The sequence below is a fragment of the Lycium barbarum genome, chromosome 5 (assembly GCF_019175385.1).
Source record: "Lycium barbarum isolate Lr01 chromosome 5, ASM1917538v2, whole genome shotgun sequence".
Taxonomy (NCBI): Eukaryota; Viridiplantae; Streptophyta; class Magnoliopsida; order Solanales; family Solanaceae; genus Lycium; species Lycium barbarum.
The window spans coordinates 8211658-8355836 of record NC_083341.1 but is presented as its reverse complement, the minus strand read 5'-3'; the positions used below and the strand labels follow the sequence as shown (position 1 = coordinate 8355836).

The 144179-nt window shown below is 35.3% G+C and overlaps 4 protein-coding genes, 1 long non-coding RNA gene and 2 pseudogenes across 12 annotated transcripts; 1 reads left to right on the top strand and 6 right to left on the bottom strand.

Moving 5' to 3' along the window:
• The first annotated feature begins 23394 nt into the window (after window positions 1–23394).
• On the top strand, window positions 23395–29733 carry LOC132640341 (uncharacterized). 4 transcript variants are annotated; one of them, XR_009582204.1, is made up of 3 exons: window positions 23395–23509; window positions 24947–25040; window positions 29378–29733. It is a non-coding gene; the product is annotated as an uncharacterized LOC132640341 (long non-coding RNA). The 4 variants fall into 4 exon arrangements; XR_009582205.1 differs by lacking the exon at window positions 23395–23509 and adding an exon at window positions 23735–23790; XR_009582203.1 differs by lacking the exon at window positions 23395–23509 and adding an exon at window positions 23823–24018.
• Window positions 29734–44184: 14451 nt separating this feature from the next.
• On the bottom strand, window positions 44185–48395 carry LOC132640340 (scarecrow-like protein 9; annotated as a pseudogene).
• A 15370-nt stretch (window positions 48396–63765) lies between these two features.
• LOC132640338 (scarecrow-like protein 14) lies at window positions 63766–102904 on the bottom strand. Of its 2 annotated transcripts, none has more exons than XM_060356896.1 (2): window positions 102768–102904; window positions 63766–66054 (listed from the first exon to the last, which is right to left on the bottom strand). In XM_060356896.1, exon 2 carries the CDS (start codon window positions 65539–65541, stop codon window positions 64861–64863), a length of 681 nt encoding a protein of 226 aa, XP_060212879.1. In that variant the 5' UTR covers window positions 65542–66054; window positions 102768–102904; the 3' UTR covers window positions 63766–64860. The 2 variants fall into 2 exon arrangements, with proteins under 2 accessions (XP_060212879.1, XP_060212878.1); XM_060356895.1 differs by lacking the exon at window positions 102768–102904 and adding an exon at window positions 66818–67024.
• LOC132640336 (scarecrow-like protein 30) lies at window positions 76196–80556 on the bottom strand. 2 transcript variants are annotated; one of them, XM_060356891.1, is made up of 3 exons: window positions 80458–80556; window positions 77150–79803; window positions 76196–76390 (listed from the first exon to the last, which is right to left on the bottom strand). In XM_060356891.1, exon 2 carries the CDS (start codon window positions 79796–79798, stop codon window positions 77213–77215), a length of 2586 nt encoding a protein of 861 aa, XP_060212874.1. In that variant the 5' UTR covers window positions 79799–79803; window positions 80458–80556; the 3' UTR covers window positions 76196–76390; window positions 77150–77212. The 2 variants fall into 2 exon arrangements, with proteins under 2 accessions (XP_060212874.1, XP_060212875.1); XM_060356892.1 differs by having other exon boundaries at window positions 80410–80509.
• On the bottom strand, window positions 92569–93850 carry LOC132640339 (scarecrow-like protein 14; annotated as a pseudogene).
• A 6141-nt stretch (window positions 102905–109045) lies between the features above and the next one.
• LOC132640337 (scarecrow-like protein 14) lies at window positions 109046–113584 on the bottom strand. Its single transcript, XM_060356894.1, has 3 exons — window positions 113430–113584; window positions 110195–112548; window positions 109046–109445 (listed from the first exon to the last, which is right to left on the bottom strand). The coding sequence occupies exon 2, from the start codon at window positions 112541–112543 to the stop codon at window positions 110258–110260; it is 2286 nt and encodes a 761-aa protein (XP_060212877.1). The 5' UTR covers window positions 112544–112548; window positions 113430–113584; the 3' UTR covers window positions 109046–109445; window positions 110195–110257.
• Window positions 113585–128995: 15411 nt separating this feature from the next.
• LOC132640335 (scarecrow-like protein 9) lies at window positions 128996–133342 on the bottom strand. 3 transcript variants are annotated; one of them, XM_060356890.1, is made up of 2 exons: window positions 133189–133342; window positions 128996–131836 (listed from the first exon to the last, which is right to left on the bottom strand). In XM_060356890.1, exon 2 carries the CDS (start codon window positions 131829–131831, stop codon window positions 129234–129236), a length of 2598 nt encoding a protein of 865 aa, XP_060212873.1. In that variant the 5' UTR covers window positions 131832–131836; window positions 133189–133342; the 3' UTR covers window positions 128996–129233. The 3 variants fall into 3 exon arrangements, with proteins under 3 accessions (XP_060212873.1, XP_060212871.1, XP_060212872.1); XM_060356888.1 differs by having other exon boundaries at window positions 133122–133339; XM_060356889.1 differs by lacking the exon at window positions 133189–133342 and adding an exon at window positions 132949–133101.
• Window positions 133343–144179: the final 10837 nt, after the last annotated feature.

Here is a 144179-nt window from a genome sequence, read left to right as displayed (position 1 = left end):
TATTTATATAAAGTAACGTTGTCGTTAGTAACTACCTTTTCTAGTTCACAAATCTACAGCCCATTCCTTATAGAACATTCCCTTAGTTCACATATTTTCGTTTTAAGGCTTTCTATTATCTAAAGATTTAACGAAAATCGGGCAGCACTTCCCCTATATATTCGCCTATCCCGAATTTCCAATTGCTCTTCTGTTGACACAGAAATACCAACAACAACATATGGACACAACCATATCTTCAATTCTTTTAATTCAACAAGAACAACAACATATCAAAACAGCCCCAACTACAACATAAAAGATGCCCGAAATTCTAACGAACACCTACAATACACCAAGCAGCCCACATACACTTCTCATACATTATTTCATGCAATCTTTTCAGCAAATTTCAGTGAAATACAACAGCAGTCACATGAAAATTACATCATCTATTCATATGCAAGTAAGCTACATTATTACCACAATAATCCTCACAACAACCCACAACAAATTTAACTCCAACTCTAGCCATTTAAATTCCTTCATTCTCATCACATAATACATGATATCAACAACCAAAATATTAATTCAAATCAGTCCACCAATTTCAAATAAAACAGCCCCTACGGCTTCAACAACATTCCAACACCAACACGCATAATTTCATAGACCCAATTCATGTTCACCAAGTTACAATCATGCTTCAACATCAACACACATAATTTCATGGCTCCAACCATGCTTCAACATCAACATATATAATTTCACACATACAATTTACATTTACATATTCCCCACACGTCCAACTTCATCATCAAACACATAGAAAATGATCAACTCTTACCTTAACAAATTGGCTTCTTCACTTGGCTAGAATTTGTGAAATGAACTAATACTTGTTCTTGTTGCTCCAAATGAATTCTCCACGTTGATATGCACCTTCTCAAGGGCTGAAATACTTGGAAAATCTAATTTTTTTGATCAACAAACTGAGCTCCAATTTTTGCTAGCCATGGCCGAATGCCATGACTTATGCTCTCTCTCTCTCTCTCTCTCTCTAGCTTGTTGTTGAAGATGAAAATGAGGGTTTGGGCACAGATTTTTCATCATATATGCAGCCCCTAGGGTTGACAAGTGTCCCACTCAAGGCTTGAGCCAATTAAATTTGGCCACATGTCTTGGTGGGGCCCACTTTGTGCACTAATGACTTGTTTAATAAATAATTAAGTCTTAATCCCCACTTAATAATCTAATCATGGTAAATTAATCCCAACTTTCCATTAATATTTTCACAACTTTCCATTAATATTTTCACACTAAGTAAAATTTATAAACAATTTATGTTCTCATAAAAACCGGGAATTAAAGATTTCCATTTCGTGCCCGAAAATGATCCCGTCTTTAACTTGAGTCGATTTGCTTGCGGATAATTTGTTGTATAAATGTACGGGATATAACAGGGGCTTACCAGCAGAACCCATCAACCCAAAATCCGTTGATTCGAGGGAGGGCCTCAACCGACAGAACATCGTGAACCAGGAGAATGCCGCCCCACTGGCCACTGATCCCTTAAATACTCACAATTCAACTACTTTGTCCCGGGCACAAGGCCGGAAAGTGCCGGATACCCTGGATGATATTAACTTACGTTTAATTTTTGAAATGTTGCAGGAACAGAGGGCAGCTATTGTCGAACAAGGAGTCGCAATTGCCCAGTTGCAAAGCAAAAATGATGAAACGGCCCCAAAGAGGACGAAAGGTGTTGCCGAACCCAGAAGGGACGAAACAAGGATGGTCGAGAGTAATAGGTTTGGAGCTGGTTCATCCATCGATGTTCTGAGAATGCTCGAAACATTGGCGAAGCTGGTAGACTCGATTGAGAAGAGGGTGGAAACATATAACTCTCGGGTGGACCAGATCCCGGGGGCTCCGACTATTCTGAAAGGATTGGATTCAAAGAAGTACATTCAGAGGCCTTTTCCTCCGAGTGCGGCTCCGAAATTGATCTCGAAGAGGTTCAAAATGTCGGTTATCCAGAAATATGACGGCACAACGGACCCTCGGGAACACGTGACTTCATACACAGGTGCCATAAAAGGCAATGATGTTGAAGGGGACGAAATTGACTTGGTACGACCATCTGCCCGAGCATTCAATCACTTCTTTCGAAATGCTCGCGGATGCGTTCATAAAAGCTCATGCCGGTGCTAAAAAGGTGCAGGCCCGTAAGGCGGATATTTTCCGTATAGCCTAAAGGGATGATGGGTTATTGAGTGAATTTGTCAACCGGTTCCAAAGGGAACGGATGGATCTCCCTTTGGTTCCGGAGGAATGGACTGCACAAGCTTTTACCAAAGGGCTTAATACTCGGAGCTCGACGGCCTCGTTCAAACTAAAGGGAAACTTGCTGGAATATGAGGCTGTGACCTGGGCGGATGTCCATAACCGATACGAATCAAAGATTCGAGTAGACGATGACCAACTAGAACTTCCCTCGGGGCCCGTAAATATGAACAAAAGCTCTGTGAGATCGAGGAAAAATTACGATTCGGAGTCAAGACTATCGAGGGAAAGATATCGGCCATACTCTCATTCGGAAAAGCCAAGCTTCAGGTCGGAAAAATCTAGGGTTGGCCCGAGCCAATCCTCCGGTCGGGGTGATAAACGGACCGAGCGCCCGTCAAACAGTCGAGGTATTTCATTTAGGAGTAATGCCGGGAGCTAGGACAATAACAAAGACTTGCCAAGGATATCAGAGTACAACTTCAACATCAACACTTTAGACCTCGTCTCGGCTATTGGCCGTATCGCAGAAGTAAGACGGCCGAGACCACTGAGGTCAGACCAGGGCCAACGGGACTCGAGCGTGATGTGTGAATATCATGGAACCCATGGGCACAGAACTGAGGACTGTCGCTAACTAAGAGAGGAGGTGGCTCGGTTACTGAAAAATGGCCACCTTCGAGAATTGCTAAGTGACCGAGCTAAAAGCCACTACAAGAAAAGGGAATCTCATAAACGGGCCGAACCAGTGGAACCTCAGCATATAATCAACATGATAATCGGGAGTACTGATGCTTCTAGAGGGCCGGTGATGAAACGGACAAAGGTTTCCATTATTCGTGAGAAGCGCAGCCGGGATTATGTATCCGAGTGTTCCATCTCTTTCAACAACGAGGATGCAGAAGGCATCATTCAACCGCACAATGATGCATTGGTAATCTCTATTCTTATTTTTAAATCGCAAGTTAAACGTATTTTGATTGACCCAGGTAGCTCATCCAACATCATCCGATGGAGAGTGGTTGAACAATTAAGGCTACTCGACCAAATCGTACTAGTAGCCTGGGTGCTCAGTGGATTAAATATGGCAAGTGAAACCACGAAGGGGGAGATTTCTTTGCCGGTCAACATTGACGGCACCATTCAGCAAACGGTGTTCTATGTCATCGAAGGGGATATGAAGTATAATGCATTGCTGGGTAGACCGTGGATACATAGCATGAGGGCCGTGCCATCGACATTACATCAGCTGCTGAAATTCCAGACCCCGGAGGGGATAAAAATCATCTGGGGAGAACAGCCCGCTGCAAGAGAGATGTTCGCGGTAGAGGAACCATCACCCCTTCCCAAAAAATTGGATAAAAAAAAAGGTGAATCAGTCGACGGAAAGGACCCTAAATAGCAACTAAAGTACACGGGTTCGACAACGGAGCAGAATGGGTCGGACCCGGGGCATGAAGAGGATGATTTCAGTGTACCCAGATCGTTCGTCTTGCCGGATGAGTCGGATGCAATCAAGTCAACAGTAGAGGAGTTGGAGCAAATCATCTTGTTCGAATATCTACCGGATAGAAAGGTATACCTGGGCACGGGGTTAACCTCGGAGCTTAGGAACAAGTTAATTAAATTTCTTCAAGCTAATGCCGATTGTTTCGCATGGTCCCATATAGATATGACAGGTGTACCACCGGGAGTGACGACTCACAAGCTCAGCCTTGACGGGAGGTTCCCCCCGGTGAAGCAGAAGAGAAGGCCCATGGCAGAGGCAAAACACGCCTTCGTGAAGGAGGAGGTAACAAAGCTTTTGAAAATAGGCTCTATCCGGGAGGTAAACTACCTGGACTGGCTAGCTAACGTAGTAGTGGTGCCGAAAAAAGGTAATAAATTCCGAATGTGCGTTGATTATAAGGATCTAAACAAACATTGCCTGAAGGATTCATTTCTGATGCCTCACATTGATAGAATGATCGATGCGACGGCCGGACATGTGATGTTAAGTTTTCTCGATGCTTACTCCGGGTATAACCAAATCCGGATTCACCCGGAGGATCAAGATAAAACATCCTTTATTACTCGGTATGGGACTTACTGTTACAATGTCATGCCTTTCGGATTAAAAAATACCGGTGCAACTTACCAACGCCTAGTTAATGGAATGTTCGAAGAACAAATAAGGAAAACACTAGAAGTTTATATAGACGACATGGTGGTCAAGTCCCTGGAAACAGAGGACCATTTAAAGCATTGGCAGGAAACCTTCGATGTACTCCGCAAGTACAACATGAAGCTTAACCCGGAAAAATGTGCCTTCGGTGTCCGATCTGGCAAATATTTGGGCTTCATGGTGTCAAACCGGGGGATTGAAATCAACCCGGATAAGATTAAAGCCATCGATGATACTGAGGTGGTGAATAACGTCAAAGGAGTGTAGAGGCTCACCGGAAGGATAACGGCGCTGAGTCGTTTCATATCGAGGTCTTCGAATAAGAGTCACCGTTTTTTCTCCTTACTAAGGAAGAAGAATGACTTCGTTTGGACACCGGAGTGTCAAAGAGCTTTGCAATAATTGAAAAGGTACTTGTCCAGCCCGCCTCTACTGCACACACCGAAAGCGGACAAACAGCTTTTTCTCTACCTTGCCGTATCCAAGGTAGCAGTAAGTGGTGTTTTGGTCCGAGAAGAATCAAGTACGCAATTCCCTTTATATTATGTGAGTATAACTTTAGAGGATGCAGAGACCCGTTAATCCGTTATCCCCACCTAGAAAAGTTGGCATTAGCATTGGTAAGTGCTTCTAGAAAGCTCAAGTCTTACTTTCAATGCCATGTGTAGTGACTACTTACCCTCTAAAGAACATCATGCATAAACCGGAATTATCGGGTAGACTAACTAAATGGGTTGTAGAGATTAGCGGATATGATATCGAATATAAGCCTCGGACGGCCATCAAGTCCCAGATCTTAGCCAATTTTGTGGCAGACTTTTCCCCGGCTATGATACTCGAGGTTGAGAAAGAACTTCTGCTGACCTCGGGAAAAACTTCGGGTATTTGGTCGTTACACACGGACGGGGCCTCGAAACTCAAAGGTTCCGGGCTAGGAATCGTCCTTAGAACTCCCGCCGGGGATGTCGTTCGACAATCCATCAGAACTGTTAAATTGACTAACAATAAAGCCGAGTATGAGGCTGTGATTGCAGGTTTGGAATTAGCTCGGAGTATGGGGGCCGAAATAATTGAAGCAAAATGCGACTCTCTCTTGGTCGTTAACCAGGTGAATAGCGTCTTCGAGGTTAAGGACGAACGGATGCAAAGGTATCTGGAAAAAATCCAAGTGATACTACACCGGTTTAAAGAATGGACCATGCAACATGTACCCAGGGAGCAGAACAGCGAAGCCGATGCATTGGCCAATTTGGGATCTTCAATCGAAGGGGAAGAAATCAACCCCGGGACTATGGTGCACTTGATGAATTCGGCGATAGAAAACAGACATGCTGAAATAAACACAATGGGTTTAACTTGGGATTGGCGCAACAAATACATCGACTACTTGCAAGATGGAAAGCTCCAGAGTGACCCAAAATAATCACGGTCACTAAGGACAAAAGCAGTGCGGTTATGCTTGGTAAACGGTCAATTGTATTGACGGTCTTTCTTCAGACCCCTGGCCAAGTGTTTGGGTCCCGGAGAAACCGAGTATATGATGAAAGAAGTACACGAGGGGACTTGCGGCAATTACTCCGGTGCTGAAGCCTTAGTCGAAAAAATTATCAGAGCCGGTTACTACTTGAATCGGATGGAGGAAGATTCGAAGACTTTTGTCCGGAAATGTGACGGGTGTCAAAGACATGCCCCGATGATTCATCAGCCCGGGGAGTTGCTGCACTCGGTGATATCACCTTGGCCCTTCATGAAGTGGGGAATGGACATTGTTGGTCCATTGCCATGGGCACCAGGTAAGGCCTGTTTTATTTTGTTTATGACTGACTATTTCTCCAAATGGGTTGAAGCGCAGGCCTTCGAAAAGATTAGAGAAAGAATTTATTGACTTCATATGGGACCACATCATCTGTCGTTTTGGCATCCCGGCCGAGATAACTTGTGATAACGATCCTCAGTTCGTTGGCAGCAAAGTCAATGATTTCCTCGAAGGGTTGAAGATCAAGAAAATTGTGTCAATCCCGTATCACCCAAGTGCAAACGGACAGGAAGAATCCACAAATAAAACAATAATTCAAAATCTAAGGAAAAGACTTGAAACATCGAAGCATCGCTGGAGGGAGGTGCTTCCAGAGGTATTATAGGCTTACAGAACCACAGCAAAATCAAGCACGGGAGAAACACCTTTATCGTTGGTCTACGGGGATGAAGCCCTCATCCCTGCAGAAGTTGGCGAACCGAGTCTCTGGTTCAGATACGCCACCAGTGAATCAAACGAGGAGGCCATAGCCGTAAAACTCGACCTCACGGATGAACTTCGCAAAAATACGTTGGTCCGAATTGCAGCCCAGAAACAGAGAATGGAAAGGTACTACAACTGGAGGGCCAATTTTCCACATTTCCAAGTTGGGGACTTGGTGCTTCGAAAAGTTACTTTGAACACCAAGAATCCCAACGATGTTAAGTTGGGTCAGAACTGGGAAGGGTCGTACAAGATAATCAGAATAAGGGTAAAGGGTCATATCAGCTGGAATCCATGGACGGACAACGGTTGCTCAATATCGGGAACGTGGCGCATTTGAAGAGATATTACTGCTAAGGTGTAGACACTTGCCCTTGTGTTATATTTTGCTCATCTTTCTTTTTCGCAGGAATTCAAGTACCGAATGAATCTAGGTGTTAGGTCTGAAAACACGTGTTGCACTCTTTTCCTTAGTACGGTTTTGTCCCAAAATGGGTTTTCCGACAAGGTTTTTAATGAGGCAACAAGTACAACGTGTTACTTGGTAAACACAAAGTTAAGTGTCCAGAAACTCGGGGGTATACCCTACGAGTGGGAGTGGATAGTGCTTACCCGATCATGCAACTCGGATAAACACTAGGGGACTACTATACCCACATCGAGGCTTACCCCGGTAAACAGAAAACGAAGCAGCTCAACAAAGCAGAACGTCGTTGGGTCCTCGAAATTTTGTTTCTCACCTTCGTCCAAAACCGGACCTTCTGTATTAGGTTTCGATGTAAGGACTAACGATTAGAATGAATCGTGTCCACTTAGTATTTGCTACGGCAAAAACAGAAGGAAATGGATGAAATCCTCATATCATGTACATATAAATACTTGCAATGAAAATATTATTGAAAATTCAGATTACTGCATTTCGGATATGACTATTGTTAAACACCCTACCCCGGTGTTTACCGCCGAATTTTGGCATCGCTTTATCCAGATACCCTACACCGGGTACTGCAGTCGAAATTCGACAAAGGCATAAGGTCACATTCAACCAAGCCAAAATCTTTAACACCTTTGAATGGGGACTGCTATATCAGAATTTGCTAAGGCTGGGATTCAGGTGTCCGAACCTAATCCATAATGAATGAACGGGCGAAAAAATATCGACCCTAAAATGCCTAACGTGATTCGGAGACGTATGAATTCACAGAGCATAATTAAGTCTCATGGGCAAATAACTTGACCAAATCCCCGGACAAATTATGCCGGACAAAGTGAAAAGCCGATAACGAGGCATAAAACCGAAAAAATATCTCCGAGTAAAAGTCATAATAAACACAGATCGAAGAATAAAGAAAGTTAACAAGAAAAATGCACATTCCATAAATGTAAGGTTTTTTACACTTATTCCGACGAAGTTGAAAAACAAAAATCAAGCCAAAACGGCAAAGACAAAATAAAGGCTAAGTGCAGGCCCTGATCTATCCAGTGCAGCTGGATCCAGAATGCTCGGATACTGTTCGCTAGAAATCTTCGAAATTAGTATCGAGGGCTCTCTTGGCTTCTTCCTCGGTCATTTTGGCTTCGAGTATCAGGGCCGGGAGATTTGCAAAACCATGTTCGGCTTGCTCAAGGGTGGCCCTCAGGGACTTCCACCATTCATACTCCACCGCAATCGTGGTATGAGCCTCGGCAGCCTCCACACTCCTAAGGGCTTCTGCCAAATCGGCCTCAGCCTGGGCCAGCTTGGCCACTAATTCATCTCTCTCTTCATCGAGGATTCTTTGGATTTGAGTGGCCGACCCGAGATCGGCTTTGAGAAGGTCATCAGCCTTGGCTGTCTCCTCAAGTTCGGTTTTCAGCTCATCGCATATTCGGGCCCTATCCTCGGCTTTTTGCTCGAATACCCTCATCCTCTCCTTATACTTAGCACTCTCGGATTCAAGCAGCCGATGCCTCTCGGCCATGTTCACGGCATCAGTCTTGACCGAGTCAAGCTCCCCCCGGAGTTGAGAGATAGTGGCTTCAAGTTCACCAAGCCTCGAAGAAAAACGAGCATTATCTTGGCTAAGGCCGACCTTGTCCGCTTTCAGAAGCCGGTTCTTCTCGACTATCCCGGCCAACTCATCCTTTAACCGAAGGTTTTCGGCCTTCGCTGCTTCGAGCTCAGGTTGAAGGCTAGAAAGGGCAGCAGCTCGGTTCAATTGATCCTCCTTCACTTGCAAAAGGTGCTGGAACTTCTCCGTTTCCCGACCCTGGGCATCCAGCTGGCCCCTAAGGTCGTTAACCTCTTGCTGAGCACGGATGAAGGCTTCATTGACTAGCACCACGCTCTGTGAAAGAAACGAGACATTAAACTTGGATAAAACGAGAAGGAAAATTCACATCGAATTATGGAAAGATAGGTTGATTAGCTTATCCGATTACCCGCGTGCATGCCCTCGTTAATAAGACTCTGCCAGGGGACCCCGGTCATCTTCCGCTTATCCGAGTCCGAGACGAGGGGCCTTAGGTAGCTTGCAACCCCCACAGGACGTGATAAAAAACTGCAGTCCTCGGGGACGGAAATCACGGCCGATCTTGTCCTTCTAGGTTCCACACTCGGGCCCGGAAAGATGCACACCAGGCTATCTCTTGCACCAGTTTTGGTGGACTAGCTAGTTGCCCCCGTGACTAGAGAGATAGGGAGATGCCCAAAACCGGCAGCTTCCCCGGTAGCAGGAGGAGTATCCGAACATATCATCAAAGTTATCCGACCTTGAAGCTGGAGTTGGAGAAGCTAGAGTTGGAGAAGTCGGAGCAGCCTCGGTAGAGGCAGGGACCTCGGAGGTTGCAGCAGTTTCGTCACCGGGCAGTGGACCAGCATCCATTGGAGCCTTGGTCTCGGGGACCGGCTCAGCCCTCTGATCGGCTTCGGTAGCTGGTGCATGCCCGGACCTTCTGGTCCTTTGCAGGGGGGTCTCCTCGGATGAAACATCACCTAAAATATCAACATATTCAATCAACCTTAGAAGAGTCGGGTAAAGAACTTCTTCCCCACCTGTGTGCAATGCCGGAGCTGACGAACCCTTCCCTGGATGAAGGAAGTGGTGGAATGGTGGTATCCTTCTCCGGAATAGAAGCAACCGAAGGGGTCACACCGATCCTCCGAACTAGGAAATCGGGCTCAGTTTGGTCTCTTAGAGTCCGAACGACGCTTCTTGCCCTCTTTTTCAGTTTCTGCCCTTTGTCCGAGGGATTTCTCCTCCTTTTGTTGGCAACAGCAATAATACGGGATGTACCCGCTGAATCAAATTCGGGTGCCGGCGCAGCGGGTTCGACTGCTGGCTCCGGTCTTGGGTCCACTGAGCCCTTGGGTAAACCTGAATACCGAAGATGTTATAAAAGGGAAAAGAAAAAAATGAGGATATAATGTGTTCCAAATCAAGCAGAATTCCCCATGTCAGTTCTCCATGGGTGTACTGATCGAGGAGAGCTCCAACCCATTCATTCATGTTCCGGACAGCCGGAGGTATCCATGCCACGGCTGATATAAAGAAGGGGAGAAACCATTTTAATATGATGAGGAAAGTGTTTAACAAAGCGTTCAAGGGTAATTATTGAAGAAGGAACTTACGATTATCATTCCACCTCTCCGGAAAGGGCATATAGTCAGCTGAAATAATGTCCGCGGTCCTCACCCGGATGTAGCGCTCTAGCCAACCTCGGTTCTGTCTACATCCATCTTCGAAAAGATCGGATTTCGGCTTCGCTTGGCGAGCTTGATCACACCCCCTAGGAACAACCTCGGAGAATATACACGGATGAAGTGAGCCATCGTAAACTCCCTTTTTACGTCATTGTCCAACAACCGGAGGCAGGCCACAGTCCTCCAGACTATCGGGCTAATTTGGGCCAGGGTCACATTATATGTCCGGCACATATCCAATATAACCGGGTCAATTGGGGGGTCGAACTTGAGTGTAAAGGGATAGGTATAAACGTACAGGAAGCCCTCCCTGTAATCGGCGATCGATTCGTCGGGTCCGGGGGAAAACACTTGCACCGGACGGTTATCCCATCCGCAATCAGCCCGGACTTGATCAAGTTTGTCCTCGGTAATGGACGATGGATACCGCCTTACATCAAACCCACTATCAGCGACCGGAGAAGGCTTCTCAACTTCAAACTCCTTGTTATAGTTGGGTTTGGACGGTATAATGTCCAAAGCAGTGGGCTCAACGACGATTTTTCCCTTGGGTTGTGAAGTTGGCTCGGTTCCTTGAGAAGAAACTGAGGGAACATCCTAGAAGGTGGTTTCGGTGTTGGCATACATTTGAATTAGATAATGAAAAAGGAGAGATTCGGTGAACTCGATGAGGGAGAAGGAACAAGTTACAAAAAATAAGAGTAAAGAAGCAATTGAGAGAAAATTTCAAAATGGCAAAGTGAGAGAAGAAGAAAAGTAGCACTTTCAGTTAAAAGAACGGCAGTAGAGAAGTTGACAAAGTTGGTCTTTTTATGATCGAAACAAATAGGAAGGGGGATGATCACAATCAAAGAAGAAAATTGGAGAGAAGGACGATCAGTGAGTGAAAGAAGTGAAGAAGGGGAAGTGAAAATGGTAAAAAGAGGGGGTTAAAGGCCTTATATAGGCATGGGGACCGAGACGGTTACAGATCCCAGCCAACTGGGGGGTGCCACGTGTCCTACAATTAATGAGACGTGAGTTGAAGAGACGTGCGTTACGGCGGTTGCCAAAGTCGACCACTCGGGGTGAGACACGTGGCTGACGGCTGAGGGACGTGACATAACTGTTCCCGCCAAAAATTTAAAGATAAGAACGGGCTTATGACACCACCGATTTGTTGATTCATCCACTTCCCGTTAGTCCAGTAAAACTACAGTCCGGGAAGTGTGAGGACTATCTGTATACGGTAAAAATCGAATATAAGCAAGACCGGTGAGACCGGGGACCGGAGATAAGAAGAGATAGACATGATCACCGAGTCTTCCCTTAGAACTGGTGATATTGCACCAGCTGCGGTTGACCTGAGAAAAGTGAAGCGAATTTGTTTGGTCCGGTATCAGCGGACCAAACTCCGCATTACAGCCAATCCGGTTTCAGCATGACCGAGTTGATCATGGTCGTTGGTCCGGTTTCAGCATTACCGAGTTGATCGTGGCCGTTAGTCCGGTTAATCAGTTATAAAATCGCCACGCGTCAACATCGTTCTGTCACATTGTACCGACGACCGTACGGGTGTTAGACCGTACGACCCAACCTCATCCTTTTAGGGTTTACTTTATTCTGAAAAAGGCTTTATGTTGTAGGCAAGGCCGCAAGGCCCATAAGGCAAAATATATAACAAGCAAATCTATAATTATTTCCTATAAACCCAAAATAGATTAAAGTTCATCCACATATCCTATACCTCACTTACAAATTCAATTGGTTACCTAAATTCGGGGTAAACAACCATAATTATGAAGTGAAGTAGGCCTCTGGTTTGAGAAATGGATTAACGGTCTAGGGGATGGGAAAATGGAGGGGATGATCTTGGGGTGGGTGGGTGGGGTGGGGATGTATTTCTTTTTTCATATTGTACTTCAGTTTATGTTTTAGTTATACTAATAGAAAAAATAAATTACAAGTGTCATTTTATAATTGGTCTATCAAACACATTAGAAGCAAGTGTGTGAGATATACAAAGGTGTTTAAAAGATATACTTTTGTCAAGTTTAAGTGTCTATCTGGTCACTAGCTAAGTTTGAATGTCTATCTCCTCCAACATATAGATGTGGTTGCGGCATTGAAATATTTTGAGTAAAGTTTAGAGTTTTTCTTATTTCTAAATAGCATTAATTGCAAACGAAGAACTACGTGAAGGAGAAAAGAAAAAAAAAAGGAAAAAGAATCCAGTAATCTACAAGACCAAAATAAATAGGGAAAAGACAAATTCATAGTTTTGAATGCGAATTTTGTTTAAGGTAGATTCAAATATTTAGTTTAGTTTGTATTTCATAAGGTTTCATCTGGTTATTTGTATCTTTGGGTTAGAATTCAATATGCTTTTAAATTTTTGTGGTGGTTGTTCTCATAAAGATATATAAGAAAAGAAAACACGAAAATAGAAATAAGGAATACTAGCAATATCGATCTCTTAGTTATTAGTAATTTTAATTTAGATCTCCGTGATAATTCACTAAGCATACCTGATTTTTAATTAATGAAATTGTATCTTTTTTTGTCCTTTTACATATGAAATAATTATATTTAGATTATGTTTAAAAGTTATTACCCTCAAACATAGATTAACAATATAAAATGTAATACAATACATAGGTAATTAATAAGCTTAATAGTTAATTATTCGTTAAATTTGTGAAGATTTAGAAGAAAAAGAATCAAATGCGGGTGTTTCGACATGTGTTGGTTGACATTTGAAAGAAGTAGTATAGAGCAGTGTTTTAAAAGGCGTTTTCGGGACGAGCCTCGGGTCGGGGCGTATCAAAAATGCCTCGGGGCGATGGTTTGAGGCGAAAGTCTCAAAAGGCGTACGCCTAGCAATTCGGGGCGTACGTCTAGGCGTTTGGGGAGAGTTTTTTTTTGTTGAGGCGTAAGCCCAGAAAATTTCTTCAAATTAAAACAAAATTTGTTAAATAAGTCCTCAATATAATGCCTAAATTCTCAAAAGTCAACTAGTAACTACTCAAGTATTTTAAAAAGGAACTGAAACATTAAATTTAAAAGTCACGACCTTTTTTTTTTTTGCTAGAATGACTAATATATGTTTTTTTCCAATTATTTATCTTGCCTTCTACTATCTCAAAAAAGTAACGAGCAGTCACTTGTGCTTGTAAGTAGCGTATAATAGATTGTTCTGATTAGTTTTTTTTTTTGTGGGCATGGAGCATATATTTATAGTTTTCTTCAAATTTTTACGCTATTTTACCTATTTAAAAGTATTTATTTTAATTATATCCTTTTATGAAATACTAAAAATTAAAGTCCCATGAGGCTTAAGCCCCGTGCCTCGGGGCTTATGCCTCGATGAGGCTTAAGCCCCGTGCCTCGGGACTTATGCCTCGATGAGGCAGACGTAAAACGCCTCGCCTTATGCCCTCGACTTTTAAAACACTGGTATAGAGTATTTTAGCACTTAAACAGTGTTTGGACATGAAACACACTTAAAATTTTGACAATCATGAAAACGTGAAAAACAAATAAAAACTTATTTTTCAAATCTCATCAACTTTTATATTTCAATTTAAAGTTATTGGACCAATTTGTTAAACAAAAACAATATCCGACTAGTATTTCAAGTTATTAAGCCATAATACGTGGCCAAATAGCAACATATCATCAGGATCAAAATTAAATTTTATCAACATTTCAAGGATTAAAAGTGAAAATTTCCATAAAAGTAAAATCGAGAAGAAAGGGAAGCATTGACTTGCTTGGGGTGTTTTCGTATAAAAGAAGGCAGTAGGCAAAGGACAATTGAGTTTCCAAATTAAGAAAGCTAAATCGACAAGAATATATAGGGCACTGCCAATTAATATAATTACCTGTTGTGTCACTTTTCCCAGCGAGATTTCTGGGGTACCTTTCTGATGCAAATTTTAATGGTGTTTCAGGCTGTACTCATGTAATAAGCCAATCAGACATTTAAATAGCACTCCTTCCGTCTCATAATATGTGTCATCTTAATTAAAATAATTTATCTCATAATAAGTGTCATCTTAGGAAATCAAGCATAAATTAGCTTAGCTTTTTTCAATTCTACCATTAGACAAAAAATGACAAGTTAAAGTAACATCTAATGATGATTCGAAAAGCTACATAGTAACTTGGTATTGTTGGATTTTCAATGTCAAAAGGTTTATCACTTGTGCATGCTCTAAAAAAGAGAAAATAGTAATTTATTTTTATTATATTAGGTAATTTGATAAGCTTTATATTGTATTATTGATTTCTTAATATGCGTGTTTTTGGCTAAGGTAACACTTATTATGCGACGAAGAGAGTAATAAAAGAAAAAAAAAACATAAAAAAAGACATCTAAATGGAGGTTGGCCTAATTTATTTATTTTTACTCTTGTTCAGTTCTGTTTTAGGGTGTCAACTAATTTAATTCGCGTAGTGTAAGACCAGTTAAAAGGGAAAGTACTTTCTACTAGAAATTTTTTCTTTCTCAAGGATTAAAACCAAAAGTCTAAAACATCTGATTAATGGCGAAAGTTTGCTAATCTAAAGGTTTTACTTCATAAATCTTCTTGTTAGTTTTTCAATAAAAGACAACATTATTTTCAACCATTTTATGGACAATTGCACATTTAAAATTTAAATTTGATGAATTCAATTTTTAAAATCTACCTATAAACTAATTGACTTTTGGAATTACTTATTATTTCAGAATTTAATATGATGTGTTTAATTAAACCCGTAGCAAACATGCTACATCCGACTCTACTGCTGGTGGGTGAAGCTAATTAATAGGATTCAAGTTTACAAGTTTATTGAGTACATACTATGTGTAATTTGGCCAAAAGAATCTGATTACACATGCTTGAAGTGTGAAAAAACATCTTTGTGTCACCTATAGATAAGAGTTTTCAGGGTGAATATCTGAATGGTCCAGTATTCATCAAGTATTTTCAAAGACATTGATATTGTTTAGGGATCCGGTTCCTCTCCATTTTCTCCAAGTTCCTATCTAGATGAGTAACACTTGTCTTATTTTATTATTAATGGTTTTGATTTAATTAACTAAATCAAAGTCTTAACCATGATTATTAAAATAAATATTTATATATATTTACTCCTAAAACTTAGTTATTTAGAATGTTTTATTTACAAAAAAGAACATCAACAACCCTAACATAGTTAATCTGTCCAAATTTGTTACTAGTATTTTGAATCACATGTAGCCGAATACAAGGGATTTGTTCACCTACTTAATTTTCTTACTTAAACGCTTAATAGAACTATTTAGACCTAAGAAAATCATGGGGTAATAAGCTCTAATCATTTGAAACTAAAAAGAAATTTTTCACGGTCGATCAAAAGTTTTATGTCGATATTTTTTTTAAAAATTATCTTCTGAACTCTTAAACGAAATTAATCAAGACATATTACTTATATTAAGGAGAAAAATGTCTTCTCCTTTTCATGTTGCTCTATTTTAAATGTTTTTATAAAATTTAATAACATGACATTTTTATTTTCAGTAGCAATTTCCTTACACTCAGTATAAGGCTTGCCTTAGGCGAATCCCACATCGATTGGGAGGAGAACAAAGAGTGCTTTATAAGTGCTTGGATACCTCTCCCTTGCATACGCGTTTTAAAGCCGTGAGGGGCGAAGGTTCCAAACCGGACAATTTCTACAAGCGGTGGCCTGGGCTGTTACAGTTGGTATCAGAGCCGGTGCCGGGCTGGTGGTGGGGCAAACCTCAGCAAGGACGCTGAGTCCCAAGGGGGGTGAGTGTAAGGCATGTCTTAGGCAAATCTCACATCGGTTTAGGCGAATCCCGCATCGGTTGAGGAGGACAACGAAGAGTGCTTTATAAGTGCTTGGATACCTCTCCCTTGCAGACGCGTTTTAAAACCGTGAGGGGCGAAGGCTCCGAACCGGACAATTTCTACAAGCGGTGGCCTGGGCTGTTACAAAAAGGATCAAATATACCTCTCTACTTTAGTTTATTAGCTAACTTTACCCTCTGTTAGCCAAAGTAATCAAATATATCCATCTGTTAGCCAAAGTACACAGATATACCCCTCAATGGATGGAAAATTCCAAATTAGACCAAATTACCCATTTATCAAAATTTACACATGCCCCATCACTTAGACCAACCCGACCCACAAAATTATTTCCCCCACCCAAAATTAGTCAGCATGCTGTTTGTGCTCATCACACAGAAACATGAATTTGTGTTATGCTTTCCGTTCATTTGGTTAAACTTTAAACTATGGAGATTATGTTGCTGCACAGGGAGGCTTTGAATGGATTGGTGGGTTTGGTAACCACAAAGATGCCTTATGCAAATTTACTTGCCTTTTATGCCTTGTCAAACTGTATTTTTAATGGGAAATCAGAAGATAGAAAGTTGATGCTCTTCGAAGTTCAAGAAATTGGTGAGGCCATATAGCCATTCCTTACAAACTCGTTAATCTCTAATTTATTCTTATTAGGAGTTAAGTTACACAACAAAATGATCGGTGAAGGTTTGTGTGATTTGAGCCAAAAGACTACTGATGAGTTAGTTTGGGATGCTACTGACAGCCATATGAACAAAACCTTAAATTGCATAACTTTGAGTTTGTCAGTTAGTTGACATAGAACCAAGTCGCGCGTTATTTCTAGAAAAGAAGGTACCAACTAGTTCTACTTTAAGAATCACGATCAACTCATATGCATAAACATTGAAAGAGTTTCAAATTACATTAACAAACCACATTACAAACCAAATTAGATGGGGGAAATAATTTGTGTGGGTCGAGTCAGTCTAAGTGATGGGCATGTGTAAGTTTTGATAAATGAGTAATTTAGTTTGATTTGGAATCTTCCCTCCATTGAGGGGTATATCTGTGTACTTTGACTAACGGGGGTATATTTCATTACTTTGACTAATGAAGGGCAAAGTTAGTCAATATACTAGAGGAGTATATTTGATCATTTTTCCTTAAATCTAAACCACTAATAATAAAATAAGATAAGTGTCGATAAGAACTTAGAGAAAATGGAGACAAGAAAAATGGAGAGATCGACTCATTGCTTTAAGTTTTGGATTTTATGCTCAAATATTATGAGAATTTTATATTTATAAAAAGAAATGGTTTGACATGACCTAAAGCTACATAAAATTTGAAAATCAAAACTTGCCGCATTGACCATAATTGGTCATGACTAGGTGTGGACGAGGAAATCCAAGTTTCAACCTCGAGGACATACAAATGGAGGACATATATACAAGAATTCCAAGCAATGAAATGAAAAAAAAATATTGATTTGACAATTGACACACCATTATAATCGTCCTTTCAAGACATGAAAGATATGCTGTGAAATCAAAAATAGGTTTCTCATGATAATCCTTAAGTTTTAGCTAGTCTTAGTGGTCGTTTGGTGCATGGTCAAAATTATCCCGAAATTTTAATTTCGGGACTAATTTATCTCATATCTTAGGATTATTTTATACCATCTCCTAGATGGTATAAAATAATCCCAGAATAAGTGGGATATGCTGAGATATTCCAACTTATACCATGGGATGCATTTTATACTTTGTTTGGTACAAAGTATAAATTTATCCCATTTATTCCTGGATAAATTTATACCTTCTACCAAATATGGTACAAAAAATTAGTGCTGGGATATCCCAGCTTATACCATGCACCAAACGACCCCCACCCCCCCTCCCCCCCAAAAAAAGAGAATAATCACACATACGATGTTAAGAAAGATACATTAGTTTATCCGAAGCTCAAATGCTCAATGGTCTTGCCGTTGCACCTAATTAATTAAGAACTCTTTCATCTACTGAGTGGGAGCAAAGGTTATCACTAAAGAGAATTAATATATAATTCATATTTCTAAGAGATTTTTTTTCCAACTTTGTATCGGTAAAAATCGGTGTAAAATATTGCGGCCCTTTGACGCGTGGTAGGAGTAAAATAGGAACGTTAACTTCAAGATGTAGCGTTGGTTTGAGTTCGGTGATTCGGATGAAACGAAATCCGAGGGGTCCGTAATCCAGTGAGCCGGAGAGATGTCAGCACAAACGCGAGAAATTTGTTACAGGTTGGATTTCACGCCGCCCATTATGCCGACCGTTATAAGACCAACTGTTAAGGCACTGTTAATAGTAATAATTAGGATCAAGTTATCAAATTTGGAGGAGCATTAGGACTCTAACTCTTGTACCTTAAAAGGAGGTAAACCCTCTCATTAGAAGAATGAGAAGGGATGTGATTCTAATCTCATACCTCTGTAAAATTTCTTAAAGTTCAAAGTTCTTTAAGCGATTTGGCTCGGGCACACAGCTTAAAAAATATGGAGCAAAGTGCAGAGGTCGTAATAATAATCATTGTGATAGACAGATAGATATTGATGAGTTAGCGGGGAAAGCGGAGTGGTAATAAAAACAGTGGGTGTTGGGAATAATTGAAGAGTCCGTACAGAAATGTGATGAGGAGTTTGGGCTTTGGCATTGCTGCATTGCATGGAATTGTGTGTGTATGTGTGCCCCAAATAAAAGGCCCCTCTCTCCACTACGCCGTGTTCGCCGCTTATTGTCATTCTCCCAGCCCCCCCACCAAATCAATGTCACATCTTTTCTCCTTTTCTCACTCTAATCTTCAGAATTTTAAGTTAGTGAGTTTAGTTTTTAAAAAAGTTTTAATTTTTTTTTATTATGTTGTTCGGGTTGAAGGAAAGTCTTGACGTAAATGATAAAGTTGTTGTCATGCGAACGAGTTGTGAAAATAGTCACTTATAGAAATGCAAGGTAAGGCTACACATAGAGCTGTCAATATGGGTTTGGCCCGTGAGATCGGCCCAACCCTTAAATAAAGGGTTGGGCTAAGATTTCTTTGGCCCATATAGAAGTGAGACTCAAAAAGCCGGCCTCAAGGGTTGGGCTGAGGCTAGCCCTTGAGGTCAGAAAAGAATAATAAATTAATTAATTTTAAAAAATATATAAGTAAATTAAACAAAAAGATAAAAAGTAATGAGAAAAAAGAATGTAATGCTTTTTAGTCTTAGAATTTATATTATGTTTAATTTCTTTTGAATGTGATCTGAATTAGTGATTAAAAATAATAATTTATATTTGTTCTTTTGAATTTTTTCTTCTATGATATTAATTTGCGCAAGAATGTGTGATAGAAGATTCTATTTTGCAAAAGTTTCATGTTCAAATTGCACCAAAATTCACTTAGAAAATGTTATTTCGAAAGACGAAAAAACTTAAAGGGTTGGCCCGTCGTAGCCCGCTGCCCACTTAGGGCTGGGTTGGGTTGCCCCGTTTTATGTTGTTGAGGATTGTTTGGTTCAAGTACAAGTTATGCTGAAATTAGTAATGTTAGATTTGTTATGTAGGGATTAGTTATATTTATATTATTTTTTATCGATTGTTTGGTTTGTTGTATTAAAAATAACATGCATTGCATGAATGCTAAATACTAATGAATATGGTGTATAAGCAAAAGAAGAGTGCTTGTATTATTAATGTCATGATTTACTATGTATAAGAATAGTACTGAATAAGGTGTATAACTAGTAATAATATTAGTTGTACTGGATTTAAATTTACAATCAAACATTGTATTAAAATTTTATTTATATTTACCAAGATTATTTAACTTAACACCCAAACGACCACTTGAAGTTGTAGATTAATTAGTGTGTGTTTGACTGTTTGGTATAATGTTTTTAGGTTTTGTAGAAAAATAATTGATTTTCTTACTTATTTTTTTGTATTTAATTAGTAAATAGAAAAGATTATTTCGTGAGTATTTATATATAATTTAGGCAAATATTATTAGTGTGAAGGTGGGGGTTGGCGGGTCGGGATGGAGGAGTAGGGTGGTAAGGGTGGGGAAAAGATAATTATTACTCCCTCTGTCTCAAAACAATTGTCTTAATTTGTCTTGACACATGTTTAAAAAATAAAGGAAGATTTTTAAAATGCGCAGTCCAAAACAAGGTTATTGTGACTGTAAATTATCTCATAAAGTTAAATTGTTTCTAAATATAGAAATATGTCATTCTTTTTTAGACAAACTAATAAAAAAAGTGAGACAATAAGATAATGTTTTTGGGACGGAGGGAGTATGAAATATTACTTATGAATTATGATACTCTTGCTTTTTCCAATTCCACAAGAGAAGCTGTTTTCTGATACTTAAAAACTTATATTTAGCAAAAATATTTTTCAAAACGTCGGGACCAAGCAAACATGAGAAATTTAAAAAGTATTTTCATCTAATAACAAACACACCCTCAAAATCTAAGTACTCCGTGTTATGAGTATTTTATTACGGCTCCTTTCTTTCCTCCCGAGCTATCACTATATCAAAAGAGACTTTTAGTGATAATATATTTTTCTTTTAACGGTAATAGTTATTGCCACAAAAACATTTACCAGCAATTAGATCCAAAGTCGCTAAAGTCTTTAACAACATTTATTGTTATGGCTAAAATTTAATATTATTGGTAATAATTAATTTTAAAATATAATTAGCGGCAATTAAGTTATTATCGCTAAAAGTATATTTTGTTGTGGTATGAACATTTTCTCTGGTCCAGTGGACACATGTAATATGTAAGACTTCCGAGTGTATTTGATTAGACTTGTGTTGACCTCGTCATTAGCTGACTATACCTAGGATTTCACATTTTCTTATCAATATTACTTATATACAGTTTTCCTGTATGTTTCAATTCAGGTGAAGATATTGAGCCCGTTTGGATTGGCTTATAAGTTGGCTTATAAGCTGTTTTCAGTTTTTTTGAGTGTTTGGCTGGCCAGCTTAAAGTCATTTTATGCTTAAAATAAGCTCAAAAAAATAATTGGACCCATTTGATTTAGTTTATCTAAAGCAGCTTATAAGCTGAAAACAGCTTATAAGCCAAAAAAAATAAGTTGGACTATCCCAACTTATTTTTTTCAGCTTATAAGCTGCAAACAGCCTTAAGCTATAAGCCAATCCAAACGGGCTCATAGTTGATACTTGATACAAGTAGAATAGCAACGAGTAGAAAGTACCAATATAGGTGATAGAAGATCAGCAGGTTGTAACAAAGCTTGTGCATGTTTACCTTGGTAATGGAAGTCAATATTTACCAAAATAAAATAAAATTATGTGTTTTATTTTTTTTACATTTTGCCTATTAATTTCGAAAATAATGTCATATTTCTCTATGTGTAGCAAGTTTTTAATTCCGGACATCGTTTTATCTTTTCTTGACACTTTTCTGTGAAAATGACATGACATATTTTAATATCATCATTCAAATTTAAAATTTAATATATTAACATATTTTTAGTTTAAAATTATAAATTTAAAAATCATTCTCTATGTTCTTGATTTTCTAAAGTAGTCAAATTAAAATACATAAAATAAAACTAAGGGAGTAGATGAATAGAATTTTCAAGAACCATATAGGTCAAAGTTTCACATCGAACATTAATTTGACTCTTACATGTCTGGTGGGTCAAAGTTTAATTAATATCACCATGTAGTCCTCACTTAGCCAAAGGGCTAGGAAAAATTGATCATGATACTTATCTTTTCTATGGTTATCATTACTTAATAGTACGTCTCAACAACCCTATCGAAGAGATTTTACTAGCGTTACAATCGTTATCTCTATATACAAGGCCATCCACAATTTTGCTTAAACGTTATACATAACTTATTTAATTTTTATATGAATCTAGTTATTATTTTATTTTAATTTGAGATCGTGGTAAAAACTCATGAACTTTTAAATTCTGAATTAGCCAGTGGCCATGCCTCTTTTTGATGACTAAGCCTTTTGTCAATCAGAGGGGAAATCATGATTTGAAGCTTATATAGAGTTTGGAATAAAACTATTAAGTTCCGCCTTTAAAGTTTTTGAGTTCTATATTAATAATTTATACATATTTAATAATTTTTTTTAATATAAATATAAAATTTGAACTAAAATTACTAGATTCGGACCCAACCTATATAACCAAAGGACTAGCTAGGTTCCTGTTCCCAAGCATACAGTACAAGGCTTTTCTTGAAAAGACAACTTATATGTGAGAGATATAAGAAGTTATAATTAAGTTTGTTCAAAATCATGTAGAGTAGGACTTGCACAAACAAAATATATCATATATATTGTCTCCTTTATCAAAATGCTTATTTGAAATTGTACCCAATAGTTTGCAATTATAATTAAAAATAATTTTACTTACAATTTTCGACATATTTAATGAATCCTTATATATACTTGAGTAGATAGTACACAACAAATATACATGTTCTCCAAACGTTTCACATTTCCCTCCCATCGTCCCATCTACAGCAAAATCCCATGGTGATCAAGCGTAGGATTATAATAATGCTCTCTCTGTTAAGTCAATTTGACTCATTTTCGAATAGATAAATTATATTGGATTAGACCAACTCAATATTTTACATTTAAAACTTAGATATTAAAAAACAGACGATTACTACTATAAGTTGCAAATTTTCTTATGTAATTTGATGACAAAATATATTTTAAAATGCTAGTCAAAATTCACATAATTTAACTTTTAAAAAATGAAACATGACAATTAATATGAGACGGAAGGAGCATTTAGTATCATTATGATGGTGTCGTATATAAGATTGAACTAAGGTAAAGATAAAAAACCATATACTTCCACATAAATATTTGAAAAGAATATAAAATTATATCCTTAGAGCCTGTTTGGATGGGCTTAAAAAAAACAGTTTATAAGCCAAAAAAAAAAAGTTGGGGTAGCCTAACTTATTTTTTTGGGGCTTATAAGCTGTTTTCAGTTTATAAGTTGTTTTAGATAAGCTAAGCCAAACGGGCCAAATTAATTTTTTATTTTAAGCACAAAATGACTTTAAGCTGGCTAGTCAAATATTAAAAAAGCTGAAAATAACTTATAAGCAACTTATAAGTCAATCCAAACGGGCTCTTAATAACGAGGGCCATAAGGGAAAAGTTGGAAGTGAGCCAAAATGGCAAATGAGGAATCAACTCAAGTAAACCTTAAAACCCATAGAAAAGTTCACGTGTACGCTTCCTTTAATACACATCGCAGTCAGTCAATTTGATAAATTCTCTGGCAGTACGCCATTACAATATGGTAAGTCTTTATTTTTTTCGATAAATAAGCTGCAATTAATAGTATATATTCTCAGTAAGTGTTTTAAATTTCTAAGTAATTTCTGGTACTTAGGATTGTGATGTGTAACTGTTGCAGCACACCAACCAATCCTAATATCTCGTATTGAATACACATCCCTTCTATACCATGAGATATTTTAGTATTTATAGATCCACTCTTTAACTACATATTCCTCATCACTACTCCCATATTTTTCTCCATCTCTTTCTTTCAGTTTTCTAGGGTTAGGGCTAGAAAAAGTATTCTCCTTTCCTTTTTTTTTTTCGCTTCAAATTATTTGAAAAGATCTGATAATATCCCAGTCAGTTTTTGCTAGTGGAGCATCATCAAGATTCACATAGCCTTTTTAGGGTTTATATTTTTAGCCCTATGGGTTATTGATGTGGGAATCTTGATGATGCTGCAGCAGCAAATAATGGCTACTTGTTTAACATTTTCATACTCATGAATCTAGATCTTGAAAAGAGGTGTGTAAGTATTAAATATCTTGTCTTATGATTTTAACCATATATATTGTTTTTATTGAAACAAGATGAGGCAAGAGGGTGAAATAAATTCCTTAAACTGTTTTTTTTTTTTTTTTTTTTTAAACTAGTTGATTTATAAGTTCACCCGTTCCTCTTTCTAAGATATTTTCTATGACAAATGGTTCACAGGATCAAACGGATACATGATTTAAATTTAATGGATTCAAAGATTGTAATAGTCGTAGGGGCTTAGAACTTAATATCTACACTTTTTATTTTGGATTTTATACACATATTTATATAGTAGTAGAGGCAAGATTTTTAGCAAGGGAATTTATTATACTATACGTACAAAAAAAAATCTTGATACAAGGTGAGATTTTCTGACGAAGGATGTTCAAGACCTCGCTCCTAACACTATAGATCCACCAGCTATAAGTTTTCAAACTTATTATAGCTGAAGAATGTTTGAATTTTTTTTATTTTTGCAATATATTTTCTTCATAAATCTTTAGTCCATATCTTTTTTGTTTTATTTTCCTCTTATTCAAAGTTTTAGAGTCAGAAAAGAAAATACTGTACTACCTAGTCTTTTGGGACATTTTCCCCATGTTGCGGGGGAGATGTGTGGGGGTTACTTCAGTGTTGATTTCAACGAGGTTATAATATATTTATTCCTTTTTCTCTTCTTCCTGTAATTAATTGTTCTGAACTTGGTCGTACTTTTAGATGCAGTAAGTATGTCTGTACTTCAATGGTATTTATTCACTATACAAAGATGAAATTATTTTTTGTGTCATAAAAACTACTCGATCTACTTGGATTCTGCAATATTGCCACTAGCTCTTTTGCTAATGACTGTTTTCTGTCTTTTTCTAGATCGATCTTTTTATATCTGCTTGAAGATCTCTTGTCATTGTTGTTGCAGTTGAAATATACATAGTTGATGATTCTCTTTGGGACCTTTGGCAAATGATGCCTTCAGATTTTATCATATGGTGCTGGTCCATGTACAGTTCCAGGTCAGTAACATAAGTACTCCGTTTGTTTCACTTTATATACTGTCTAACTAGACACGGTTTTTAATAAAGAAACGATTAATTATGATCAAGGGCGGAATTAGCATAGAAAGTTTGTGTTGGACAGGATCTTGTAAGTTTGATCCAAACCGTATTTTTTTGTTGGGGAACTATGATAAATATTAGATTAATTATAAACTTTAAATCTTGAATTGCATCTTCTTATGATTTTAGATATGCAAATGTAACATTTTTATGGATATAAACATGTCTCTGTCGTAAAATGAAAGGTTTGAACTTATAGAAAGAACATTCTTTCTTAAATACATAGATTAAAAAGAAGATAACAACATGTAAAATGGACTGGATCGGAGACCGCATTATATTTTGTCTTTTCAGAAAAATCATGGAGCTCGCTTTATTTCATTTCCCTTTCGTTTTTTTTTTCCAGATCTAATGTGCTTAGAATTTTCTTTTGGCTATTAAGTTGTGATATTGTTTGTCTTTTTGACAAAGAAGTGCAAGATCTTTTTATAACTTTGACCAGTTAATCTTTTTTTTTCTTTTCCCTTTTGGATACCAATCTGGTTAATATTCCTTTGATGAAATTTTTCCATATATTTTGTAACGACCCCGCTAGAGGGCCATGACGGGTACCCGGAGCTACCCTACCGAGCACCATCTAACTCACTTGTCATCACATTCAATCTGAACATACACCGTTCTCATCATAAAACCCATTACGAGACAACCTTCATTTACTTCCCAAACACATATATAGATATACATATACATATACATGTACATAGGCCCACAAGGCTACAAAATGATGCACAGAATATGCACTAATAAGATCATAAGACATCTACTACCCACACACATGTATCTACGAGCCTCTACTAGAATACTGGAATCATAAGAACGGGACAGGACCCCGCCATGCCCCAAATATGTACACAAAAATATACCAACAAACGGCAACTCCGGAAAAGTGGAGTGCTCCTATACAACTGCTGATAGAGCTCTTAGGTATCCAGTCCGTCTCTCTGTCCACCTGCGGGCATGAACGCAGCGTCCATAAAAGGAAGGACGTCAGTACGAATAATGTACTGAGTATGTAAGGCATGAACCATAATGTAGTAAAGCAATAAGGAAACATGAGGGAAAGAGATAACCTGTATATCAAACTGCCCCTTAAGGCGAATACCATGCATGCTTAACCTTTTAAGAAAACATTTTTCATACATACATAACATAATATCATCACTAGCCCGCGTCCGGGGTAATCATCTCACGCCGCCCACTAGTGGTGACTGCCCGGCCAACTAGGCACGGTGTAACTATCATCATCCATAAGCCGCCCACCGAAGTGGTGTCCGCCCGACCAACTAGGCACGGTGTAATCATACATAAAATTAGCATGCATGAGAGTCCAATTAAACGCTATAATTCTATCGGAGTGACGTAAGGTCGGTAACCTCCGATTATGTTATGGAACAATCATGATCGCCATGTCTCACCTTGGAGGAAATAGTATTATGAGGTGAGACTATCAACAATGAGTAATATCAAGAAAATCATGCAATGGGATCATAAGTCTCATTATAGCATCATTTCATAAGCTTTAGAATCTCGATGAATAAAATTATCATAATCATCGTCATTATCATAGAACATATCTCCTCTCTTTCTCATAGGAAGCTCTTAGAAATCTTTAGCCTTCAACTTTGGGATACGAGAAAGTCATGGAAATATAAAGGAATCATAGTATAGGAGTCATGCCTTTGAAAGAAAGGGACTAGCCTCACATACCTTTACGTCTCTTTAACTTTATCGCTAAACGTTTCCCCTTCCAAGCTCATGATTCTACATTCAAGAGATTTTGTACTAAAATTAGATAATTGGAAGCATACTTGTGTCTAAATTAAAATGGTTAAGAGCTAACGAAAATTGGGCTGCATTTCCTTTGTTCCAACAACTTCCTCCATATGGTAAACAACTCCCAAATATCGATAGCAACACCCATAATATCATAATCAATAAACTTCTTTAAGTTAAACATTATTCAACTCTTAATATTCCCTTTCAAAGTCATCCTTAACTATAATTACAAAGCAACACCGTATCCATTTTCATATAATACTTCCTCAACATCATTAGTATCATTCACAACATGATTATACTCATGGCATAACAAGAATTATGATTCAAGTCAATTTACTATTCAAGAATATCATTATTTCCACATTTGAGCCTCATATTCTACTTTCTTCCCCAATCCAAGTCATTCTACCACTCAATATTCTTAATAACTTGAAATGAATACAAAACTCACCTATGGTGATGTAGGAATGGACTTTGAAAGAAAAATACTTTACTTGAGAAAAAAACCCAACTTCAATTCCAAGAGGATTCTTGGCTTCCACCAACACTAGTGAGCATCCACACACTTGATTCTCTTGATTCTTGGTATTTAATCTTTGATTTCTCTTGGATTTGTGTTGATATGGTGAGTTAATGGAAGCTTTGAGAGGATTTAGGGTTTTAATTTTGGTGAAAAATGAGGCAAAAGTCGTGGAAAGGGGTATATAAAAGTTGGAAAAAAAATTTCAACGCCCCAAAATCTGAAAATCTCGGCAATAGTACGTGTTACTGTTCATCACGTACTTTGAAGTACGTGATGAACAGTATCACGTACTTTGGGGGGCAACAATTCGAAGTTCTGGAAATTCTGGGCAAAATACACCCAGAAAGTACGGGACGTACTTTATTGTACGGCCCGTATTTCCCTCCGTATTTCACATAAATGCGATCCGTCAGTTACATTGGAAAGAAGACTCGCCGAACTTCAATTTACATAGGTTATGGGTTCCGTAACTCCTCATATTCTAGGAGATATGCCCCTGACAAGTTGGGCCAAAATTTTCGTCAAAATTTTGTCAAGTTGTTTTCAAATTTCCAACGAACCTATTTTCTTCGATTCGCTTGATCCCGAAACCTTTAAGTACTTGTCTAACACTTATTAAAAGTCTTCCTTGACCTTATAGGGGTATCATGGCTTCTCCGAACTCATGTTAGTTTGCTTACAACAACGCGAAAATCCACGAGGTGTAACATATTTATTGAATGATATAACATTTTTGTGAACCTCAGATCCGGCTAACTATATATGGCCTGGTGTGTTTTAAGAACCTTCTTTGGCAATTAGAGGGAATTGAAGATCAACAATAGAATTACCTCTTTATAGCCAGATTGAAAGGCTACTGAGATGGAATTTTGTAGCTAATGAGTACAAGAACTGTAAAAACTTCGAGATTTTGTTTAGATTCTATACTTCTCCAGAACCTAGGTATATAAATGCCAAGAACTAAAATATCCGAGGGTTGACTCTTTGTAAATGTCACAATTAATTACCCAATAACATAAGAAAGTCGTGGAGTACATCAGGAATCATAATTTGTGGTAATAATTGCAAATGAATAACTAAGAGATGCGAACAAGCTAATGTAACCTGTCTCATTGCTTTTAAGACGGACCTAAAGTGCATGATAAAATGATTGGAAGAGAAAGGAATTGCTATATTTTTAGGGTTTTCCTGTAAAATTTCTGTTCTTGATGTTATTCTAGCCTATAAATCGTGATATTGCGCAAGGATCAGATGTGTAATGGTGAATTTAAAAATTTATCTTTCACAATGAAATTTGATAAGTAAGATCTCGAGTAAGTGTTTACATATATCCATGCGAACAATGAGAAACCTTGTTATAGTTATTTCTAATATGATCTATGAATATCAAGAGTTGAATATAGCAAGAATAAGAAATTGACATACTTATTTTTCATTTTATTCTTTTAAATAATCAAACTTAAATTTTGCCCTCTCCACACTATAAGGTCTACCAAGAGCAACCAAATTAACAGAAACTTTTTCCATCTCCACTGTACTCTAGGGCTAAATACTGTTTCCAATTTGATATTTTAACTTCTCAATCATACATAGTCTGCAGTGTAATATTAGTTAGAAATTTTGTTGCCTCTTCCATTCATGTCTTTAGGAGTTGTTTAGCCATCCAGAAATTTATATGTCAGCAGAAAACAAAAATCTCTACTAGTACTTTTTATGGTAACATATATTACAATTATTTTTACATATATTATTAGTCTGAGATGAGTGTAAACATGAGTAACATAGTATGTGAGTATTCGCACATAGCCAACCTCCTACTTTGAATTGATGCATTTATAGGTGTTACTTCTGTTTATGTCTTGTCTCTATTTTCTTATATGTACTACCTTATTCATCATATATATACATTTCATTTTCATTATGTTTTCTTCAGTTACTTGTGCAGGCAGAGAAATTGGCATTATGTACGTAGAATCGGAACAAAGTATGAATCATTGGTTATCACATAACAATTTCAAGATAGACTGAGAGGCAGATTCAAAATTTTAAGTTAATAATTTTTTGATTTTAGGACACAACTGGGTTTAAGATAGATAATTTGTACATATTAAGTGAATTGCTTAATATAAACACGTCCTTTAAACCAAAATTACTATGTTCTACGAAGCCATACCTTGTGATGTAGATCCTCATCTGAAGATAAATATTCACAAGGTATGTATAATCACGTCAGCTATGTTATAGAGAGCCAATGCAGCAATCAAATATCTCAGACATTGTCATGCAAAACGTGCTTTGTAACAAATATTATCTCAGCATTTTGATCTCTTTCGTCATGGAAGTTTGGCGTTTATCTATAATAATAACTTTAGCTTTCAACGTTTCTTCTTGATAAATGTCCTTATTCGAATAGCTTTTTCGAATGAGGTCATTTTTCTATCCACAAATGCATCATATATTAAAGCTCGCTTTATATAATTGATGGAAATAAATTATAAGCATCAAGTGCTAAGAAAACACTTTAAACAGGCAGTTATATGTGTCTGAGTACAAGTATTTTAATTAAAATGACCCAACATACCCTTACAACTATTTACAGTTCAGGGAAAAGGAAATGAGATGAAGGGCGAGTTAAGAACCTTTTTTTTGGGGGGGGGGGGAGGTGGGGGGGTGGACTTCAGGGATAAAATATAGAAGAGAAAAAACATTAAATCTTAATCAAACTAAAAGTGTTTTTAAAGTATAAAACCAAAAATTAGGGTGATTAGAATAAATTCTGCTTATAAACACTTGATTTGATAAGTAGCGTTCGGTGCTTAATAAATAATGTACGTAAGTCGAAAGTACTCATAAATTAGTTTGATTAGCTTATAAATTTACGTAAACACATTTTTACTTTGTTTATTTCTTTCAATTTACAAGTGCTTAACCTTATAATTGACCCTCGACAGTGGTGGATCAATTCTTTTCGCCTAGAATGGTTTTCTTCGGCTGTCCTAGAACTTAGTTCAAGTGGCAAAGGTTGAGAGATTTATAACTTAGGTCACAAGTTTAAGTCCTGCATCATGCGAACTACCCTTGATATTTAAATGGAGATACATAGAAAGATGAATCTATTATCCTCGAGTTTTGGAAGTAGCGATTAGTTCTAAAAATTATCTCCAAACAAATTTCTCGATCACATAAAAATCAATTCAATCAAAATCATCGAGCTATTAGAGATCAATTTCGCATTTCCTTTCCGTTCCCTTCTGTGTTTGGGCCCGATATTTTTTGTGACACATACTAGGTTAGTTTCGACCAAGGACATTTACTCTTAACGTCCTAAGTATTTCAGAATCAAGCTATTATGAGATATGTGAGCTTTTCTAATTAATTCCCCTTCTCAATTGGTTTATGAGATAACTTGAGATTTTCTAATCAATACCCCTTCTGAATTGATTTATGAGATATGTGAGACCGAACGCCAGTACCTTGGTCCTTGGCTTGGTTGTTTGCAGTGGCTAAATGCGAATTTTTACTAAGGTCTAACAAGTGTCAAAATAAAAGGAATAAACGCACAAAGAAGTCAAGACGAATCCATATATAATAGAATATATATATATATATATATATATAAATACAAAACTTTTACACAATGTAATTTTTTGAAAAAGGGGTATCAATTGACACCCCTTGAATACTGTGGCTCCTTCACTAGTTATTTGATATGTAAAAGGTTTCGATGTACCACATTGAATGACTTGTCTAGAAGGGAAACATAAGTGTCGGAATCGAAACTGATGGGAGTAATGCACCGTAAAGTTTCATCGAAATAGTGTATTTCATACTTGCTCTAGTATTAGTTGGGTCCATGTCCTAAACCTTACAAACATTGAAATAAGCTTTAAATCTTACAAACATTGAAATAAGTCCTTGAAATTAAGATAGTCAAAGTAATGTGAGATTTTTTTTCTTTGATTGACCTGACTGGTGGAAAGATTGATGGACCTTACATGGATATTATTAGTGATGTGTGAATATTCGTTGAGTGGGTACATACACCACATGATCATAGTATTAAACATACAAAAGAAATCCAGTCAAGCAAGCATTCCTAAATCCTAACCAGTGGCCTACAAAGAATTTTTTGTAAATGATGTTGATATTTAAAGAAGTGACCAACGGATCACTATCAAAAGTGGTCGATGCATGCAGCCTTTAGCTATGGATTCAACCAAACCCGTTATTTTTCACACTAAACACACAGGTAAGCAAATAATTGAACTCATCAAGTTAATAGTGAGCAACGTGGAAATAAAATTAAAAAAAAGGATAAAGGAGTAATGTTTTTCAAAAGGGAAAAGGGTCAAATATGCCCCTCTATTTTAGTTTATTGATTAATTTTGCCTTTCGTTAACCAAAGTAGTCAAATATACCCCTCAGTTAGCCAAAGTATACACATATACCCTTGAATTGATGAAAATTCCCAAATCAGCCAAAATTACTCATTTAACTAAATTACACATGCCCCATAAGTTAGACTCGACCCGACCCGAAAAATAATTTCCCCACACTCTAATTTTGGCTGATTTGGGGATTTCCATCCATTCAGGGGTATATGTGTATACTTCGGCTAACAGAGAGGTATATTTGACTACTTTAGCTAACGGAAGGCAAAATTAGTCAATAAACTAAAGTAGAGGGGTATACACTACAAAAGAATGGGTAATTTGTGGAGATTGAAAGTTGCAATTTGCGGGGTTTTAACCTCCGCTATTTGCTAAAGGAGGCTAAAACCTCCGCGAATTGCAACTTTCAACCTCCGCAGATTACCCATCTTTTGTAGTGATATTTGACCCTTTTCCCTTTCCAAAATGTTGATTTAAGTTAATCCTTTTTACAAATGCCTAAAACAATTGTGCAGAAGACCACATAACAAGAATCGAACCACTGACTTTAAGAATGTAAAGTGGAGCATTCTATCAAGCAATGTCATTTAGTTACATTTATTTCTAGACGATGATGAAGTAGCTTTATCTCTTTATTTTTAAATAGTGATAAAGCACTTCAAAAACTCTTTGAGCAAAATCAGCATTAAGCAAGGCTACAAACTTGTTTAAATGGGCTTTTATGTAGAGAGAGCAGAGTCCACTCCAGACCCAAGTAGAATCCCAGAAATAAAGTTTTGGGCTTCATGACCCTTCATGGGTTTTTCTGTCCAAGTTTACTGGATTTCTTCTGACTTCGACCCAGCCCCCTTTGGGGTAAATTGTTTATTTATTTTTCAGTTTGGAGTCAATTATAGTTGCACAAACAAAGATAAGTTGGTTGAGTTTGTTCTCCAGAAATAGAAAAAAAACGCATAGAGCTTTCCCAATAGCTACTTATCTTAAAAGTGTTTCTTTATTAGAAATGTCGAAAGTACTTTAGGAGAGTAACAATTTGTATTTGTCTAATCAATTTGAAAAGTACTTTGATAATATTACAGTAACAATTTATGTTTGGCTAAGATTTCAAAAGTGTTACCGGCGAAAAAAAACTTTGTACAGCTTCAAAAAACTTCTACTGACAGTTGAAAACTCTTATTTTTCCTTGAAGTTTCGCTTAAAAGCTCAAATCAATAAGCATTTTTGTTCACAAAATACACACTTTCGACTTCACGAATGTTTAGCCAAACTGGCTATAGGTGTAATAACAGGCATAACAAGAATGCTCCCCATAGTGCTAAACCAATTCTACATTGTACAAAATCTGAGATACACCAAAAACAGAGCAAAAACACCATCAAATTCTAGTTAGATACCTTCACATTGCAGCAATATAAAACCGCAAAAAACAAAAAACGAGCAGTTTCTTTTTTTTTTTTTTTGATTAAAAAGCAATAACATTCAAACATAAGTCTCCCTCCTTGGCACAATAGCAAACAAAATCTCAAGATCAGGTGGCTGGAAATACCCTTCCTTAGGTGGAGAACTCTGCTGTTTCACATAAGTTCTCTTTTTTCTTGGCGCTGGTGGTGGGCACAATGAATTCACCATAATTCTACATTTATCATGCCTTGGTGTCTTACATCCTTCATCTTCCACCACTTCATAATCACTCTTCACCATTTCGTACAACGAGGTACGTAGATAGATACCTGTGCTGGTGAAGTGTTAATCTCCAAGAAACGAGGAAGTTTCAACCTCGTTAAATGTAATAACAGTCGCGACTATAAACAAACTTGTGAAAATAGCAACAAAGAGTTGATGTAGCTACCGGTGCTGGTGAAGAGTTGGGCTTTATGAGAAACGAGGAAGTTTCAATCTCGTTGACTATTTAATAACAGTCACAACTATAAACAGACTTGTGACAATAATGTAGCTAGGGCTTTCTAGAAAAGAGGAAGTTTCAATCTCGTTGACTATAATAATAGCCGCAACTATAAACAGAAATGTGAGCAGCAAAAAGTTTACGACCTAACGTTCTACAACCAGAATACTAGACACTTCTTTCTCTCTACTTTGGCTATGAGGACTGAGGAAATACAAAACTTTCTATATAAGAATCTAATAATAGTGGAGCTGTATTGTACTTTCTATATAAGGAGATAAAAAGAGGGAGGCTTTTGTAGGCTGTCAAATGGAAAAGGCTTCTTCCGGAAGGCTCTTTTTTATTTTTTTTTATTTTTGACTTATACAATCGTGTGAGGGAAGCTACTTTTATTATTGATGATTATCCTACGTGGCATAAAGTTTAGAAGCTTTTGACCACGTGGTTGGTTTTGATTTGTTGGATTGAAAGGGTTAGATGCCCGCGAAAGTGCTAAGAAATTGGTGAGCTTAAAAATGGACCACTCGATTTTTTTTATTTCATGGTATTTTCTATTTTTTTCTTTGTAGGGAATGTGAATGTAATCATCAAGTGAAGATACTATACGATTTGTCCACTTAAATGTACTGGTCTTTATTTTGCCTTTTAGCAATCGAATGTATGCTTAGAGGGAGATAAGTTGTTTAAGAGCAAAAGACATAACTTGTGGGATATTATGATGTGAGAATAGAAATTTATATCACGCAAAAAAGTTGGTTGTCAGGAGAGATAAAAAGTAAAGACCAACACAAAATAGGACATAAGTGCCAATGACACTAATCAAGTTGATGAAAATAAAGGGGCTTTATTCGATGCTATATTCCTTCTTTGTGGGCCCAATAAGTAATGGGCTATGGGCCATGACGATAGAGACGTCGCTCTCATGGAGGGCCTCACTACAGGAACATAATTTTGGATTATAGCCCGTTTGGCCCATAGAAATAATTTTCAAATAGTTACCAAAAAAAAAAAATATATATATATTTTAGAGAATTAGAAATATTTGAAATAATATATGAAGATTATTTATATGTGTCCTACAACAAAATTCCCACTTTACAATTGTTCTGGCGGGAAAATTTCCCGCTCTATTTTCTATTTCCATCCATGGTCCTTCTCAAATTCTAAATGTATTTTTTTTCAATCTCTTTTTTCTCTGCACCTTCACAAATACTGTACAAATATGAGAGTTCTTGCGGTGAAACTTTGGGTGACATGTTTTATCATTTCTACTTGTATTGTATATTATCTAAAATCTAGGAATATGGGTGATATTAGAGAAATCTAGAAAATAAAATTTCACATTTAGTTTGAAGGAACATGGATAATTTGATGAATTGAAGTGAAATTCATGAAAGATTTAGGTTGCAATTTTTCTTCGACTTAGTCTCTGCCAATTGCTCTTCGACTTTTTGAATAGAATAAGGAAAGGAGAGAGGTTAACCAAAAAAGTTCAGAAAGATTTATATTTTGGTCAAATTTTTGGGAAGTCAAAAGTAATTAATTTGAGCGTTACAGAAAATTGATTAGTTGGAATAAATTTTAACACTAGCAATAATACAAGTAACAAAACAGATCAGGATAAACTTGGAGCTTAATAAAAAGAACATTACATGAAGCAAAATGAGGTTTAGAAAATATAAGGAAAAGCTAAAGGAGAAACCGTAGAGACGTCAAACTTTAAAATTTTATACAATACAATTGCTTAAATAGAAGTACTTGTTAAATCCATGTTAATTGAGCACTATTTTAACATTTTAAATATACATGCAATGATTTACTTCATTTTCGACCGTTATCAAAGAAGTTTATGGTCCCTTTCAACAGGAGAACAGGGTAGAGAGTATTTGACGAAGAAGTCACTCTCTTAGTTTAATTTGCAAAAGAGCCACTCATTTTCTTTTTCCTTTATTTTTTCATTTTAGGGTTAAGGGCTGTGGCCCCAGGATCACTTTGTAATTTTAAAAATTTTGGAGTTTACAACTTATACACTTAAGTCCCCTTTCACTTATTATTAAAATATACAAAAGCCCCTTCTCTCTCCCCACTTCTTCCCAACTCCCGCTCTAAAAAAAATTGAAGCTTCTATCATAATTCTCCCTCTCTCACAATCTTGGTAACGTTCCTGTCGTTCATTCAAGGTATTTTCTTTAATTTAGCAACTCCTCCAGAGCATTTAGAGCTCCATTTTGCCATGAAGGTTGTTATTATTTTACGAACTCGATAGAACCCTAGTGTTCATAAAGTTGAGATTTTTTTTTTTTCAAAATTTTGGAAGTTTCGCCTGTTTTTTGCTAGAAATATGTGTTATTTCTACTTATTTTGCTTGTTTCGATCTTTGTTTTTCTGTTTTTGATTTTTGTAAAGTATGATCTATTAATAGACTTTTGGTCGATTATTCTTGTTTTTTTGTCGTGGTTGATCAACGTCACTGTATTGTTTGTACATAGATTATAAAAATGGTTAGAACTAGAGGAAGAGGAGGGAACACAATTCAAACCCGTTCTAGGGCCACATCTGACGATAGAAAAAGAAAAGGTAGAAAAGTTAGCTGAGAAGGTAAAAGAAGAAAAATTGTAGAACCTGAAAATGAAGCGTACTCGGAGGAGAATAATGATGTGTATAGTGTTGAGGAAGGTGAAAGAGATGATCCCCATGTTTCTGAGGAGCCTGGTGGTGATGAAAATGCTGATCCCTTGTCGGTGCCATATTGTGCAAGGACAATTGACGCCAACAAGTATGGTCTGATCAATTGACTGGATGATTGCAAATCGTTTCCAGTAAACGTTTCGGTTAGGAGTAGGCTGACATTGCTTATTGATTTTAAAACATTGATAAAAGATCATAAACTTAGGAAAATGTTCATGCATTCCTATTTTGGTCATTTAAGAAAAATATCAGAACACTTCAATAGATTCAATGGAATGTTGGTGCACTATACGGTTCTTCGTCTTCTGGTTCATAAGAAGAAACACGAGATGTGGTTCTTGGTGAATGACAAGCCCGTGTGTTTTGGCTTGAATGAGTTTGCTTTGATCACTGGTCTAAACTTTGGATTATATCCTAGCCGAACTAGAGAGGAAAGGGCATTTAAGAAAGGGGGTAGCATTCTGCACAAAAGTTTGTCGCGATAGAAAGATTTCTGCACAAAAGCTGTTGGCGATGATCAGAGGGCCTAGGCTGACCAAAGAGGAAAAGCTCAAATGTTGTCTAGTGTGATTTCTGCACACAATATTGCTTGCCAAAGATGTGTCGAGGGGTGTGGATCATGACACGATAAAAATGGTAGACGATTTGGAGTTCTCCAGTAGCTATCCTTGGGGAAAGGAATCATTTGAACTCACTCTGGACTACTTGAAGAACAAGATAGACATTCCTGAGCACCACCAAGTGCACGCGGAGAAAAGAGTTGCATCATATGCTCTCTATGGCTTCCCCTGGGCATTCATGGTAAATATTATAGACCATTGGTGCAGTAGAGTATAGATTGTGTCTTGTTTATTTTTCACTCAGTTTTTGTTTATGTGATTACAGGTCTGGGTATATGAAGCTTTTCCTGCACTTGGAAGGAATACTGGGAAATCAGAGGGGGTTCCTTTCCCTATTCCTAGGATTCTTAGGTGGCACACGAAGAAAATAGAGTGATTCGCTGAAGGAGATCCATTTAAGAGAGCTGGAATTATCGAGGTATAAATTTGGAGTCTATTATTAATTTTTGGCAAAAAGATAAGCTTAATGTTAATGTTTTCTTTATTTGTAGATGGTGCACCCTTTCCTCATCCCTACAGTGCGTGAGTTGGAGCAGGATTACATGAAAAATTTGCTGCCATATAATGATGAAAATAATGACCCAATCATTGATGAGTTGGAGCGTAAACTTGAAGGCGTGACTGTTTTGATTACACCAAAAAATTTCTCGAAGGCTTCTAGTAGGAAGGGGAAGGAGTCCATGGAGCATTTTGATGAGGACTATACTCAAGAGGCCCCATCTATTACACATGATCCAAAGATCTTTAGAACAAGTAATGATCCTTCTTGGAACAAGGTTGTGATTTGAGAACAATAACTCATCTTCAGACTTATTGGATAGTAGTGTTATGATTACCATTAGTTGTTCGAAACCTCTTTAGATCATGTGTATAATGGATGAGGACTCTTATATGATGTAATCAAGTGTTAATATAGTGTTAAAATAGCATCAAGTCTTTTTATTTATTTTATTTAATTTAATTATAGCCTTTTTAGGCAAATATTTGATGATTAAAGACCATTACTTGTTCTAAAGCTCTTTGGATCACGTGTATAATGGATGGAGACTCTAATAATAATAATCAAGTGTTAATATAGTGTTAAAATAGCATCAAGTCTTTTTATTTATTTTATTTTATTTTATGTAATTATAGCCTTTTTAGGCAAATAGTGGTCTAGTTTATATATCAACTACAGTAGAGTATAGACAAACTACAGAATCCATAATATACTATACTGGTTGGCGATTATACACTTTTGCTACATTATAGACCTATCCACGATCTCTTAGATTTACGCAGTTTGGGGGGTGCTGCTGCTTAATTTGACGCTGCTTGAGACCTCTCAACAACATTTATTCTAAAAACAGGCCTACAACCATCCGCAGCAACATCAAGCATATACAACACCACATGCCTATCATTCGTAATGAAAGAAGGGTGAGCTTTTCTCCTAGTGGGCAGAGCATTAATCATATAACTAATGCGCAAGTTGCTAGGGTCACAATCTAACTCCCCGCTTTCCTTTACGCTCTCAACCAAATCGTTATACGTACCATTGCGACGCACAACGATCGGCACAGTCACCTTGCTAGCAGAATTCCAAATCCAACATTTTGGGGTCTCCACCCATTCACCCATGTAATCACCGCCTACTATAACATATTCTCCAATAGACGCCATACTAAAGATATAATATACTATTGCTATGGTCTATAATTGGTCGATGCCTAGAGTTAGAACAGTACCAGATTCAGACAAAAAAAGAAGAAGCAAGGATACGACTCTTTTAATGGAGAATTGACTCCACAAGAGGATTAGAACAAAAAACGAACTCCACTACCAGTAGACGCAGACGAAATTGGCACCTGATAATTGAGCTTTGACAACAACGGTGAAAATAATTCGAGCTTCTTTTCAATGATTTCTAAGAGATTTAAGTTACAATGACTGAAGTGGGGAAGAAATCCGTTGTTTGGGACTGATTTTCAGATGAAAAGCCAGAAATTTGACCGGAAACGGGATCGGAAAAGTGCAAAAATGGGGAGCAACGAGCTTTTGGAGGGAGGGACGAAAAAAATTGGGCTGCTAAACTGGGGTAATTAAATGTTGGTGGTTGGGGGCTGTTTTGTATTTTTTTAAACTTTGGATATAGGGGTGATAACATGGGAGACTTCATTTGATGATGTCATAAATAGTGGCCTTTTAGCCAATTCTTTGAGACTTATGGCCTTTTGTCAAAATAAGTGTTGAGAATAGGGCTGCGTATAGGGTGGTTCAGTTCGGGTTTGAAAGTTATCGGTTATCGGTTTGTAGACATGTTAAACCGTTAAAGAACCATTAAGATATCGGTTAATGGGTTATTGGTTAATCGATTTTTGATCGTTATCGGTTCGGTTATCGGTTTAACCGTTAAGATATCACACGAAATTTTTTCAAGAACAAAGAACCCATTTTCAAAGCAGAATCAGAAACGAATTAACGAGATGCAAAATGAATAAAGTAACTACAAAAGAAAGTGCCTGCAGCAGTTAGCTATAAATGGAGTTTGAAACTGGAAGCTGGCTAGCATCTCTAAGACGTTAAAAACTTGAAACCTTTTCTTCATATTTACATGAATCCTAGTTCCCAGACCGCTGCTGACAGCTTTCCAATTTGACAAAGTTGTCTTTTTATGCTTCTTCATCCGAGTCCTCAACAACTCTCCTCATTTTTGCTCTCTTTACCCGTTGCATCAGTGGCACAAACTTGTAGAGAGGAGCTGTTTGCTGCCTGCAAGTTATTTCCACAAACATTTGGTACTTGATGCTTGGTAAAGTTTGTTTCACACCTTTGGAAGCAATTAGAAGCTTTGACATTTGGGATAAGTTCTTGTAAAACCTTGCAGCTAACTTCACTAGTGAGAAATAAATTGACTTAGGATTTACTAAGTAATTATATATGGAAGGGTAATAATGGAATGAATTCACTGGGCTGGACTCCACAAATTATATATGGAAGGTTATATATGGAAGGGTATAATTGTAATTAAATAAATGGTTATCGGGTTATCGGTTCACCCGTTAACAAAAGTGATGAACCCGAGACCCGAACCAATACCCCAATAACTATAGAACACCACCTGATACCCGAACCATTAACCCCCTAACCCGAACCATTAACCCAATAATCCAATTATTGGTTTAACCGTTAACATGCACAGCCCTAGTTGAGAGTGACCTTTTAGCAAATTCCCCCAAGAGGGTACTGTCTCTCAAATCTAAAAATTAAGAGAGTTAAGTGGGATTTACCCATAAACTAATGACTCTTACTCTGATGCATATATATTCACCTAAAACTAAACTTTTTTGGTGTACCTACTCTCCCTTCCCTTCAAGATATTCTCACTTCCATCACATTTCTCTCTAAGTTTCCTTTCTATTGAGTATTGACTGCACTAACTGTTAACCACAAAGGATGCAGAATTATGTTCCTCGACTACTGTTTTATTTTTAAAATCTAGTTAAATAGATAACGCAGTACGAGTTTGTTTGAGATTTTTAAGACATTAAAAAGTACTTTTATTAAAATAGCTTTTAGAATTGTATTTTTGGAGAGAAATATTTTGTTTTGGCAAATTCATTTAGAAAAGCTAATAATAATATCATTTAATAAACAAATTATATTTGATACGTTTTTTTAAGGAGATGAGAGGTAGACCGAGGAAGAACTGAGGAGTGGTTGTAAGGAATTTCACATGTTATAGATTGTAAACATAAACAATCTAGTAGAAATCCTAACAAATATTTCAGAATCGTGGAACTTAATAATTTTCACAGTAATGTAAAATAACAACACTTTAATCAAGAAATTGTACCTGTAGCATTTTCTTGACCATTCTCAATAATGATCGTAAGCCTTTGTTATTCTTCATAAAATATTTCTGTCTCTTTCCTTAATCTTAGAACAGTTTAGATGGAAAAGTTGTTCTCATACTGGAGAGAGGACCCTTTCTTGAGTTTGAACAATTATTCTACACTTCCAACAACGTGTAGAAATTGAAAACTTATATCAGTAAATAACTTCCCCTTCATCCAATAAGAATTTAACAACAATTTATTTTTATTTATTTATTAAACCAATATAATTAATGGTCAAACGTGGTCATAACTGACAAAGGTGATTAAACAAAATATGGCACATCGTCGGCTCACCAAAGACATGACCCTAGATAGTAGAGCATGAAGGTCGAGGATTAATGTAGATAGTTAATAGATAGTAGAGTGTCTTCTCTTTTTCACAGTGGTAAAGCAGGGTTCTAGTCTCGAGCATCTATTTGTTCCCTTATCAGTATTATTAATTATTATTATTATTATGCTAGTATTGTTTTATGCTTCAATTTTAATATTACTACTGTAGTTTCTTTTGCTGTTGGTTATCTTTATTATTTATACCGTCGATACTTTTTTTCTTAAATATTTTCATATAATATTTGTACCGTAGTTAAATTCATAGAATATTACTTCTAATGAAGAAGACAGTATCAACGTATTAAATTGGAATCGATCAAAAATGGTTAGCAATTTAAAATTATATATTAATGCCTGCAATTATGATGAAATATTAGTACTACTTTTTTTTTTTTAATTAACGGGTGGGAATCTGTCACAACGGCTCTTTACTGACCCCACAACATGGCCAATTCATCCATTATAGCCTGTCATCTCCATAAAGGCACAAGCTGAGCTGTTTGTTGAACCAATTCATCCGTTACCAGCTGTCATTTTTGTTCCTTTTCTACTATAAATACTCCCTTTTCTATCTCCAAATTCACCATCAACATTTGCTCAATCTTTCCTTTCTCCATTCAATTAATTTTATCAATATAAGTCAAATTTCAATAAATTCTTCATCAATGGCATCTGTTAGCATGATCAACGCTTTTTTGCTCGCTGTTTTTATTGCAGTCGTTGCTGTGTCGGCTCAGGAACCTAGCCTTGCACCAGCACCATCGCCTGATGCCGGAGCTGGATTCTCATTGCCGGTTTCCGGTGCTTTGATCGGAACTTCTTTGCTCGTGTCTCTCTTTGCTACACTAAGGCATTAAAAGGATTGAGGATTTTGATTTTTTTCTTATCTAAATTGAGAGATGGCCTATGTTATTCAAATTGGTTGTAATTGAAATATTATTTTATTGATTCTTTGTTTCTGCTGTGACATAATATAATATAATATAATCATTTGATTCTTCATAAATTGCTTATACACATTGCAATAGCTAATCATTTCGTCTGTTCTCTCTCTTCAATTAAACATTTACCGTCCAAATTTTGTAAAAGGTTAAGTTAATTACATAAACTATGTAATCTTCTTTAATATATCGTTACTGGCACCGTCTCGGCGTATGAACCTTGTTTGCTGTACTAAGGCATTAAAAGGATTGAGGATTTGGATTGTTTGGATGATTGAATCTGGTGGTTAAGTGAAGTACTACTATAAGTAAGTTGTTTCTTTGTTTGTTGCTGTATATGGGATTATATATATGGTGAAGTAATATACTCTATCTGTACTAATTTTACGTGATACTTTTCGTTTTTCGAGATTTAAATTGTATAAATTTTGACCAATATTTTATTCATCAAATTGATATGAGAAAAATTGCAAGTTATATAAATTTTAATCTTAAAATGTTAATCTAATCCAATTTAGCTTCAAAGTTTAGTCAAATTGATTCTCGAAAAGCGAAAAGTGTCACATAAATTGAAACGAGGGAGTAACACATACTCATTTGATTCTTCATAAATTGACATAAATTTTGACCAACATTTTATTCACCAAATTGATATGAGAAAAGTTGCAAGTTATATAAATTTTAATCTTAAAATGCTAAGTTAATCTAATTCAATTTAGCTTCAAAGTTTAGTCAAATTAATTCTCGAAAAGCGAAAAGTGTCACATAAATTAGAACGAGGGAGTAGTAACATACTCATTTGATTCTTCATAATTGACATTTGCAAGGTTCTCTCTCTCTTAATTTTTCCATGTTCTTAGAATATGTCTGAGAAAACAACAAAAATAGTCTCTTATGTTTGAGGGTAGGTTCAAAATAGTCCCTTAAACCTGACTAATTACCAATTTTGGTCTTTTAAATTTCTTGAAAGTTATCACTTTTAGGGCCATGGATATAAAAAAAAAATCACTTTTTTTTTTGGAATTTTAGAGTTGGAGTTGTATTTGGCCATAGTTTTTGAAATTGTAGTTTTTGTTGAAATGTAATTGTAAAAAGGTGAAAAAGTGATTTTTTTTTAAAAACAAGTTGTATTCGGAATTCTTATGGCCGCTGAAAAGTGAAAAAAAAATATTCTGAAATAAAGTGAAAAATTCTTATGGCCAATCGCCACTTAGTCTCAGGCAAATTATTTAGTGAATTTTGTCCGTTAGATTTGACAAAATTATGAGAAAAAAACATATTTGTTTATAGGCACTAAGAAAGTCTCATCGAATCTTGAAATATGCTAAGACAAAAAATTGAGAGGTGTATGTTATTCGGGTTGTTTAGATGATTGGGATCGGATCTGGTTGTTTTATTCTAATTGAAGTACTACTATTCTTTTAATTCTTTGTTTTTTGCTGTATATGTATGGTGAAGTAATATAATCATTTGATTCTTCATAAATAGACATTGCAAGATTCTGTCTCTTATTTTTTTCTCTGTTCTCAGCTAATTATATGTCTCGATGTGGAAAAAAAAAATTGAGCATAATTAATTCCAATGTTGGTCAAGTTGCTGAATGCTAAACATGGATAAATAACAATCCCATTCCTAATCCCAAGAAAATTGACCACAAAAATCTTACAACCCACAAATCTTGTTCAATATACTTGGTCATCAAAAAATTCCATTATAGAAAGTAAACATTGGGCATCTAGTAAAAACATCTCGTGCACTTGTCCATCAATTAAGAAGCCACAAGAAGAAAAATCTGCTCTGACTTCTGAGGAACAAGAGAATCATCATAGTTTTTTTGCAAAATTCAACAATCAACATCAATACCAAAATGCAACTAATGAAATCTAATCATGATTGAAAAGATTATGCAAATCGACCATCAGCATGTTGGAACTCGCCTTTATTGGTTAGAGATACCTATAGCACCTTCACAAATCATAACAAATGCTATATCTAACAAACATGGTTGATATAAAATATAAATGAAAAGAATCCAATACACATATTGCCTATTTGCTCAAAACTTTTAATGTTGTGTCCTGGAAAAATGAGTTGTACCAGACACAGATGCTGCTCCAAAATTGTTGTCATTCCTCTATAAGAAAAGCAGTGATATTAACATAGCATTCACTGTTGCACTTGTCAAATTAACACTAGAAAAAGTGAAATTTGTTGCAGGGCACTAGAAAAAAAGGTAGCTAGATAAATGAATAACTAGCACTTGGAAAAGTGAATACCATTCATCAGCTCATTGTTTACAAGGGGCAGAGAGATATCACGGCTGCTGGACGTAAACAAATTTAATAAGCTGCCTTCCATGTTGAAAGTGCATATCCGATACGACCCTTCCATCCCTGCAGTAGCCATTCACTATCTACATCAATCACGAAGTTCTTGTCAAACACCTTGAACCGTTCTGTTGTCATTCTCATGATCTCCTCATCCAAAGGAAGCTGTCGAAAACCAGCCTTCATAATTCGGACTTGCCACTGCTTGTATGTTTCTGGCCTCTCAATTCTCTCACCACCTTCGCACGCGATGACATTCATTGCCTCCCGACCAAGTATATTCTTTTCAACCAGCCTTCTCTCGTGTACTTCCCGGGGAATAATAGCATCAAGCATATCAAACAACGACGAGTAGTGAAAAATAGCCTCGCGGAATCGTGAGATAAAGAATGGGACATTATAACCACCACTTACAATCCCCAGTATGAAAACATCTGGATTCAACCTCCTGATAAGATTCAGAACAACATCTCTTGGACTATTTACCACCACGGTCTCATCAAGTAGATTCCTAAAACGGTACAGACAGTTTACCACAAGAACCTCACCCTTATTGATCTTAAGATCCTCAAGTTTAACCGTTTCCCACTTCTGCGCTATAGCATTGAACTCGAAAGGAACATTGAATCTCTCAGCATAATTAGCTAACCGTCTCCCCGTTTCCTCAACCCTTTCTGCTGGTCGGAAACCAGGATTTGGAAAATCAATCCCGGTTATACGAAGCTTTGGAGGTCCACCTGATCTAGAAGAGAGACGTTGTATGAGGCCAGGCCATTGAAAACCATACATAATGCCAATGTCTATAATATGTACAGTTGAAGCCTTTTCAGCTAGATTCATAATTGTCTTATTCGAGAAAAAGCTAGACATCGTCCGAAACGGGCAGGCAGCAAGCAGTAGGTGGTAAGCTTTCAATACATCAGATGCTGATACGGGCCGTGTAATAAGGGCTTTATAAATATGAGTACCGGAACCAGCCATCCGGGCTTCAAGTCCATCTGCGAAATAATGGGCCAGCCTCTGCATCCCATCACCCAAAGGAGAAGAACTTTGCCTGATCTGCTTCAGAAGCTCATTTGCTGTCCTTTGATTACCAGCAGCAACAGCTTGTGCACAATTTGTCAGGAGTGTTCTCAAGTCTACTACATCTCTTTTAACCCCTTTTTCTTTCCTTGTAACTTCTTCTTACCATTACATCCCTTTAAAGGACCATTCTCTAATGCATTTTTTTGCCTTGATATAGCCTGCAAGGTCTCACGGAGAGCAGATTCATTTTTTCCTGCATTGCATAACAGCACCCTGTCAAACATCTCTGATCGAACAATTGATTCAGAAAACACTGCAGACTGCTTGTTATTTCTCCCTTCTGTTGAATCTACTACATCTTCATGAAGGGTATTTTTCTTCCCTCTCGACCTTTCAGGAGATTGTTTTTGCCCATACTTTACTACTGCATCTTTTCTCTCTTCATACTGCTCCTTTCCCACTACATTATATCTCACACCAGCAAGCAAGCTATTGCCCATAGGAAGGAACTTACTTGCCTCCTCCACCCCTTTCTTAAACTGCATAATAGACTCTCTGTCGCTAAATATGTCGGGAACCCTAAGTGTGCTCACCGGAGAATCCACATGCACATCCGTGATAGTACCTGATGAACTGTAGGACGACCGAGAAGTTGAATGCAAAGCAACACGATCGGAAACATGTGACACATCATCCTCACCGAGATCAAGATTCCAATTTGGGCATAATAAGCCATCACTACGACCATCATTTCCGCTACAGTAAAAACTGCTATGGTCCGTAGTATAATGTCCATGTTGACCTAAATTGCCAGACGAACTATAGGATGACCAAGAAGTTGAATGCAAAGCAACACCATCAGTAACATGAGGCACATGTGACACGTCATCAGTACCATCATTTGCACTATAGGAAAAACTGCTATGATCAGTATAATGTCCATTCTGACCTAAATTGAATGGTTTCTCGTGATTTTGGGGAGGAGGATACTTATGTCCGATAACATCATAAAACGATCTTTCTGCAGCTTGAAGAGCTGCAGACTCTTGAAACATGCAATTCTTTTCTTCAATGTCCTCTTCCATAAGAATCTGACTTATATACTTAAGCACCACATCACTGAAATCATAATCCTCGTGAAAGGCATCATCTGCAGTTGATGGGACTAAAGTATTTGGTTCCACATCAGATTGGAATGGACTAATATCACCATTCCTGTTGACTAGATTATCGCTATCTCTGAGATTACTAAGATTCGGATCAGGGAAATATGAATGGGCTTCAGTATTTGGTTCCATAACAGATTGAAATGGACTAATGTCAACATTCCTGTTGACTAAATTATCATTAACTCTGAGATTATCATCAGGGAAAAAGGAACAGGCTTCGGTATTTGGTTCCACAACAGATTGAAAAGGACTCATGTCAACATGATTCGTGTTGACTAAATTATCACTAACCTTGAGATTATTAATCAGATTCGGATCAGGGAAAAATGAACAAGCTTCATCCTCTAATTTATTTGTCGATCCTGCCTCATAGTCATATAGCCCCATGAAACCTTCATCAATTTTCATCTTATCTGCAAGAATCAAGTATTCAAAACCACAAAATGTCAACTCTAAATAAAATCTTCTTCTTTTATCGATAAAAGAACGAAATTTTCTTATCAGCGTGCTAATAATACAAGAAAATACAATACCAAGAACTTAAACCCTGAAAACAAATGAGAATTAATTAAATTTAAGCTACATCACCAGGACTCAATTGACTATCAATTCAGCAAAAACCATTTATTCAAAACCCAAAAATGTCAACTCCAAATAAAATCCTTTTTCAATAATAAAAGTAGGCTAAAAGAAGAAATCTTTTAGATCAACATGCTAATAACACATGAAAACCCCAGAACTTAAAACCCTAAACGAAATGAAAATTAATTAAAGTTTAAGCTACATCACAACAACTCACAATTCAGCAAAAATTAAGTATTCAAAACCCAAAAATGTCAACTCCAAATAAAAACATTTTCAATAATAAAAGTAGGCTAAAAGAACAACTTTTCTGATCAACATGCTAATTATAAGTCAAAATACAAGCTGTAAACTTTAAATAAAATGAAAATAAATTAAAGTTTAAACTTCATCACCAAAACTCAATTGACTATCAATTCAGCTAAAGACAAACTTTTTTATCTTCCAAAAAAAAAAAAAAAAAAACTTTTTTAGAAGAATTCACCTAAATAGCCCGCCACCCAACCGCTTAAACAAAAAATAGTCTATAGATGTATAATAATATGTACACCTGTTACAAAAATTAATCGGTAAACTGACAGCTACATGGGTAAATATCCCAAAAAAACAAAACAATAAACAGAGGAATGTAAAGGAATCAAATTCAAGCAGAAAACTGAAATCTTGATAGATGAATTACTAAAGTGAAAAAAAAAAAGCAGAGCAAATTTTTATCTTTTTTCAGTATTTTCAAAAGAACAAAATTTCAGATCAGCATACTAATAATACATGAAAATACAATATCTCATAACTTAAAACCATGAAAGAAATGAATATTAATTAAAGTTTAAACTACATCATCAGAACTCAATTTACTATCAATTCAGCAAAAAACAACGTTATCTTCCACAAAAACAGATAAATACCTAGTATTGACAAACACTTGTTTTGTTGTTAATAAATCAAATTCAACCAGAAAGCTAAAATCTTGGTGGATGAATCCTCAAGAAAAAAGCATAGCAAATTGCTATATGTATCTGTATTTCAAAATAGATGGACGTCGTTTACGTGTATGTACATGATTAGTCGTGTGTGTTAAGAAATATTCCCACCGTTCGATAATAAATGTCACCGTAGTTTCTGACACATAAATTGATTAATTTTTTTAACTTTATTCTTAGATAAAAAGTGACAAGTTAAAATAATATATTTAAATGATGGATTAAAAAAATCACATAAAAATTTAATATTAATGGATTCACAATATCAAAAAATTTACTACTTCTACATATTCTAATAAGAAAAAAATAATTTATTTTTATTATATAAGAATAATTTGATAAATTTTAAAAATTACATTATTGATTTCTTTGGACGGATAGCGTAATGAATACAGAAGGATCACCTGCAATTCTGGTCAAAGAAGAGGGCAGAACATAGGGTAAAACAGAAAGAGACAGAAATGTTCAACTGTTCAGGTCTTTACAGGAAGGAATAAAAAAGGCAAAAAACTGTCACGGTCACAAAAGTGTACCAGGTGTCAATGGATCATTGGATCCCATGGATCTTTAAAAGGAAAAATAACATTCTATCACTATTTGGAGAAAATATTTATGTGAAATGTCTCTTTTTTTAATATTATCTGAAATAGTCATTTTATATCTTATTATGCATTTTTATACAGGTTTATACATTGTCTACCGTAAGTGTATAATGTTATGTATCATATTTTAAAATACTATTGTGAAAAAAAATATTGGCTATGTGGATTGAAAATTAAAAATATAACTACGTGAAGGTAATTTTATATGCTGAATTGTATATTATTGAAATTATCCCACTTTAAAAACCGATTACCTAAACCAAGTCACCCGTATCGATTTTTAGATTTTTAAAAATTAAATCTTAAGTTTTTATAATTTTATAACCATAACGAAATAATTCGATAGCTTTTAATTTTATAAAAATAAATCAAAAAATTATAGAACTGTACCGAATAAATTTATATATAAAACATGTTTCTATATATTAAGTTTAAAGATAACAAAATATTATTTTTTTCTCCTTGGGCCTGGGTTTACAGAAATGTCTACAAGCCAATATGTAATTAACACCCAAAGTCTCAACTCCAAAATCTATTCTACTACTCCTATTGAAACCGAATTATTTCCGTCATTTTGAGTAGCAAGCCAGGTATTGGATATCTTTCTCTTTTATGCTTTAGAATTTTTCTCGTTGGATTCTTAATCTTCTAATATACTCTATTCTTGAGTAATTCTAGCTCGATTAATATTTTTTCCACTTGTATAATATGTATCGCTGTTGTCTCAGCTAATTTATTAAGTCCATTTTTCATGTTACCTTGATTCATAACCTTTCAAAAAACAAAAATGTCTACAGAGTTTAGCCAAAGCCTAATTCAATATGCATCTTATTGCGTTCTAACTTCTACTAGTGACTCTCACATAATATTTTTTTTAAAATACCGAAAATAATCGAACCGTACTGATATCAAAGAGAAACCAATATGATTGAGATGGTTTTGAAAAGTCTAATTTTGATTATACAAAATAGAATAACCAAAAAATTGATGTGGTGTAAATTTTATAAATTAATCAGCCGAACCCACCCATGCACACCCCTAGTTTTACCCATTTGGACATAAACAATTCAAGTATATGTAAATATGGAATCTAAGCATTTATAAACAAGTATTTTAGCTATGAGTAATTTTAAAAATTGAATTTCAGCACATAAATATATTTTAGCTATCAATATTTTACAAGTTGAATTTCGACAAATTACTATTTCCTTATCTATGTGAACGGTGTCAATGTTACGCTTCGACAAGTTATTTTTAAAAGATTTTATCATATTAATTTTTCGGTTACTTTACACATAATTCAATATAGACTTTTTAAAACAATCTCAATTATCTCGGTTTCTCTTCGATATCAATTTGTTGTGAATTCTAGAATGATGTGTTTCAATGGGAAGCATAACACTTCTCATTCTCTTTTGTTGTCTTATTTGATCATGTTGTGTTGGTATTGGGAAAATATTCAAGTTTGACAATCTTAACGTTTAGGTGCATTTGTTGAAAATCTTAACGTTGGTCTTTATGCTGAAAACAATGAATGTCTTGATTCTTCCGACGAGTATTGTTTTCTTTGTAGTCCAGTTTGTGTCATGTACGCTGGAAATGTTTTCTTTATGGATTATGACAATATCATAGAAGTGATGCATTCGAGTAGAAGTTTTTATTATTTTTTTTATTTTTTTATTTTTAATAATACTAGTTTCTGATCACGTGTGTTGCACATGTATTCCATGTCAATGGGCTTAAACATTTTAAATGTTATATGTATTATTAAAACTTGAAAATTACAAGGTCAAAATGATGAATGTTATCTTATTTATTTTACTATAATTAAACAATTAAATTAAAAGCATCAAATAATAAAATTTAAAGGAAAAATAGCAAGTATAAAATGATGAAATGTTGTCTCATTTTATTACATTTAATCAAAAATAATAAATTAAAACACCAACAAATAATAACGACGAACAAAATAATACACAATATTTCCAATTGACATAATCAACTATCTCATCTAACCCTTCGAAGAACAAAAACGCAAAAGGGGTATTTAATTGTAAATATAAACAAAGAAATATCCCTAAATTATGATCAAAGATTCAAACAATATCAATTACATGCCGCCAAGAGGAAGATTTAAGATCATTCATTAGGTTCCGAAGAGTAAAAGAAACATAATTAGATAATCATGCCTTTTATTGCTTTTTCAGCAGGTCCAGGATTTTTGCCAACCCTGGGTTTGCAGCTACTATTTCTTCTTCATGCTCATCATGGGAGTTAAATCGTTTCCCGTATGATTGGATTCACGAGGAGAAATCTGGGCTTCACTACTAAAAAAACTGCTAAAAATCGACGGATAAAAAACCGACGCAATGGGTCATTTCAAAAAACCGACGGAAAACCGACTCACGAAGTCGGTTTTTTGTATTTTTAATTTTTTTAAATTATTTTAATCATAAAACCGACGGACAACGTCAGTTTTTTTGGCAGAATTTTGAAAATATAATTCCGCCAAACGTCGGTTTCATTAAAAAAAAATTAATATAAAACCGACATCGTACGTCGGTTTTATTTTAAAAATATTATAAATAATATACAATTCATTTTGTTTTTTAAAAAAATAATAAACAATTTTTTTTAAAGAAACCGACGGACAGTGTCGGTTTCTTTTTTTTTTTTTTTTAATTTTTGGGGTCAAAATTCGGTCAAATGTGCTGAAAAAATCGACGGACAGAGTCGGTTTTGTCCGTCGGTTTTTGCTTTAAATTGGCAGCAGCGGGATCCATTCCCATTTCAGCTGCTCCATCTCTTCCAAATTAAACCCCACTCCCCCTAAACCCTACCCGCCGCCCCCCTTCCCTCCGCCCGACGCCGCTGCCTGCGCAGCCCCTTCCCACTTACCCCAAACCCATTTTGAAGGTTAGTTTCTCTTAAATTAGGGCATTTAAAATTCTTTTAATCTTAGTTTTATTTGTAGATTTTAGGCCTAATGCTCGTCTATTTAGCTTTGTTAAACATCATTTGCAATGTTATTAATGTTGAATTTGTGAAAAAAAATGTAAACTTTATTTGCCTAGTTTACTTGTCATTTTTTTTTTTTGGCTTGAGATTGTGCTATATTTCATATTCTTTGTCAATGAATTTGTGTTAGATTAGTTCGTTATCATTCTTTGTAATATTGTTGATGTTGAATATGTGCAAAAATATATACTTTGATTATTTGACTAGTTTTCTTTTTGTTGGATTGTGCTTTTTGTTAGAATTCCATAAGTTATTAGAATTGTTATTGATCATTCTAAATTAGAATTGATTGAGATTGTGCTTTTCAAAGTTAGAATTGTTAAGTTATAGTATTTCTATAATCTCAATACTAAAATGTAGATTTTATTTCTCTAGATTTACTTTTCAATTTTTAGAATTGGTTGGAATTGTGCTTTTCAAATTAAGTTATAATTATTAAGTTATGTTAGAATTATTAAGTTATAATATTTCTATAACCTCAAAACTAAAATGTAGACTTTATTTGACTAGATTTACTTTTCAATTTTTAGAATTAAAGTTAGAATCCATAAGTTATTAAAGTTAGAATTGTTATTGAGAATTCAAAGTTAGAATTAGTTGGGATTGTGCTTTTCAAAATTATATTAAAGTTAGAATTTATAAATTATTAAAGTTAGAATTGTTATTGAGAATCCAAAGTTAAAAATAGTTGGGATTGTGTTTTCTTAAGTTATATTTTAAGTTAGAATTCTTAAGTTATAATATATTTCTATAACCTCAATAATTTGTGGGTATATTTTTGTAGATGGATCGTATGTGGATGTATAATATGAATAATAGTAATCGTGTGGGTGTACATGATGAATTTGTTAAAGGTGTTGATGGGTTTATCACACATGCAATGACACTTTACCCTTTTCAAAATGAAGGGGTAATTAGATGCCCTTGTTCTCATTGCTGGTGTATGAAGTATTTGAAACCGGAAGCGGTTAGGGTTCATTTATATAGTCGTGGGTTTAAGCAGAAATATTATGTTTGGACTGATCATGGAGAGACTGATGGGGTCAATGGTATATTTTACAATATGGTTGTCGGTGAAAGTAGTGTGTCGCAGGAATATAGTCACGTCCAATATGATAGAGTTAATGATATGGTTAATGATGCTTTTGGCGTACAGTCTGGGTTTGAACCTGAGCAACCAAACTTACTAGCTCTTTCTTTAACAGTATTTTGTTAACTAATTACTGTTCCTATTGATATTAAACATGTGTGCTGGACCATTGGAAAATGTAAAAAATTGGCTAAGCAGAGATCTAAGATTGAAGGATCTATTTGTGAAGCGTATCTTGCAAAGGAAACATCGCATTTTTGTTCATATTATTTCGGAGAGCAAGTGTCGTGTATGAGAAATAGGCCCAACCGTAATGATGAGGGTGGGGTTGAACATAACTACCCACCAATGTCCATCTTTAATCAACCAGGACGAGGTTCTAAAAAGCCTCCAAAACGAACCCTGAGTAGTATGGAGAGGTAATTAGCTGTGACACATGTTTTGCTCAATTGCCCTGAAATTCATGTATATATTCGGTGAGTGTCGAATTATGTTACTGAATTAAATGGGTAACCGATAAGGGTGAAACTAATGAAAATCTTGCATATGTCGAGTAGTTACTTCGTAGAACTTGAGGGCGATGAAGCCATATATTCTAAGTTTTCCCATTGGCTATATAATTTTGTAAGTGTAGAAATTCATTGCATAATTTCAATTAAATGTAGGCTACATAGAAGTTATTGAATTTTAATTTTCCTCCTTATTATATAGGTTTATCATACAGGAGAACATTCCCAATTTGTGAACTTTGAAGTAGTAGTTTGAATTTAATAATGGACTTATGTTAAAACTAGTTACTGGTACTTTTGGTTGGACATTTAAATATTTCTAAACTTTGAAGGTCTATTTAGATCGTATTTGATGTGTTTAGATAGTGTTTGATGTGTTTTATTATTACTTAGGATGATTTTATGTGTTGTAGCTCTTTTAGAATTGATTTGAAGCATTTTAATGCTAGTTTTGAGCAGCTTTTGTTACTGGTTTCTGAGCAGCTTTTGGTACTGGTTTCTGTGCAGGTGTGGTTGCAGAAAATGTATGATTTGCATGCTGGAAATTTTCCAGAAAACCGACGGCAAACCGACTCTGTCCGTCGGTTTTCTGGAAATTAATGCTTTATTTTATAGAAAAACCGACTCACTGTGTCGGTTTTATAATTAAAATAAAAAAAATTATTTAAAAAACCGACGCAGTGCGTCATTTTTTTCATAAAATATATATTATTTATATATAAGATAAAAAATCAGAATTTAATAAAACCGACTCTGTCCGTCGGTTTTTTTAATTTTTTAAAATATTTGAATAAAAACCGACGGACTACATAACCGATGCAGTCCGTCGGTATTCTAAAAGCGAGGCTATGAAAACCGACGGACGTTAAAAGGTCGGTTTCCCGTCGGTTTCGTTAAAAAAACCAACGTTGGACGTCGGTTTTTGTCAACGGTTTTTGCCCTTTTTTTAGTAGTGCTTGATGATTCCCCACCCTAACTTCTCCTGTTGCCGGATTCCTTTCCTATGCATTAGTGTTGTTCAATACTCCATCAATATAATTTGGTTTTCAATGTTCGTCATCAAAAAACTACCTGGTGACAGAGATTAAAAAGTAATAAGTAAAGTAATTAGAGCAACAAAACAATATTACTATTATCCTTAGCCCCCACGGTGAGCGCCAAATTATTTACTCTAAAAAAGAGTACAGTTAAATTCATTTGTGGTCAAAATGATACTTGATTTGATTTGTTATAAATAGTGAATGATAAAGTCAATAATGACTAGAGAAATAGAATGAATAAATTAGTAAAAAGTATTATAAAGCAATAATCTATATATAATATAAAATTAGGCATAGACAAGGTGATGTGGCACCTCTCTATGACCAGCATTTACATTTATCTTTTTTCTCCTTTTTTTGGTTTTTTTTACTCATTTTTTCTGATCAATCATATTTATATTTATCTTTTTTCTCTTTTCTCTTTTTTTTTTTTTGGTTTTTTTAACTCATTTTTTCTGGCCAATAATCTATTTTTACAAATTTTTGTTAGATTCACCAATTTTCAACATCAGAAAAAGACAAAACCTTGCCTAAAAACACCTCTTCGGCCCAATAAACACCGCTTTGACAATTGAAGTGGTTTAAAAGAGAAAAGGACATAAATGGTCCCTTAACTATGATAGTAGGTTCAAAATAGTCCCTTAACTATGCACTTAAAAGTTTTGGTCCTTTAAGTTTGCCATAAATTAACAAAAATGGTCCCTTAACTATGAGGGTTGGTCAAAAATAGTACCTTTAAGTATGCATTTAATAGTTTTGGTCCTTTAAGTTCGCCAAAAGTTAGCACTTAGTCTCCGACAAAATATTCATCGAACTTTGTTTGTTTGATTTGACGAGAACTATGAAAAAAAAGGAAAAAATTAGCGAGAACTCACATTTAGAGGTACACATTACTAAAGAAAGCCAAATACCCTAGGACAAAACTGACGTAAGTAAATTAGAAATAACAGAAATTACAAAAATTGTCACTACTAAAAACAAGAGAAAAAACGATAGATGGAAACTGATGGATAAAATCGAGGGACACTATTTTTTTAATTTTTATTATTTTTTACAAAAACCAACGGACGTCTGTCAGTTATTTTCGAGAAAAATGCACGGAAACTATTTTTTTTTAAAGAATCACTATGATGGCAGTATTTATTTTTATACCAGGTTTTTAGTAAAAATGACTAGTGTATACTTAGCCGATGGACTCCTTCGGTTTTAATCGACAGAGTCTGTTGGTCTTTGTGTTTCGAGACACTATTTTCTGACATTATCAAGTCTGTAGGTTTTTCCTAGGTTTTCCCTATAATCGACTGACGTCCGTCGGTTTTTTCCCGAAATATTTGGTCTTTTCTTTAGTAATGTGTATCTCTAAATGTGAGTTTTCGCTAATTTTTTCCTCTTTTTTTTTCATAGTTTTCGTCAAATCTAACAAACAAAGTTCGATGAATATTTTGTCGGAGACTAAAAGTGTTAACTTTTGGCGAACTTAAAGGACCAAAACTGTTAAGTGCATACTTAAGGGACTATTTTTAACCAACCCTCATAGTTAAGGGATCATTTTTGTTAACTTGTAGCAAACTTAAAAGACCAAAACCGTTAAGTTCATAGTTAAGGGATTATTTTGAACCTACTCTCATATAGTTAAGGAACCATTTATGTCCTTTTCTCCAGTTTAAAACTCAGTAAGTCACGCCTCTTCCTCTTATATTGGACTCTCTCGCTTTTCCGGTTGAATTTCACGCCTAACAAGTACTTCCTGAGGTTGGACGCTCTCACTTTACCGGTTGTTGATGTTGCTTTTTTATTTTGCATTGATTGACAGGTTGGTACTACTTACAATTCGCTTAGCCAGACTTATCTTCGACAATGATATTTTGCCTATTAAATGATGTATGAAATGCAATTGGTTTGTTCTTATAATAAATACGCTATGTCAACTGACTAACGAAAAATATCATTCTTGTAATGGTTTGTAGGACCAATATTATCGAATACCTAAGAGAGGTCTTCCTAATTACTTTTTAGGGTTATTATTTTGGGATTTTGGCTTTTCACGGTACGATCAAACTTGGATGAATACTTGCTGTGTATTTATTAACATTACTCATGCTGAGCCATGTTTTTTTTAATCATTAAGAAGAGATATTGAGCCATATTCTCTTCCAAAAAGTTATTTGACAAATCGGATTTTTTTGAATGCCGTCTATTTTTTAGGAGTGAATTTATCATTTTCTTCCTCTAATCTTTGGCTTGAATGAGTTCAAGAATATTATTTTTTTTGCTAATTAACACAAATTTTGGTTGCCCCAAATCTTGCATTAGTAGTATTTTAGTGTTTGAAGTTTGAAACAATAGCAATATCTTTATTACTTGGTTAATTACTAAGTTGTTACTTTATGAAAACTTGGATGTGAATTGATTTTCTATCTTTCAAAGAAAATGGGTTAGCCTGCAAGTTGCATTATCTGTTCAAGTAATATATTACTTTGTGAATGACTATGTGGTTAATTATTTTTCTGAAAAATCATGTGAACTCAGTGTAGAATCCATCTATTAAGAGAACCTTCGCATATTATCTCGAATATTTGAGTACCTGCTGAATCTAATATGACACTGTTTTTTCACCTTTCTGTAGGCACTTTATTTGATTTTAGGAAGAAAATTTTGACGGAGATAGATTCTTACATGTGAAGTTTTTCCTAACGATATTTAAATCGGCTTTGTACAGTTAGCTAAAGCATGTGATAAGCCAAAATACAAAATCTCCTGAAATCTCTTGCCAATCTCTTATGTATATATAACTGGAGGACATGAGCCCGGTGACCTGGCGCAACCCAAAAACAGGAATTGTATTTATCTATTTTTACAAAATTTTGAAATTTCCTCTGCTTTCCAGTGTAAAAAAAAAAACATAAAAAAACTGGAAAAACCAAATGACGCTTTTAATAGACCAATCGTTTTACAATTGTTCCTACTATTCTCTCTCTCTCTCTCTCTCTCTATCTCCCTGTTCTTCCTGCATTCCCCGTTCCATTTACCCCGAGTAGACTTACTTGCGTATTCCTTTCTTCCCTTCCTCTCTCTGTATTCTTCCTTCATTCTTAAGTCCATTTTCCCTCCTACCTTTACGTGCGATTTGCAGGTTTCAATTACTCCCCTCTCTGCATTCTTCGTCCAATAAATCGACTGAAAATACTACAATTTGGCACAGGTATGCAAATTTCCGTTTTTCAACCACTTTAGGTATGCAACTTTTTGTTTTTCGACCAGTTTATTTTACTTTTGTTGCATCTCGGCCACTTAACTATTCCCTTGGAGATTTTATCACACTTCTTTGTTTTACTAAAACATGGCTCTTTAACTCCCATATCACGAATAAAGTAGTATTTTTTGGTAAGAAAATTGAATCTCTATACCACTTTAACATTTCTTTGGAATTCTCTTACTCTGAGTGATATTATCTTAAGAATTTACACTGTTGGAAAACATGTTCTTTCTAATAGGTCTGAACTTTTCCGAGAATTATCATTTTCACTGTTGGAGAAGCTGTTCTTCCCAATAGGTCTGAAGTTATGCGAGAATTCTCATGGGAGGCGTAGAAAATAACTCCGGCACAGGTATGCAACTTCTCTTTTTAGCCACTTTATGTTACTTTTGTTGCATTGGTGTCTTGGCCACTCAGCCATTCCCTTGGAGATTTTCTCACACTTCATTTTTTCACATAAAAGTCATCTCTTATCTGTTCAAACTCTCTTATCTGTTCAAACTCTCTCTTTGTTGTGAATGAATTCAGTTCCCTTCTCCAACAGAACGCACTTACCCACAAAGCACAACACACTAAAATCCTAATTACTCTGTAGAAAAAATGCTCAGACAATAACTGACCCAATTTCACACTTTGTCGAATCCTCACCCTCTTCATCTCTTTCTTCTAAATCTGTGAATAAACTCAACGAGAAAAATCATTTGCCTTTTTTGTTCAGAACAATGAAAAGACATTGACAATCATTATGTAAATACTTCGGCTACCAGGTAGTAACAATTCTCCTTTTATCATAGATGGCCACACTAATTAAACGACTAGATTATGGCGAAAACTCTTTCTTTTCAACTCACTAGAAAGGCTGTTATGGAGCTTTAACTTGTCTGGATATCTTTTACCTTCAATCATAAAGATCATAAAAGATTTTTCTATTTCCTTTCATGTTTGGTGGGAATGAGTCAATATATGTTGCAGTTTAATTTAATGCACTATGATGGGTTTCTGCCTTCCCGGGTGTTTGCCATTGAAATAAAGCGTAAATGTAGCTCATACAGTTATCATTTCGTACACAGATTAATTTAAATTTAAACTGATTAATATAGCTGCCCATATGCTTATTATTTCCATAATACAGCTTATCTTTTACAATACAGGATTACTTCGATGGATAAAAAAATTGTACAATATCATGCACATCAATTTTCTCAATGGTGACCCATATCGATATGAATAACACTGGAACTTCCAACCGTTAGCGCAAAGAACAGGATAATTGTGACACAACATCACCATGGATAACTAAGGTTTGTGAATTAAATGGTAAATTGATTATATGGCGACTTTACTATTTAAGCATATAGATTTCCTTATGTTTGTTGAGACATAATAAAAGCATGTCTAAGGTATGACAAAATTCCCACAAAATTTGCTTCAACTTTCTTTGAATATTGAACTGGTTACTCAAGTTTTTTAAAAAAATTGTGGAAACTTTCCATTGATCAGGCAATATATGAATGTAATTATATTCTCGGATGTAAACTTTTGTTCTAGCTCAATCTGGTTGGCTCTATTCCCTCAAGTTTTGGGCAATTACTGTCTTTACAAGTCATGTACTTCCGTCGAATTAAATGTCAGGTGAAATTCCAAACATTAACACTCATCAACAACATTTAACTCCATCTTGGCACTAGGCTTCACCTATTTAGCAGTTAAAATAAAACTTAATATAATTCCAAATTTAAAATTCTTCTATTGCATCCCGCTGATAAATGCAGATAAATATACAAAGTTATAGGTAGAAACTAATTGTAATTTCTATGATATATTATGCAGGGATTGTGGAAAACAAGTTTACTTGGGTAACCAAATGTCTTTGTTCATGAATTGTTTCTAAGTAACTGCAAGCTTCAGCCAAACATTTTAATGAGAATTTGAATCTTACAGGGGGTTTGATGTTGCGCATGCTGCTGCTAGGTATGACGTAGTAGTTAGAATTAGTTTTATTGTAGTAAAGATATAATGACACTATTTAAATGGAGAAATCGGACGGTTATGGTGTTAAAATTTTCTATTAATATCAGGGCACTTGATTGTGCTGCGATTAAATTTAGAGGCCTGGATGCAGATATCAATATCAATTCAGTGATTCTCATAATGATCTAAAGAATCGCGGGTAGATAGCTAATTCTTGAATTACCACCTAAATTAGAAATCTTTTAATCCCAATTCGGAAGCTGATCTTGGCTTAGTGTTATCGTCTTGTGACTTGGTATCTAGATGTCTAATTTCTCAAAGGAAGATTTTGTGCACATACTTCGACATCAAAGCACTGGGTTCTCTAGAGGAAGCTCGAAATATTGGGGAGTCACGTTGCACAAATGTGGACAATGAGAAGCTCGGATAGGGCAGCTTCTCATAAAGAAGTGACTTATCATTTATCTCACCATAGCTTAGGAATGTCATAATATCAGTGATACAGCTGTTAAAAAGCTTTCTTGGTATATTATCATGTCATTATACAGATTTTATAATCTAGAAGGAACAGAGTGAATACGAGTATCATTCCCACATGTAAGATGTACTTTTTGTCAAATTTAGTTGAACCATTTTGAATTATTGTCGATATCGAGCTTTATGTTGTTTTATTCACGAATATTAGCTAAGCATCCTTTGTAAGTTAAACGAGGTCATTCGTGACCGCGCGAAGCTCAGGCAAATTACCTAGTATTATATAATACACACATGGATTAAAGAAACATTAATCCCAATAAGGGCTGTTACAAAGTTACGACCTTTTATGTTCCGCAGTAATTAATCATTACAGCCTTTCATCAACGGATCAGGCTAAATGTGTAATTGTCTTTTCCTCCTTTGTCTTGGTTAAATTCTCCATTTGAAATCTAAAGAGTCTAGCACTAAATAAAAATTTGAAACAGTTTTTCCTCATTATTAAACTATCACCGCCACTATCTTCATTCTTCACACACTCACTATAACGTGCATATCCTCTACATGGTTATCAAATATTAGGTATACTCACAAAACCAAAAGTTTCAAGACAGTGAAAAGCTCTATGCTATGTGCTGCATGGAGTTGTAATTTTTGTCCTTTTGTTTATTATTTCGGTGAAATATCAAGGATTGACGGTTGTATTAGATGTTGGCTAAATTTAATCTTGGAGTTTTTTTGTACGCTTATGCGTATTGTTCTCAGTAATCTTTTCAATTTAATATGTTACCGTGCTATGCTTGAGTTAATTGTATCAGTCCTTAAGTTAGACTAACTTTCTCTTTTCTAATAATCTATTACCATGTTTTGAAATAATTTAGCTGTATCAATTTTTAAGACAAGATTTTTCTTTTGTTTGATCTCAACAACAGGTACTACTCTCAGTGATCTTTTCTGTTTAATCTATTACTGTTGTATCAATTCTTAAAGATGTCCCAATAATTTAAATGAGATATTTCTTTTGGTTTAGGAATCACTGCATTATTTTCGTTCATTTGTAGTCTGTGAAAGAAAATCGCATTTCAATTTTTTTATTAGTGATGTTGAATCTATTGCTTTTTAGATTTTTAAGATAGTGATAATGTCATACTCAGTGGTGGAGCCATCCTTGGTCATTGCACATTTTTATCGGTTTTAATTACACTATGTAGATAGGTATCGTTTTCTTTTTTATAATGTATATACTATATGTTGAATCCCCTAGATTTCTGTTTGTATTAACTTTTTTATATTTTGAATCTCCTTAGTAAAGTCATACTTGTGACCATAGGGATCTTCACTGTTAATTTTTTTAAGCAGAAGAAATAGATTATATACAATTATACACATGTTATACATGAATTATACATATATTATATATCTGCTAACTATTTTTGGTTATATTTCATGCATTTAGCATTCATATCTAATCACTCTTTTAGATTTCCCATTTCACTGAGCATTTAAGCTGAAATTGATTGATTAAGCGAATCAAAATGTGCTTGATACTGAACTTTTAAAAATTATATATTTTTGTGACTTATATTTTTTTGTTTGATTTCATTATTATTCTTGACAACTCATATGATATCGCTTATTTAGAGCACTATGAACAAGTGCAAGTAGCTTTCCAATACTTAAATTAGTGAACATTTAATTTATATTTGCAGGTGAGTTATAATTATGTCCCACTAATAAATGATATTCCAACTCTCTTAGACCGGCTCCAATCTATTTTTCTCTTTAAAATCTTTTACTGCTTTTTGCCGTTTTTATTTCATTATGCTCAATAAATCTTAACAATTTTGATAAAAGAAAAAAATATAGGATCAAAAAGACTTAACGAAAATGTAATTTTAATATCCACTAGATGGAATTCCTAACATTGCCACTCTTCTCATTCTATTTTTTTTTCTTTCTGCTTTTACTTTATTTACTTTTCGTTTTACATTTTTTTTAATTGAATAGAAGATAGACAATAAAAGTTTTACTATTTAATGAAACAAAAAACTCAAATGCCTATATATTTGTATTTTATATATGGGTAAATGCCTAAAAACGTGACGATAGTTTTCTATTTACAAAACATAACATTACAAACCCTATAACAAACTTTTTTTTAAAAATACTTTTTTTAAAAAATACTTTTTATTTTTTAATTTTTTGGCTCAAAAATTTATATATGAAATGTGTATATCTCGCTCAAGACTTAAAAAGTTCGCTCAAAATTTAGTGTATGGAATGTGTATATCTCGTTCAAGGCTTAAAAAATCACCTCAAAATTGTATGTATGAAAAAGATATGAACTTTGTATCTCGCTCAAGGCTTAGAATTTTGCCCACATTTCGTATATAAAGTTCATGTTAGATTTCTCTAAAATTAATACAACTACAACAATATTGTATACAACTTTGATACAACATTCAAGACTTAAAATAATCTCTTAAATTTTTGTTTATGAAATGTGTATATCTTGCTAAATTTTGTGTTTGAAAACATATGAAATGTGTATATCTCGATCAAGGCTTAAACATTACGCTCAAAATTTTATGTATGAGAATGGTACGAAACGTGTATATCTCGCTCAAGACTTAGAATTTCATTCACATTTTGTGTATGAAAAACTATATTAAAAATTTCGCTTACACATACACAAAAATTTGAGGTAATTTTTTAAGCCTTTGAGCCAAAAAAAACTTTTTTTTCTTAAAGTTTAAAATATATATTTTTTTAAAAATATTTTCTGAAAATAAAATTAAAAAACGAAAAATATATGAAAATCCGTCATGTTCCGTAAAATATCGTTATATTTTGTAAATAAGAAAAACTATCGTCATGTTTCGTAAATATTTCTCCTTAACATATATATACACGCAGTTTCCCCTTGACATATAGCAAACTAAGAGAATCATGTATTAAAAGCCCAACACACACTTCTTTGTACAATATATAAAAGTGAAGATGTTTTATCTAAGCTCAAATTGTTATCTAAGCTCTAATTGTTATAAAGTATTGATTAGAGCTATAAAAAAATTACAGTTCTTTACGATCGCGCGAAGCGCGGGCTGATACACTGGTGAATTAAATAAGTTTGGGCTTTGTTGAACTTTGAAGAGAATCCTTTGATAGGTTTTCCTCCAGTGGAACAACTGTTTGCTTTGGCCTTGCAGAACTAATAGTAACCCAGTACAAAAGAATGATAAAATAAACTTAATTGCTAAAAATTAAGTAGTATGAATGTGTGTAAATTGTTGTTATTTGATGATATTTTTTAGAGGCCTTCAGGCTCCTTTTATAGTACAAAATACATCAGCACTTAATCTGTAATTAAATTCTAATAATGAGCAATAATAGACAATAAATGTTGTTTTAATTTTAAATCGTAACGTCTGCTTTGAACCCTGACCGGTCACACAACGTTTATCTTTAATTAATGACTCGAAACAATTGACTTGACAAGTTTGCTCCGGGGTTAACCGGGGTCTCTCATTCCGACCAAGTTAAACGACTAAGCAGCATTTCGCCTTCAAATGCCACGTGTTCCCTTCTCACCATGCCATGTGTCAAGCTATATTTTATCATGTATACACTTACAACACAAAAATCTTGTTCAATGTACTTGGTCATCAAAAAATTACATTATAGAAAGTAAACATAGGACATCTAGTAAAAACATCTCGGGCACTTGTCCATCAATTAAGAAGCCAAAACAAGAAATTCGGCTCTGATATCTGAGGAATAAGAAAATCATCATAGCTTTTTGCAAAATTCAATAATCAACATCAATACCAAAATGCAACTCATGAAATCTAATCATGATTGAAAAGAATATGCAAATGCCTTTATTAGTAGAGAAGATACCTATAGAACCTTCACAAATCATTACAAAAGCTATATCTAACTAATAGCCTGTTTGGCCAAGCTTTTAAAAACAACTTATTTTAAAAAGTATTTTTCAATAAAAATAGTTTGTGCTTGGCCAATTAATTTAAAAAGTACTTTTGAGCAGCAATTAGTGTTTGGTCAAGCTTTTAAAAAGTGTTTCTATCTGTATTTTTCTCAATTTGGGCAAAAGCTATTTTTTTTAGCTTCTGAAAAACTACTTTGCTACTCTCCAAAAACACTCATTTTCTCTTAAAAGCTTGGCCAAACACCTCACTTTTTTTTAAAATAAGCACTTCTTGAAAAAATAAGTATTTTTGGGGAAAAATAAGCTTGGCCAAACAAGCTATAACAAGGTTGATATATAGTACAAATGAAAAGAAACCAACACACATATTGTCTATTCGTTCAATACTTTTAATGTTATGCCCTGGCAAAATGAGTAGCACCAGACACAGATGCTGCTCCAAAATCATTGTCATTCCTCTAAAAGCAAAGCAGTGATATTAACATAGCATTCAGCCATTCACTGTTGCACTTGTCAAATTAACACTAGAAAAAGTGACAATTTGCTGCATTGGCACTAGGAAAAAGGTAGCTAGATAAATGAATAACTAGCACTTGGAAAAGTGAATACCATTCATCAGCTCATTGTTTACGAGGGGCAGAGAGATATCATGGCTGCTGAACGTAAACAAATTTAATAAGCTGCCTTCCATGTTGAAAGTGCATATCCGATACGACCCTTCCATCCCTGCAGTAGCCATTCACTATCTACATCAATCACGAAGTTCTTGTCAAACACCTTGAACCGTTCTGTTGTCATTCTCATGATCTCCTCATCCAAAGGAAGCTGTCGAAAACCAGCCTTCACAATTCGGACTTGCCACTGCTTGTATGTTTCTGGCCTCTCAATTCTCTCAGCACCTTCGCACGCGATGACATTCATTGCCTCCGGACCAAGTATATTCTTTTCAACCAGCATTCTCTCATGTACTTCCCGGGGAATAATAGCATCAAGCATATCAAACAACGACGAGTAGTAAAAAATAGCCTCGCGGAATCGTGAGATAAAGAATGGGACATTATAACCACCACTTACAATCCCCAGTATGAAAACATCTGGATTCAACCTCCTGATAAGATTCAGAACAACATCTCTTGGACTATTTACCACCACGGTCTCATCAAGTAGATTTTTAAAACGGTACAGACAGTTTACAACAAGAACCTCGCCCTTATTGATCTTAAGATCCTCGAGTTTAACCGTTTCCCACTTCTGCGCTATCATAGTAGTAGGCACGAGCGGAGTAGTGCGGAAACCATATGCATATACATATTTAAATGAATTCCAAGACTCGACGAATAAATACATATACATACTGATATTAGAAGGCTCAAGGTAAGCATCGAGTCCATCGGAATTAGTATACAAAAGTTACGAACTTTCAAATTACAAAACTTTCGAAAAGCACATCATAAGTCATTTTCTGAAAATTTAGTATCATTCATATTGAGGAACTTTCAAGTAACATTATAGGGTACTTCAAACAGAGCCTTAGGATCATATGCACATATCCAAAGTATACATATCCAAACTTAGGCCATATCAAATATTTTTCAAACCACATCCGGAAACGTATCGACTAATACTTCAAACATCATAGGCATGTGACAAGTCATATGGAATAGTTTATGGAAATCAAAGACATAGGCCATCCTAGTGGCTCTAGGAGTAGAATTTCTTTGGAGCATACATATATGTCATTCATTTATTGCATAAAGGTCATGCCAAAAAGGAAGAACGGTAAGCTTTACATACCTCGATCGCTCACTACTAAATCTCGATCACTCGCCAAACAAATCCCGACTCAAGTCTCGGGCTCTCTAATATCTACAATAATATTATCAATTACCCAAAAATTAGCTACAAGTACTTAGGAGTTTAATTCTAATTAGTACTTGTCTACAAAAATTTCGGCAGCATCTCCCCTGCAAATTCAACATCCCCGAGAATTAAACTCGGCCAAATTCATCAACAACCATACCAACAATACCAACAATCATAACCATGACATCAATAATCAATTTACAACGCATTCCACATTAGTAACCTTCCTTTCCAACATAATTCATCAACATTCAATTCAACTACGAATTTTCAAGCCGATATCGATTCTTACATATCCACTACCAATTCAAGATCATTCAAGTGCAAATTCAAAAGCATTTCATACCATTTTACAAAATATACAAAAAAATCCACCAAGACTAGAATTCATCCGAAATCGCCAACCTTCGACACAACATTCACAACACATTTTTCTTCCCATTTCATCAACAACAATCACAATTTCCACTTTAACAATTCCATTTCCATAATTACATAAATCTACAATAAAATCACAAAATTTCCTACAACAACTTAACAAAAATTTTCATGCCAACTTGAACTAGAATTCTTCCATTTGCATTAAAAGGCCATTACAACACAATTAACATAATAAATAAAATTTTGATCATTCCTCTCCATCCACCCATTTTCGGCCACACACACACATACCCATGACACAAAATTTTCATACTCTACATTCATTCCCACATACTACAACATATATATAAACTTCTTCCAAGATAAAAAGAAGTAGAATTCTTACCTTTTCCAAATTCTCCACTTGGTAAAAAAGTATTTTCTTGCCTCAAAGCTTATACCACGTTGAAGAGGGTTCTGGGCTTAGTAGGAATTCAAAAGAGATGAGTTTTGAACCAAAGATTTGAGCTCCACAATTTTTTTTTTCTTGTAGTGGCCGAATGGCCCCTTTGTGATGCTCTAATTTTTTTTCTATGTTCTTGAAAGTTCTACTAAGTGTAGAAGACTAGAGGCCTCTTCCCTTTTATTTAATTGGTCTTGAATTGTCATGGGTTTGGGCCCTTTGCAATGGGTATGGCCGGCCACTCCACAAGGTGTTGGGCCTCCCTTTTTTTTTTCTAGCCCAGTTCATTTAGGGGCTTATTTTGTAATTCCCGAAACTAATTTCTGAAATTTCAATTTTGCCCTTAGCCTTCCTCGATATTTCCATATCAACATTTCATGAACAACACACATATTTTAAATAGAGATCAAATTATGGCCTTATTTCTTACAAGTCAAAATTATTTCAGAATTTCCGAATATGCGAAAATGCGGGATATAACATGACCCAACCCCGTGGGCCGTGACTAGTGCCCTAGCTGGACACCCATACACACCCACTTACCAATTCGATATATCAAGGACTTATCCGTATTCGGCATACATTAAGTTATACATATACTGAAATCAGATGTCGTCTTAAGCGGTCATATATAGCAAAATATTATACAGAAGCCGACGAGGCTGGCGGAAAACACATCGCCCAAATATATACGTCCAGACACACACATATGGGTCGTTTCGGCCATCACAGCAAACGGACCGCTTAAGACACCGATCACAGACATAAACGAACAATAAAGACCCATGACCCACATATACGTCTACAGGCCTCTACAAACCACAACAAAAACATATGACGGGACAGGGCCCCGCCGTACCCCAAATAGTCATATATACAGAAACATGTACAACAAAAGATATGTACCAAAAATATGGGCCCCGGATCAAAGGGAGCGCTCCAAAGTAGCAGAATAGGTATCCTACACTGGCGGGTCACCAGAACGAACGTCTGCACTTGCGGGCATGAAACGCAGCCCCCGAAGAAAGGGGGTCAGTACGAAATATGTACTGAGTATGTAAAGCATGAAATACAGTAATCCAAATCATAACTGAAATGAGGAGTATGGAAAATGATTACAGAATCAGTATATCAAAGCCTGTTCTGAAAACATAAGTAATGCAAATAAAAATCATGCATATGGCTCAGGAACGTGGTCGCCACTCCGACGCTGGCACCACAACACATCATACTCCAGAAGGTTTCAAATCTCCGTACAGCCCCGACACACATCATACGCCGTAACACATCATAACACCGTATATAGGCGGTACCCGGCCCTTTAGTAAGTGGCTCGGCGAACCGTAACACATCATACTGCCGAATATAACATAGTGCGCACGACGACAAAACCGGCCCGGGACTCGGCGAACGATATAATAGTAGTATGCACGAGCGGAGTAGTGAGAAACCATATGTATATAAATAAATAAATTCCAAGACTCGATGAACAAATATATTTACCGACATCTGAAAGCTCAGAAACAAGTGTTATACCCCATTTTAACCGGGTTGAAATAGAGTACAACATATTGGAGATTCCTATATGCTTTGTTTTAAGGAGTCGCCACCTAATTAATTTAACGGTGAATTAGGACACCTAAATGTTAACTAAGGTAAAGTTAAAACTAAACCTTTGTTAATGGTCTGCTTAACCAGTGTGATTCTGGGTAAGGGTTCTATATGATATCCTAAAGGGAAGGGGTTAGACATCCTTTAGAATCCGTTAACTTACGGTTATCCGACCAAACTTAGGTTAATTAGTCAATGTTGGATATAGTATTTAAATTTTAGGGAAATAGCTTGTGCAAATAAGACTTGTAAAAGATATAACAATTTGTGCAAAAGAAGATTTTAAAGACCATTTTATAAAAAAAAAAGACTTCAAATAATAATGCTGTTAAAAAATGGGACTAGTAGTTCACATAAAAGGAGATTTTTAGGATGCTATTTGAAATAAAAATTTATAAATGTTGCTAAGGCTCTTAAATAAAATGCTAATAAAACCTATAGAAAAGAATATAATAATTTGTATAAAAGGAGACTTCAAATGCCATAAAATTTATAAATATTGTTAAGGCTTTAAATAAAAGTTCTATTTAGAATGAAATTTGTAGAAAAATATAATGATTCGCATAAAAAGAAACTTCAAATTCTATTTGAAATAAACTTATAAAAATATATTATAAAGAATAAGATTTGCATAAAATAGAAGAAAACGCAAGTTTGTGCAGTGTTTTAACGAATATTTAAACAATTCTGAACGATGGTGTATTAATTTACTTTGAGTTTTAAAAGTATAAATGAGATACAAAATAACTAATAAGCTTCTTCATCCTTTTTATTATTTTATTAACTATGCTTAATTAAGGATATTGCATGATTGACTCAAACTTTGAAGGGTTATTTAAAATATGCCTGAATTTACATTCGCACATTGGTGATGTTTTGAAATTAGTATAATGAGAATAAAATATGATTCCTTTGACTCGAAATGAATTTATGCCATTAATTATTCTAGGGGGTAAATATTATGGGTACTGTCAATATAAAAAGAAGAAAATGAAAAAAACTTATGGGAGATTGATTTGTGAGTTTTTCTCCTAAATTTACTACCCAATATGTTAAAATTAACTCACTAAATTCACTAAGTTCATCTAAATTAGGAAGAACAAAACAAAGTAAAATGTTAGTCACATAGTACAAATCAAATGAAAATGAAATATGAAAAAAGGAATAAATCAAATGGACCCAACCCATTTTGGGACTGTTGGGCCTATTCGCTGTTGGGCTTCGGCCCAGCAGCTCTTTTTGTATTTGCTATGAATCTGGGCTGCTGTTGGGCTTCGGCCCAGCAGTCTCTTTTTTATATTGTTCTGGGCTGCTCTTGGGTTGACACGGAAGAGGTTTCGTTCACGTTGGACCTTAGCCCAAACCGAATTCGGAAGAAGAACGAGTCTCTCGGACTCGTATACGATCGGTCATGCACAAAACGAAAGGAAAGGATTAGCATATAATCAATGAATGAGGATAAACATGTAAAATTAAACTTGAAACAAGTCAGTAGATTATGTATATCATTGTGTATATTTAAGTATTTTCTATGTATACACATTCATATTAACTAAGATATACTGGTGATATACATCAGTATATACAACCCAACCCAATATGCCTGCAATATACCATCATATACGAACTTTAAACAGAGCCAAAATCATCACAACATTTTTTCCTTTCTTTTGGGGGTAGATCTGGCCCTTTATTTCATAATCAATTAACAGAGATTAAGCAAAACCAACTAGTTGACATACATCGGATGGCATAACCCAAAATGAAGAGATTGAACACTGCCTTAACGAAATTAAAACATTTGCAATATACTAAGGCACAGAATCTGCCTAGCAGTGACAGTGAACATCGCGAAACTAACTACAAAGTACGCTCAGCACAGAGTCTGCATAGCAGTGGCAGTGAGTTTCACACAATTAACTACAAAATATGCTAGGCAATAGAATATGCATAGCAGTGACAATATACTTCATAAAACTAACGTTCGAAGGTTCAGGTCATGTTCAAAACTATAGACAGATTTGTAGGCATGATTATGACACACAGTTTCAATCAACCCAATCAAATGAATGTATATCTTCTTTATTAAACTGATCAGGCTAAATGTAATACAACTTTTCAAACAATGCAACAATGAATCTACACTGGCATAGCAACTAGTCGCAACTAATCAGGTAAACCGCCAGTGAGGAATGAGAACCAATCAGACCAACATTCATGATTCTATTTTTTATAGAACCATTAGAAGATGATCATTTCAGAGGGGAGTATTCTGGCCAAACAAATGAAAACAGGTCTTATATCTGGCCAAAAGTATACAAAATATACTTCCTTGTATGCACTTCAGGGATATGCAAGTTGGATCTACTTCGTATACGACATAAACACATAGAAGATGAATGTAAAACTTTCATGGAATCAACACTCAATTTTGCATGAAGATCCAAACAAGAACAAGTTCAGAATTTCTAGAGAGAGGAGAAAAAAAACTAATCAACTGTCCTTTAGTTATGACCAATTCACCCAAATCTTTCAGCATGACAAAGTTTTAATTCTTTTGAACAGAGGATTGTGCATATTAGGTGACTAGTTCCCTATTGTCTTGTACTGATATGGAAACAGGTTGTTCAAGATATGATTAGAGCAAAGAAAAGAGGTGTTCATTCATATTTGACTACATATTTTACCTAGAATATAGTAACAGACCACGTAGTGGACGAGGGAGCGTGTTCAAAAGATGTGCTGGACTGATTTCTTTTAAGATTTTTTGGCTAAACTGTTACTTTATCAACAGAGTAGCTCCAAACTATTTTAACGTTACACCATAGGCTAAATCTTGACTAGATATAGATTACAACAGTAACTAAAATAAAAATGGCAAAAGGGAAACAAGCTAATGTTTATCTTCAACTAACACACACTTAGCTAAGTAGATCAGCTAAGCTTATGCTAATGCTAAACACTTATCAAAGTTCTCATAGAACAAACAGGGACTTTAGTGACATCATATTAGGCAAGAAATGGACAGACTTTGTTATTTTTTTTTAATCAGCAGGCAAATGCAAGACAAGAAAACATATTTTGTCCAATTTTAAACCAAAACTTCAAGCAGACTTCCGGGAATATAGCGATTCAAATCTATTGCCAAACAAACTAAACCTGACTCAAGCTCATCAAACATGAATTGTTTATCAACCCCAAAACTTGACAACTAAGAGGAACCAAGTGACATCAAACACCTAAGTTCATACAATATTAATGGCAACTGATATTTAAATAGACAAGGAATACTAGTGAAGCTCACATTCTAAGCACAAATAAACCATCCCACTGTTAACTTATGGAACTAGATTCAAACTTATGTATAAAGAAAATATCAACACAGTCTTCGAGACTATCATCTACAGAGTGAGTAGAAGGTTCATAAACTTAACTAACTCAACTATCATTAACCCTTGTTAAAACATTTAAACAGATCTCGGTGATTCAGGCCAAACGAACTTACGCTTACTATTTCAGCATTACCAAACCAGAATGGAAATGAACCAAACAAATTCATGCTTTGCATACATGTTGCGGTAACAAGTAAAACTAACACCTGAACTTATAAAAATGAAAATTCAGTCATGCTAAACTATTAACGAGCAAATCGGAACTGGAATTCAAACAAAATATGAAAAGAGGAGGGAAATAGGCTTAAGTAAAGACTATTTTAATTTTACCAAAGCATGTTGTTATAAACTATTTCCTAGTAAACCAAAACTTAGGATAGAGGTTCTATGTCGCGAGTGAGAGAAAGGCCATATCTTGAATGGAAATCCCAGCATTACTTTAGGGGAAAACACTTAAGCAAGATGGGTTGAAAACAGTTGGACCAATACTCATTTGAAAAGATGTTTTACCCATGAAACTGAATTAAAGAAACATCAAGTATCACACAAATCAGAAAACTTAATTATATATGACATTTTTTATCAAGTTTTGAACAAAGGGAAAAAAAGGGAAATGACTGAAGTGCCAACCAAGGAGAGATTTTACATAGAGCTGAAGACTACTTTTTCTAATCTCAAACAAAGTTTTAGCTGGACTATTTTACCCTAAACTGAAAACACACAGAACTGAGAGCATAATAAAAATATATTGAGATAAGAGGAAATTCCTAAACTAACAACCTAATTTACTGATGATACAGCAGCTAAACCCAAACTAATTTCATGGACAACACTAGAACTAAGAGAATAAATGTTAATCCCTCTACACCAATCAATCCAATGGCAGTTAACAATATTGTTCTATATCTCACACTAAAGTTAAGAACTTTCCATTTGAAATGCTACTGCTTAGCCATAAAAAAAATAATCAAACTTACTCAAATAGAACACGAAAACATTACTATACTAAACTAAATATGTGGATTAAGGGGAAAATAAAAGAATAACTCGTACATGCCAAGAATTAAAAGGAAAATAAATATCTAAACTCGACCATGCTCAATTAACACCGAATTTTAATAAACACACAGAGTCAGAGATTAAGCACAAAATACAAATAGAAATAGAAGTAAACAATTTATCTTACAATTGACGCAAAAAGAAACTAATCATAACTTGTGCAGAACCGAAATAAAAGAAAATATAAAGGAAAATTACCTTTTGCAGGTGCAGCGAAATGGGTGCGGGGCTTCGATATCTACTCGAACACAATCGAATCCGAACTTGCGATGCTCGGATTCGCAACAACACCAAGGCAAACGAAGAATTGATTCAGTATTTTTACTGATAACAAACAAGATTAAAACTGCCAATAGAACTCGTATTTTAGGGATTTTTGCGACTGAAAGCTTTGATTTTTAGGGGAAGGGGGGGGGGGGGGGGGGTTCAAGAACTGTGATTCTTTTATCCCCTTTTTCCGTTTTTTTTTTCCAGTGATTTCAAACCGCGACTATTTATAGGATTTTGGCTTTGTTTGAAAAAAAAGGAGAGAGGAGCGGGGAAGGGAAGTGCGGAGATGGGGAACAGAAGGAAGTGGGAGACAGAGGCGGGGAAGGGAGAAGTGGGGGGAAGCGTAGAAGAGGGAAGAAAGGGAAGGAGAGAGAGAGAGAGAGAGTCGAAGGGGAGGGGCAAGAGAGAAGGAGGAGCAAGGGTTTCCTTATTCTGAAACGGGAATGGGCTGGAACCAGTCCATTTGTGGACTGGGTCAAATTTTGGACCGGGTATTAAAGTAATGGGCTAGCGAATCAAAACACGGACTGGTCTAAAAATTGGGATCAAAATATGGGCTGGTCAAGAAATATTTATGAGTTGATTGGACTTTGATTTGGAATCCGATAAATCAAAAATACGGACTGAGTGCACGAAATAGTCTGGCTTCTAAATTTAAATAAAAGACCTGTTTAAATAACTTGTGTTAAAATATTGCTCAATACGGAATATGCAATCATTAATGCTCAGATAAAAAATGGCGTTGTAATAGCCGTGCAATAATATTTCGAAAATCACAGTGAAATAAATACTATTATTTAATTATGCAAGGATAAATGCGATGCGTGTGCGTAAGCTGGTAAAATGTCGAAATGATAAAAATCGTGAATTATAACAATAGTAATAAATAATAATAATAATAGTAATAATAATAATAATGTTAATGCGGTAATAATAATAATAATAATAATAATAATAATAAGAAAAAGCGATAAATGATGATGAGGATAGCTAGTAGCTGTAATAGAATAATGCAATGCCGGTATTGATAAGAAGCTAATGATTATAGTAAAAACATAATATATATTTCTTCGTTTTTTTTTTCAAAAAATATTAGAAGCGCAAATAGGTATTTCGGAGGAGAGGCGGGACAAAATTGGGTGTCAACAACAAGTATCGGGTCAATCGGAATTAGTATACGAAAGTTACGAGCTTTTGAAGTACAGAACCTTAAAAAAAAACGTTTCATAGCCATTTTTGGAAAATCAAGTAGCCATCATTTTAGGTACCTTTCAAATAGCGTTATGTATCAGACTAAATGGAGCTTTTAGAACCATGTGCACGTATCAAAATATGCATCAAAAACTTTGGTCATATTAATCATCTTTTGAACAACATTCGGAACCATATCAACTAGAACTCCGAACATCATATGTACGCATCAAACCATATGGAGTAGCTTATGGAAGTCAAAGATATTAGCCATCCTAGTGGCTCTAAGAATAGGATTTTCTTTAAAATCATACATATATATCGTTTGCTCGTCTCATAAGGGTCATGCCAAAAGAAAGAAAGGGTAGGCTTTACATACCTCGCTCACCTCCTAAGCTAATCTCAACTCAAGTCTCGGGCTCCCAAAGATCTACAATAACGTTATTAATTACCAAACATTAGCTACAAGTACTTAGCAATTCAATTCTAACTAGCACTTGTCTACAGAAATTTCGGCAGCATCTCTCCTGTAAATACAACAACCCCGAGAATTCAACTCGGCCAAATTTATCAACAACCATACCAACAACCAATTCTACAATACCAACAATCAATTTGAAGCATATTCTAGCATTAGTAACTCGCACAATATTCAAAACAATCCAACCAACTCTATTCCACCCGAAACTCTACAAATGCAACAAAAGCTACAACAATGCATTTCTTTCTTTCAAATTCATAAACTACAACATAAATTCATACTTTAGCAACTTCATTCTCACAATTACATAAAATCATATTAAAGTCACATTAATTCCTACAACAACCCACAACCAATTTCAATGCCGATTTGAACCATTAAACTTCCATTTGCATCATAGAGGCCACAACAACACAACTAACATGCTAAATAAAATTAATTCATCTTTCCTCCGCCATACAACACCACACGGCCACCATTCTTCACACACACCCACACGGCCCACACACAACACATATTATTTCCATGTTTTTCATTCATTTCTACATACTACAACATACATAAACCTTGCATAACACATAAAAGAATATGAATTCTCACCTTTTTCCACTTGACTAGAATTTGGACTTGCAACAAAGAGTAGCTTTCTTGCTTCAACAATTATACCACGTTGAAGAGGGCCTTTGAATTAGTAAGAATACTAGAAAAATATATTTTTTTTGGATCAAGATTGAAAGCTCCAAATTTTTTTCTCTTCTTTTCCTCTTGGCCGAAACCCCCCTCTCTTTCTCTCAAGTTCTTCTTTTTTCTTGAATGTTCTTAAAATGGGATGATAAAGGATATGGCCCTCTCTTTTTATTACTTGGATTTAAAATTCCCAAGTGGGCCTTGGCCGGCCACACTTGGGCTTTGTTTTTTTTGTTTTTTTTCAAGCCCAATTATTTCATGTCCAAGTTTTTGTAATTCATGAAACTATTTTTCAAATTTTCAATTTTGCCCTTAGCCTTCCTCAATATTTCCGCATCAATATTTTCGTGAACAACTTATGTATTAAATAGAATCAAAATATTGTCTTATCTCTTACTAGTCACAATTATCTCAAATTATCCGAATGTGCAAAAATACGGGATTTAACATCGTAACGTCTGCTTTGAACCCTGACCGGTCACACAACGTTTATCTTTAATTAATGACTCGAAACAATTGACTTGACAAGTTTGCTCCGAGGTTAACCGGGGTCTCTCGTTCCGACCAAGTTAAACGACTAAGCAGCATTTCGCCTTCAAATGCCACGTGTTCCCTTCTCGCCATGCCATGTGTCAAGCTATATTTTATCATGTATACACTTACAACACAAAAATCTTGTTCAATGTACTTGGTCATCAAAAAATTACATTATAGAAAGTAAACATAGGACATCTAGTAAAAACATCTCGTGCACTTGTCCATCAATTAAGAAGCCAAAACAAGAAATTCTGCTCTGATATCTGAGGAATAAGTCATCATAGCTTTCTGCAAAATTCAATAATCAACATCAATACCAAAATGCAACTAATGAAATCTAATCATGATTGAAAAGAATATGCAAATGCCTTTATTAGTAGAGAAGATACCTATAGAACCTTCACAAATCATTACAAAAGCTATATCTAACTAATAGCCTGTTTGGCCAATCTTTTAAAAACAACTTATTTTAAAAAGTATTTTTCAATAAAAATAGTTTGTGCTTGGCCAATTAATTTAAAAAGTACTTTTGAGCAGCAATTAATGTTTGGTCAAGCTTTTAAAAAGTGCTTCTATCTGTATTTTTCTCAATTTGGGCAAAAACTATTTTTTTTAGCTTCTGAAAAACTACTTTGCTACTCTCCAAAAACACTCATTTTCTCTTAAAAGCTTGGCCAAACACCTCACTTTTTTTTAAAATAAGCACTTCTTGAAAAAATAAGTATTTTTGGGGAAAAATAAGCTTGGCCAAACAAGCTATAACAAGGTTGATATATAGTACAAATGAAAAGAAACCAACACACATATTGTCTATTCGTTCAATACTTTTAATGTTATGCCCTGGCAAAATGAGTAGCACCAGACACAGATGCTGCTCCAAAATCATTGTCATTCCTCTAAAAGCAAAGCAGTGATATTAACATAGCATTCAGCCATTCACGGTTGCACTTGTCAAATTAACACTAGAAAAAGTGACAATTTGCTGCATTGGCACTAGGAAAAAGGTAGCTAGATAAATGAATAACTAGCACTTGGAAAAGTGAATACCATTCATCAGCTCATTGTTTACGAGGGGCAGAGAGATATCATGGCTGCTGAACGTAAACAAATTTAATAAGCTGCCTTCCATGTTGAAAGTGCATATCCGATACGACCCTTCCATCCCTGCAGTAGCCATTCACTATCTACATCAATCACGAAGTTCTTGTCAAACACCTTGAACCGTTCTGTTGTCATTCTCATGATCTCCTCATCCAAAGGAAGCTGTCGAAAACCAGCCTTCACAATTCGGACTTGCCACTGCTTGTATGTTTCTGGCCTCTCAATTCTCTCAGCACCTTCGCACGCGATGACATTCATTGCCTCCGGACCAAGTATATTCTTTTCAACCAGCATTCTCTCATGTACTTCCCGGGGAATAATAGCATCAAGCATATCAAACAACGACGAGTAGTAAAAAATAGCCTCGCGGAATCGTGAGATAAAGAATGGGACATTATAACCACCACTTACAATCCCCAGTATGAAAACATCTGGATTCAACCTCCTGATAAGATTCAGAACAACATCTCTTGGACTATTTACCACCACGGTCTCATCAAGTAGATTTTTAAAACGGTACAGACAGTTTACAACAAGAACCTCGCCCTTATTGATCTTAAGATCCTCGAGTTTAACCGTTTCCCACTTCTGCGCTATAGCATTGAACTCGAAAGGAACATTGAAGCTCTCAGCATAATGAGCTAACCGTCTCCCCGTTTCCTCAACCCTCTCTGCTGGTCGGAAACCAGGATTTGGAAAATCAATCCCGGTTATACGAAGCTTTGGAGGTCCACCTGATCTAGAAGAGAGACGTTGTATGAGGCCAGGCCATTGAAAACCATACATAATGCCAATGTCTATAATATGTACAGTCGAAGCCTTTTCAGCTAGATTCATAATTGTCTTATTCGAGAAAAAGCTAGACATCTTCCGAAACGGGCAGGCAGCAAGCAGTAGGTGGTAAGCTTTCAATACATCAGATGCTGATGCGGGCCGTGTAATAAGGGCTTTATAAATATGAGTACCGGAACCAGCCATCCGAGCTTCAAGCCCATCAGCGAAATAATGGGCCAGCCTCTGCATCCCATCACCCAAAGGAGAAGAACTTTGCCTGATCTGCTTCAGAAGCTCATTTGCTGTTCTTTGATTACCTGCAGCAACAGCTTGTGCACAATTTGTAAGGAGAGTTCTCAAGTCTACTACATCTCTTTTACCCCTTTTTTTCTTTCCTTGTAACTTCTTGCCATTAGATCCCTTTGAAGGGCCATTCTCTAATGCATTTTGCCTTGATATAGCCTGAAAGGTCTCACGAAGAGCAGATTCATGTTTTCCTGCACTGCATAACAGCACGCTATCAAACATTTCTGATCGAACAATTGATTCAGAAAACACTGCAGATTGCTTGTTATTTTTCCCTTCTGTTGAATCTACTACATCTTCATGAAGGGTATTTTTCTTCCCTCTCGACCTTTCGGGAGATTGTTTTTGCCCATACTTTAGTACTGCATCTTTTCTCTCTTCATACTGCTCCTTTCCCGCTACATTATATCTCACATCAGCAAGCAAGCTATTGCCCGTAGGAAGGAACTTACTTGCCTCCTCCACCCCTTTCTTAAACTGCATAATAGACTCTCTGTCGCTAAATATGTCGGGAACCCTTTCTGTGCTCGCAGGAGAATCCACATGCACATCCGTGATAGTACCTGACGAACTGTAGGACGACCGAGAAATTGAATGCAAAGCAACACGATCGGAAACATGTGACACATCATCCTCACCGAGATCAAGATTCCAATTTGGGCATAATAAGCCATCACTACGACCATCATTTCCGCTACGGTAAAAACTGCTATGGTCCGTAGTATAATGTCCATGTTGACCTAAATTGCCAGACGAACTATAGGATGACCGAGAAGTTGAATGCAAAGCAACACCATCAGTAATATGAGGCACATGTGACACGTCATCACTACCATCATTTGCACTATAGGAAAAACTGCTATGATCAGTATAATGTCCATTCTGACCTAAATTGGATGGTTTCTCGTGATTTTGGGAAGGAGGGTACTTCTGTCCGATAACATCATAAAACGATCTTTCTGCAGCTTGAAGAGCTGCAGACTCTTGAAACATGCAATTCTTTTCTTCAATGTCCTCTTCCATAAGCATTTGATTTATATACTTAAGCACCACATCACTGAAATCATAATCCTCGTGAAAGGCATCATCTGCAGTTGATGGGACTAAAGTATTTGGTTCCACATCAGATTGGAATGGACTAATATCACCATTCCTGTTGACTAGATTATCGCTATCTCTGAGATTATTAAGATCCGGATCAGGGAAATATGAATGGGCTTCAGTATTTGGTTCCATAACAGATTGAAATGGACTAATGTCAACATTCCTGTTGACTAAATTATCATTAACTCTGAGATTATCATCAGGGAAAAATGAACAGGCTTCGGTATTTGGTTCCACAACAGATTGAAATGGACTCATGTCAACATGATTCGTGTTGACTAAGTTATCACTAACCTTGAGATTATTAATCAGATTCGCATCAGGGAAAAATGAACAAGCTTCATCCTCTAATTTATTTGTCGATCCTGCTTCATAGTCATATAGCCCCACGAAACCTTCATCAATTTTCATCTTATCTGCAAGAATCAAGTATTCAAAACTACAAAATGTCAACTCTACATAAAATCTTCTTCTTTTATCGATAAAAGAAGAAATTATCTTATCAGCGTGCTAATAATACAAGAAAATACAATACCAAGAACTTAAACCCTGAAAACAAACGAGAATTAGTTAAATTTAAGCTACATCACCAGGACTCAATTGACTATCAATTCAGCAAAAATTAAGTATTCAAAACCCAAAAATGTCAACTCCAAATAAAAACATTTTCAATAATAAAAGTAGGCTAAAAGAACAACTTTTCTGATCAACATGCTAATTATAAGTCAAAATACAAGCTGTAAACTTTAAATAAAATGAAAATAAATTAAAGTTTAAACTTCATCACCAAAACTCAATCGACTATCAATTCAGCTAAAGACAAATTTTTTTCAACTTTATTCTTAGATAAAAATTGACAAGTTAAAATAATATATTTAAATAATGATGGAAAAAGTCACATAAAAACTTAATATTAATGAATTCACAATATTAAAAGATTTACTACTTCTACATGATCTAATAAGAAAAATAATAATTTATTTTTATTAAATAAGAATAATTTGATAAATTTTAAAAATTACATTATTGATTTCTTTGGACGGATGGAGTAATGAATACAGAAGGATCACCTGCAATTCTGGTCAAAGAAGAGGGCAGAACATAGGGTAAAACAGAAAGAGACAGAAATGTACTATTATTGACTGCAAATGTTCAACTGTCCAGGTCTTTACAGGAAGGAATAAAAAAGGCAAAAAACTGTCACGGTCACTATGATTATTTTTCCACTCGTGACAAAAGTGTATCAGGTGTCAATGGATCATTGGATCCCATGGATCTTTAAAAGGAAAAATAACTTTCTATGTCGATTTGGAGAAAATATTTATGTGAAATGTCTCTTTTTTTAATATTATCTGAAATAGTCATTTTATACGTTATTATGCACTTTTATACAAGTTTATATATTGTCTATCGTAAGTGTATAATGTTATATATCGTATTTTAAAATACTATTGTGAAAAAAAATGTTGGCTATGTGGATTGAAAATTAAAAATATAACTACTTGAATGTAGTTTTATATGCTGAATTGTATATTATTGAAATTATCCCACTTTAAAAACCGATTACCTAAAACAAATCACCCGTATCGATTTTTAGATTTTTAAAAATTAAATCTTAAGTTTTTATAATTTTATAACCATAACGAAATAATTTGATAGCGTTTAATTTTATAAAAATAAATCAAAAAAATTATAGAACTATAATGAATAAATTTATATATAAAACATGTTTCTATATATTAAGTTTAAAGATAACAAAATATTATTTTTTCCTCCTTGGGCCTGGGTTTACAGAAATGTCTACAAGCCAACATGTAATTAACACCCAAAGTCCCAACTCCAAAATCTATTCTACTACTCCTATTGAAACCGAATTATTTCCGTCATTTTGAGTAGCAAGCCAGGTATTGGATATCTTTCTCTTTTATGCTTTAGAATTTTTCTCGTTGGATTCTTAATCTTCTAATATACTCTATTCTTGAGTAATTCTAGCTCGATTAATATTTTTTCCACTTGTATAATATGTATCGCTGTTGTCTCAGCTAATTTATTAAGTCCATTTTTCATGTTACCTTGATTCATAACCTTTCAAAAAACAAAAATGTCTACAGAGTTTTGCCAAAGCCTAATTCAATATGCATCTTATTGCGTTCTAACTTCTACTAGTGACTCTCACATAACATTTTTTTTAAAATACCGAAAATAATCGAATCGTACTGATATCAAAGAGAAACCAATATGATTGAGATGGTTTTGAAAAGTCTAATTTTGATTATACAAAATAGAATAGCCAAAAATTGATATGGTGTAAATTTTATAAATTAATCGGCCGAACCCACCCATGCATACCCTAGTTTTACCCATTTGGACATAAACAATTCAACTATATGTAAATATGGAATCTAAGCATTTATAAACAAGTATTTTAGCTATGAGTAATTTTAAAAATTGAATTTCAGCACATAAATATATTTTAGCTATCAATATTTTACAAGTTGAATTTCAATATTTGCCAAGTCATATTGAAATATACTTGTTTCAAGGCGTATTTCAAATAACATACACCAATTTTCACTCATAAATTTTCGACAAATTACTATTTCCTTATCTATGTGAACGGTGTCAATGTTACGCTTCGACAAGTTGTTTTTAAAAGATTGTATCATATTAATTTTTCGGTTACTCTACACATAATTCAATATAGACTTTTTAAAACAGTTTCAATTATCTCGGTTTCTCTTCGATATCAATTTGTTGTGAATTCTAGAATGATGTGTTTCAATGGAAGCATGACACTTCTCATTCTCTTTTGTTGTCTTACTTGATCATGTTCTGTTGGTATTGGGAAAATATTCAAGTTTGACAATCTTAACGTTGGTCTTTATGCTGAAAACAATGAATGTCTTGATTCTTCCGACGAGTATTGTTTTCTTTGTAGTCCAGTTTGTGTCATGTACGCTGGAAATGTTTTCTTTATGGATTATGACAATATCATAAAAGTGATGTATTCGAGTAGAAGTTTTTATTATTTTTTTATTTTTAATAATATTAGTCTCTGATCACGTGTGTTGCACGTGTATTCCATATCAATGGGCTTAAACATTTTAAATGTTATATATATTATTAAAACTTGAAAATTACAAGGTCAAAATGATGAATGTTATCTTATTTATTTTACTATAATTAAACAATTAAATTAAAAGCATCAACTAATAAAATTTAAAGGAAAAATAGCAAGTATAAAATGATGAAATGTTGTCTCATTTTATTACATTTAATCAAAAATAATAAATTAAAACACCAACAAATAATAACGACGAAAAAAATAATACACAATATTTCCAATTGACATAATCAACTATCTCATCTAACCCTTCGAAGAACAACAACGCAAAAGGGGTATTTAATTGTAAATATAAACAAAGAAATATCCCTAAATTATGATCAAAGATTCAAACAATATCAATTCCATGCCGCCAAGAGGAAGATTTAAGATCATTCATTAGGTTCCGAAGAGTAAAAGAAACATAATTTGATAATCATGCCTTTTATTGCTTTTTCAGCAGGTCCAAGATTTTTGCCAACCCATGGTTTGCAGCTGCTACTTCTTCTTCATGCTCATCATGAGAGTTAAATCGTTTCCCGTATACTTGGATTCACGAGGAGAAACCTGGTCTTGATGACTCCCCACCCTAACTTCTCCTGTTGCCGGATTCCTTTCCTATGCATTAGTGTTGTTCAATACTACATCAATATAATTTGGTTTTCAGTGTTCGTCATCAAAAAAACTACCTAGTGACAGAGATTAAAAAGTAATAAGTAAAGTAATTAGAGCAACAAAACAATATTACTATTATCCTTAGCCCCCACGGTGAGCGCCAAATTATTTACCCTAAAAAAGAGTACAGTTAAATTCATTTGTGGTCTAAATGATACTTGATTTGATTTGTTATAAATAGTGAATAATAAAGCCAATAATGACTAGAGAAATAGAATGAATAAATTAGTAAAAAGTATATAAAGCAATAATCTATATATAATATAAAACTAGGCATAGACAAGGTGATGTGGCACCTCTCTATGGCCAGCATTTACATTTATCTTTTTTCTCATTTTTTTGGTTTTTTTTACTCATTTTTTCTGATCAATCATATTTATATTTATCTTTTTTTGTTTTTTTAACTCATTTTTTCTGGTCAATAATATATCTCTCTATCTCTCTCTCTCTCTCTCTCTCTATATATATATATAAAAGCAGGACATAGGCCTGTTGACGTGGCACAACTATAACACAGGATTCACATTTATCTATTTTTACAGATTTTTGCTAGATTCACTAATTTTCAGCATCAGAAAAAGACAAAACCTTGCCTAAAAACACCTCTTCAGCCCAATAAACACCGCTTTCACAATTTAAAACTCAGTAAGTCACGCCTCTTCCTCTTATATTGGACTCTCTCGCTTTTCCGGTTGAATTTCACGCCTAACAAGTACTTCCTGAGGTTGGACGCTCTCACTTTACCGGTTGTTGATGTTGCTTTTTTATTTTGCATTGATTGATAGTTTGGTACTACTTACAATTCGCTTAGCCAGACTTATCTTCAACAATGATATTTTGCCTATTAAATGATGCATGAAGTGCAACTGGTTTGTTCTTATAGAAAATATGCTATGTCAATTGACTAATGAAAAATATCATTCTTGTAATGGTTTGTAGGACCAATATTATCGAATACCTAAGAGAAGGCTTCCTAATTACTTTTTAGGGTTTTTATTTTGGGATTTTGGCTCTTTGCGGTACAATCAAACTTGGATGAATACTTGCTGTGTATTTATTAACATTACTCATGCTGAGCCATATTTTTTTTATTTTTTTTTATTATTCATTAAGAAGAGATATTGAGCCATATTCTCCTCCAAAAAGTTATTTGACAAATCGGATTTTTTTTAATGCCGTCTATTTTTTAGGAGTGAATTTATCATTTTCTTCCTCCGATCTTTGTCTTGAATGAGTTCAAGTTTTTTTTTTTTTTTTTTGCTAATTAACACAAAATTTGATTGCCCCAAATCTTGCATTAGCAGTATTTTAGTGTTTGAAGTTTGAAACAATAGCAATATCTTTATTACTTGGTTAATTACTAAGTTGTTACTTTATGAAAACTTGGATGTGAATTGATTTTCTATCTTTCAAAGAAAATGGGTTAGCCTGCAAGTTGCATTATCTGTTCAAGTAATATATTACTTTGTGAATGACTATGTGGTTAATTATTTTTCTGAAAGATCATGTGAACTCAGTGTAGAATCCATCTATTAAGAGAACCTTTGCATATTATCTCAAATATTTGAGTACCTGCTGAATCTAATATGACACTGTTTTTTCACCTTTCTGTAGGCACTTTATTTGATTTTAGGAAGAAAATTTTGACGGATATGGATTCTTACATGTGAAGTTTTTCCTAACGATATTTAAATCGGCTTTGTACAGTTAGCTAAAGCATGTGATAAGCCAAAATACAAAATCTCCTGAAATCTCTTGCCAATCTCTTATGTATATATAACTGGAGGACATGAGCCCGGTGACCTGGCGCAACCCAAAAACAGGAATTGTATTTATCTATTTTTACAAAATTTTGAAATTTCCTCTACTTTCCAGTGTAAAAAAAAAAACATAAAAAAACTAGAAAAACCAAACGACACTTTTAATAGACCAATCGTTTTACAATTGTTCCTACTCTTCTCTCTCTCTCTCTCTCTCCCTATTCTTCTTCCATTCCCTGTTCCATTTACCCCGAGTAGACTGACTTGCGTATTCCTTTCTTTCCTTCCTCTCTCTATATTCTTCCTTCATTCTTAAGTCCATTTTCCCTCCTACCTTTACGTACGATTTGCAGGTTTCAATTACTCTTCTCTCTGCATTCTTCCTCCAATAAATCGACTGAAAATACTACAATTCCGCACAGGTATGCAAATTTCCGTTTTTCAACCACTTTAGGTATGCAGCTTTTTGTTTTTCGACCAGTTTATTTTACTTTTGTTGCATCTCGGCCATTTAACTATTCCCTTGGAGATTTTCTCACACTTCTTTGTTTTACTAAAACATGGCTCTTTAACTCCCATATCACGAATAAAGTAGTATTTTTTGGTAAGAAAATTGAATCTCTATACCACTTTAACATTTCTCTAGAATTCTCTTACTCTGAGTGATTATATCTTAAGAATTTACACTGTTGGAAAACATGTTCTTTCTAATAGGTCTGAAATTTTTCGAGAATAATCATTTTCACTGTTGGAGAAGCTGTTCTTCCCAATAGGTCTGAAGTTATGCGAGAATTCTCATGGGAGGCGTAGAAAATAACTTCGGCACAGGTATGCAACTTCTCTTTTTATCCACTTTATGTTACTTTTGTTGCATTGGTGTCTTGGCCACTCAGCCATTCCCTTGGAGATTTTCTCACACTTCATTTTTTCACATAAAAGTCATCTCTTATCTGTTCAAACTCTCTCTTTGTTGTGAATGAATTCAGTTCCCTTCTCCAACGGAACACACTTACCCACAAAGCACAACACACTAAAATCCCAATTACTCTGTAGCAAAAATGCTCAGACAATAACTGACCTAATTTCACATTTTGTCGAATCCTCACCCTCTTCATCTCTTTCTTCTAAATCTGTGAATAAACTCAACGAGAAAAATCATTTGCCTTTTTTGTTCAGAACAATGAAAAGACATTGACAATCATTATGTAAATACTTCGGCTACCAGGTAGTAACAATTCTCCTTTTATCATAGATGGCCACACTAATTAAACGACTAGATTATGGCGAAAACTCTTTCTTTTCAACTGACTAGAAAGACTGTTATGGTGCTTTAACTTGTTTGGATATCTTTTACCTTCAATCATAAAGATCATAAAAGATTTTTCTATTTCCTTTCATGTTTGGTGGGAACGACTCAATATATGCTGCTGTTTAATTTAATGCACTATGATGGGTTTCTGTCTTCCCGGGTGTTTGCCATTGAAATAAAGCGTAAATGTAGCTCATACAGTTATCATTTCGTACACAAATTAATTTAAATTTAAACTGATTAATATAGCTGCCCATATGCTTATTATTTCCATAATACAACTTATCTTTTACAATACATGATTACTTCGATGGATAAAAAAATGTACAATATCATGCACATCAATTTTCTCAATGGTGACCCATATCGAAATGAATAACACTAGAACTTCCAACCGTTAGCGCAAAGGACAGGATAATTGTGACACAACATCACCATGGATAACTAAGGTTTGTGAATTAAATGCTAAATTGATTATACGGTGACTTTACTATTTAAGCATATAGATTTCCTTATGTTTGTTGAGACATAATAAAAGCATGTCTAAGGTATGACAAAATTCCCACAAAATTTGCTTCAGCTTTCTTTGAATATTGAACTGGTTACTCAAGTTTTTAAAAAAAATTGTGGAAACTTTCCATTGATCAGGCAATATATGAATGTAATTATATTCTCGGATGTAAACTTTTGTTCTAGCTCAATCTAGTTGGATCTATTCCCTCAAGTTTTGGGCAATTACTGTCTTTACAAGTCATGTACTTCCGTCGAATTAAATGTCAGGTGAAATTCCAAACATTAACACTCATCAACAACATTTAACTCCATCTTAGCACCAGGCTTCACCTATTTAGTAGTTAAAATAAAACTTAATATAATTCCAAATTTAAAATTCTTCTATTGCATCTCGCTAATAAATGCAGATAAATATACAAAGTTATAGGTAGAAACTAATTGTAATTTCTATGATATATTATGCAGGGATTGCGGAAAACAAGTTTACTTGGGTAACCAAATGTTTTTGTTCATGAATTGTTTCTAAGTAATTGCAAGCTTCAGCCGAATATTTTAATGAGAATTTGAATCTTACAGGGGGTTTGATGTTGCGCATGCTGTTGATAGGTATGACGTAGTAGTTAGAATGAGTTTTATTGTAGTAAAGATATAATGACACTATTTAAATGGAGAAATCGGACGGTTATGGTGTTAAAGTTTTCTATTAATATCAGGGCACTTGATCGTGCTGCGATTAAATTTAGAGGCCTGGATGCAGATATCAATATTAATTCAGTGATTCTCATAATGATCTAAAGAATCGCGGGTAGATAGCTAATTCTTGAATTACCACCTAAATTAGATATCTTTTAATCCCAATTCGGAAGCTGATCTTGGCTTACTGTTATCGTCTTGTGACTTGGTATCTAGATGTCTAATTTCTCAAAGGAAGATTTTGTGCACATACTTCGACATCAAAGCATTGGGTTCTCTAGAGGAAGCTCAAAATATTGGGGAGTCACGTTGCACAAATGTGGACAATGAGAAGCTCGGATAGGGCAGCTTCTCATAAAGAAGTGACTTATCATGTATCTCACCATAGCTTAGGAATGTCATAATATCAGTGATACAACTATTAAAAAGCTTTCTTGGTATATTATCATGTCATTATACAGATTTTATTATCTAGAAGGAACAAAGTGAATACGAGTATCATTCCCACATGTAAGATGTACTTTTTGTCAAATTTAGTTGAACCATTTTGAATTATTGTCGATATCGAGCTTTATGTCGTTTTATTCACGAATATTAGCTAAGCATCCTTTGTAAGTTAAATGAGGTCATTAGTGACCGCGCGAAGCTCAGGCAAATTACCTAGTATTATATAATACACACATGGATTAAAGAAACATTAATCCCAATAAGGGCTGTTACAAAGTTACGACCTTTTATGTTCCGTAGTAATTAATCATTACAGCCTTTCATCAACGGATCAGACTAAATGTGTAATTGTCTTTTCCTCCTTTGTCTTGGTTAAATTCTCCATTTGAAATCTAAAGACTCTAGCACTAAATAAAAATTTGAAACAGTTTTTCCTCATTATACTGTCACCGCCACTATCTTCATTCTTCGCACACTCACTATAACGTGCATCTCCTCTACATGGTTATCAAATATTGGGTATCCTCACAAAACCAAAAGTTTCAACACAGTGAAAAGCTCTATGCTATGTGCTGCATGGAGTTGTAATTTTTGTCCTTTTGTTTATCATTTCGGTGAAATATCAAGGATTGACGGCTGTATTAGATGTTGGCTAAATTTAATCTTGGAGTTTTTTTGTACGCTTATGTGTATTGTTCTCAGTAATCTTTTCAATTTAATATGTTACTGTGCTATGCTTGAGTTAGAGCCTGTTTGGATGAGCTTATGCCTATAAGCTGCAAACAGCTTATAAGCTAAAAAAAAATAAGTTGGGGTAGTCTAACTTTTTTTTTTGGCTTATAAGCTGTTTTCGATGAGCTAAGTCAAATGGACCCAATTATTTTTTTGAGCTTATTTTAAGCACAAAATGACTTTAAGCTGGTCAGTCAAACACTCAAAAAAACTGAAAATAGCTTATAAGCAACTTATAAGCCAATCCAAACGGGCTCTTAATTGTATCAGTCCTTAAGTTAGACTAACTTTCTCTTTTCTAATAATCTATTACCATGTTCTAAAATAATTTAGCTGTATCAAATTTTAAGATAAGATTTTTCTTTTGTTTGATCTCAACAACAGGTACTACTCTCAGTGATCTTTTCTGTTTAATCTATTACTGTTCTATCAATTCTTAAAGTTGTCCCAATAATTTAAATGAGATATTTCTTTTGGATCACTGCATTATTTTCGTTCATTTGTAGTCTGTGAAAGAAAATCGCATTTCAATTTTTTATTAGTGATGTTGAATCTATTGATATTTAGATTTTTAAGATAGTGATAATGTCATACTCAGTGGCGGAGCCATCCTTGGTCATTGCACATTTTCGTCGGTTTTAATTACACTATGTAGATAGGTATCGTTTTTTTTTATAATGTATATACTATATGTTGAATCCCCTAGATTTCTTTGTGTATTAACTTTTTTATATTTTGACTCTCCTTAGTAAAGTCATACTTGTGACCATAGGGATCTTTACTGTTAATTTTTTTAAGCAGAATAAATAGATTATATACGATTATACACACGTTATACATGAATTATACATATATTATATATCTGCTAACTATTTTTAGTTATATTTCATGTATTTAGCATTCATATCTAATCACTCTTTTAGATTTCCCATTTCACTGAGCATTTAAGCTGAAGTTGATTGATTAAGCGAATCAAAATGTTCTTGAAACTGAACTTTTAAAAATTATATATTTTTGTGACTTATATTTTTTTGTTTGATTTAATTATTATTCTTGACAACTCATACGATATCGCTTATTTAGAGCACTATGAACAAGTGCAAGTAGCTTTCCAATACTTAAATTAGTGTACATTTAATTTATATTTGCAGGTGAGTTATAATTATGTCCTACTAATAGATGATATTACAACTCTCTTAGACCGGCTCCAATCTATTTTTCTCTTTAAAATCTTTTACTGCTTTTTGTCGTTTTTATTTCATTATGCTCAATAAATCTTAACAATTTTGGTAAAAGGAAAAAATATAGGATCAAAAGGACTTAACGAAAATGTAATTTTAATATCCACTAGATGGAATTCCTAACATTGCCACTCTTCTCATTCTATTTTTTTTCCTTTCTGCTTTTACTTTATTTACTTTTCGTTTTACATTATTTTTAATTAAATAGAAGATAGACAATAAAAGTTTTACTATTTAATGAAACAAAAAACTCAAATGCCTATATATTTGTATTTGATATATGGGTAAATTACATATATATATATATACACACATATTAAGGATAAATATTTACGAAACGTGATGATTGTTTTCTATTTACAAAACATAACATTACAAACCCTATAACAAACATAACATTACAAACCCTATAACAAACATACTTTTAAAAAAAAAATTAAAAAATTAAAAAATTATTTTTTATTTTTTATTTTTAAATTTTTAAATTTTTTTGGCTCAAAGATTTATATATGAAATGTGTATATCTCGCTCAAGACTTAAAAAGTTCGCTCAAATTTTAGTGTATGAAAACTGTATGAAATGTGTATATCTCGTTCAAGGCTTAAAAAATCACCTCAAAATTGTATGTTTGAAAACGGTATGAAATTTGTATCTCGCTCAAGGCTTAGAATTTCGCTCACATTTCGTATATAAAGTTCATGTTAGATTTCTCTAAAATTAATACGACTACAACAATATTGTATACAACTTTGATACAACATTCAAGACTTAAAATAATCGCTTAAATTTTTGTGTATGAAATGTGTATATCTTGCTAAATTTTGTGTTTGAAAAACATATGAAATGTGTATATCTCGATCAAGGCTTAAACATTACGCTCAAAATTTTATGTATGAGAATGGTATGAAATGTGTATCTCGCTCAAGACTTAGAATTTCATTCACATTTTGTGTATGAAAAACTATATTAAAAATTTCGCTTACACACACACATTTCATACATTTTTCATACACAAAAAAATGAGGTAATTTTTTAAGCCTTTGAGAACAATTTTTTTTTTTTTAAAGTTTAAAATATTTTTTAAAAAAAATTATTTTTTGAAAATAAAATAAAAAAATATAAAAATCCGTCATGTTTCATAAAATATCGTTATGTTTTGTAAATAAGAAAAACTATCATCATATTTCGTAAATATTTCTCATTAACATATATATACACTTAGTTTCCCTTGATATATAGCAAACTAAGAGAATCATGTATTAAAAGCCCAACACACGCTTTTATGTATAGTATATAAAAGTGAATATGTTTTATCTAAGCTCAAATTGTTATGAAGTATTGATTAGAGCTATAAAAAAATTATAGTTCTTTACGATCGCGCGAAGCACGGGCTAATACACTGGTGAATTAAATAAGTTTGGGCTTTGTTGATCTTTGGAGAGAATCCTTTGATAGGTTTTCCTCTAGTGGAAAAATTGTTTGCTTTGGCCTTGCAGAACTAATAGTAACTTAGTATAAAAGAATGATAAAATAAACTTAATTGCTAAAAATTAAATAGTATGAATGTGTGTAAGTTGTTATTTGATGATCTTTTTTAGAGGCCTTCAGGCTCCTTTTATAGTACAAAATACATCAACACTTAATCTGTAATTAAATTCTAATAATGAGCAATAATTGATAATAAATGTTGTTTTAATTTTAAATCGTAACGTCTGCTTTGAACCCCGACCGGTCACACAATGTTTATCTTTAATTAATGACCCGAAACAATTGACTTGACAAGTTTGCTCTGGGGTTAACCGGGGTCTCTCGTTCCGACCAAGTTAAATGACTAAGCAACATTTCGTATTCAAATGCCACGTGTTCCCTTCTCGTCATGCCATGTGTCAAGCTATATTTTATTATGTATACACCTTACAACACAAAAATCTTGTTCAATGTACTTGGTCATCAAAAAATTACATTATAGAAAGTAAACATAGGACATCTAGTAAAAACATCTCGTGCACTTGTCCATCAATTAAGAAGCCAAAACAAGAAATTCTGCTCTGACATCTGAGGAATAAGAAAATCATCATAGCTTTTTGCAAAATTCAATAATCAACATCAATACCAAAATGCAACTAATGAAATCTAATCATGATTGAAACGAATATGCAAATCGACAATAAGCATGTAGGAACTCGCCGTTATTAGTAGAGATACCTATAGAACCTTCACAAATCATTACAAAAGCTATATCTAACTAATAGCTTGTTTGGCCAAGCTTCTAAAAACAGTTTAATTTTAAAAGTATTTTTCAAAAAAGTATTTTTTAAGAAAAGCAGTTTGTGCTTGGCCAATTAATTAAAAAAGTACTTTTGAGCAGCAATTAGTGTTTGACTAAGCTTTTAAAAAGTACTTCTATCTGTATTTTTCTCAATTTGGGCAAAAACTATTTTTTTTAGCTTCTGAAAAACTGATTCTGTTACTCCCCCAAAACACTCATTTTCTCTCAAAAGCTTGACTAAACACCTCACTTTTTTTTTTTTACAATAAGCACTTTTTGAAAAAATAAGTACTTTTGAGGAAAAATAAGCTTGGCCAAACAGGCTATAACATGGTTGATATAAAGTACAAATGAAAAGAAACCAACATACATATTGCCTATTTGTTCAATACTTTTAATGTTATCTCCTGGCAAAATGAGTAGCAGCAGACACAGATGCTGCTCCAAAATCATTATCATTCCTCTATAAGCAAAGCAGTGATATTAACATAGCATTCAGCCATTCACGGTTGCACTTGTCAAATTAACACTAGAAAAATTGACAATTTGATGCATTGGCACTAGAAAAAAGGTAGCTAGATAAATGAATAACTAGCACTTGGAAAAGTGAATACCATTCATCAGCTCATTGTTTACAAGGGGCAGAGAGATATCATGGCTTCTGAACGTAAACAAATTTAATAAGCTGCCTTCCATGTTGAAAGTGCATATCCGATACGACCCTTCCATCCCTGCAGTAGCCATTCACTATCTACATCAATCACGAAGTTCTTGTCAAACACCTTGAACCGTTCTGTTGTCATTCTCATGATCTCCTCATCCAAAGGAAGCTGTCGAAATCCAGCCTTCATAATTCGGACTTGCCACTGCTTGTATGTTTCTGGCCTCTCAATTCTCTCAGCACCTTCGCACGCGATGACATTCATTGCCTCCGGACCAAGTATATTCTTTTAAACCAGCATTCTCTCATGTACTTCCCGGGGAATAATAGCATCAAGCATATCAAACAACGACGAGTAGTAAAAAATAGCCTCGCGGAATCGTGAGATAAAGAATGGGACATTATAACCACCACTTACAATCCCCAGTATGAAAACATCTGGATTCAACCTCCTGATAAGATTCAGAACAACATCTCTTGGACTATTTACCACCACGGTCTCATCAAGTAGATTTTTAAAACGGTACAGACAGTTTACAACAAGAACCTCGCCCTTATTGATCTTAAGATCCTCGAGTTTAACCGTTTCCCACTTCTGCGCTATCATAGTAGTAGGCACGAGCGGAGTAGTGCGGAAACCATATGCATATACATATTTAAATGAATTCCAAGACTCGACGAATAAATACATATACATACTGATATTAGAAGGCTCAAGGTAAGCATCGAGTCCATCGGAATTAGTATACAAAAGTTACGAACTTTCAAATTACAAAACTTTCGAAAAACACATCATAAGTCATTTTCTGAAAATTTAGTATCATTCATATTGAGGAACTTTCAAATAACATTATAGGGTACTTCAAACAGAGCCTTAGGATCATATGCACATATCCAAAGTATACATATCCAAACTTAGGCCATATCAAATATTTTTCAAACCACATCCGGAAACGTATCGACTAATACTTCAAACATCATAGGCATGTGACAAGTCATATGTAATAGTTTATGGAAATCAAAGACATAGGCCATCCTAGTGGCTCTAGGAGTAGAATTTCTTTGGAGCATACATATATGTCATTCATTTATTGCATAAAGGTCATGCCAAAAAGGAAGAACGGTAAGCTTTACATACCTCGATCGCTCACTACTAAATCTCGATCACTCGCCAAACAAATCCCGACTCAAGTCTCGGGCTCTCCAATATCTACAATAATATTATCAATTACCCAAAAATTAGCTACAAGTACTTAGGAGTTTAATTCTAATTAGTACTTGTCTACAGAAATTTCGGCAGCATCTCCCCTGCAAATTCAACATTCCCGAGAATTAAACTCGGCCAAATTCATCAACAACCATAACCATGATATCAATAATCAATTTAAAACGCATTCCACATTAGTAACCTTCCTTTCCAACATAATTCATCAACATTCAATTCAACTACGAATTTTCAAGCCGATATCGATTCTTACATATCCACTACCAATTCAAGATCATTCAAGTGCAAATTCAAAAGCATTTCATACCATTTTACAAAATATACAAAAAAATCCACCAAGACTAGAATTCATCCGAAATCGCCAACCTTCGACACAACATTCACAACACATTTTTCATCTTCCCATTTCATCAACAACAACCACAATTTCCACTTTAACAATTCCATTTCCATAATTACATAAATCAACAATAAAATCACAAAATTTCCTACAACAACTTAACAAAAATTTTCATGCCAACTTGAACTAAAATTCTTTCATTTGCATTAAAAGGCCATTACAACACAATTAACATAATAAATAAAATTTTGATCATTCCTCTCCATCCACCCATTTTCGGCCACACACACATACCCATGACACAAAATTTTCATACTCTACATTCATTCCCACATACTACAACATATATATAAACTTCTTCCAAGAGAAAAAGAAGTAGAATTCTTACCTTTTCCAAATTCTCTACTTGGTAAACAAGTACTTTCTTGCCTCAAAGCTTATACCACGTTGAAGAGGGTTCCCGGCTTAGTAGGAATTCAGAAAGAGATGAGTTTTGAACCAAATATTTGAGCTCCACAATGTTTTTTTTCTTGTAGTGGCCAAATGGCCCTTTGTGATGCTCTAATTTTTTTTCTATGTTCTTGAAAGTTCTACTAAGTGTAGAAGACTAGAGGCCTCTTCCCTTTTATTTAATTGGTCTTGAATTGTCTTGGGCCCTTTGCAATGGGTATGGCCGGCCACTCCACAAGGGGTTGGGCCTCCCTTTTTTTTTCTAGCTCAATTCATTTAGGGGCTTATTTTGTAATTTCCGAAACTAATTTCCGAAATTTCAATTTTGCCCTTAGCCTTCCTCGATATTTCCATATCAACATTTCATGGACAACACACATATTTTAAATAGAGATAAAATTATGGCCTTATTTCTTACAAGTCAAAATTATTTCAGAATTTCCGAATATGCGAAAATGCGGGATATAACATCCTCCCCCCTTTAGAACATTCGTCCTCGAATGTTAAATTAGCCTTATAGGTCTCATAAACATTTGGGGGAGGTTCTTCATATGGGCAGCACATATAAATCATTCATTAATCAACATAACCAAATACGAAATTTAGATTACCTGAAGGCATAGGAAACAGGTGAGGGTACTTCTTCTTCATCTCGTCCTCCGCTTCCCAGGTCATTTCTTCTCTATTATTATTTCGCCACAAGACCTTAACAGAGGGTACATCTTTGGTGCGTAGTCTCCTCACCTGACGATCCAGAATAGTTACAGGTTGTTCTTCATAAGATAATTCCTCCGTTACCTGAATATCTTCTATGGGGAATACTATGGAAGGATCACCAATACATTTACGAAGCATCGACACATGAAATACCGGATGTACTGCCTCCAGATCGGATGGTAAGTCTAGCTTGTAGGCGACCTCGCCTATCTTCCGAATAATCTGATAGGGCCCAATATACCGCGGACTGAGCTTTCCTTTTCTGCCGAATCTCATTACACCTTTCATAGGAGACACTTTCGGAAATACCCAGTCACCAATCTGAAACTCTAAGGGTCGACGCCGTTTATCTGCGTATGATTTCTGTCGACTCTGGGCTGCTAACAACCGTTCCCGAATGAGTTTTACCTTATCGACTGCTTGCTGGATCATATCTGGCCCGATCAATTTTGCTTCACCCACATCGAACCAACCAATTGGAGATCTGCACTTTCTACCATATAAGGCTTCATACGGTGCCATCTGGATGCTGGAATGATAACTATTATTATAGGCAAATTCAATAAGCGGCAAATGATCATCCCAACTACCTCTGAAATCAATAACACAGGCCCGTAGTATATCTTCCAGCGTCTGTATAGTACGCTCGGCCTGTCCGTCGGACTGAGGATGGAATGTCGTACTAAGACTTACCTGAGTCCCCAATCCCTCCTGAAACGACCTCCAGAAATTTGCTGTAAACTAAGCACCTCTGTCGGTTATAATAGATATAGGAACTCCGTGAAGCCTTACTATCTCTTTAATATACAATCTGGCATAATCCTCAGCCGAATAAGTAGTCCTGACCGGAAGAAAATGGGCTGATTTCGTCAATCTATCAACAATAACCCATATAGAATCACACCTGCGTGGAGTGCTCGGTAACCCTGTAATGAAATCCATATTAATTATTTCCCACTTCCACGCTGGGATTTCTATTTCCTGCAATAACCCGCCGGGCTTTTGATGCTCGATCTTAACTTGCTGGCAATTTGGTCACTGGGCAACGAACTCTGCAATATCTCTTTTCATACCATCCCATCAATATAAGCATCTGAGATCGTGGTACATTTTTGTGGATCCGGGATGAACAGAATACCAAGCATAATGTGCCTCTCCCATAATCTGTCGCCGCAGTCCTGCAACGTCAGGCACACATAACCTGCCACTATATAGCAATACCCCATCAGGTGGCATCTCGAATTGGGTCTTTTCCTTATCAGTGGCTATATCTCTGTAATGTACAAGAATAGGATCCTTGAACTGACACTGTTTTACCTCTTCCATAATTGATGATTCAGCAACTTCTCGGACAGAAACCCCAATATTTCCAGAATCGGCCAAACGGACTCCAAGGCTGGCTAACTGATGAATTTCACGGACTAATTCCTTCTTCTCTGGCTGCACGTCGGTCAAACTGCCCATAGATTTGCGACTAAGTGCATCTGCTACAACATTAGCCTTTCCAGGATGATACAAAATATCGACATCATAATCTTTCAATAATTCAAGCCATCTTCTTTGCCGCAAATTCAGCTCCTTTTGCTTAAAAATATACTGAAGGCTTTTGTGGTCCGTATAGATATCAACATGGACCCCATATAAATAATGCCGCCATATCTTCAAAGCATGAATCACCGCGGCCAATTTCAGATCATGGGTGGGATAATTTCTCTCGTGCGGTCTGAGCTGCCGGGAAGCATAGGCTATAACTCGACCGTGCTGCATTAATACACAACCTATCCCAATACCAGAAGCATCACAATAAATAACATACTCATCTGATCCCTCTGGAAGAGTTAGAACTGGAGCTGTAATTATTTTTTCCTTCGGCAACTGGAAGCTGCGCTCACAAGCATCGGTCCACTGAAATTTGGCTGCCTTCTGAGTTAACTTTGTTAATGGTGCCGCAATAGAAGCAAAGTTATCCACAAACCTCTTGTAATATCCGGCCAATCCCAGAAAACTGCATACCTCAGTCAGCGTCGTGGGCCTAGGCCAATTTTGTACAGCCTCGATCTTCTGTGTATCGACCCGAATGCCATCTGCTCCAACGATATGCCCCAAGAATGCCACTGAAGTTAACCAGAATTCACATTTGGAGAATTTAGCATATAATTTCTACTGCCGGAGTGTGCCAAGTACGATCCTCAGATGATCCGAATGCTCCTCTGCTGATCGTGAATAAACCAGAATATCATCAATAAACACAATCACGAACATGTCAAGGAACGGCCTGAATACCCGATTCATCAAGTCCATAAACACTGCTGGAGCATTAGTTAGCCCAAAAGACATCACTCTGAACTCATAATGCCTGTACCGGGTCCTGAAAGCAGTCTTTGGAATATCTGCCTCTCGTACCCGCACCTGATGATAGCCCGAACGCAAATCTATCTTCGAAAAATATTTAGCACCCTGCAACTGATCAAATAAATTATCAATCCGGGGAAGGGGATATTTATTCTTGATAGTCACCTTATTCAGCTGTCTGTAATCAATACACATCCGCAGCGACCCGTCTTTCTTTCTTACGAATAATAACGGCGCTCCCCAGGGAGACGTACTAGGTCTGATGAAGCCTTTTTCTAATAGATCTTTCAGCTGCTCTTTCAACTCTTTCAATTCGGCAGGTGCCATTCTGTAAGGAGGAATAGATATAGGCTGGGTATCTGGCAATACATCTATCGTGAAGTCTATCTCCCGCTCAGGGGGAAGGCCTGGAAGCTCGTTCGGAAACACATCTGGAAATTCATTAACAACCGGAACTGACTGGAGAGTAGGTGTTTCTGCTCTAGTTTCATGCACTCGAACCAAATGATAGATATACCCTTTCTGGATCATTTTCTTAGCCTTGAGGTATGAATAAACTTACCCCTCGGCGATGCTGTATTTCCTGCCCATTCTATAACTGGTTTCCCTGGAAACTGGAAACGAACCACCTTTTTCTGGCAATCAACATTAGCATAATAGGAGGCTAACCAGTCCATACCCATAATAACATCAAATTCCATCATATCTAATTCTACCAAATCAGCCTTAGTGCAACGGCCACATATAATCACAGAACAATCTCTGTATACCTGCTTCGCTATAATAAAATCCCCAACCGGCGTAGCTACCTCGAACGGTTCTATAGGTTCAGGCATTATCCCAATTTTACTAGCGACGAGGGGGGAAATATATGATAAAGTGGACCCTGGATCAATCAATGCATATACGGCTCTAGAAAAGACCAATAATGTACCCGTGACCACATTTGGCGACGCCTCCTGATCCTGTCGGCTGGCCAATGCATAAATGCGGTTCGAAGGACCGCTAGAATCAGAAACCCCGCCACGGCCTCTACCGCGGCCCGCCGGTGCTGGAATACCCCGCCCCGCAGGGCGCATAACTGAGGAGTGGAGGACGAACCAGCAGCCGATCCTGTCGGCTGAGCCGCACCAACAGAACCACCCGCCAACGGACAGTCCCTCATAATATGGCCCTGGCGGCCACAAGAAAAACAGGTACTTGTAGCTCTATAACACTCTCCTGGGTGCGACCGCCCACAATAAGAACACCGGGGCATGGGTGGCTTAGACTGACTGGGACCTCTGCTCGTCTGAGAACCTGAAGCTCTGGAATTCTGGCCTGCTCCAGACTGCCCTGCACCGCCAAACCGTCTACCTGTAGACTGTGTACTCCGGCCTGATGGAGGAGGATATCTGCTGGACCGCTGCTGCTGAGGCTGCCCGCCTCGAGACTCTCCAGAATACCCAGCTGACCTAGCCCGCTTGGGCGGTCTCCCATCACGATCTCTGCTCGACTGGTCCTCTCTATGTCGGTCCTCCATCCCTTGCGCATAAGCCTGTAACCAGGCAATGTCCATACCAGTCTGCGATGCCATCGCCATACAGCTGTCAATCAAATAGCGATCCAATCCTATCACATACCGGTGCATCCGATCAGGCATCTCAGCTACTATGGCAGGTGCATATCTAGCCAGAGAATCAAACTCCAAGCTGTAATCTCGGACACTCCTGCCTCTCTGCCGCAGCAGCAGAAATCTATCAACTCTCGCCCGCCGCAACTCTGGGGGCAAAAAATGGCAGAGAAAGGCGGCTACAAACTCATCCCATACGGCCGGTGGAGCATCCTCGCCTCTGGACAGCTCCCAAGACTCGTACCAATTAATCGCAACATCTCGCAATCTGTGTGAAGCTAAATCAACAGGCTCGGTCTCAGAAGCCCTGACCAGTCTCAACGAGCGCTGCATCTGTCGAATGAAATCCTGGGGGTCCTCTTCGGGCTTTGACCCGTAAAACTCTGGGGGACCACAAGTCAAGAAATCCCGAACCCTCAGACTGTCACGTCTGTCCATATCATCACCCCCTAGCCCGTGTCTGCGAGCCTGTCCTGCTACCAATGTCGTCAACAACTGAACAACCTCTCTCATCGCCCTATCCTCCGCCCCTGGAGCTAATGGTGGAGCCGCTCCAGGCTCCTCTGATGGTGGTGTAGCAGAACCCTCTGACTGGGGTGCACTATCGGGCATAATCTGAGCACGAGCCCGAGTAACTCTCTGTATCTGACTGGTCTCTCCTGCCACTGCTTTGCCCTTCTGGGCAGCTGTCGTCTTCTTCGGAGGCATCACTGAAAGCATAGAAATCGGTCAGAAAGAAATCATCCTAATAGCACAGCTCTATCGCACGATCTAAGATTCAAAGAAAGGTAACACCTTAAATGTCCTGTAGCCTCCTGTTTATAGATGTGGTGCACAACACACCAATAAACAAGACTCTACTAGACACGGCCTGTGACATTCCGAGGACAAATCGCTCTGATACCACTTCTGTCACAACCCAACCCCGTGGGCCGCGGCTGGTGTTCTATTTGGACACCCAAACAGACTTACGTACCAGATCGACATATCAAAGGCTTGGTCAAACTTAACATACATTAGTTTAAGCAGATACTGGGAACAAATATCGTCTTAAGCGGTCACCCGTACAGAAACATCATATCAAATCCTGTAGGCTGGCGGAATAGACATCGCCCCGATACACATACATATACGAACAGATGGGCCGTTTTGGCCATAATAGCAAACGGGACCGCATTAAGACGCTGATCATAATCACAAACAAACAAACAAACATGACCCATGACCCACATATATGACTACAGGCCTCTACAAACCATAACAGAAACATATGATGGGACAGGACAGGACCCCGCCGTACCCGAATAGTCATATCTACAGAATATGCATAACAGAAGATATGTACCAAAAATATGAGCTCCGGATCAAAAGGAGTAATCCAAGTGGCAGAATATGTATCCTATACTAGAGGATCACCAAAACGAGTGTCTGTACCTGCGGGCATGAAACGCAGCCCCCGAAGAAAGGGGGTCAGTACGAAATATGTACTGAGTATGCAAAGCATGAAATACAGAAATCCGAATCATAACCGAAGTGAGGAGTACCGAATATGGATACAGAATGAGTATATCAAAATCTGTGCAGAATATATATATATATATATATATATATATACCATGCAAATAAAAATCATGCATAAGGCTCAGGAACGTGGCCGCCACTCCGACGCTGGCGCCACAACACATCATACTCCAGAAGGTTTCATATCTCCGTACAATCCCCGAACATATCGTATCATCGTACATATCACAACACCAGAACATATCATATGCCATATCACATCATAACGCCGTATATAAGCGGTACCCGGCCCTATGGCGAGGTCTCGGGAACCGTAACACATCATACTGCCGAATATCACATAGTGCGCATGATCACAAAATCGGCCCGGGATCCGGCGAACGATATCATAGTAGTAGGCACGAGCGGAGTAGTGCGGAAACCATATGCATATACATATTTAAATGAATTCCAAGACTTGACGAATAAATACATATACATACTGATATTAGAAGGCTCAAGGTAAGCATCGAGTCCATCGGAATTAGTATACAAAAGTTACGAACTTTCAAATTACAAAACTTTCGAAAAACACATCATAAGTCATTTTCTGAAAATTTAGTATCATTCATATTGAGGAACTTTCAAATAACATTATAGGGTACTTCAAACAGAGCCTTAGGATCATATGCACATATCCAAAGTATACATATCCAAACTTAGGCCATATTAAATATTTTTCAAACCACATCCGGAAACGTGTCGACTAATACTTCAAACATCATAGGCATGTGACAAGTCATATGGAATAGTTTATGGAAATCAAAGACATAGGCCATCCTAGTGGCTCTAGGAGTAAAATTTTCTTTGGAGCATACATATATGTCATTCATTTAATGCATAAAGGTCATGCCAAAAAGGAAGAACGGTAAGCTTTACATACCTCGATCGCTCACTACTAAATCTCGATCACTCGCCAAACAAATCCCGACTCAAGTCTCGGGCTCTCCAATATCTACAATAATATTATCAATTACCCAAAAATTAGCTACAAGTACTTAGGAGTTTAATTCTAATTAGTACTTGTCTACAGAAATTTCGGCAGCATCTCCCTTGCAAATTCAACATCCCCGAGAATTAAACTCGGCCAAATTCATCAACAACCATACCAACAATACCAACAACCATAACCATGACATCAATAATCAATTTAAAACGCATTCCACATTAGTAACCTTCCTTTCCAACATAATTCATCAACATTCAATTCAACTACGAATTTTCAAGCCGATATCGATTCTTACATATCCACTACCAATTCAAGATCATTCAAGTGCAAATTCAAAAGCATTTCATACCATTTTACAAAATATACAAAAAAATCCACCAAGACTAGAATTCATCTGAAATCGCCAACCTTCGACACAACATTCACAACACATTTTTCATCTTCCCATTTCATCAACAACAACCACAATTTCCACTTTAACAATTCCATTTCCATAATTACATAAATCAACAATAAAATCACAAAATTTCCTACAACAACTTAACAAAAATTTTCATGCCAACTTGAACTAGAATTCTTTCATTTGCATTAAAAGGCCATTACAACACAATTAACATAATAAATAAAATTTAGATCATTCCTCTCCATCCACCCATTTTCGGCCACACACACACATACCCATGACACAAAATTTTCATACTCTACATTCATTCCCACATACTACAACATACATATAAACTTCTTCCAAGATAAAAAGAAGTAGAATTCTTACCTTTTCCAAATTCTCCACTTGGTAAAAAAGTACTTTCTTGCCTCAAAGCTTATACCACGTTGAAGAGGGTTCCGGGCTTAGTAGGAATTCAAAAGAGATGAGTTTTGAACCAAATATTTGAGCTCCACAATTTTGTTTTTCTTGTAGTGGCCGAATGTCCCCTTTGTGATGCTCTAATTTTTTTTTCTATGTTCTTGAAAGTTCTACTAAGTGTAGAAGACTAGAGGCCTCTTCCCTTTTATTTAATTGGTCTTGAATTGTCATGGGCTTGGGCCCTTTGCAATGGGTATGGCCGGCCACTCCACAAGGTGTTGGGCCTCCCTTTTTTTTTTCTAGCCCAATTCATTTAGGGGCTTATTTTGTAATTCCCGAAACTAATTTTCGAAATTTCAATTTTGCCCTTAGCCTTCCTCGATATTTCCATATCAACATTTCATGGACAACACACATATTTTAAATAGAGATCAAATTATGGCCTTATTTCTTACAAGTCAAAATTATTTCAGAATTTCCGAATATGCGAAAATACGGGATATAACACGACCCAACCCCGTGGGCCGTGACTAGTGCCCTAGCTGGACACCCATACACACCCACTTACCAATTCGATATATCAAGGACTTATCTGTATTCGGCATACATTAAGTTATACATATACTGAAATCAGATGTCGTCTTAAGCGGTCATATATAGCAAAATATTATACAGAAGACGACGAGGCTGGCGGAAAACACATCGCCCAAATATATACGTCCAGACACACACTTATGGGCCGTTTCGGCCATCACAGCAAACGGACCACTTAAGACACTGATCACAGACATAAACAAACAATAAAGACCCATGACCCACATATACGTCTACAGGCCTCTACAAACCACAACAGAAACATATGACGGGACAGGGCCCCGCCGTACTCCAAATAGTCATATATACAGAAACATGTATAACAAAAGATATGTACCAAAAATATGGGCCCCGGATCAAAGGGAGCGCTCCAAAGTAGCATAATAGGTATCCTACACTGGCGGGTCACCAGAATGAACGTCTGCACTTGCGGGCATGAAACGCAGCCCCCGAAGAAAGGGGGTCAGTACGAAATATGCACTGAGTATGTAAAGCATGAAATACAGTAATCCAAATCATAACTGAAATGAGGAGTATGGAAAATGATTACAGAATCAGTATATCAAAGCCTGTTCTGAAAACATAAGTAATGCAAATAAAAATCATGCATATGGCTCAGGAACGTGGTCGCCACTCCAACGCTGGCACCACAACACATCATACTCCAGAAGGTTTCAAATCTCCGTACAGCCCCGACACACATCATACGCTGTAACACATCATAACACCGTATATAGGCGGTACCCGGCCCTTTAGTAAGTGGCTCGGCGAACCGTAACACATCATACTGCCGAATATAACATAGTGCGCACGATGATAAAACTGGCCCGGGACTCGGCGAACGATATAATAGTAGTATGCACGAGCGGAGTAGTGAGAAACCATATGCATATAAATAAATAAATTTCAAGACTCGATGAACAAATATATTTACCGACATCTGAAAGCTCAGAAACAAGTATCGGGTCAATCGGAATTAATATACGAAAGTTACGAGCTTTTGAAGTACAGAACCTTAAAAAAAACGTTTCATAGCCATTTTTGGAAAATCAAGTAGCCATCATTTTAGGTACCTTTCAAATAGCGTTATGGATCAGACTAAATGGAGCTTTTAGAACCATGTGCACGTATCAAAATATGCATAAAATACTTTGGTCATATTAATCATCTTTTGAACAACATTCGGAACCATATCAACTAGAACTCCGAACATCATAAGTACGCATCAAACCATATGGAGTAGCTTATGGAAGTCAAAGATATTAGCCATCCTAGTGGCTCTAAGAATAGGATTTTCTTTAAAATCATTGTTACGTCCCGTATTTTTATACATTGGGACAACCCGGATTAACTATGATAATTTAAGGCCAAGACTATTCCGGGATTTGAAGTCGGGACTTTTGGCCTTTGATTTTATTTTGAGAGATAAGTTGTGCATGAAAATTGTTGACATTAAACACTTAGGAAAATTTAGGACCAAAAGTGATATAATTGGAACTGAAAAATCTTGTGCAAAAAGGCCTTGTATATAAAGAAAGAAGTCCCGATATAATTTAGGCCTTAACAAGTATGACGACGGTGGTTGAGAATAATATTTGTTTAGATATAAAGAGGCTATGGACTAGGATTATACCACATGATTATGATAATGAGTATGTGAAGTGTGTTAAAAATGATTATTATTTAAGTGAATTGAGATCAAAAAATTAATTATGTGTGTGATTGACCAAATGTTAAAATTGTAGTGGAAGTAAAACAATTAATTGGGTTTATTGAATAATCATTAATGTGGACATACTCCACATGTTCGGTTCACAAATGGACAACAATATGTCCACACTCAAGGACACGTAAGGTTGTAGACAAGATGAATATTAAGGGGATTCCATATGTTTTGCACGTGTAAAGGCAATTAGCCATTTTACTTGTCTCACTGTATAATGCTATCTAAAGGCATATTTTTGCAACAAACAGTCATTTCCTCTTAGCTACATCAACGAGCAGTTCATGATAGTAGCAACATAATTATTATTTTTAGGAAGCAAATTCTACTATTTCTCAGGAACAATATCCGAGTTTCGTTCACCGCTTTGATATCGTTGTTTTTATTTTATCGCGTTATTAAATTTGGGCTTTCTTCGAAGGAAAGTAAAGCGGAAGAAGATCATTTCTTGGCATATAAGGTAAGATTTATTCTCCCCTAGGTATATTTAAATTCATCCCGGTATAGCTAAATTGTTAGATGGGAACTACGAAATTAATTGCGGGAAATCGGATAAATGGTTTTTATGTAATTATGAAAATGGAATTGTTAAGATGCAAATTGTGGTTGTAGTTGATGAAATTGGAAGATGAAAAGTGTGTTGTGAATTTTGTGTCGAAGGTTGGAGGTTTCGGGTGAATTATAGTTTTGGTGGGATTTTTTTGTGTATTTTGTAGAATGGTACAAAATGCTTTTGAATTGCACTTGAATAGTCTTGAATTGGTAGTGAATATGCAAGTGCCGATATCGACTTGAAAATTCGTAATTGAAATGAGTGTTGATGAATTATGTTGAAAGGAAGGTTACTAATGTTAGAATGTGTTTTGAATTGATTATTGATGTTATTGGTATGGTTGTTGATATTGTTGGTATGGTTGTTGATGTTTTGGCCGAGTTAAATTCTCGGATTTATTGTTGATGATATAGCCGAGTGGAATTCTCGGGGATGGTAGCATTTACAGGGGAAATGCTGCCGAATTTTCTGTAGAATTTAATGGTTAGTTGGGAAGAATGGCTTAAGTGCCCTTAGCTGATGTTTGGTATTCGTTGGCATATTTGTAGACCTTGGGGAGCCCGAGGCGTAGATTGGATATTTACTTAAGATTGGCCATCTTGGAGTGCGTACGAGGTATGTAAGGCAACCTTCTTTCTTTTGGCATGCCTTAGTTTGTATAGGCTAGATTATAAGCCTTAAGGAAATTCTAAATTCGAAATCCGAGCATGTTATGATCCGTATATGTTCCTTGGCACTCTTATGTATGATTTGATGAAATATGAACCTTTATGTATTTGAAATAATCGCTTTCCGAACTTTGCGCAAAAAGGTTTCACTTTAAAGAACTTCGAAATTTCCGAATGTCATATCTTTCACATAAGTGCTCGGATTGCTCCAATATATTTTTATAAAAGTTTGCATTACGTATAACGAGTATGTTTTTCATAAGCGGGCCCGACTTGGGTAAATTTCCGTCCGTGGGTCCCGCGTCTTCCCTTTATGAAATTCGGGAGCGTTTGAAAGAATTTGGTAAGACTATTATTTCGATTTTCAAATATGATCATTTTGCTTATGTTTGAATTTATGATATTGATTTTATGCATATGACTACTCACGACTCTATTCGTGCGTTCTGTTATATCTTTCGCCGGTTCCCGGGCCGGTTCTGTTGTCGTGCGCACTTTGATATACTCCGGTGTTATGCTGTGTTTATGGTTCACCGAGCTACTCGCAAAAGAGGATCGGGTTCCACATATATTTGGTGTTATACTGTGTATGGCGTTATGTTGTGATGTGATATGTGACGGGGATACGGAGATTTGAAACATTCTGGTGTTATGCTGTGTTATGGAGCCATCGACGGGCGGGCGACCATATTCTTCTGTACCCTATGCATGACTTACATATTTTCGAAAGTAAACAAATTTTGATATGTTGGATTTATACTTATGTTCTGTACTACTATTTCGTTTATGCCTCAGATTTGTTTCTGTATTTTCTGCTTTGCATACTCAGTACATATTTCGTACTGGGGGCTGCGTTTCATGCCCGCAGGTACAGACGCACAGTTTGGTGATCCCCCAGTTTAGGACACCCTCTTCTGCTGTTTGGAGTGCTCCTCTTATTCCGGAGCCTACATTTTGGTATATATACTTGTTTGATGCATATGTATATATTTGTTCAGGGGTACGGCGGGGCCCTGTTCCGCCATATGATCTGTTTGGTCTGTTTAGAGGTCTGTAGACGTATTTGTGGGTGTGTGTGCCTGCTTCTGTACAGATGTGTGTATATGTCCCTATTCGCTATGGCAGCCTCGTCGGCTTGCATTTTGTATATGTATATGGCAGCCTTGTCGGCGTGCATTTGTTTATGTGTTTTGGGCCGTTGTGCCATTTGATAGCCTTGTCGGCTTTTGATACATTTGACAGCCTTGCCGGCTTTTCGATATAAGTATATGTATATGTTTGCGCTGAAAGGTGTCCGATACAGTTTGACATAGTTTGAGACGGCATATAGTGTTTATGGTCGTATATGCTATTTGGATGTGATCAGATATGGATAGGTATGTCAGGGTGCCCAAGTAGGGCGCCAGTCGCGGCCTACGGGGTTGGGTCGTGACAATCATACATATATATCGTTTGCTCGTCTCATAAGGGTCATGCCAAAAGAAAGAAAGGTTAGGCTTTACATACCTCGCTCACCTCCTAAGCTAATCTCAACTCAAGTCTCGGGCTCCCAAAGATCTATAATAACGTTATTAATCACCAAACATTAGCTACAAGTACTTTAGAAATTCAATTCTAACTAGCACTTGTCTACAGAAATTTCGGCAGCATCTCTCCTGTAAATACAACAACCCCGAGAATTCAACTCGGCTAAATTTATCAACAACCATACCAACAACCAATTCTACAATACCAACAATCAATTTGAAGCATATTCTAGCATTAGTAACTCGCACAATATTCAAAACAATCCAACCAACTCTATTCCACCCGAAACTCTACAAATGCAACAAAAGCTACAACAATGCATTTCTTTCTTTCAAATTCATAAACTACAACATAAATTCATACTTTAGCAACTTCATTCTCACAATTACATAAAATCATATTAAAGTCACATTAATTCCTACAACAACCCACAACCAATTTCAATGCCGATTTGAACCATTAAACTTCCATTTGCATCATAGAGGCCACAACAACACAACTAACATGCTAAATAAAATTAATTCATCTTTCCTCCGCCATACAACACCACACGGCCACCATTCTTCACACACACCCACACGGCCCACACACAACACATATTATTTCCATGCTTTTCATTCATTCCTACATACTACAACATACATAAACCTTGCATAACACATAAAAGAATATGAATTCTCACCTTTTTCCACTTGACTAGAATTTGGACTTGCAACAAAGAGTAGCTTTCTTGCTTCAACAATTATACCACGTTGAAGAGGGTCTTTGAATTAGTAAGAATACTAGAAAAATATATTTTTTTTGGATCAAGATTGAAAGCTCCAATTTTTTTTCTCTTCTTTTCCTCTTAGCCGAAACCCCCCTCTCTTTCTCTCAAGTTCTTCTTTTTTCTTGAATGTTCTTAAAATGGGATGATAAATGATATGGCCCTCTCTTTTTATTACTTGGATTTAAAATTCCCAAGTGGGCCTTGGCCGACCACACTTGGGCTTTGTTTTTTTTTTTTTCAAGCCCAATTATTTCATGTCCAAGTTTTTGTAATTCATGAAACTATTTTTCAAATTTCCAATTTTTCCCTTAGCCTTCCTCAATATTTCCGCATCAATATTTTCGTGAACAACTTATGTATTAAATAGAATCAAAATATTGTCTTATCTCTTACTAGTCACAATTATCCGAATGTGCAAAAATACGAGATATAACATCGTAACGTCTGCTTTGAACCCTGACCGGTCACACAACGTTTATCTTTAATTAATGACTCGAAACAATTGACTTGACAAGTTTGCTCCAAGGTTAACCGGGGTCTCTCGTTCCGACCAAGTTAAACGACTAAGCAACATTTCGCCTTCAAATGCCACGTGTTCCCTTCTCGCCATGCCATGTGTCAAGCTATATTTTATCATGTATACACTTACAACACAAAAATCTTGTTCAATGTACTTGGTCATCAAAAAATTACATTATAGAAAGTAAACATAGGACATCTAGTAAAAACATCTCGTGCACTTGTCCATCAATTAAGAAGCCAAAACAAGAAATTCTGCTCTGATATCTGAGGAATAAGTCATCATAGCTTTCTGCAAAATTCAATAATCAACATCAATACCAAAATGCAACTAATGAAATCTAATCATGATTGAAAAGAATATGCAAATGCCTTTATTAGTAGAGAAGATACCTATAGAACCTTCACAAATCATTACAAAAGCTATATCTAACTAAGCCAAGCTTTTAAAAATAACTTATTTTAAAAAGTATTTTTCAATAAAAATAGTTTGTGTTTGGCCAATTAATTTAAAAAGTACTTTTGAGCAGCAATTAGTGTTTGGTCAAACTTTTAAAAAGTACTTCTATCTGTATTTTTCTCAATTTGGGCAAAAACTATTTTTTTTAGCTTCTGAAAAACTACTTTGCTACTCTCCAAAAACACTCATTTTCTCTTAAAAGCTTGGCCAAACACCTCACTTTTTTTTTAAAATAAGCACTTCTTGAAAAAATAAGTATTTTTGGGGAAAAATAAGCTTGGCCAAACAAGCTATAACAAGGTTGATATATAGTACAAATGAAAAAAAACCAACACACATATTGCCTATTCGTTCAATACTTTAAATGTTATGCCCTGGCAAAATGAGTAGCACCAGACACAGATGCTGCTCCAAAATCATTGTCATTCCTCTAAAAGCAAAGCAGTGATATTAACATAGCATTCAGCCATTCACGGTTGCACTTGTCAAATTAACACTAGAAAAAGTGACAATTTGCTGCATTGGCACTAGGAAAAAGGTAGCTAGATAAATGAATAACTAGCACTTGGAAAAGTGAATACCATTCATCAGCTCATTGTTTACGAGGGGCAGAGAGATATCATGGCTGCTGAACGTAAACAAATTTAATAAGCTGCCTTCCATGTTGAAAGTGCATATCCGATACGACCCTTCCATCCCTGCAGTAGCCATTCACTATCTACATCAATCACGAAGTTCTTGTCAAACACCTTGAACCGTTCTGTTGTCATTCTCATGATCTCCTCATCCAAAGGAAGCTGTCGAAAACCAGCCTTCACAATTCGGACTTGCCACTGCTTGTATGTTTCTGGCCTCTCAATTCTCTCAGCACCTTCGCACGCGATGACATTCATTGCCTCCGGACCAAGTATATTCTTTTCAACCAGCATTCTCTCATGTACTTCCCGGGGAATAATAGCATCAAGCATATCAAACAACGACGAGTAGTAAAAAATAGCCTCGCGGAATCGTGAGATAAAGAATGGGACATTATAACCACCACTTACAATCCCCAGTATGAAAACATCTGGATTCAACCTCCTGATAAGATTCAGAACAACATCTCTTGGACTATTTACCACCACGGTCTCATCAAGTAGATTTTTAAAACGGTACAGACAGTTTACAACAAGAACCTCGCCCTTATTGATCTTAAGATCCTCGAGTTTAACCGTTTCCCACTTCTGCGCTATAGCATTGAACTCGAAAGGAACATTGAAGCTCTCAGCATAATGAGCTAACCGTCTCCCCGTTTCCTCAACCCTCTCTGCTGGTCGGAAACCAGGATTTGGAAAATCAATCCCGGTTATACGAAGCTTTGGAGGTCCACCTGATCTAGAAGAGAGACGTTGTATGAGGCCAGGCCATTGAAAACCATACATAATGCCAATGTCTATAATATGTACAGTCGAAGCCTTTTCAGCTAGATTCATAATTGTCTTATTCGAGAAAAAGCTAGACATTTTCCGAAACGGGCAGGCAGCAAGCAGTAGGTGGTAAGCTTTCAATACATCAGATGCTGATGCGGGCCGTGTAATAAGGGCTTTATAAATATGAGTACCGGAACCAGCCATCCGGGCTTCAAGCCCATCAGCGAAATAATGGGCCAGCCTCTGCATCCCATCACCCAAAGGAGAAGAACTTTGCCTGATCTGCTTCAGAAGCTCATTTGCTGTTCTTTGATTACCTGCAGCAACAGCTTGTGCACAATTTGTAAGGAGAGTTCTCAAGTCTACTACATCTCTTTTACCCCTTTTTTTCTTTCCTTGTAACTTCTTGCCATTAGATCCCTTTGAAGGGCCATTCTCTAATGCATTTTGCCTTGATATAGCCTGAAAGGTCTCACGAAGAGCAGATTCATGTTTTCCTGCACTGCATAACAGCACGCTATCAAACATTTCTGATCGAACAATTGATTCAGAAAACACTGCAGATTGCTTGTTATTTTTCCCTTCTGTTGAATCTACTACATCTTCATGAAGGGTATTTTTCTTCCCTCTCGACCTTTCGGGAGATTGTTTTTGCCCATACTTTAGTACTGCATCTTTTCTCTCTTCATACTGCTCCTTTCCCGCTACATTATATCTCACATCAGCAAGCAAGCTATTGCCCGTAGGAAGGAACTTACTTGCCTCCTCCACCCCTTTCTTAAACTGCATAATAGACTCTCTGTCGCTAAATATGTCGGGAACCCTTTCTGTGCTCGCAGGAGAATCCACATGCACATCCGTGATAGTACCTGACGAACTATAGGATGACCGAGAAGTTGAATGCAAAGCAACACCATCAGTAACATGAGGCACATGTGACACGTCATCACTACCATCATTTGCACTATAGGAAAAACTGCTATGATCAGTATAATGTCCATTCTGACCTAAATTGAATGGTTTCTCGTGATTTTGGGAAGGAGGGTACTTCTGTCCGATAACATCATAAAACGATCTTTCTGCAGCTTGAAGAGCTGCAGACTCTTGAAACATGCAATTCTTTTCTTCAATGTCCTCTTCCATAAGCATTTGATTTATATACTTAAGCACCACATCACTGAAATCATAATCCTCGTGAAAGGCATCATCTGCAGTTGATGGGACTAAAGTATTTGGTTCCACATCAGATTGGAATGGACTAATATCACCATTCCTGTTGACTAGATTATCGCTATCTCTGAGATTATCATCAGGGAAAAAGGAACAGGCTTCGGTATTTGGTTCCACAACAGATTGAAATGGACTCATGTCAACATGATTCGTGTTGACTAAATTATCACTAACCTTGAGATTATTAATCAGATTCGGATCAGGGAAAAATGAACAAGCTTCATCCTCTAATTTATTTGTCGATCCTGCCTCATAGTCATATAGCCCCATGAAACCTTCATCAATTTTCATCTTATCTGCAAGAATCAAGTATTCAAAACCACAAAATGTCAACTCTAAATAAAATCTTCTTCTTTTATCGATAAAAGAACGAAATTTTCTTATCAGCGTGCTAATAATACAAGAAAATACAATACCAAGAACTTAAACCCTGAAAACAAACGAGAATTACTTAAATTTAAGCTACATCACCAGGACTCAGTTGACTATCGATTCAGCAAAAACCATTTATTCAAAACCCAAAAATGTCAACTCCAAATAAAATCCTTTTTCAATAATAAAAGTAGGCTAAAAGAACAACTTTTCTGATCAACATGCTAATTATAAGTCAAAATACAAGCTGTAAACTTTAAATAAAATGAAAATAAATTAAAGTTTAAACTTCATCACCAAAACTCAATCGACTATCAATTCAGCTAAAGACAAACTTTTTTATCTTCCAAAAAAAAAAACTTTTTTTTAGAAGAATTCACCTAAATAGCCCGCCACCCAACCGCTTAAACAAAAAATAGTCGACAGATGTATAATAATATGTACACCTGTTACAAAAATTATTCGGTAAACTGACAGCTATATGGGTAAATATCCCAAAAAAAACAAAACAATAAACAGAGGAATGTAAAGGAATCAAATTCAAGCAGAAAACTGAAATCTTGATAGATGAATTACTAAAGTGAAAAAAAAAAAGCAGAGCAAATTTTTATCTTTTTTCAGTATTTTCAAAAGAACAAAATTTCAGATCAGCATACTAATAATACATGAAAATACAATATCTCATCAGAAATGAATATTAATTAAAGTTTAAACTACATCATCAGAACTCAATTTACTATCAATTCAGCAAAAAACAACGTTATCTTCCACAAAAAAACGTTTGAAACAATAAACAGATAAATACCTAGTTCTGTTGTTAATAAATCAAATTCAACCAGAAAGCTAAAATCTTGGTGGATGAATCCTCAAGAAAAGGCATAGCAAATTGCTATATGTATCTGTATTTCAAAATAGATGGACGTCGTTTACGTGTATGTGCAAGATTAGTCACGTGTGCGTTAAGAAATACTACCTCCGTTCCATAATAAATGTCACCGTAGTTTCTAAGAAGACTAATTTTTTTCAACTTTATTCTTAGATAAAAAATGACAAATTAAAATAATATATTTAAATGATGATTGAAAAAGTCAAATAAAAATTTAATATTAATGTATTCACAATATTAAAAGATTTACTACTTCTACATGATCTAATAAGAAAAATAATAATTTATTTTTATTAAATAAGAATAATTTGATAAATTTTAAAAATTACATTATTGATTTCTTTGGACGGATAGCGTACTGAATACAGAAGGATCACCTGCAATTCTGGTCAAAGAAGAGGGCAGAACATAGGGTAAAACAGAAAGAGACAGAAATGTACTATTGACTGCAAATGTTCAACTGTCCAGGTCTTTACAGGAAGGAATAAAAAAGGCAAAAAACTGTCACGGTCACTATGATTATTTTTCCACTCGTGACAAAAGTGTATCAGGTGTCAATGGATCATTGGATCCCATGGATCTTTAAAAGGAAAAATAACTTTCTATGTCGATTTGGAGAAAATATTTATGTGAAATGTCTCTTTTTTTAATATTATCTGAAATAGTCATTTTATTCGTTATTATGCACTTTTATACAAGTTTATACATTATCTATCGTAAGTGTATAATGCTATATATCGTATTTTAAAATACTATTGTGAAAAAAAATGTTGGCTATGTGGATTGAAAATTAAAAATATAACTATGTGAATGTAATTTTATATGCTGAATTGTATATTATTGAAATTATCCCACTTTAAAAATCGATTACCTAAAACAAATCACCCGTATCGATTTTTAGATTTTTAGATTTTTAAAAATTAAATCTTAAGTTTTTATAATTTTATAACCATAACGAAATAATTTGATAGCTTTTAATTTTATAAAAATAAATCAAAAAAATTATAGAACTGTACCGAATAAATTTATATATAAAACATGTTTCTATATATTAAGTTTAAAGATAACAAAATATTATTTTTTTCTCCTTGGGCCTCGGTTTACAGAAATGTCTACAAGCCAACATGTAATTAACACCCAAAGTCCCAACTCCAAAATCTATTCTACTACTCCTATTGAAACCGAATTATTTCCATCATTTTGAGTAGCAAGCCAGGTATTGGATATCTTTCTCTTTTATGCTTTAGAATTTTTCTCGTTGGATTCTTAATCTTCTAATATACTCTATTCTTGAGTAATTCTAGCTCGATTAATATTTTTTCCACTTGTATAATATGTATCGCCGTTGTCTCAGCTAATTTATTAAGTCCATTTTTCATGTTACCTTGATTCATAACCTTTCAAAAAACAAAAATGTCTACAGAGTTTTGCCAAAGCCTAATTCAATATGCATCTTATTGCGTTCTAACTTCTACTAGTGACTCTCACATAACATTTTTTTAAAAATACCGAAAATAATCGAACCGTACTGATATCAAAGAGAAACCAATATGATTGAGATGGTTTTGAAAAGTCTAATTTTGATTATACAAAACAGAATAACCAAAAATTGATATGGTGTAAATTTTATAAATTAATCGGCCGAACCCACCCATGCATACCCCTAGTTTTACCCATTTGGACATAAACAATTCAACTATATGTAAATATGGAATCTAAGCATTTATAAACAAGTATTTTAGCTATGAGTAATTTTAAAAATTGAATTTCAGCACATAAATATATTTTAGCTATCAATATTTTACAAGTTGAATTTCAATATTTGCCAAGTCATATTGAAATATACTTGTTTCAAGGCGTATTTCAAATAACATACACCAATTTTCACTCATAAATTTTCGACAAATTACTATTTCCTTATCTATGTGAACGGTGTCAATGTTACGCTTCGACAAGTTGTTTTTAAAAGATTGTATCATATTAATTTTTCGGTTACTCTACACATAATTCAATATAGACTTTTTAAAACAGTTTCAATTATCTCGGTTTCTCTTCGATATCAATTTGTTGTGAATTCTAGAATGATGTGTTTCAATGGAAGCATGACACTTCTCATTCTCTTTTGTTGTCTTACTTGATCATGTTCTGTTGGTATTGGGAAAATATTCAAGTTTGACAATCTTAACGTTGGTCTTTATGCTGAAAACAATGAATGTCTTGATTCTTCCGACGAGTATTGTTTTCTTTGTAGTCCAGTTTGTGTCATGTACGCTGGAAATGTTTTCTTTATGGATTATGACAATATCATAAAAGTGATGTATTCGAGTAGAAGTTTTTATTATTTTTTTATTTTTTTATTTTTAATAATATTAGTCTCTGATCACGTGTGTTGCACGTGTATTCCATATCAATGGGCTTAAACATTTTAAATGTTATATATATTATTAAAACTTGAAAATTACAAGGTCAAAATGATGAATGTTATCTTATTTATTTTACTATAATTAAACAATTAAATTAAAAGCATCAAATAATAAAATTTAAAGGAAAAATAGCAAGTATAAAATGATGAAATGTTGTCTCATTTTATTACATTTAATCAAAAATAATAAATTAAAACACCAACAAATAATAACGACGAAAAAAATAATACACAATATTTCCAATTGGCATAATCAACTATCTCATCTAACCCTTCGAAGAACAACAACGCAAAAGGGGTATTTAATTGTAAATATAAACAAAGAAATATCCCTAAATTATGATCAAAGATTCAAACAATATCAATTCCATGCCGCCAAGAGGAAGATTTAAGATCATTCATTAGGTTCCGAAGAGTAAAAGAAACATAATTTGATAATCATGCCTTTTATTGCTTTTTCAGCAGGTCCAAGATTTTTGCCAACCCATGGTTTGCAGCTGCTACTTCTTCTTCATGCTCATCATGGGAGTTAAATTGTTTCCCGTATACTTGGATTCACGAGGAGAAACCTGGTCTTGATGACTCCCCACCCTAACTTCTCCTGTTGCCGGATTCCTTTCCTATGCATTAGTGTTGTTCAATACTACATCAATATAATTTGGTTTTCAGTGTTCGTCATCAAAAAACTACCTAGTGACAGAGATTAAAAAGTAATAAGTAAAGTAATTAGAGCAACAAAGCAATATTACTATTATCCTTAGCCCCCACGGTGAGCGCCAAATTATTTACCCTAAAAAAGAGTACAGTTAAATTCATTTATGGTCTAAATGATACTTGATTTGATTTGTTATAAATAGTGAATAATAAAGCCAATAATGACTAGAGAAATAGAATGAATAAATTAGTAAAAAGTATATAAAGCAATAATCTATATATAATATAAAACTAGGCATAGACAAGGTGATGTGACACCTCTCTATGGCCAGCATTTACATTTATCTTTTTTCTCCTTTTTTTGGTTTTTTTTACTCATTTTTTCTGATCAATCATATTTATATTTATCTTTTTTCTCTTTTTTTTTTGTTTTTTTAACTCATTTTTTCTGGTCAATAATCTCTCTCTCTCTCTCTCTCTCTCTCTCTCTCTCTCTCTCTGTATATATATATATATATATATATATATATATATATATATATATATATATATATATATATATATATATAAAAGCAGGACATAGGCCTGCTGACGTGGCACAACTATAACACAGGATTCACATTTATCTATTTTTACAGATTTTTGCTAGATTCACTAATTTTCAGCATCAGAAAAAGACAAAACCTTGCCTAAAAACACCTCTTCAGCCCAATAAACACCGCTTTCACAATTTAAAACTCAGTAAGTCACGCCTCTTCCTCTTATATTGGACTCTCTCGCTTTTCCGGTTGAATTTCACGCCTAACAAGTACTTCCTGAGGTTGGATGCTCTCACTTTACCGGTTGTTGATGTTGCTTTTTTATTTTGCATTGATTGATAGTTTGGTACTACTTACAATTCGCTTAGCCAGACTTATCTTCAACAATTGTTATATCCCGTGTTTTCGTATAATTGGAAATCGTGAAATAATTACGACTTGTGTGTTATAAGGACATAATTTGATTTTAGTGAATATGACTATGTTGGTTATGGAATTATTATTGTTAAGACCTCGGGGAAGGCCGAGAATAAATTTGGAGTTTCGGAAATTAGTTTCGGGAATTACAAAACGGGACTTTTGTGAATTGGGCCAAGAATTAGAACACAAAATTGAGGCCCAAAGAATGGAGGGTGGCCGGCCACAACAATGGCCCAAACCCATTTCTTTAATGTCATGTGCTAGGCACATGACCAAGGATAAGGATATATATCAACTTATCTCTTAGTAGTATCAAGAACAAAAAAATAAAATTCAAGACCACCAACAAAAGAGGCTCTCGGCCGAACCACATATTCCTCAACAAAATATTTTTTTTTCTAGCCTTTTGTTTTGATCACAAAATCGTGTCCCTTTGGTAAGTATAGTAAGCACAAGACGCTCTCCGACGTGATACAATTTGTTTGGCACAAGAACTACGTTTGCGACAAGTCGGAAAATCAAGAAAAGGTAAGAATTTTGCCCCTCTAATGTTATAGAATTGATATGAATGTGTTAAGGATTGGAAATAGACGAGAATCCCGTAATTTTGATATAAATAGAAAGTCGTGGGTGTGTGTGGATAGTGTGTGTTGGCCGTGAGCCATAGAGAGGAAAATTGATGTGAATTGATCTTGGTTAAGTTGGTATAATGTGTTGTTGTGACCCTTATGTCGTAAATGATTAATTGGTGAATGAAATTGGCGTTGAAAAATGATTTTGGATATTATCGGAAAGCGTATACCCTTGGTATCATTATGTATATCATTGTATATTTAGGGTGCTAGAGACTTTAGATATGAACTTATAATGATGTTAATGAATTCGGAATGAAACGACGTGAGTTAGAATGTTCGTCGTGAACTTTTGATTGTTTTGAAGAATTATGGAACATAATGGATTTTAGTGTAATTTCGTGTATGGCTTGGATTGTAGTTAGGATGTGATTGTATAAGTTTGAATGAGGAAATGAATACAATTATGTAGACGTAGAATTGGAGTTTTGAAAGTTTGAATGAAAGTTGCCAACTTAGATAACAAAGTAGAATTTTGAAGCTAGAATGGTTTGATTGTTGTTTGTGTTGCTTGTTGACGTGTGGGCTGTTGTGATTGATGTATCTTGAGCCGAGCCAAGCCTCGGGGATGTTAGATTTATAGGGGAAATGCTGCCGAAATTTCGGTAGGCAAAAGTAGAGTTAAAGGTATTTTTAAGCCTAAGAATCTCAATTGGTAACTTTGACCATTTGCAGATTTTTGACGAAACGGGACTGGACTTTCGGGAGAGCTTACGACGTCTGTGAGGTATGTAAAGCTTCCCACTCCTTCATTTGGCATATCTTAGTGTGTTAGACGAATATGAGAACTTCCGGAGCATTTCTGCTCCTCGAAACCCGATCCACAGAAAAGTTACTATTCATTCAATTCGATTGAAGCCTAAGGGCTCTGTTTTGGCTAGAATGCCACCACTCGTCCGAAACCTATCGAAATGTGGTAGGGTAACCTAGGAACGACCATGTATGACCTTTGGCATATAAATGTTCGTAAAGACAAGTTCGCCACCTCACTTTGACTCGAGGTGGGCCCGCTACCCTGAAACGCCCTATTTGCCTTATTGGGCTATCTTTGTGAATAAAGTTGGATACGATACTTTCGATTGTGAAATTCCCTCCTATGAGATGTATTTTGAACATTATAATACGCTAAGTTACGTTTTGAGCTATACGTACTATTTGGAAATGTCTTGTGAAATGAAACTTTATATCGGCTAAGTACCCGACTATTTTGCATTATGATAGGACTTATGGGTTTACTTTGTTTTGGAAAACTATTCTGAAGTACGAATTGCATTGGTTTGCTCACGACTCCGCTCGTGCCTTATTATGACTTCGTTCACCGGTTCCCGGGCCGGTTTTGATTCGTGCGCCTTATGACAATTCGGCCGTATGCTGTGTTACGGTTCCCGAGGCTTCGCCATAGGGCTGGGTTCCGTTTGGAGTTATGCTGTGATATGGCTCGTGATGCGATACGCTCACCTATGATTATGCTTGTGTTCGGGGATGTACGGAGATTTGAAACCCTCTGGTGTTATGCTGTGTGTGGCGCCAGCGTCGGAGTGGCGACCCCGTTCCTAAGCGTTTGCATGATTTCATTTGCATTATGTATACGTATATGATTTCGATATAGATTTTGATCTACCCATTTGTACTCCACTCTGATATTTGATTTGCTTTCGGTTTTGATCCATATTTCTGTACTCCGTGCTTTACATACTCAGTATATATTTCGTACTGACCCCCTTTCTTCGGGGGCTGCGTTTTATGCCCGCAGGTGCAGATATCGGTGATCCTCCGCAGTAGGCTTCACTTCTTGCTATTCCGGAGTTCTCCTATTTGATCCGGAGTCCACTTTTGGTACAGACTCTTTTTGCTTTGTATATATTTGGTATATTTGACTATTTGGGTACGGCGGGGCCCTGTCTCGCCATATGTCTTTGTTTTGAGTTCGTAGAGGCCTGTAGTCATATATGTGGGGCGAGGGTCCTATGTATGTTTGTCTGATTCCGTTTTCTGGTCTTAAGGCGGTCTATTTGTTATGCCGGCCCCAAATGGCCCTTATGCTTATATTTGCACTTTTGACCGGCGATGTCCATTCCGCCGCTCAGTTTGTATTTAATATGACATTTTGATTTGGCACGACCGCTTAAGACATACTTGATATAAATTATGTTCGATATGATTTCGAAAAATTATGAAATAAGTTTGGATTTGAAAATGAACGTGCGATTCGGTTTGGGTACCCAGGTAGGGTGCCAGTCGCGGCCCACGGGGCTGGGTCGTGACAACAATGATATTTTGCCTATTAAATGATGCATGAAGTGCAATTGGTTTGTTCTTATAGAAAATACGCTATGTCAATTGACTAATGAAAAATATCATTCTTGTAATGGTTTGTAGGACCAATATTATCGAATACCTAAGAGAAGGCTTCCTAATTACTTTTCAGGGTTTTTATTTTGGGATTTTGGCTCTTTGCGGTACGATCAAACTTGGATGAATACTTGCTGTGTATTTATTAACATTACTCATGCTGAGCCATGTTTTTTTTATTTTTTTTTATTATTCATTAAGAAGAGATATTGAGCCATATTCTCCTCCAAAAAGTTATTTGACAAATCGGATTTTTTTTAATGCCGTCTATTTTTTAGGAGTGAATTTATCATTTTCTTCCTCCGATCTTTGTCTTGAATGAGTTCAAGATTTTTTTTTTTTTTTTTTTTTTGCTAATTAACACAAAATTTGATTGCCCCAAATCTTGCATTAGCAGTATTTTAGTGTTTGAAGTTTGAAACAATAGCAATATCTTTATTACTTGGTTAATTACTAAGTTGTTACTTTATGAAAACTTGGATGTGAATTGATTTTCTATCTTTCAAAGAAAATGGGTTAGCATACAAGTTGCATTATCTGTTCAAGTAATATATTACTTTGTGAATGACTATGTGGTTAATTATTTTTCTGAAAAATCATGTGAACTCAGTGTAGAATCCATCTATTAAGAGAACCTTTGCATATTATCTCGAATATTTGAGTACCTGCTGAATCTAATATGACACTGTTTTTTCACCTTTCTGTAGGCACTTTATTTGATTTTAGGAAGAAAATTTTGACGGATATGGATTCTTACATGTGAAGTTTTTCCTAACGATATTTAAATCGGCTTTGTACAGTTAGCTAAAGCATGTGATAAGCCAAAATACAAAATTTCCTGAAATCTCTTGCCAATCTCTTATGTATATATAACTGGAGGACATGAGCCCGGTGACCTGGCGCAACCCAAAAACAGGAATTGTATTTATCTATTTTTACAAAATTTTGAAATTTCCTCTACTTTCCAGTGTAAAAAAAAAACATAAAAAAACTAGAAAAACCAAACGACGCTTTTAATAGACCAATCGTTTTACAATTGTTCCTACTCTTCTCTCTCTCTCTCTCTCTCTCTCTCTCTCTCTCTCTCTCTCCGTTCTTCTTCCATTCCCTGTTCCATTTACCCCGAGTAGACTTACTTGCGTATTCCTTTCTTCCCTTCCTCTCTCTGTATTCTTCCTTCATTCTTAAGTCCATTTTCCCTCCTACCTTTACGTACGATTTGCAGGTTTCAATTACTCTTCTCTCTGCATTCTTCCTCCAATAAATCGACTGAAAATACTACAATTCCGCACAGGTATGCAAATTTCCGTTTTTCAACCACTTTAGGTATGCAGCTTTTTGTTTTTCGACCAGTTTATTTTACTTTTGTTGCATCTCGGCCACTTAACTATTCCCTTGGAGATTTTCTCACACTTCTTTGTTTTACTAAAACATGGCTCTTTAACTCCCATATCACGAATAAAGTAGTATTTTTTGGTAAGAAAATTGAATCTCTATACCACTTTAACATTTCTCTGGAATTCTCTTACTCTGAGTGATTATATCTTAAGAATTTACACTGTTGGAAAACATGTTCTTTCTAATAGGTCTGAACTTTTTCGAGAATTATCATTTTCACTGTTGGAGAAGCTGTTCTTCCCAATAGGTCTGAAGTTATGCGAGAATTCTCATGGGAGGCGTAGAAAATAACTTCGGCACAGGTATGCAACTTCTCTTTTTATCCACTTTATGTTACTTTTGTTGCATTGGTGTCTTGGCCACTCAGCCATTCCCTTGGAGATTTTCTCACACTTCATTTTTTCACATAAAAGTCATCTCTTATCTGTTCAAACTCTCTCTTTGTTGTGAATGAATTCAGTTCCCTTCTCCAACGGAACGCACTTACCCACAAAGCACAACACACTAAAATCCCAATTACTCTGTAGCAAAAATGCTCAGACAATAACTGACCTAATTTCACACTTTGTCGAATCCTCACCCTCTTCATCTCTTTCTTCTAAATTTGTGAATAAACTCAACGAGAAAAATCATTTGCCTTTTTTGTTCAGAACAATGAAAAGACATTGACAATCATTATGTAAATACTTCGGCTACCAGGTAGTAACAATTCTCCTTTTATCATAGATGGCCACACTAATTAAACGACTAGATTATGGCGAAAACTCTTTCTTTTCAACTGACTAGAAAGACTGTTATGGTGCTTTAACTTGTTTGGATATCTTTTACCTTCAATCATAAAGATCATAAAAGATTTTTCTATTTCCTTTCATGTTTGGTGGGAACGACTCAATATATGCTGCTGTTTAATTTAATGCACTATGATGGGTTTCTGTCTTCCCGGGTGTTTGCCATTGAAATAAAGCGTAAATGTAGCTCATACAGTTATCATTTCGTACACAGATTAATTTAAATTTAAACTGATTAATATAGCTGCCCATATGCTTATTATTTCCATAATACAACTTATCTTTTACAATACATGATTACTTCGATGGATAAAAAAATGTACAATATCATGCACATCAATTTTCTCAATGGTGACCCATATCGAAATGAATAACACTAGAACTTCCAACCGTTAGCGCAAAGGACAGGATAATTGTGACACAACATCACCATGGATAACTAAGGTTTGTGAATTAAATGCTAAATTGATTATATGGTGACTTTACTATTTAAGCATATAGATTTCCTTATGTTTGTTGAGACATAATAAAAGCATGTCTAAGGTATGACAAAATTCCCACAAAATTTGCTTCAACTTTCTTTGAATATTGAACTGGTTACTCAAGTTTTTAAAAAAATTTGTGGAGACTTTCCATTGATCAGGCAATATATGAATGTAATTATATTCTCGGATGTAAACTTTTGTTCTAGCTCAATCTAGTTGGATCTATTCCCTCAAGTTTTGGGCAATTACTGTCTTTACAAGTCATGTACTTCCGTCGAATTAAATGTCAGGTGAAATTCCAAACATTAACACTCATCAACAACATTTAACTCCATGTTAGCACCAGGCTTCACCTATTTAGTAGTTAAAATAAAACTTAATATAATTCCAAATTTAAAATTCTTCTATTGCATCTCGCTAATAAATGCAGATAAATATACAAAGTTATAGGTAGAAACTAATTGTAATTTCTATGATATATTATGCAGGGATTGCGGAAAACAAGTTTACTTGGGTAACCAAATGTTTTTGTTCATGAATTGTTTCTAAGTAATTGCAAGCTTCAGCCGAACATTTTAATGAGAATTTGAATCTTACAGGGGGTTTGATGTTGCGCATGCTGTTGCTAGGTATGACGTAGTAGTTAGAATGAGTTTTATTGTAGTAAAGATATAATGACACTATTTAAATGGAGAAATCGGACGGTTATGGTGTTAAAGTTTTCTATTAATATCAGGGCACTTGATCGTGCTGCGATTAAATTTAGAGGCCTGGATGCAGATATCAATATCAATTCAGTGATTCTCATAATGATCTAAAGAATCGCGGGTAGATAGCTAATTCTTGAATTACCACCTAAATTAGATATCTTTTAATCCCAATTCGGAAGCTGATCTTGGCTTACTGTTATCGTCTTGTGACTTGGTATCTAGATGTCTAATTTCTCAAAGGAAGATTTTGTGCACATACTTCGACATCAAAGCATTGGGTTCTCTAGAGGAAGCTCAAAATATTGGGGAGTCACGTTGCACAAATGTGGACAATGAGAAGCTCGGATAGGGCAGCTTCTCATAAAGAAGTGACTTATCATGTATCTCACCATAGCTTAGGAATGTCATAATATCAGTGATACAGCTATTAAAAAGCTTTCTTGGTATATTATCATGTCATTATACAGATTTTATTATCTAGAAGGAACAAAGTGAATACGAGTATCATTCCCACATGTAAGATGTACTTTTTGTCAAATTTAGTTGAACCATTTTGAATTATTGTCGATATCGAGCTTTATGTCGTTTTATTCACGAATATTAGCTAAGCATCCTTTGTAAGTTAAATGAGGTCATTAGTGACCGCGCGAAGCTCAGGCAAATTACCTAGTATTATATAATACACACATGGATTAAAGAAACATTAATCCCAATAAGGGCTGTTACAAAGTTACGACCTTTTATGTTCCGTAGTAATTAATCATTACAGTCTTTCATCAACGGATCAGGCTAAATGTGTAATTGTCTTTTCCTCCTTTGTCTTGGTTAAATTCTCCATTTGAAATCTAAAGACTCTAGCACTAAATAAAAATTTGAAACAGTTTTTCCTCATTAAACTGTCACCGCCACTATCTTCATTCTTCGCACACTCACTATAACGTGCATCTCCTCTACATGGTTATCAAATATTAGGTATACTCACAAAACCAAAAGTTTCAACACAGTGAAAAGCTCTATGCTATGTGCTGCATGGAGTTGTCCTTTTGTCCTTTTGTTTATCATTTCGGTGAAATATCAAGGATTGACGGTTGTATTAGATGTTGGCTAAATTTAATCTTGGAGTTTTTTTGTACGCTTATGTGTATTGTTCTCAGTAATCTTTTCAATTTAATATGTTACTGTGCTATGCTTGAGTTAGAGCCTGTTTGGATGAGCTTATGCCTATAAGTTGCAAACAGCTTATAAGCTAAAAAAAAATAAGTTGGGGTAGTCTAACTTTTTTTTTTGGCTTATAAGTTGTTTTCGATGAGCTAAGTCAAATGGACCAAATTATTTTTTTGAGCTTATTTTAAGCACAAAATGACTTTAAGCTGGTCAGTCAAACACTCAAAAAAACTGAAAATAGCTTATAAGCAACTTATAAGTCAATCCAAACGGGCTCTTAATTGTATCAGTCCTTAAGTTAGACTAACTTTCTCTTTTCTAATAATCTATTACCATGTTCTAAAATAATTTAGCTGTATCAAATTTTAAGATAAGATTTTTCTTTTGTTTGATCTCAACAACAGGTACTACTCTCAGTGATCTTTTCTGTTTAATCTATTACTGTTCTATCAATTCTTAAAGTTGTCCCAATAATTTAAATGAGATATTTCTTTTGGATCACTGCATTATTTTCGTTCATTTGTAGTCTGTGAAAGAAAATCGCATTTCAATTTTTTATTAGTGATGTTGAATCTATTGATATTTAGATTTTTAAGATAGTGATAATGTCATACTCAGTGGCGGAGCCATCCTTGGTCATTGCACATTTTCGTCGGTTTTAATTACACTATGTAGATAGGTATCGTTTTTTTTATAATGTATATATTATATGTTGAATCCCCTAGATTTCTTTGTGTATTAACTTTTTTATATTTTGACTCTCCTTAGTAAAGTCATACTTGTGACCATAGGGATCTTTACTGTTAATTTTTTTAAGCAGAATAAATAGATTATATACGATTATACACACGTTATACATGAATTATACATATATTATATATCTGCTAACTATTTTTAGTTATATTTCATGTATTTAGCATTCATATCTAATCACTCTTTTAGATTTCCCATTTCACTGAGCATTTAAGCTGAAGTTGATTGATTAAGCGAATCAAAATGTTCTTGAAACTGAACTTTTAAAAATTATATATTTTTGTGACTTATATTTTTTTGTTTGATTTAATTATTATTCTTGACAACTCATACGATATCGCTTATTTAGAGCACTATGAACAAGTGCAAGTAGCTTTCCAATACTTAATTAGTGTACATTTAATTTATATTTGCAGGTGAGTTATAATTATGTCCTACTAATAGATGATATTACAACTCTCTTAGACCGGCTCCAATCTATTTTTCTCTTTAAAATCTTTTACTGCTTTTTGTCGTTTTTATTTCATTATGCTCAATAAATCTTAACAATTTTGGTAAAAGGAAAAAATATAGGATCAAAAGGACTTAACGAAAATGTAATTTTAATATCCACTAGATGGAATTCCTAACATTGCCACTCTTCTCATTCTATTTTTTTTCCTTTCTGCTTTTACTTTATTTACTTTTCGTTTTACATTATTTTTAATTAAATAGAAGATAGACAATAAAAGTTTTACTATTTAATGAAACAAAAAACTCAAATGCCTATATATTTGTATTTGATATATGGGTAAATTACATATATATATATACACACATATTAAGGATAAATATTTACGAAACGTGATGATTGTTTTCTATTTACAAAACATAACATTACAAACCTATAACAAACATAACATTACAAACCCTATAACAAACATACTTTAAAAAAAAAATTAAAAAATTAAAAAATTATTTTTTATTTTTTATTTTTAAATTTTTAAATTTTTTTGGCTCAAAGATTTATATATGAAATGTGTATATCTTGCTCAAGACTTAAAAAGTTCGCTCAAAATTTAGTGTATGAAAACTGTATGAAATGTGTATATCTCGTTCAAGGCTTAAAAAATCACCTCAAAATTGTATGTTTGAAAACGGTATGAAATTTGTATCTCGCTCAAGGCTTAGAATTTCGCTCACATTTCGTATATAAAGTTCATGTTAGATTTCTCTAAAATTAATACGACTACAACAATATTGTATACAACTTTGATACAACATTCAAGACTTAAATAATCGCTTAAATTTTTGTGTATGAAATGTGTATATCTTGCTAAATTTTGTGTTTGAAAAACATATGAAATGTGTATATCTCGATCAAGGCTTAAACATTACGCTCAAAATTTTATGTATGAGAATGATATGAAATGTGTATCTCGCTCAAGACTTAGAATTTCATTCACATTTTGTGTATGAAAAACTATATTAAAAATTTCGCTTACACACAGACATTTCATACATTTTTCATACACAAAAAAATGAGGTAATTTTTTAAGCCTTTGAGAACAATTTTTTTTTTTTTAAGTTTAAAATATTTTTTAAAAAAAATTATTTTTTGAAAATAAAATAAAAAAATAAAAAATATATAAAAATCCGTCATGTTTCGTAAAATATCGTTATGTTTTGTAAATAAGAAAAACTATCATCATATTTCGTAAATATTTCTCATTAACATATATATACACTTAGTTTCCCCTTGATATATAGCAAACTAAGAGAATCATGTATTAAAAGCCCAACACACACTTTTATGTATAGTATATAAAAGTGAAGATGTTTTATCTAAGCTCAAATTGTTATAAAGTATTGATTAGAGCTATAAAAAAATTATAGTTCTTTACGACCGCGCGAAGCACGGGCTAATACACTGGTGAATTAAATAAGTTTGGGCTTTGTTGATCTTTGGAGAGAATCCTTTGATAGGTTTTCCTCTAGTGGAAAAATTGTTTGCTTTGGCCTTGTAGAACTAATAGTAACCTAGTACAAAAGAATGATAAAATAAACTTAATTGCTAAAAATTAAATAGTATGAATGTGTGTAAGTTGTTATTTGATGATCTTTTTTAGAGGCCTTCAGGCTCCTAAAAAAGATAATAGATAATAAATGTTGTTTTAATTTTAAATCGTAACGTCTGCTTTGAACCCCGACCGGTCACACAACATTTATCTTTAATTAATGACCCGAAACAATTGACTTGACAAGTTTGCTCTGGGGTTAACCGGGGTCTCTCGTTCCGACCAAGTTAAATGACTAAGCAGCATTTCGTATTCAAATGCCACGTGTTCCCTTCTCGTCATGCCATGTGTCAAGCTATATTTTATTATGTATACACCTTACAACACAAAAATCTTGTTCAATGTACTTGGTCATCAAAAAATTACATTATAGAAAGTAAACATAGGACATCTAGTAAAAACATCTCGTGCACTTGTCCATCAATTAAGAAGCCAAAACAAGAAATTCTGCTCTGACATCTGAGGAATAAGAAAATCATCATAGCTTTTTGCAAAATTCAATAATCAACATCAATACCAAAATGCAACTAATGAAATCTAATCATGATTGAAAAGAATATGCAAATCGACAATAAGCATGTAGGAACTCGCCGTTATTAGTAGAGATACCTATAGAACCTTCACAAATCATTACAAAAGCTATATCTAACTAATAGCTTGTTTGGCCAAGCTTCTAAAAACAGTTTAATTTTAAAAGTATTTTTCAAAAAAGTACTTTTTAAGAAAAGCAGTTTGTGCTTGACCAATTAATTAAAAAAATACTTTTGAGCAGCAATTAGTGTTTGACTAAGCTTTTAAAAAGTACTTCTATCTGTATTTTTCTCAATTTGGGCAAAAACTATTTTTTTAGCTTCTGAAAAACTGCTTCTGTTACTCCCCCAAAACACTCATTTTCTCTCAAAAGCTTGACCAAACACCTCACTTTTTTTTTTTTACAATAATCACTTTTTGAAAAAATAAGTACTTTTGAGGAAAAATAAGCTTGACCAAACAGGCTATAACATGGTTGATATAAAGTACAAATGAAAAGAAACCAACATACATATTGCCTATTTGTTCAATACTTTTAATGTTATCTCCTGGCAAAATGAGTAGCAGCAGACACAGATGCTGCTCCAAAATCATTATCATTCCTCTATAAGCAAAGCAGTGATATTAACATAGCATTCAGCCATTCACGGTTGCACTTGTCAAATTAACACTAGAAAAATTGACAATTTGATGCATTGGCACTAGAAAAAAGGTAGCTAGATAAATGAATAACTAGCACTTGGAAAAGTGAATACCATTCATCAGCTCATTGTTTACAAGGGGCAGAGAGATATCATGGCTGCTGAACGTAAACAAATTTAATAAGCTGCCTTCCATGTTGAAAGTGCATATCCGATACGACCCTTCCATCCCTGCAGTAGCCATTCACTATCTACATCAATCACGAAGTTCTTGTCAAACACCTTGAACCGTTCTGTTGTCATTCTCATGATCTCCTCATCCAAAGGAAGCTGTCGAAAACCAGCCTTCATAATTCGGACTTGCCACTGCTTGTATGTTTCTGGCCTCTCAATTCTCTCAGCACCTTCGCACGCGATGACATTCATTGCCTCCCGACCAAGTATATTCTTTTCAACCAGCATTCTCTCATGTACTTCCCGGGGAATAATAGCATCAAGCATATCAAACAACGACGAGTAGTGAAAAATAGCCTCGCGGAATCGTGAGATAAAGAATGGGGCATTATAACCACCATTTACAATCCCCTGTATGAAAACATCTGGATTCAACTGCCTGATAAGATTCAGAACAACATCTCTTGGATTATTCACCACCACAGTCTCATCAAGTAGATTCCTAAAACGGTACAGACAGTTTACCACAAGAACCTCACCCTTATTGATCTTAAGATCCTCAAGTTTAACCGTTTCCCACTTCTGCGCTATAGCATTGAACTCGAAAGGAACATTGAAGCTCTCAGCATAATTAGCTAACCGTCTCCCCGTTTCCTCAACTCTCTCTGCTGGTCGGAAACCAGGATGCGGAAAATCAATCCCGGTTATACGAAGCTTGGGGGGTCCACCTAGTCTAGAAGAGAGACGTTGTATTAGACCAGGCCATTGGAAACCCCACATAATGCCAATATCTATAATATGTACTGTCGAAGCCTTTTCAGCTAGATTCATAATTGTCTTATTCGAGAAAAAGCTAGACATCGTCCGAAACGGGCAGGCAGCAAGCAGTAGGTGGTAAGCTTTCAATACGTCAGATGCTGATACGGGCCGTGTAATAAGGGCTTTATAAATATGAGTACCGGAACCAGCCATCCGGGCTTCAAGCCCATCAGCGAAATAATGGGCCAGCCTCTGCATCCCATCACCCAAAGGAGAAGAACTTTGCCTGATCTGCTTCAGAAGCTCATTTGCTGTTCTTTGATTACCTGCAGCAACAGCTTGTGCACAATTTGTCAGGAGTGTTCTCAAGTCTACTACATCTCTTTTACCCCTTTTTTTCTTTCCTTGTAACTTCTTGCCATTAGATCCCTTTGAAGGGCCATTCTCTAATGCATTTTGCCTTGATATAGCCTGAAAGGTCTCACGAAGAGCAGATTCATTTTTTCCTGCACTGCATAACAGCACGCTATCAAACATTTCTGATCGAACAATTGATTCAGAAAACACTGCAGATTGCTTGTTATTTTTCCCTTCTGTTGAATCTACTACATCTTCATGAAGGGTATTTTTCTTCCCTCTCGACCTTTCGGGAGATTGTTTTTGCCCATACTTTAGTACTGCATCTTTTCTCTCTTCATACTGCTCCTTTCCCGCTACATTATATCTCACATCAGCAAGCAAGCTATTGCCCGTAGGAAGGAACTTACTTGCCTCCTCCACCCCTTTCTTAAACTGCATAATAGACTCTCTGTCGCTAAATATGTCGGGAACCCTTTCTGTGCTCACAGGAGAATCCACATGCACATCCGTGATAGTACCTGACGAACAGTAGGACGACCGAGAAGTTGAATGCAAAGTAACATCATCGGAAACATGTGACACATCATCCTCACCGAGATCAAGATTCCAATTTGGGCATAATAAGCCATCACTACGACCATCATTTCTGCTACAGTAAAAATTGCTATGGTCCGCAGTATAATGTCCATGTTGACCTAAATTGCCAGATGAACTATAGGATGAACGAGAAGTTGAATGCAAAGCAACACCATCAGTAACATGAGGCACACGTGACACGTCATCACTACCATCATTTTCACTATAGGAAAAACTGCTATGGTCAGTATAATGTCCATTCTGACCTAAATTGGATGGTTTCTCGTGATTTTGGGGAGGAGGGTACTTCTGTCCGATAAGATCATAAAACAATCTTTCAGCAGCTTGAAGAGCTGCAGGCTCTTGAAACATGCAATTCTTTTCTTCAATGTCCTCTTCCATAAGCATTTGATTTATATACTTAAGCACCACATCACTGAAATCATAATCCTCGTGAAAGGCATCATCTGCAGTCGATGGGACAAAAGCATTTGGTTCCACATCAGATTGAAATTGACTGATGCCAACATTGCTGTCGACTAAATTATCACTAACTCGGAGATTATTAATCAGATTCGGATCAGGGAAAAATGAACGGGCTTCAGTGTTTGGTTCCGTAACAGATTGAAATGGACTAATGTCAACATTCCTGTTGACTAAATTATCACCAACTCTGAGATTGTTAATCAGGTTCGGATCAGGGAAAAATGAACGAGCTTCAGTATATAGTTCCACAACAGATTGAAATGGACTAATGTCAGCATTACTGTTGACTAAATTATCACTAACTCTGAGATTATTCATAAGATTCGGATCAGGGAAAAGTGGACAAGCTTCATCCTCTGATTTAATTTCCAATCCTGCCTCATAGTCACATAAGCCCATGAAACCTTCATCAATCTTCATCTAGTCTGCAAGAATCAAGTATTCAAAACTCCAAAAAGTCAAATCCCAATAAAATCCTTGTCAACGATAAAAGTAGCGATAAAAAGATGAAATTTTCAGATCAGCATGCTAATAATACATGAAAGAAATGAAAATTAATTAAAGTTTAAGCTACATCACCAGAATTCAATTGACTATCAATTCAGCAAAAGACAAACGTTTTTATATACCACAAAAAAAATAAAAAATAAAAAAATAAAAAATAACACGCCACCCAACTGCTTAAACTAAAAATAGCTAGCAAATATATAATATATGTATGCTCCATAAATACTATGTGTATAATTTATATATATATATATATACCTGCTAGGAAAAGTAAACAGTGAATCGACCGGCTATTTGTGTAAAGATCCCAAAAAATTGAAACAAATAAACAGAGGAATACCCAGTATTATACTTGAAGAGTGTAAAGGAATCAAATTCAAGCAGAAAACTGAAATCTTGATAGATGAATTATCAAAGTGAAATAAAAAATAGCAGAAAGAACAAAATTTCAGATCAGCATGCTAATAATAAATGAAAACACAATACCCATAATTTAAAACCCTGAAAAAATAGCCCACCACCCAACCGCTTAAACTAAAAATAGCCAGCAGATGTGTAATATATGTATAATTCATATATAATATGTGTATAATTTTTATATATACCTGCTAGGAAAAGTAAACAGTGAATTGGCAAGTTATTTCTGTAAAGATCCCAAAAAATTGAAACAAATAAACAGAGAACTACTCAGTATTAACATACACTTATTTTTTGTACTTGAAAAGTCTAAAGAAATCAAATTCAAGCAGAAAGCTGAAATCCTAATAGATGAATTATTATCAAAGTGAAAAAAGAAAAAAAAAATCAGAGCAAATTGCTATCTTTTTTAGTATTTTACAAAATTTCAGATCAGCATGCTAATAATACAAGAAAATACAATATCCCATAACTTAAAACCCTGAAAGAAATGAATATTAATTAAAGTTTAAACTACATCATGAGAATTCAATTTACTATCAGTTCAGCAAAAAACAACGTTATCTTCCACAAAAAAAAAAAAAAACGTTTGAAACAATAAACAGATAAATACCTGGTATTGACAGACACTTGTTTTCTTGTAAATAAATCAAATTCAAGTAGAAAGCTAAAATCTTGGTGGATGAATTATCAAAGTGGAAAAAAAAAAAAAACAGAGCAAATTCCTAGTATCTGTTTCAGTATTTCTTTTTGTGAATAAATGATGTACTGAAAAGAATTAATTACCTGTAATTCTGGTCAAAGTAAAGGGCACAAACAGAATGAAAAACAGAAAGAGAGAGAAGGGTTTAACCTTTCTTGGTAATTAAATAGTGCAAAATTCTTTTTTAGCAGGCGTTTGGTCGTAGAAATAAAAAATAAAAAAATCACTTTTTGTTGAAATTTTTGAGTTAGAGTTGAAATTGTGTTTGAAATAGTTTTTGTAAATAGTATTTTGGGGTTGAAAGATATTTTTTCAATAAGGTTTTGATTGTAAAAAAAAGTGAAAAATAAGATTTTGATTGTTTTTTAAATTAATACGCAAACGCCAATTTTTTTAAAAAAATGGAAAAAAAATAATTCTTATGGCCAATAGGGTCCTTACTCCTTAGTCTTCACTGAAAGTACAAAAAAAGGAAAAAAGTTGTCGAGGGTCTCAATCTGATTTTTGTTTTTCAACCGTCACACGAGCCTAGTCCATTTTGGTTAGTTTTCCCATTTGGACATAAAGCATTTAACTAGCAAACTATGCCGGTGCGATGCACGGGGTCTAATATGATTAATTTGATTACTCAATTTAGTTAGTCTTTATGGTTTGTATATTTTGCAAAGAATACCGCGATTCTTCTTAGTGAGTCTCCATATTTTTTTCTTTTCGTCTTATTTTTCCCCTTAATTTCTCAATTGTTGTTAAAATTTATCTTATTTTGGTTATTTGTGCCTCTTTTTATATTTAGTAAGTTGACAATTCAAGTATCCTACATGTCAAGTTTATAATCACAAGATTCAAAAGATATTTTATTATATTATACACATTTTTAATTTAGAACCACAAGATTTGAAAGTCTATCTTTATTTCTTAAACTCCGTGTATAGTCAAACGTAGACACTTAAATTGAGGCAGAGGGAGTATATACCAAATGAGGGAAATGAAAGGATAATTGAGACATTGCGGACACGTGGAGACATAAAAAGTAAACACACAAGAGGTAGTATTAATATTAGACTTCTGAAATGTACACATACTAGTCCTAGCTTAGAGTACAATTTCAGTTGCTTTTTGTACACTTATTGTTGTTGTGTTTGTCCACTTATTGTTGTTGTGTTTGTCCACTTGGGCGTTTGTTGTTAAAAAAAAATTGTATTATTTTGATTATGTCCGTCTCTTTTTATATTTAGTAAGTTGACAATTCACATATCGTACATGTCAAGTTTATAATCACAAGATTAAAAAGATATTTTATTATATTATACACAGTTTTAATTTAGAACCACAATATCTGAAAGTCTATCTTTGTTTTTTAAACTACACATGTTAGTCCTTGCTTAGAGTACAATTTCAGTTGCTTTTTGTACAACTTATTGTTGTTGTGTTCGTCCACCTTGGGCGTTTATATATAAGAAGAAGAAGAAAAATATAGAATAAAAAAATAGACATATATTTTTAGTAATGTGGCCAAGTAATATGGGACGAAGGGAGTACTTCATTTATTAATTCTTAAATAACGTGAAAAGTCAAAAGTGAACAAGTAAAAGTGCACGGAGGAAATAAATATGTGTCGAAGAATTAAAATTGAAGTGCATACAGGTATACATACATGAGAAGAGAATAAATATTTAGCAACAATGTGAAAAGTCAAAAGTGAACAACTAAAAGTGTACGGAGGAAATAAATATGTGTCGGAGAATTAAAATTGAAGTGCATACGTGTACACATGAAAAGAGAATAAATATTCAGTACTATGACATATATCCATGTTGGATTTATTAATTCTTAAAGAACGTGAAAAGTCAAAAGTGAACAACTAAAAGTGCACGGAGGAAATAAATGTTTCGGAAAATTAAAATTGAAGTGCATAGTGTATATATGAGAAGAGAATAAATATTTAGTACTATGACATATATCCACGTGGGATTTATTAATTCTTAAAGAACGTGAAAAGTCGAAAATGAACAAGTAAAAGTGTACGGAAGAAATAAATTTGTCTAGGAGAATTAAAATTGAACTGCATACTGTTACGCCCTATTTTGATCGGGACCAAGATAGTTTGTAACTTCCCGGTTCTTCTAATTAGTATAAAAGGGTTAGAGTCGCCACCTTATTTTTTAAGGAAAATCAGGAAACCTACATGTATTTGTGTGTCTACTCCATTTTAGTCCACGAAACCTATGAGATTCTAGATAAGGGTTTTATTTACCCTGAGGGGAAGGTATTAAGCATCCCTCAGAGCCTGTCCGAAGACAGTCCTTAAACTTAGTTTAACTGAACACTAGAGGGGGGTTATCTATCCGTTTATCATTATTATTACAGATTTTTAAAATGCTATGACTTCATGAAAAGCTACACTAGGTGATAATATACTAAGTATATACAGTGTATAAAAATGTATTTATATCAAGTATCAAATATATATAAAGAATGTATATAAAAAAAGGAATGTATAAAGGAGTATAAAAATGTACCTTGTAAGTATAAAAGTGTATCTGTTGGTATAGAGAGTGTACATCTATTGGTATAATGTTAGTGTAAAGAATATAAACAACTATATAAAGAATGTATAAAAGAGTATAATAGAATATGAAAGAATATCTGTATATTAAACATACAAAGAATGTAATGTATATTAAACATATATATAAAATACAAAAAAATGTGTAAAAGGTTGTATAATAAGTATATAAGGAGTGTATATTGTTAGTATAAAGAATGTATATTATAACAAAAGTAAAAAATGTATGTAGAGTAATGTATCAAAGTATATAAAGATATAAAAAGTTAAATATGAGCGAATATAAATCGTATAGTGTAAAGAACTGTATTTAAGGAAAGTGTTTGAAAAATGACGAAGTTAATTGAGTTGTATCTTCCTTCATGTAAAGGGATGATTTTGTTTTAAGGGCTGATCAAAGAATAGAAAAAGCGTATTTGAGAATTAAAGAACACTTATGAAAGAATTACTTGTAAAAAAAAGTTAAATATTTAAGGAAAAACTAAAGATATATGTATGAAAAGTATATTGATAACGAATGGGCTTTGAAATAAAGAATGAACTAATGTTTTTGTCAGTGAGTTAATTAACCAAGTGTTTATATCGAGTCAATCTAATCAATTTATGAAAGCGTGGACGGCCTAAGTCTTGCCTAAAGCGAATAACAAACTTTAAATTAAACATGGAAGTGACAAGTAATTAAATATCCCCGCCCAACATTAAAGTAAAGTTTTCACTACTCCGAGTTTATGTTTTGTACAATTTTAAATAATGCGCGAAAGTAAATACAAACAAGGACTCGATGAAGTCTTCGGGTTCCTTCCGAGTGTCGTCTTCGGGATGCGTCTCCGGATACCTGTATAAATACTTAGTAAAAGTGTTAGTAAGAGAATAAATAACTATCGAATGAAATAAAGAAATAATGAATAAACTTAAAATAAAACCCGTCTTTTGTACATGGGAGGCCATGGAAATCGATGAAAATTTCTTCATCGGCCATTTGGGTGTAGTATTCGCCCAAATGAAACAAATAAATGTGACAAAAATGTAACAGTATAGTTGGCCGCCGGAAGTATTTTCCGGGCGCAGACCAACAATGGTATTTGTAAAAATAATGTAAAATGTGTATAATCAATCCAAACAATTAGCAACAATGCGGTAGTAGATGAACCATTGGAAAAATGACAGAGGTTGTCTGAAAAGTGTCACAAAATAGTCAACGGAAAATAAAATCAATCCATTGTGGAGCAACCAACAATCAAACAGAACAACAACAACCCAACATTAACACCAATAAGCAAAAACATAAATAATAGCGAAAACGAGAATGACAATGGTAATGATCGGAGCAAGATAATCCCAAACAGAGCTAGAAATGAAGTTTGTCGGGATTCTGGTCATTTTTTGAGATAGAACAACGCCGGGAGAAGTGGCACCGGGTGTTCGTGGTGGTGGCTGGTGGCGTGACTGATGGAGAAGAGTGGAAGGGGAAGGGTTGTACAGTGCGAAATGGGGTCGTGGTTAAGGTTAGGTCGGATTTTATGTGGCGGCTGCTCCGGTTCAGCGAAGTAGCAAAATGAAGATGAAGGGGGGACTGTTTTAGTGGCGTCGTGGTGGTGAGGATAGCGGATTTCGTCGGAGTTGGAGTTGGAGTTGGAGGGGAAGAGGGCTGGTTTTGTTGTTTGGTGGTGATGTTGTCAATATAGAGCAGTGGTGGTTCGTATTGCTTCGACGTCGTGAGTGCGCCGAAGCTGGGCAGTGGGGGCGGTGGTCGGCGTTAATGGAGAGAAAGGTGTGAATGGTGGTGGTGTTCTCATTGTGGTGGTGGATCTTGGTGCGTCGGCGTTAATGGAGAGAGAAAGAGGAGACGAAGTGGGGCAGTGGGGGTGGTTTGGAGCATCGCCGGAGCTCCGAGCTTCGGCGTGGAGGCGGCGGATGTGTGGAGAAATAAGGAGAAGGAGAAAAATGTTTAGAGTTCTTGCAAAAATCTAAAAATACAAGTGTGTAAAAAAAATGAGTTCATGAAAACTAACCCCTTCTATTGTCCAAAAAATAAAAGAACTCCCCCTTTGTCCGCTTTACCCTTTTAACCCATGTTTAAAAATGTATTGACCAATGGATGAAGAACTCAACCCATCACCTCAAATGTCAACTTTTTAAAAGGTGAAGAGACCTTGACTTGATCGAATTTTGCTCTGCGTTTAAAAATTAATTGCTCCGATTTTCTCTGCACTAACGGACTGTACTAAAATATAGTTAACTAATACATGTATAAATAATGATGTAAGTATAAAAATATAAATATAAATATTAATGTATAAGATATAAAAATGTACTGCTATAAAATAAAAAGACAATTATTAATTGCACAAAATGTGGTAGTATTCGCTGTACATGTGCAAAAATAGTGATTTCTGAAAAATGACAATAAATTGATAAAACTCTTAAAATGAGGAAAATTATCAATAAATCGTCAAAAATGTAAATAATGTGTAAAAAGTGTACTTCGTGCTCTTTTAACGATCAGGGCTCCCCGAAATGTTAATTTTAAGCACGACGAGCCAAAATTAGGTGTCAACAGCTTGTCCCTCTTCGACCGGAGACGATGAAAGAGTTTTCGGACGAAGAAGTTGACGTGTAGCCTATTTTTGCTCGGCAAAGAATTACTAAAAGGATAAGTACGGAGAAAGAAGCCAGACGTTGATAGAGCTTTGACAATACTCTCCATTCGTCGGCAGGGTTGTGATAAAAAGAAAAATGATAAAAAGGGAAGGATTGGTCAGGGCCGAAAACATTCGCGTACCCACATCATCGCTTCCAAAATTGCCCCAGTATCGAGCTACGAGACGTTGGGAGGGTGCAGGATTGTATACTTGTTGGGGAAAGAATGATTCTCGCCCCGATATGAGCGAACTCTGCATAAAGCTTCCTACATATCTCGTCAACCACGAGAATTAGGTCAATGTAGTTCGAAAGGTGATAACTAATAGGTGTTGTGGAAAATTTTGATCGTCCGATCAATATTTTGCCCCAGTGTTGTTAGAATGGTCCTAGCAGGTGTGGGACGAAGAACGGTCGTGCTCGAATTCGAGCTACTTACATATCCTTGAAATGGGAGTCAGACCGATTGTAGTTCGGGAAAATTTGTTGGGGAGGAAAATGATTCATTGCTAGAGGGGTGACCGAACTCAAAGCCATGGATTGAAATGGACTATAAAGTTGTATGTCGGGACTCTAATAAAAACATCGGGTTGTGTGCCGAAGCTTTGAATGGGGAGGAGTCCTGGATTATGTGTGAGGACCTTGATGCATACTCCGATTTGTGTGCCGGAGCCTTGAAATGAAATGAAATCTCGTGTTGTGTGCCGAGATCCTGATGTATACTCTGCTTTGTGTGCCAGAGCTTTAAAATGGAATACCCATATTTGAAGGTGGGCGCCTGTAAAAAAAAAAAATACCCATATTGGAAGGTGGGTGCCTGACTGAAAGTAAAATACCCGCATTAGAAGGTGGGTGCCTGACTGAAATTAAAATACCCGCATTAGAAGGTGGGTGTCTGAACTAAAATTTAAAATACCCGCATTAGAAGGTGGGCGCCTGACTGAAATTAAATTACCCGCATTAGAAGGTGGGCGCCTAACATAAATTAAAATACCAGCATTATGAGGTGGGCGCCTGGACTGAAATTTAAAATACCCGCATTAGAGGGTGGGCGCTTAACTGAATTTAAAATACCAGCATTGGAAGGTAGGCGCCTTGACTGAAATTAAAATACTCGCATTAGAAGGTAGGCGCCTGACTAAATTTAAAATACCCACATTAAAAGGTGGGTGCCTGAACTGAAATTAAAAATACCCGCATTAGAAGGTGGGCGCCTGACTGGAATTAAAATACCCGCATTAGAAGGTGGGTGCCTGACTAAAATTAAAATACCCGCATTAGAAGGTGGGCACCTGACTGGAATTAAAATACCCGCATTAGAAGGTTGGCACCTGACTGAATTTAAAATACCCGCATTATGAGGTGGGCGCCTGACATAAATTAAAATACCCGCATTATGAGGTGGGCACCTGACTGAAATGAAAATACCCGCATTAGAAGGTGGGCGCCTAACATAAATTAAAATACCCGCATTATGAGGTAGGCACCTGAACAGAAAGTAAATATCCGCATTAGAAGGTGGGTGCCTGACTGAAATTAAATACCTGCATTAGAAGGTGGGTGCCTGACATAAATTAAAATACCCGCATTATGAGGTGAGCGCCTATAAAATGTACTTGAAATGAAATACCCGCATTAGAAGGTGGGTGCCCGACTGAAATTAAATACCTGCATTGGAAGGTGGGTGCCTGACATAAATTAAAATACCCGCATTATGAGGTGAGCGCCTGTAAAATGTACTTGAAATGAAATACCCGCATTAGAAGGTGGGCGCCTTATTTTTATTTATTTTTTTGATGCATTTTTCATTATTTTTTTTTGTAAAGAATATTGGAAAATGAAGAAGTGAAGAGAATCGTGTCTTGACTTCAGTTGGTACCAACAATTAGTTTTGTGCATAAGAATTCCATCAATTTCTTCCCAGCTAACTGAGATTGACTTTGGGATAATTCCTATAGCTTCAAGTGGTACCTCAGACATACCTAAGTATCGACAAGATTTGGTCATCTTGCTTCAAGCAAAGGTTTTGAATTATACCTATCATCATGTTTTAAGTGCCCTCACCAAAAAGAAAGTCCCTTTTTCACACATATTCAGTATTTTTGAAGTTTTGGACGTCTAGAGAAGTACACTCATACTCAGAAAGATGTTCAATGCATGCAATTGTGATACCATAAGCTTGACCGTCATGTAAGTATCCACTAATTTGAGAACCCTTTGCATGGGATCACGTAGGGCTTGTTATGGGTTTGTAATGTAGGCTTGGGAAAAGGGTAGGATATCATTTTGGGTAAGGAGTGACTAATCCTCCCTAAGCGTTGCACTATGGTTGTGCTTTGTATTTGTGTGCTCTGATGCTGATCTGCTTCGTTTTGTTGTCCCCTTTTTTTTGTACTTGTGCGACTTCTTTTGCAAGTTGGAGCTCTTTTTTTTTTGGAGTTTGGGGTTGTATGCCCGAGACTTTGTGGGGATTAAGAGAATTGACCTGGGTTGTATGCCCGAAGTCTTGATGCTAATTCCGGGTTGTATGCCGGAATGTGAAAAATAAAAAGGAATAACAGATTGTGTGTCCGAGATCCCGAATGACTGATTTTTTTTGTGGGCTCCTTCTTGCTTTGGAGGTCGTTCTTCGTCTTTATTTTTCTGGGACTGTTGAATCTTTTTTTTTCTTTGGAAGCTTCAGCTTGGATCTCTATCCGCTGTTGCACGTTTCGAGTGCGCTCAGGGAGGTTGGGCCAAGAGAGGGATAGTGCGTGTAAGCACTCAGAAATGGTATAATCTTATGATGTGGTTGTCAAAGAAAAGGCTTTAGGCTCAAAGGGGGAATGCTAGGGATAATGTCATTTGGTAGGCTAGAAAGGCTCAAATAGGTCAAAGAAGGCCTACGATCCTTTCTTATACCGAGTGTTACTCATTATTTCGCCTCAACAGACATTCAGGCCAAGTTCTAGATCACAATGCAATGCAATTGAATGCTGTCTAAAGATCACCACACAATGCACATAAAACAATGAGGTTTGTTTTGTTCTTGTCTTACAAGCATGCAAGAGAATTTTTCAAGTGTCACTTAAGGTGTGAAGAGAGGTACCAAAAGAATCTATGGTTTACCACGAAGTCAGTCCTTTCCATCATATCGATTATTATTTGTTCCTTTCCTATGCACACTCCTAATTGTGTTGGTACTAACCAATTCAAAGATATAATTCTATAAAAAAAATTGTATTTTTTGAATAAGGGGTACCGAACCCAAATGGGTTGCCTACGTACCTCATCGTTGATGACAATCAGGTGTACGTAGTTCGTTCAGATAGGATAGAAAGAAAGAATTAAAATATTTTTGTGATTTTTCAAAATAAATTTTTTTATTTTTTATTTTTTGAATAATGAATACCGAACCCAAAAGGGTTTCCTACGTATCTCATCAAAGAAGAGAATCAAGTGTGCTTAGTTCTTGCAGATAAGATATAAGAAGAGATGCCGATTGAAGACGGAGTTTTGCAGGTACTCCGACAGACGGCAGAAGGGTGTGCCAATCGTAGGTACGGGGCTTTGAAAATTATCCAGGAACGGACCAATTGTAGGCTCAGAGCTTTGAAAATATCTTGACAGGCGGTCAGAAAAAATGAGTCGATTGCGGCCAGAGCTTTGAAAATACTCTAACAGCGGCCGAGAAGAAGGATGCCAATCGTAGATAGAGCCTTGACATTACTCCAGTACGTTGACAAGATGAGAAGGTCAGACGTTGGCAGAACTTTGAGACTACTCTACATCTATTGGCATGGTTGGCTATGAAGAAATGCCAACGTCGATGGAGCTTTAAAAATATCCGCTGGCAAGGTGATAAGAGGGATGCCGATCTTTACGGAGTTTCTAAAAATACTCCGCGCCCATCGGTAAGATTGCAATGATTAGGTGCCAAACTGTTTGTGAAGCTTTGACATTACTCCTTGTCAGTTGGCACGATTATTGTATAGTTGAGGGGGGAAGGATTTATGTTATATCCCGTATTTTTATACGTCGAGCTATTCGCAAGAGAATCGACTCAAGTTAAAGACGGGATCATTTTCGGGCACGAAACAGAAAATCTTTAATTTCCGGTCTCTATTAGAAAATAAATTGTTTATGAATTTTACTTAGTGTAAAAATATTAATGGAAAGTTGGGATTAATTTACCATGATTAGATTATTAAGTGGGGGTTAAAATTTAAAATTTTCACTAAACAAGTCATTAGTGCACAAAGTGGGCCCCACCAAGACATGTGGCCAAATTTAATTGGCTCAAGCCTTGGGTGGGCCACGTGTCCAGCCCATGAGCTGCATCTAAATGGGAAAATAATGACTCACAAGTCCACCCAAACCCTCATTTCATCTTCCACAACAAGCTAGAGAGAGAGAGAGAAAAGACACAAGCCATGGCATTCGGCCATGGCTAGCAAAATTGGAGCTCGAATTTCTTGATAAAAAAAAATCAGATTTTCAAAGTATTCCAACCAGTTAGGAAGATTATAATAACGTGGATTAGTCATTTTGAGCAACAAGAACAAGTATTAGTTCATTTCACAACTTCTAGCCAAATTAAGGTAAGATTTCGTTTTCTTTTGTTATAAGATTGGAGTTAATGATGTTGTAATGGATCTATTAAGTTGTATTATGTGAAGTTGGAAGTAAGAATTTTTTTTTATTAAAGTTGGCATTAAAAATGGGCAGATTTGGAGTTGTTTTAATTGGGTTGAGTTTGATTAGTGTTGTCACTATTATGGTATGATATTTGTAGATAATTGTTTATATTGAAGGGCTGGAAATATGGTTATTGACATGTATAGGGGTTGTTTTCAATGGTAAAAATTATACTTGATTCCATGTGTTTGTGATTTTGTGGAATAAAGGTCGAAAATTGTATTTCGATGTTGTAGTGTTGATGGACTGTTTTGGGTTTTCTATTGAAACAAAATTGAAGTAATTCTTATACATGGATGGCTGTTGTTATTAATGTTATGGATTATGTGTAAAAGGTGAAAGGAAAGTTTAAATCATGTTAGAACTTGTTGTGAAATTAGAGCAGTTGTTGACACCCAATTTTGTCCCTCTTTTATTTAATTTTCTCGGGTTTCTGAATTTACTAATGATCTAAATTCTTTATTTTTTCACAATATTTTATTGCTACTACTATTAATATCACTACTTTTATTTTCAACATTACAAGTATTACTGTACCACAAATTTGAAATGATTCGTCATTATTTCATTTTTTTAGGGTTTGGACTCGTTAAATTAAATACAAGACAACACTTTGTAAAATATTTATTTTTCTACATACTAATTATTTATTGTCTTTATATAATATATATTTTACCAGTTATTAAATTAGAAGCTCAAAAATAATTAAATAGAGGAGGAATGACTAACAATCTTCAGCCAAATTAATGGCTTAAAATACAAATACAATGTTATTCCCCTACTCAAATAATCAGCCCACATTATTTCCCTACCAGCCCATTACCTAAATCTACCCGGTCCAGCCCAACAATTTTTACCCGACCCGGTCCAATTCCCCCCTAAACCTAACCCCTTCCTCTTTCTCTTTCTTTTCTTTTCTTTCTCCGCCTCCTCTGTCCTCTCTCTCTTTTCCCTCTCCCTTTGCCCTAATTTCTCCTCCATCTCACCCGCCTCCCTTTCTCCTTCCTTCATCGTCATCTCCATTCTCCCACGCCCACGTTCTCCCTCTGCACTTCCACATCTCCTTGTCCCCCCACGCCTTCGTCTCTCTCCTCACGTTCTCCCCACACCCACGCCTCTGTCATCTTTCCCTGACACTTCCACCACGCCTGTTCCCCGCTTCCTCTCTCTCATACGCTCCTCTTCACTCTCAACTCTATAAATAATGAAGAATTACTCAATTGAAAGGGGGGACTGGACATTGTTTAGAAAAAAGAGG

Bases quoted from the DNA above. Each gene is read 5' to 3' on its own strand.
- LOC132640338 (XM_060356896.1), bottom strand. From the start codon at position 65,541: ATGTATATGTATTTATTCGTCGAGTCTTGGAATTCATTTAAATATGTA.
- LOC132640336 (XM_060356891.1), bottom strand. From the start codon at position 79,798: ATGAAAATTGATGAAGGTTTCGTGGGGCTATATGACTATGAAGCAGGA.
- LOC132640337 (XM_060356894.1), bottom strand. From the start codon at position 112,543: ATGAAAATTGATGAAGGTTTCATGGGGCTATATGACTATGAGGCAGGA.
- LOC132640335 (XM_060356890.1), bottom strand. From the start codon at position 131,831: ATGAAGATTGATGAAGGTTTCATGGGCTTATGTGACTATGAGGCAGGA.